Source organism: Haemaphysalis longicornis, unplaced genomic scaffold, assembly GCF_048455015.1.
Source record: "Haemaphysalis longicornis isolate Haplotype H1 unplaced genomic scaffold, Haemaphysalis longicornis Haplotype H1 scaffold_7, whole genome shotgun sequence".
NCBI classification, from domain to species: domain Eukaryota; kingdom Metazoa; phylum Arthropoda; class Arachnida; order Ixodida; family Ixodidae; genus Haemaphysalis; species Haemaphysalis longicornis.
The window spans coordinates 193,573,941-193,710,279 of NW_027526422.1; the positions used below are offsets into that span (position 1 = coordinate 193,573,941).

General features: G+C 46.9%; 1 protein-coding gene across 1 annotated transcript; it reads right to left on the bottom strand.

Annotated features, from left to right (window-relative positions):
- Window positions 1-25,623: 25,623 nt before the first annotated feature.
- Window positions 25,624-71,601, bottom strand: LOC144146733 (uncharacterized). Its single transcript, XM_077678661.1, has 9 exons — window positions 71,400-71,601; window positions 55,038-55,264; window positions 34,164-34,276; window positions 32,478-32,562; window positions 30,523-30,672; window positions 27,895-28,107; window positions 27,612-27,786; window positions 27,000-27,208; window positions 25,624-25,980 (listed from the first exon to the last, which is right to left on the bottom strand). Exons 1-9 carry the CDS (start codon window positions 71,599-71,601, stop codon window positions 25,711-25,713), a joined length of 1,644 nt encoding a protein of 547 aa, XP_077534787.1. The 3' UTR covers window positions 25,624-25,710.
- Window positions 71,602-136,339: the final 64,738 nt, after the last annotated feature.

Sequence of the window (136,339 nt, forward strand, 5' to 3'; positions counted from 1 at the left end):
CCCTCACCCTCGCAATTTCAACCGTGCGAGGAATTGATAACCGGTGGATTACCACGGTAGCAAAACAAATACCTGGAGATGGTTCTATATTGGGAAGGCAATAAACTCGACGGAGGGAATAAATAGGAAAAATTGCAGCAAAGAATGGGCTCGGTTAGCGCAGGACAGCAGCGGGTAAATGACAAAGGGAGAGGCCTTCGTTCTGCAGTGGACCTAAGTAGGCTGCTGCTGCTGATGATGATGAAAAGATATTCAAACTGGGTCTTCGTAACGCCTTTGAATAAATCAGAGAAACCACTCTCCCTCCGTCAAAGGAACGTCCTGGACTACCGCACAGATGCCCACCCCGCAAAACGTTCACAACGCCTCTTCGCCCTACGCATAAGAACCAGATTCTTCCCCGGGCCACAAGGGGTCCCATTGCCGAGGATTTGCAAACACTGCGGAGAATGAACCAACACAAGTATCTAGGAATGTACCTGGGCGAAAATGTTCAGTGGGAACGTCAGACGTTAACTTAAAACTGTGCTACATTCGGAGAAACATTCACCCGCTTCCACGCAACCTAGCCATGTGCAAGATACGCTCAGGAGAGAACAACTCAAACATTGCATATTCTACTTTTACCATCGAGACATGGGAGGCATCTTTGAACAGCTCGTTACATAAAGACCATCGGGAGCTGATTGAGGGGGCCAGGGAAGAAGCTGCTGCATCTGGGGCCCTGAAGTTCAGGTTCAGCCCTTGAGCTCCCTAATGTCTGTTTAGCCACTGTTTACTGAGCTCTTCTCTCTCTCCCCTGTCTCTCTCTCTCTCTTTCTCTCTCTCTCTCTCTCTCTCTCTCTCTCTCTCTCTCTCTCTCTCTATATATATATATATATATATATATATATATATATATATATATATATATATATATATATATATATATATATATATACATATATATATATATATATAGAGAGAGAGAGACGGAGTTTCGAGATGTGAAACGGAAACTTTTATTGGCTGCCAAGCACAAACCATTGAAGGAACGAACCCCAGGGATGATGATGATTCGTATTCACAGATGATAGTGCCGATGGGTGCAGGTGGGTAGAAATAAGCGGGAGATTGACCTGCTGTCTTCCACATTGCATATAACCATGATTATGTGGGTCCACTCCCAACGCCCACAATATATATATATATATATATATATATATATATATATATATATATATATATATATATATATATATATATATATATATATATATATATATATATATATATATATATATATATATATATCGGCGCTTCTGTGGCGTAAGATGTGAGCGTGAAAGATTTCGGCTGCCGTTTGTTGGCCAAAGTGATGACCTTTTCGAAATTTTGAACCACTAACCACTGACAGGTGTGAGTAGTTCAAAGTGTTTATTCTATTATATCTTTGCCGTACTTAACGCGTTTGCGATTTGCCAAGCGAGAGAGAAATATGTATATATATATATATATATATATATATATATAGCGAATCAGAATAGGAAATGAGGGACTCGTAGAAATAACACAGAAATAAGGGTTGGCAGTCAAGAACACCTCGGAAAGCAAAGGGGAGGTTTTGTTAGCTCATTGAAACAGATAAAGAGTTTGGAAAGAAAGAAAGAAAGCGAAGAAAAAATGCCCGCCAGGTGGGATCCGAACCCACGACCTCCAGAATACCGGTCTGGTGCGATAACCTTCTTCGCTTTCTTTCTTTCTTTCCAAACTCTTTATCTGTTTCAATGAGCTAACAAAACCTCCCCTTTGCTTTCCGAGGTGTTCTTGACTGCCAACCCTTATTTCTGTGTTATATATATATATATATATATATATATATATATATATATATTTTCAACGAGCCCCTCATTTCCTATTCTGATTCGCTATATATATATATATATATATATATATATATATATATATATATATATATATTTATATATACATATTTCTCTCTCGCTTAGCAAAACGCAAACGCATCCAGTACGGCAAAGATATTACAGAATAAACACTTTGAACTACTCACACCTGTCAGTGGTTCAAAATTTCGAAAAGATCATCACTTTGGCCAACAAACGGCAGCCGAAACCTTTCACGCTCACATCTTACGCCACAGAAGCGCTAATGGCGTGGGTCTCCCTTGTGATAGGGGAATTAAAAGCTATTGCTGCTAGTATTTCTCTCTTCTCTGACCTTCAGTGCTCGTGAAAGACAGATCGTAAATGCAGCAACTGGGCCCCAAAATGCTCTCGGGCGCCTAAGTAGCGCTATTGCGTCGTACACCTTATGAACTAAACGTAGATTTCACCTGCAACTTTTTTTGAGTTAATAGCTTCCGGCCCTTACTAGCTCTCCGCAGATCCAAATAATTGCTAAAAGATGCTCATGTATGCGCCTGGTCTACAAAGGCTGCAAGCGCTTACGTGTGATTTGAAAATCTAAGTTTGTTGTGGGAACAATGCGGTTATCAAAGCGGCTATTGTATTCCAAGAGTGCTTCGTGTATAAAAAGTAAATTGGCACCAGCGTTAGATGCACAACACGCTGATTATGTGGATATACAGGAAATTGAAATCACTTGCTTGATAAAAGGGTCGCTGAAAAAACGGTTGAGGTAGAGGAGGTAATATTCGTCCCAGACGTTAATAACCGATTCGCCAGCTAGTTTGATGTTATCTCCACGGCGAATACCAGCCAACATATCATGCCACCCACCCTGAAAAGAAACAACAGTTTGCGGCTTGAGAAACGCAGTCAAGTGAGCAGTTAACAATATCGCCCTCTCAAGAAGTTGCTCCAAAATACTTTTGTCGTTTACTGCACAGTGTGGATTAAGCAGCCACTGCATAAAGAATCTTGCGTACGCGTGCTCGCCTACTAATTTTTCTACCAAACTTGCGTGTTGACAACCTATAATCGACTTTCTCGATTGGGCTTGATAGGTTCAGTTATATTGGCACCAGCCAGAGTGTTAAGAAGGACGCAACGTTCAGGTACTTACTAATATTGTTTACGGGTGAACTGGTGCTATACAGTAAAGTTTAGAAAAAAGAACAAGTCGAAGAAACACTGAAACAGATTTGCGCAACACAGCGTCGGCGAGTCTGGGCGAGTAAATAAACTATTACTTTTACTAACACTATTCCTGATAAAGCACGTTTCTTGGGGATGTATTTACGCGTACACGCTTTTCTTTGCAGGACTTTGCTATCGAAAATTGCACACGTTGTCTAAAACGACAACAATCAAAGCAAATAACGAGCACAATGCATTTTCCCTCCCCGCTCCCCCGAAACAAGATAGCAAGATTAGGCTCAGTCGTAACAGAAACAACGGAAAGCCATGCCTTCAGTTTTCAACAGGATGCCCGTGATCGCAAGGCACTTATGCCATCCTGTAACCCGCTGTGGCACCATCACCTAGACCACCCCTAGTAACTAGACACTAGGAGCTAGTTCTCCCTAGTGTCTAGTCTCTAATGGCTAGTGGCCAGCTCTTCCAAAGGAAATCGGCATTAGCCCCACAAAACCATGCCTTGTGAAGTTCAAAAACAAATGATTCACGAAAATGTATCTGATTGCTGGTTTAGTGTAGCACCGGCGAAGTAAGTGGTGGCGATCACAGTGCAAAACAAGATGAAAACCGAGAACACTGCAAAATGCTGAACCGTCAAAAGGACGTAGACTAGACATCTGAGTGGCCTGTGGAGTATCTAGTAAAACAAAGGACAGATTGTACCCAATTTTCGTGTTTGTGCTTGTCTCAACAGCTCTTCGTAAAGCCTTGATTCGGTGTGTTTAACCCGAGTTAAAAATTAAAAACGTACCCGCAGCATATAAGACCCACATACATGCATAATTTGTTTGATATGGGCTTACCAGTGACATGTTCTTTAAAAGGTCGTCTAAAGGAAGACTTTGTAAGTAGTAGTCTTGAAGTTCTGGCTTTATATAGAACATCTGAAAAACAGAGGACACCAGAACTGTTAGTCTCCATTTGCCATTTCAGTTGGTACGAGGATTACAAAGTCAAGGGAGAAACCTGAAGTTATTTCCCAGTTTAATGCCTGTGGCGTGACAGGCATAACATACTTGGAATGCGAACATTAGCGCCAAGAGTGGACGTTTGTTGTTTCGCCCTTTTGAGGGGTTTTAAAAGTGGAAACCAACTCGAACTGGGAGACTCCCGTGTTGAGCGGAAAAGAAAAACGCCTCCTGCCCCGTGAATTTATTAATGCAAACCCGGACGTTACTCTTCAGCTCTGAGTGACCGGCAACGATGGTGGACAAAGCTCGAAGTTCTAGGCAGCGACGTCGTGCAAGCGCTGCGCAGGTAAGGGTGTAGTATAAACTTTCGGGAGTATTTTATGACTCGTTAGGTCAACATTCAGATGTGTGTGCATATAGACGGCAGAAAATATTACCGACATCGCAAAGAGCGAGGAGACTGAATAATTTGAGCAGAAAACAAAAATAAAATCTTCCCAGTACATTTAGGTCTCCCTACGTGCTCTGAAGGCAAAAGGCTGGCGAGAGTTGATATTGATTTCCATACATAAGATTTGACTCCCTTTCCTCGCTTTTCTTTGTGTGTATTCTGGCATAAAAAACCTCGAGGGGCTCCTTTTTTGCTACATCGCGTTTGAGTCTGTTTCCTCGATTTGATTTGCCCGTCGTACGGTACAAATTCTGCCAGCAAGCAGACTGGACAAATCACATCCTCGTAGGAATATTTTTTTTAGATGCGGAGCATCTCATGCTCGGGCTTGTATCCCTCTCTCCGTTGTCGTCCGCCGTCCGCACTCTACTGGGCATGCACGTGTACTCAGCCCCGTCAGCGTTTGTGCTGACGTCAGGACAGTCCACTATAAAAAGAAATAGGCGGCGCCGGGTTTCGATCCCACGACTCTCCGGCCGCAACGGGAGTTACATGGCGCTCTTCCCACTGCGCTACAAATCGAGACGAGAGCATGTGCTACGAACGCGCTTTATCTCCTTCACTCATTGGAACTACGTCAAGAAGCTACTGATACAACGAAGGCACGCGAAGGTGAACGTCAACGGAAACGACGAACTGAAAACTAATGGGAACTTCATTCGACCCCATGACTGCTTCGCATACTACTCAGGGTTCCCCTACGGGAACATAGTGTAATTTTTTCTACAAGGCTGCGACGTACCCATTCTACTCACGGTGCATATCATGTTTTATTGGAACTATTAAAAAAAATTGTACGAAGATAGGGCGCTCAAACGGCTCCTTCTTTATCCAAAGTTATGCAGCACCTGTGATGGATAACCGCCAGTCACTGTTTTCTTATAAACATGAGCTCGGTGGAGAGGCGTGAGGTTACACAAAGTGAAAACAGAATAAGCTGGACGTTTCTTCTCCCGTGATAAGATCCCAGATACAGCTAACTCTAAGCCCACTTACGGGTGCAATAAAGCGATTGCTTTTAAGGCTATTATAATATCGGGAAGACGAATAAGACACAAGGAAAATGAGATAAAGATTACGCTAAGACCTGGAATGAACGCACTTACCCGGCGGAAGTTTGACTTTTACTCGTTTCCTGGATAGGCGGTGCGGCAGGATAAGGAGACCCAGAACTCCAAAAGGTCTTTAACGTTCATCTTAAGCTCACAAAATCATACGGACACAGAAGACAAGGACAAGGGCTTCTGTGTCAGTGTGATTTTGTGCGCTGAAGATGAATGTTATGGAATACCAACTAGCCCGAACGCAAGCCCTTCTAAAATGTTTGCCACAACACCGGCCAATTTGTTCAGGGATTGTGTGATCAGCCTTTCACATTCCCTACGTCATAAAAAAGTGCTAAGGTGTCCGAGCTAATTCAGCTTTTCAAGCCTAACCTCTATGCTGTATATGTGCATGAAACGACCTGTATGCCTAAAACTCGCCTCGACACGCCACTTGGACGAGCCAAAAAACAGAACCGGTTATGTGGCCATTCACACTATTACCAGTTGATAATTTGCCTATCTCGGAATTTAAACAACGTGCTGCCGGGCCAACCAAAATTTGTGCTTGGTCTTTTGTGAGTGCCCTAATGACCGATTCCGAGATTATTCCTAATTAACTCTGAATTTTCAATTCTAAATTACGTATAAATTGTTCTCTTTGCAGACTTAGAGAGGTCGTGACTGAAATTATCTTCCGTCTAATGCCGTATATCCTCCCCGCGCCTGAAAACTTAAGAACCGAACACCGTCCTTCCAAATTGCAAACTTCATCTACAGCTCGTAGTTTTGACGTATTCTTTATGTAATATTCTTTTATCGGAGGAAAACTTATCTGAACAGAATACTGCCTTCAAATTTCGAGGTGTGCATTATTCCAGGGGCACTGCATTGTTGATTTCTACAAATAATATGCAAAAGCTGTAGCCCGGATGTGTAAAGAACATAAACCGATTTGCTCTTTATATGCAGTTGAAGCGAAATTTATTGCTGCGAGCTGAGAGGTTTTACTGAGACATAACCTGTTTACTGGGACATAACCTGAGCAGTCAGCACATAAATTGTTTGATAGGCTGTACTCTTTCTCGGGCTAAGGACAGGCAAATATTTTGGCCGTGGAGTCTGTTAAGCGAACGGATGGTGGGGTGGTCTTTACCAGCTCGGAGCAATGGACACAGGGAAGCCGTTGACGAGTTGGAGAAAACACCCAATTAATGCACAATAAAAAAACCCTAACGCACAAGCACTCGATAGTTCAACTACACACAACTGATAAACACTCACACCTCTACTAACAATCCAAACACACCAGTCAACTCTCAACCCAAAAGGCTCTACAATAAAGTTCTACGCAATTCGTCCGAATCAACTGATTCTATCACCCTCTAGGTGATCTCACTAAACCACAACTTCCTAGCTATGTCCTATGATTGTGTCCCTATTGGACTGGCCTACCCCGGTCGTCGGCGCTGACGTGTCGCACCCTTGCGTTGCCGGGACTCGGTGGTAGCCGTCGTCTCACTTCGTCGGTGCCGGCGTTCGATGCGTGCGGTTACTCCTTGGACGGTGTGGGCTCCGCGCGTCCTCACTTCCTTCCTCTGTGGCTACCCCTTGGTAGCCGCTCTCGCTGGAGGTCTTTGATGCCGGCGTTCGACGCGCGCGGTCATCTCTTCGGCGGCGTGCTTCCTCGGTGGCTAGCCCCTGGTATCCGCTGCCGCGGGAGGTTCCATATAGACTCGGCCCGAACGCAGCCTTTCAGGGCCGTCGAGGCGAACGTCGACGGAGCGTGGACGTTGGCCGCTGGTGCCCGACCGATGCCGATGGGGCCACGAACACACAGGTTCGTGGTGCACCTAGGATGACGGTGCCGATGCGAAGTCGGCCCGCTCCGCCCAGGCTCGGATGGCACGGTCGATGGCCTGGCCGTGTCCCCCTGGCTCGTTCGTTGAAGCACACGTGCTCCGGCCGCCTCCTGGTTTCTTCGGTTTCTTCCCTCCCTCTTCTCTTTGTGCGCCCCGCTTTTATACCCTCTGGGCTCTCTCATGGCGCACTCCAATTGGCTTCTTGCTTCTTCCCAGCCCTTATATGGTCATCTCGCCACTTGTCCTATGCGTGGCCTTCCCTGATTGGCCGACCGGTGCGCTGCCACCTTTGCCCATGATTCCTCGGTGCGTCGGCGCTGGCGCTTGCTGATTGGCGCGATGCCGGCGCGCACTTCAAATGGCCGTTCCTTTGTTCTTTTTTCTCGTTTTTTCGGGGGTTTTGATGCGTCCCCCTCTCAGGGGGGCCTTGACATATGACAGAGTCTCTCTGTCATACGGATGAGCTTGAAATGCATGGTTGGTTTTGCTGGCTCCAGAGGTCGGCGAACTCACTCATGAGTCCACTCACCCAGACTCATTTGGACTCAAACGCACGCGTGAGTTTGAGTTTGAGTGAGCGCGAGGCTAGTGTCGAATGGTGAGTTTGAGCCGATTGAGCCCGACTGAGTTTGAGTCCAATTGAGTTTGAGTACGCCTGAGACCTAGTGAATTGAGTCCATTTTGAGTTTGAGTCCATTTTGAGTTCTGAGTACATTTTGAGTTTGAGTGCATTTTGAGTTCTGAGTACATTTTGAGTTTGAGTCCATTTTGAGTTTGAGTGCATTTTGAGTTTTGAGTACATTTTGAGTTTGAGTCCATTTTGAGTTCTGAGTAAATTTTGAATTTGAGTCCATTTTGAGTTCTGAGTATATTTTGAGTTTGAGTCCATTTTGAGTTCCGAGTACATTTTAAGTTTTAGTACATTTTGAGCTTGAGTACATATTGAGTACATTTTGAGTTTGAGTACATATTGAGTTTTGAGTACATTTGGAGTTTGAGTACGTATGAGTAGCCTAGCAGGCAGCTATGGTTGGCTTTTAAGTTTCATGCGTCGATGTGGGCTCGGAATTCAGGTTACCTGCGGGTACGGCACCATTCGCGATCCGCATGATCGGTTGGGAGGGAGGGGGTGTGTGATTTTTTTTAGTTTCTTGTTGAGTTTTAATGACCCTAAGCACTTGCTGTATACCAAGTTTTCGTGGCTGGGAGCGTTAGTGACAATAGACTGGTGAGGTCATAAAAAAAGGGCTGTCTTAACTTTACTTCCTGATGGATCCACTAAGAGGGTGGGAAAGGGTGGTGGGAAAGCACACTGCGGCGCTTGCTTGCTGGTTGTTCGCCTGCTACTGTTAACAGCTTGATATACTAGGGGTAACAAAGGAAGAGGTGAGAGCTGGGGGGAAAAGAGAGCGGGGGCTGTCCCTTCTGCTATTTCAAATGAATTAGCTGAATTGACTGGGCAACGCAACTTTAGACAGAATAATGACCTCATTAGACTGGGTGAAAAGTCAAACTGATGACGCAAAGGCGTGTAAAGTATCAAATGAAAGGTCCCGATTAACGGAATTACACGGGGCAAATAAAAAATGATTCCTGATTGTAGTCATCAGGCAGTCATAATGAATCATAGATGGGGTTAAAATTCATAATGGCGCTGCAAAGGCATGTGGGAAATCACATTGAAAGTCTCGATGTGGGGAATAATTCGGGACAAAAATGAGTTATGGTTATATCATGACGTAGTAATGGTTAGTCATAGATTCTGTTAAAATTCAAGTTCATGACGCTAGGGCGTGTGGCGTATCAAATTAAAGGTCTCAATGAGGGTAATCACGTGCTTCCTGATTATTATCATGATATACTCAAGGTGGGTCATAAATTAGATTACTATTCACAATGACGCCACTGGGTGTGCGGGGCATCAAATTGAAGGTTCCTATAAGGGAAATCACGTGGGACAAAAATGCGGTATGGCTATATCCTAAGTTGGCATGGTAAGTCATTGATTGGTTTAACATTCAAATTGATTCCGCTAGGATGTGATGGGTATCACATTAATGGTCTTGATGAGCGGAATCACGTGAAAGAAATACAAAAATGCTTCCTGGTTATAACCATGAGATAGTCATGCGAGTCTTATATTGGGTTAAAACTCGAAGTGACCCCGCTAGGGCGTGTAGGGTATCAAATTTACGGTCTTGACGATGGGAATCGCGTGGTACAAATAAAAAAACGCTTCGGGGTTCTAATCATGAGACAGTCATTATGAGTCATAGATTGGGTTATATTCAAGGTGAGGCCAATAAAGAATGTGGGGTGTTAAATTAGAGGTTTCAGTTAGGGGAATCACGTCGGACATTTAAATAATGCGTCCTGGTTACAGTCATGTGGAGTCATGGTTAGTTTGACTGGTATGAATCCCATATTATCCTTCTAGGGTGTGTGGGGTATCAAATTAAAGGTCTCGTTGAGGGGGATCATGTGGGAAAAATATAAAAATGCTTTCTGGTTATAGTTAGGAGGATACAGCAAAAGATATCTTTTTTTAATTGATGGGTCGGGTTTAACCAAAATTCCTTGGCAACCCGTAAGGCAGCTGTGCTATATAAATGCGAAGGTTTGTTCAGAGATGTCCATCAATGCGGTATATAGTAATAGAAATATTGGCGTCTAATTGCTCAATCGTCGAGGCAGGATGGTATGGGTTAAAAACAAAAGTCATGCCAAGCTCTCGAACCTAAATCACCAGACTCAAAAACTCTCGTCTAATAACTGCATTCAAACGTTACTTCCTCCATTTACCCGTGTCCCAACAAACAAGCAAATCCTTCTACACATATGGTGTCGTGGAAATTGTGGACGACCATAGGTAAGAGGGAGCATAAGAGCTTATCAGAAAGGCGAATTTCACATTTGTTTATAAATAAGCCTTGCGGCGGCGTTTCGTGTCTGCAATTATCTTCCCACAGTGTACCAACGTGCACTCGAATCCAGAATTGACCAATTACATGTGAAACATTAACTCCTTGCTAGAGTGTAGGAGATAGAGAGGCAACAGAGCCACCAAGACGCAAACAGACATTGCGACAGAAGGAAAACACTTCAGAAAAATAAGCAAGCGCCGTTTGTGTGTGGGCTCGAACTGATTTTTTTACAATAAGAAATCAGCGCAAGATATCAAAACTAGCACATGATAACAATGTAAAGGAAAAGAATTAACTCGGGCTCTGCAGTTCTCCAACGACTACATCTCAAACACAATGAAAGAACTGATGACTGACGCAACACACACGCACACGCACACACACACACACACGGAAACGCAAGCGCACACGCACTGGCACACGCACTCGCACACGCGTGCATGCTGGAAGTTAACAGCTGGGTACGGTGGCGCTAATTGCTTACAACGATAGCGTGGTGCTTTCCCTAGCTACGAGATCCCACCTAGAAAATGATACTAAAAACTAATACAAGTGTCTCAGCAAACAACGAGGCACTTTTCTGTTTGTCCTACGTGATTTCCCTCCTCGAAAACCTATATTTGATACCCCACATTCTTTAGCGCCACATCTCTCTGAATTTTAACCCAACCTGAGGCTATCCATGACTCCCGTGTTACACGGTTCGCCATTTTCGATATTTTTAGATGCGACGCATCCCTTTAACTCGCCTTGTCCCTCCGGCGTCTTCCGTAGTCCGTAGTCCGCATGCCTTCTCCATTCTCCTCACCGCGACAGCTGCGCGCTATCGCCGCTCTCACCGCAGCGCCATCTGTGTGTTAGCGCTCGCTCCCGTCGCCGTGCCAGCAGTGCGCCAGCGCGCGTTAGCGCTCGGTTAAACATCGAACACATGCTCATGCACTGCTCTCTCTCATTCCACTCACCGTTAACGCGCGGTACATATAAACGTGGTAACTGCGCCGCTCCGCTTAGTCGTTCCGCCGCTCCGATGACATCCGATGACCACCGATGATTTGAATGGAGACTAACAGGCCTGCTATCGCGATGGTCGGCGCAACTGTCGTAATATAATGGAAACAACAACAAATTGACACGCTAAATTGAAACATCATAACGGAAACGCAACGGAAACACCACGATTCCCCTCGCGGGAAGATGGTGTAAATTTTTGTTATTATTTCTTTTTTAGTTTTTTAGCATTTATTTTGATCAATTGTCTACATTTACGCTTTTATTACAGGATGAACTTCCGTGATATCTGCATTTTGTGTAAATGCAGGGCATTACACGATCCAGGCGGGGGTAGGAGGAGGGGGATACTCGGCAAAGAATGCTACGCATTAAAAATCAAAGGCATATTCATGAACGCTTTAGCCTTCAGAGATTCGCGGGGACAGTTTGCTTTGACACAAGTCGTTTTTTCAGGATGCAGAGCAAAAATGCACGGAACCGTAACCCTAAACAGCTTCGACGTAAATGAACGGAGCAATAAGCGCACGTCCCCTCCCCCAATCTTGCTTGTTTCGACCCAGGGATCCAGCACACCATCGAGTATGAACCGCGTCTGTCATAAACACGAACACGAATCCTACATCAAGAGTTTGGTATCCAATATATACGTACAATTGCTCGCAACCAGCACTAGTCATCATGGGCAGCAGGTATAGCTGTATTAAAGGGACACTGAAGTGATTTGTAAACAATGCGGGATTACGAGCGCAAATTGTAGTCCGGAGTCCCTAGGCCCTGTTTCGACCACTCGGAGCGCGTTTACGCGAATTTATTTAATAGAAAAATCAATTCTAAAATGCTGTCCTCCTCTCTTTATGCTCGCCCATTTTCTGTGGCGTTTTTGTGTGACGTCAGCAGGAGAGGAGCTGGCAATTGGCTGCGCTACTGCACGGCTAGCCGACCTTCCGCGACCGAGTCAGTCGGCCCAGCGTTTAGTCCGCCGGCCGCCGACGGGTCGTCGCAATTCGCTCGATCAATTGAAACTAAGCCACAACACGCTTGGGAATGGACGAATGTGCCTTTCTTTAGTTCGTTAGTTTGTACACTGTATCTAGCTCCAAGTCAAGGTCGCTTCACACAAGCCCTGAACAAGCGCACATGCGACGCTTCGCTGACTGGTACGCCAGCAGGAAAATATAAGGCCTCTTGAAGGGGGAGAAGAGTCAGCGAAGTCAATATAGGTACTAAGGAAATAAAATCAACTGATATTTTTATCGTACAGCGTAAACCTAGTGTGCGGGAAGCACTTTTTTGCGCTGGCGAACAAGCACAGCGGTCAGCAGCCCGACTACGCATCTGCGAACGCTTTTCCGCCTATGAAATGCAATTGCTAGACGTGAGCTATTGTGGAAACTCGGGGGACGCTTACTGCACGAGCGCAATACAACAAATAGTCACCTAAGCTGCTTGAAATACTAAAACTAAATAAAAGTGTAAACTGGTTATACATTATATAGCTTATATTTACATCATCGGCATCTCCCGCCCCCCCTCACCCCCCGTAGTCTGGTGGTCTGGAGCGCTAGGTATGTCACACGAGTTGTTTTGCCAATCACAAGTTCGAATCCCCGCGGGTACATGCTTTTTTTTTTTATAAGTTCACTTTTTCGTTTTTCGCCGATGTTTTCTATACTGGGTTCACCTTTTTTGGGGCCGCAACGTTCATTGCTCCACGAACTAGTCCACAGAACTCGCGCAGGCTGGCACTGGCGCGCTAGCGAGTTATCGTTGGCGTGCTGTTGCCATATGCACCGACTGCATGCAGGCAGTGGGCCCAGGCCAGAATCAACAGACCCTTGGCTTGGTGCGAACACGCTTTTTACGATACAGGCATGAGTGAGGCAAGCTCCAAATATGGGGGAAACGCGCATGGATTTGAGCGTCTGCGGGGACGTGGAGGGCGTTCATGCACTGCGTAGGGCTCAGCCAATGAATGCTACGATTCCAAGCCGTCCTGGGAGGCTTATCTTATGCATTTTACAGTCGACAACATGGCAGAAGCGCGGTACTACGATTATTGTGATATTGAGAATGCCCATCCAACGATGCCATCGGATGTCAAACATGTTGTTTTACAGAACCGAAACCGAAACTTGTTTGATTGCTAACCTTGGGCATCGTCCAATCACGGTGCCCCCTCCTCCCAACGTCACAGCTTAGTTGGTGCGGCCGCCGCAAACCGCGCATGGTAGTTTTTCTTCTTTCGCGCTTTGTAAAATAATTATCCATTAGTAAACCATATAAACGATGAAAAGTGTGCTAATTTGAGCCAGTCTACGGTGTACAAGCAAAAACAGGAGCTTGAAAAATTCACTTCAGTGTCCCTTTAAATCTGCAATGAAAATTGTTTCGGACCTCACAGGAGCTACCGTGTCATGTCATGCCGAATGCAAGATTTTGAGCTCACGAATTTGCACCCGTAATATTTTTACTACGCGTGAATTTGAAAACACTGAATGCTAATGAAATCACAGTTAATCTCAGCCCGAGTAAATTCCTAGCACGAGTGAGTTGTGAATTCATTTTGAGTTCTCAGCCCATTTTGAGTTCAGAGTTCATTTTGAGTTTTGAGTACATTTTGAGTTTTGCGTACATATTGAGTTTGAGTACATTTTGAGTTTTGAGTACATTTTGAGTTTTGAGTCACTTTTGAGTTTGAGTACAGTTTGAGTTTTGAGCCCGTTTTGAGTTTGAGTACACTTTGAGTTTCAGTACATTTGAGTTCTCAGTATATTTTGAGTTTTGAGTCCGAGTGAGTTCTGAGTTTTGAGCTCAATGTGAGTTTGAGTTTGAGTTTGAGTGAGCGCAGATGTGCTGCTCAGCATTGAGTCTGAGTTTGAGTGAGTGCTGATTCGAAAAAAAATTTTCAGTGAGTTTGAGTGAGCCGCGTCAACTTTGCCGAGGTATGGCTGTCTCATATGCTGCTTGAAAGAAATGTGGGGGTGCATGGTCCCCCGCTGAAGGTGAGCGCCCGTAGAACGGGAGGATGCTAGTACGTCGTGGTCACGGGGGAGGCAAAGTGATAGAGCGGAAGAAAAAGAAGGGGAAAGAGAGGAGAATGTGGAAGAAGCATTCCAGATATTTAAAGGGAAGAAGTGGAGGAAGTCAGATATGAATGAAGGGAGAGCCGGGCTTGAACGAGTTAAGGCGGGGAAAAAACATACAAACATTGAGAATATGTAGTGTTGAGGAGTTCATTGGAACAGGAAGGTGGAGTGCGACGAGGGTGAGGGTAGATGGTAGAGTGAAGATAGCAGAGTTGGTTGCATAGGATCGGTGGAGCCGATAGCGAGAAGGATGCTATTGCAAGGGTAAGCAAGGCGTGTTATCAGGCGGAGGCGGTGGTGCCTCTAAAGTATTCGAACGGCGTCGGAAATGAATCCAGCATATGTACGTCGATTTTATAATTGGAAAGCATAAATTGCCATCTGCGCGTAAAAGGCGGCGTCCGGCGGCACCTGCCGTCTGACGCCACTCCGTTCACCTTTGTGATTAGCTGGTGGCATCCGGACTCGAGGGATTAAAGTTCCCCATACAGAAAGTAGAATTCGAAGGACGTTGGAAGCGAGGCCACCGTTTTTTTCTTGGTACTTGAAACTAACATGAGATTTGACTGAGCAGCAGAGAATCTTGTCCCAAACTTCGCACTCGAAATGAAGCGCAGAGCAAAGCATCCACCGTGCTGCCGTGGCAAGACTGAAATTCATCCCGCACAACTCCAATCCGGTAACATGAAACACGGTCAGGCAGAAAAACTTGAAAACCTTACCGAAATGGCAGTACCTTTAGTAGCATTCAAGAGTGTTCAACGGGACGTCACTGGTATCACATTCACGACTTATACTTGATTCGATTTTTAGATGGTTCTCGCTCATGCACACCCATTTCGACGGAAGATAAAAAGCCTGCTTGAATTAGTACGAATGTTTTCTAATTAAAAAAAGAAAGCTGTCCCCGGCTCTCCTTGTGTCGTTATACTGTGAGAGTGCAGCTATTTTATTTAGGTTTGCTTGCTGTCAGCCTGATAAATAACAACGGGGGGCCCTTTGCTGCGGATTGGCAAAAGACACACTTAATACGAGTCGTCACAATAGGCCTTTCAAATTTGGAAGTTAACGTGCTCCCGGAGCAAGCCGGTCGAATAATGCCTCCCGAGAGGCGATTTGGGTTGTTCTGTTGCTTTTATCACCAGTTTATTGTTGCGGGCAATTAAGGCGGCTAAAACCAGTTTCCTGCCGGGTTCCTAGCGCGCCGACACCCCTGGCAGTCTTTCGAATCAACTGGAAGTATAGAAGACATTTTGGTACAATAGACTGCATATCTGCCTCTGGCGCATTGAGTGGGCAACGTAAGAGATTATTTAGCCTGGCAAAGCGTTTAAATCAAATCACATAATCCAATTTTTCATTCCTAAATATCGAGAGCTTGAGGTTCGCAATGCCCCAAAATTGATCACTAAAGCCGCAATTCATTTAAAACAAAGATTCGACAAGTATCGTGGATTTATTTTTAGAGCATTGCAGTAACAACCCTATTTAGGCTCGACAAACATTGTGGGTGTATTGTCAAGAAGCAAGGGACGACGCAGTTGTTTTGGAAAAGAAACAAGTTTATTGGAGCAAACTTGCGCTCCCCTAACAACTCAAAAGAATACAGAGGCGGCGAAGCAGCGGTCAACAAAGTGACGTGCGTCGGCGAACGTCGCAGAATCGAATACCCCAGCATCTGCTCTGCAGGCTTTTTATCTTTCGACGCGCGTGGTGCTCGAACCATCGATTCGCATCGACAATATTGTAGATCTAAGAAGAGTATTTCGGGCTGTTCAAGTTAGATCGGAATGCTCTCCCTATCAGAAGAGATAACACATGCGGCACAGAAACAAAGAATGGAACACGCGCTTCCCTTGGCACAGAGATAACACAGACCGGCGCAGCCGGGCGGTAAAAACAAAACACAAATAAACAAACCCAATGCATGGTTCGCGGCCTTAACCCCCCTCTAAGAGTGCATCGACCTGATGCTAACATAAGCGACAGTCCGACCAAATAAAAATAAAAGTTCGTCATCGTCCGTAGAAAGGTTTTAAGCGAACCACGTAGACGACTACGGGCCGCGTGTGTCGTCGTGATGTGCCGGAGTCACCATCTGGGATCACTTCGTAGGTAAGTTGGCCAACACGTCGTAGAATCTTGTAGGGTCCGAAATACCGTCGCAGAAGTTTCTCACTCAGTCCTCGTCGTCGGTTGGGAGTCCAAACCCACACACGATCCCCTGGGTGGTACTCGGCGGCTCGGCGTCGGAGGTTGTACCGGCCGGCATCCACCAGCTGCTGGTACGTTATACGAACTCGAGCGAGCTGGCGGGCCTCCTCCGCACGCTGAAGGCATCCTTGTACGTCGGCGTTCAGGTCGTCGTCTTCCACGTGCGGCAGCATGGCGTCAATCATTGTAGTAGGCCGTCTTCCGTAGACGAGCTCGAACGGTGTCATCTGCGTGGTTTCTTGGATAGCCGTGTTGTACGCAAACGTGGCATACGGCAGCACTTCGTCCCAAGTCCTATGTTCAACGTCGACATACATGGACAGCATAACCGCAATCGTCTTGTTCAAACGTTCCGTTAGACCGTTCGTTTGGGGGTGGTACGCCTTGATTCTTCGGTGATCCGTGTTGCTGTAGCGTAAGATTTCTTGCATGAGCTCCGCAGTAAAGGCCGTTCCGCGGTCCGTGATGAGGACATCAGGGGCTCCACGTCGCAGCACAACTTGTCTTATGAAAAACTTGGAGACTTCTTGTGCAGTCACCCTCGGAAGAGCGGCTGTCTCAGCGTAGCGCATCATGTAGTCTGTCGCTACGACAATCCACTTGTTCTCGGATGATGACGTAGAGAACGGGCCCAGAAGGTCCATTCCAATCTGTTGGAAGGGCTTTGATGGGACGGCGATCGGCTGCAGAAGTCCGGCAGGTCTCGTCGGTGGCGTTTTTCGTCGCTGACAGTCACGGCAGCTCCGGACGTAGTGGGTGACGTCGGTTGTAAGGCGGGGCCAGTAGTACTTCTCCTTGATTTTTTCCAATTGTGCGGAGTGTGCCAAAATGTCCGGAAGACGGGTCGTCGTGGCATGCTTCCAAAATTTCGTCACGAAGGTCTGCGGGGATGACAAGAAGGTAATTCGTTCTCGTTCCGGGGCTGAAATTCTTCTTCACAAGGACGGAGTTTCTCAGGCTGAATGCTGGTAAGCTGCGTTTGAAGGTCCTAGGTACGGCGACGTTGAATCCCTCGAGGTAGTCGACTATGACGCGTAAGTCAGGGTCGGCACGCTGCTGAGCGGCTAGGTCGCTCTCCGTCACGATTCCGAAGAACGCACTGTCTTCATCAGAGTCTTGTGCTGGTGGGTGGGACAGGCAGTCGGCGTCAGAGTGTTTCCTGTGGGATTTATAAACGACTGTAACGTCGAACTCCTGCAGGCGCAAGCTCCACCGCCCAAGACGGCCAGAGGGATCCTTCAAATGAGCGAGCCAACACAGCGCGTGGTGGTCTGTCACAACCTTGAATGGTCTTCCATACACGCATGGGTGAAATTTTGAAATCGCCCATATAATTCCCAGGCACTCTCTCTCAGAGGCAGAGTAGATTTTCTCCTCCTTCGACAGACCACGGCTAGCATAGGCGATTACCTTTTCGCACACGCTTTGTTTTTGGACGAGGACGGCACCCAAGCCTATATCACTGGCGTCCGTGTGTATTTCCGTTTTGGCGTTTTCGTCGAAATGAGTGAGCACGGGCGGGCTTTGCAGGCGTTTTTGCAGCTCGCAGAATGCTTTTTCTTGGTCGTTGTCCCAGCTTGAAGGGGTGCTATCATTCGTCAAGCGCGTGAGCGGCTCTGCAATGCGTGTGAAGTTTGCGACGAAGCGCCGGTAGTATGCGCACAATCCGAGAAATCTTCGCACACCCTTCTTGTCTTTCGGTCTTGGGAAGTTCGCAACGGCTAAAGTTTTTGCTGGGTCAGGTAGGACTCCCACGGCGTTGACGACGTGGCCCAAGAACATGAGTTCCTCGTACGCGAAACGGCACTTTTCAGGCTTCAGCGTTAACCCCGATGTACGAATGGCCTCGAGTACAGACTCCAACCTTGCGAGGTGTTTGTCGAAAGTTCGGGCGAATACGACAACGTCGTCGAGGTATACAAGGCAGGTGTGCCACTTCAGGCCAGCTAGAACCGTGTCCATGGCTCGTGTAAACGTTGCTGGCGCCGTGCACAGCCCGAAAGGCATCACCTTGAACTCGTATAGGCCATCCGGGGTTATAAATGCAGTATTTTCTCGGTCTCTCTCGTCCACTTGAATTTGCCAGTAGCCGGTCTTCAGATCCATCGATGAGAAGTACTTCGCATGGCAGAAGTAGTCGAAGGCGTCGTCGATTCATGGCAGGGGGTAGACGTTCTTTCTGGTGATTTTGTTCAGTCGCCGGTAGTCAACGCAGAACCTTACTGTGCCGTCTTTTTTCTTCACAAGTACGACCCACGAGCGCAGCCCATGGACTTTTCAATGGCTGTATTATGTCGCCGGTGAGCATGTCATCGACTTGAGTCCGGATGGCTTCCCGCTCGTGTGAAGAGACGCGGTACGGTGACTGTCGGGTAGGTCGGGCTCCACCTTCGGTTATAAATCGGTGCTTCGCTAGGGGTGTCTGACGTAATTTGGAGTTTGCCGAAAAACACTCTCTGTAGCGATGGAACAAAATCAAGTAATCTGTCCCGATTTTCTTGCGGCACCGCCGGGTTCACGTCGAAAGGTTGCGGCGGCTTGGAAGCATCTGTGCGTGCGCATTCAAAGTTAGCGACGGCGATCACTCGACTTGCTTCTTTCGTTTCTTCGAGGAACGCAATTGCAGCACCCTTGTTTAGATGCTGGTACTCCTCGGTGAAATTGGAGACCAAACATGGGATTTGCATTGCTTAAAGCGCGCAATGCCTCTTGCGACGGAGACACCATGGTTGAGAAGCAACCTTTGGTCACCCTCTACGATAGCGTCGATGTCAGGAGCAGCATCCTCACAGTAGACGGCGATCATCAAGCTTGCGCGGGGTGGCAGGGTGACGTGATCATCGGCGAACCTTACAGCAGCATGGTGATCGGGGTTCAGAGGCGGCGTCGTGGAGTGATCAGAGGAAAAAGTTATCTACATGGTCTGGAGATCAATTATTGCACCGTTGTCCCTCAAAAAGTCCATTCCCAGTATTAAGTCGCGGTAGCAGTTAGGTAAAATTACGAACGCAGCAGGGTAGGTGATGCCGGCTATGGTGACGCGGGATGTGCACGTTCCACTTGGCGTTACGATATGGCCTCCTGCTGTGCGTATATGCGGACCGTGCCATCTTGACGTAACTTTCTTCAGCTTAGACGCGAATGACCCGCTCATCTCCGAGTAGTCGGTTCCCGTGTCGATGAGGGCGACTACGTCAAAGCCGTCGATGGATAACTGTACGTCGGACGCTGCGTTCCTCGAGTTCCGGGTGCGTCAGGGCGTCGCATCTCGGCTTGTGGGTGTTGACGGCCGGGTACTGTGCGTCGTCGTTGTCGTCGTCTCAGCGGCAGGTTCGGTCATGTCAAGTACGTGTCGCGCCATGTGGTTGTCGTCATGTTCAGGAGTCGCGTCAGGGTTAGGTCGGGTCGTCGGGATTATGGCATGTCGTAACTCACAGTCTTCGGCGAATCGTTGCGACGTTGGAGGGTTTTCGTTTTTCCGCAGTTGTGCAACTTCACCTCCAGAAGTTGCCGCCTTTAGTTTCCCCCGCTTGGGCTGGGGGACCTTCCACGTGCGAAGTCAGCACTGCTACGGCGGCCCGGCGACTGGTACGGGAAGGACGTCGACGAACGGTTGAAACAGGCTGGTCCACGGCTGGTGTTGGACAGGTATTCTTCAATGTCAGATGTGCGCTGGCCGGGTTGGGGGCGTGGTGCATCGACGGAGAAACCACGAAATCCGAGTCTCTTGTATGGGCAGCGACGGTAGATGTGGTCCGCCTCTCCGCAGTGGTAGCACAGAGGACGATTATCCGTTTTTCGCCATACGTCAGTCTTCTTGGGCGTCTGGTTTCGTACTACAGGGGGCCGGGCGGGCGACAGTGGGCGGCGGTAGGGCGGGGCGTCTTGACGACGTGTTGGAACACGGCGGTGTCGACGAACAGCCGCGGAGTAGGTCATAGCCTCTGGCTCGCGGGGTGCTTCGGACGGCAGAGAAGTTCCCAAAGCCTGCAGTACTTCTTCCCGGATCACGTCAGTCAGGGAAGTGACTTGAGGGTGTGGCGTCGTCGTCGGGAAAAGTTTCCGCAGCTCCTCCCTCACCACTGCACGGATGGTGTCGTGTAGTGAGTTGGAGTTAATAGCGCCGGCACCAATCGTCTCCGAAACCAGCGCATTGATGGGGCGGTCGTACTGCCTCGTTCGGATTTCGAGCGTCTTCTCCATCGCGGCGCCTTCAGGCGCGAATTCGGACACGGTCTTGGAGGGGTTGTGAACAAGGCACGCGAAGAGCTCTTGCTTCACACCTCACACCAGAAACCGTAGTTTCTTTTCTTCCGTCATTTTTTGGGTCCGCACGGCGAAAAAGTCGCTTTATCTCCTCGACGAAGATCATGACCCCTTCGTTGGGGTAATGCATTCGAGTTTCCAGCAAAAGCGCTGCGCGTTCTTTTCTAACCACGGTAGTACAGGTCTTCAGGAACTCGCTTTTGAACTGAGCCCAGTTTGTCAAGGAGCTCTTGTGGTTCTCGAACCAAGTGCGAGCCGAATCTTCCATGTAAAAGAAAACATGCCGGGACGTTTCTGCGTCCTCCCACCTGTTGAATTTCCGGACGCGCTCTAGTTTCTCCAACCATTCTTCTGGGTCTCCTGCGGGGGCTCCTCGGAATGATGGCGGATCCCGTGGCTGCTGCAGAACGACGGGACGATCGGCGGTCGTACTGCCTCGTTCGGATTTCGAGCATCTTCTCCATCGCGGCGCCTTCAGGCGCGAATTCGGACATGGTCTTGGGGGGGTTGCGAACAAGGCACGCGAAGAGCTCTTGCTTCACACCTCACACCTGAAACCGTAGTTTCTTGTCTTGCGTCATTTCTGGGTCTGCAAGGCGAAAAAGTCGCTTTATCTCCTCGACGAAGATCATGACCCCTTCGTTGGGGTAATGCGTTCGAGTTTCCAGCAAAAGCGCTGCGCGTTCTTTTCTGACCACGGTAGTAAAGGTCTTCAGGAACTCGCTTTCGAACTGAGCCCAGTTTGTCAAGGAGCTCTCGTGGTTCTCGAACCAAGTGCGAGCCGAATCTTCCATGTAAAAGAAAACATGCCGAAACGTCTCTGCGTCGTCCCACCTGTTGAATTTCCGGACGCGCTCCAGTTTCTCCAACCATTCTTCTGGGTGTTCTGGGGGGGCTCCTCGGAATGATGGCGGATCCCATGGCCGCTGCAGAACGACGAGACGATCGGCTTGGTTGACCATGGTGCTGGTTGCGACGTCTTTCTTCTTCGCTTTCTCCAGTAATAGACCGAACTCTGGTGGTAAATTTTGCTGGCGGAGGCTGGGCCTTGTTGGACTGGCTTGGCGGCTTCCAGAGGTTGTAGTGGGCATGAAGGGTGCGTACCCAGCACCTCCACCAGATGTCACGAAGCCAGGGACGACGCAGTTGTGTTGAATGAGAAACACGTTTATTGGAGCGAACTTGTGCTCCCCTAACAACTCAAAAGAATACAGAGGCGGCGAAGCAGCGGTAAACAAAGTAACTTGCGTCGGCGAACGTCGCAGAATCGAATACCCCGGCATCTGCTCTGCAGGCTTTTTATCTTTCGACGCGCGTGATTCTCGAACCGTCGATTCGTATCGAGAACATTGTAGGTCGAAGAAGATTATTGCGGTCTGTTCAAGTTGGATCGGAATGCTCTCCCTATTAGAACAGATAACACATGCGGCACAGAAAGAAAGAATGGAACACGCGCTTCCCTTGGCGCAGAGATAACACAGACCGGCGCAGCCTGGCGGTAAAAGCAAAACACAAATAAACAAACCCAATGCATGCTTCACGGCAGTATTTTTAGGGCATTGCCGTGACGACAATCTCTAGCACAAAATTGATAAAAAACAAATATGGGACGCTGAACGTATTTCTTGATCTACCTGTTCCCCTTAAAACAGGCCGATGTATATTGCCCTTTGGGTGGAGTTCAAAATTTGCTACAATAAAAATTTTGCCCTACGTTGAGACGACTAGACCCAATAAAAGTACGCGGTCGTTTCAGTGTTAAATACAACACACAAGGGCAATTCTACCGAATTCTTCCGGTGATGAAACTACAGCTATTCCCGTTTTAAACTTTTTTTGCCTTCGTAAACTTTTTATAATGTAAATGCACTCATCCGCATTGAATTTCTGTGTGAAAAACAGTGACGTTTAACGCTGACGTCCATAACCAAAAATTGGCCACGTATCTGCTCCTTTCGTTGCAAATGTCGCCAAAAGACGATATTCTTTGTAGACATTTGCCAAGGAAATGCCCTCCTTTGCTCTCCCGATCAACTCTGATGCTGTTCCTGCACCATCGTGCTCATCCCAAGGTAAACACACTAAAGGTTTGCTCAAGGCGGTTTGAATTAACCCCGTTCCACTGCTACAGGCCGGGTTCCTCGATGCCAGCGCTGCAGTACGGCGGAGACGCGCGTGAATGGAGGCGGCCGCCGACAAGGTTTATAGAACTACGTGGCCGTGCTCCACTTGCGTTCCAAGCGGAACGTTGAACCTAGCTAGTGGAACCTTTCGTTGCTGTTGCCGCGTGATTTTTCATATGCCGCCAGGAGGCGGCGGTTTTCTGCAGCAGATGTAGAATATCATTTGATAAGCATACATAATTTTTTTAGTAAAGAATCACTGTAAATATCCCTTGTGTACTAATTTCCTTTCTTATATTTGCGTAATGCCTTGTTCTTGTCCAACAAAGTTGAGAAGTATGAACATATAAACCTGGCTTAGAAGTTCGCTTTTGGCTGTGAGTATATAAGAGTATTACGCAATATCAATTTTACTTTGGCCGGGTGGCTGAATTGAGTCACAGACAGACAGACAGACAGACAGACAGACAGACAGACAGACAGACAGACAGACAGACAGACAGACAGACCGAAATTTCTGTGTTTAAATAGCCCAAGAATGACTATCGTCTGTAAAAACAGCCAGAAAGTTGTGTCTCACCTGATTAAGATAGTTTTGCAGCAGAATAATTTCGCTGGCAATGCCCTGGAGTTCCACGCGCGGCCTGAACACACGAGCGATCCGCGTCATGCGTTCCTCGTATTTTGCAAACACCCACGAGTTATTCGCCTTGCGCAACGCGAGAATTTCCGGCGCCAAGTTGAGCACAGGTGGGCCAATCTGTAAAAGAATTCAGGTCACCAGATTTAAAGTGGCAACGCGCGCTATTTGGTCCATGATCAAAAGAATTTTGCATAAACTACAGGCACAAACACAGAAAAAGAAGAACGAAAGAGCAGACTGGGGAATACAGGAATGCCTTTCTCCTGTCCTTTTCACTGGGTTGTGCCTGTCGCTTAAACCTTATGCTTGGGAATTCGGGTGCTATTGCTCGGAATATATTCGCGAGGCCCTTGTCCTAACTTTTTAACAGTGGAATGTTTAGGCTTGTCATTCGTGCGTGACGCCGCTCAGAACTCGGTGCAGCTATTTTAAGATCAGCAAAATGCTCGGCCAAGAAGTGTGAGCGAAACTGGTGAGGGTGCAAGGAGCCAATGAGCAAATGTAGGGAAACGACCGGTCAGCAGGGTGTCGCGCGCCAAGCACACCCACAATACAGCTGCCGAACCGCAAATCATGCTTCTTTGGCAGCAGATGTTGTTGCACGTTTGCTTTCCGTGCTTTAGTGATTCTTATGACGGTGAGATCAACCACAGTTTTGAGGCGTCCCGCAAGCTGTCAAAATTGCTTTCGCACAACTCTGCTGAAGTGGAAAAGACGTTTTTGATGACACCAGGTGCTACATGATTTGCGGGGTCATTGTACAGTGTATGTTGCCATTAAGGTGCGGTCTTATAGGACGAAGTGGCCGGGGTGTCAATGACCGGGCCCGTTATCATGAGTTGACGCTCCAATATTATCCGCGTGCGTGTCTTAATATGTACTGCTTGGTGTGCGAATGTGCGGCTGACCTTTATAAATTATAGGGTGCTCTGTCTAATCTGATGACTCTTGGCACTCAAACTTTCAAAATATTTTACATCAAAGAGGAGAGCTTGTGCCAGTCAAATGTCAGTGTGTTTGCGGAGAGTAAGTTCAGCTATTCGGACGCGAACAGTATCAGACAAATGGCCCATTTTTCCTCCGGACTTCTGTGGAAAAACGCGCATCTGGAGCACTTGCATTCATAAGCGCGACCTTGTTTTCGAAACAAACTAGTTGGCAGCGAGCACTCGTACGATCTGCCTGTATTTTTTGTCCTCGAAATTTTAACTACTATTATAAGCCAGGATCCTAATATATCAGAAAACATTTCGATTGATACAGTTTCCAACGCAATTTAAGTTACCTTTCGTATGTTAGGTTTTTGGAATGCCTGCATAGGAGAGATCCTCTAGTGAAAAGCAATTTGGCCTTTAAAGGGAGAGGTTTCATTGTGGCACCGATGGCGTCCTGTCAGAAAACTAATTCATTTCCCTGTAGACCGTTTGATCACCGAAAAGCTGTGTTAAAATATTTGGCCACACGCGGCACATGATGAAACCGGGCTTACATTATATCAAAACAGTGAATTGAAAATCGTGGAAAGGAACAGTTCACTCTAAAAAGAGGTAGGCGCATTCACTAACAGAATACTAACAAGTTACTTGTCCCAGTATACACTAGGTACTTAGTAACTGGAGTTAGTAAATGTAGTACTAGTCATGGCTACTAACTAAAGCAGGCAGTAAGCACCACTACCTTAACTAGTAAAGTCCTAGCAATTGCACCCTCCTGAGCTACATGCATTTACTAACTGACCATGCATAACCTAGTGATAAGCACGACCTTAAGCTAGTGATAGTACTTCCCACACTTAGTTAATTTACTAGCAATGCAGTTGCTCCCACTACGCCCGAGCGTCAGTATTTACTAGCTCAGAGGTGAATACATGCATACAGGCATGCAGTAGCAATATTTTTCTAAATATAAAAAATACCTAAAAAGGTATATCTTTTTAGGTATTAGCAAGTATTAGCATCAGGTATTAGCAACTTGCTACTTTTTTGCTGAGCTACATTGTGGCGTATACAACCCTCCTAAAATAAAAAGACAGGTTTTAGGATGCTTCATTCAAACTTTATTTACATGAATTTACATGCTCAAGCGAGCTTCTCGATGGAAGAGATTGCACTGATTACCAATGGAGTCAATGCCTTGGAACTCTTCAACTTGAAGAAATGCTCCAAAAGAGCAAAAAAATTCTGGTTCTTCGGGCTGTATTTCACATTGAATACCCAGTATATTTCCACCAGGTGGACGAGGGCCCCCGTCATGTCGAGGGCTTCCACTTGGAAGTCTTCGAAGGCTGCCCAAATCGTCCTTGCCATTTCTGGCTTTTGGCCACCCAGGAGGAGCGATGGGTGGACATCCTGTAACAGGCAGTTTCAAGGGATGACAATAAACAAATACATATAAAAATCAAAGCAGTTCAACTTAACGTGAAAGCTATGAAAAGTGCAGAGCAGTGATTCACCATAGGGGTCGTGGTGCCATTTTTTCGCTTTTTGCTCCCACCCCTCATGCTCTTCCCTCTCCGTCTCTCTCCTGTCTCGATAAATTAAACAGAGAATTGTTCAATGCAATTCAAATTTCCCAGACGTGGCAGTGCTTGCGTAACTTCTCTTGGAACAGCATGCATTCTCTTCTTTATCTTTTGTTTCTTTTTCTGCCTTCAACTTCACGAGTGGGAGTACTGTTTCTTTTCCGCTTCGTTTCATCTAGCACATGCTAAAGCCTTGCTCGACTATTTTGAAAGCATCGTTTTTTTCGTTGGCGGTGGTCACTTTTTTTTTCCACTTACGGTCGTAAAAACCAACCCAACGAGCATTCTTAACTAAATGGATGCGGTGACTGCAGGTTATTTACAAATATCTTGCCTCAACTGCGCTTGCAGTTTTCTTTGCACTAAATCAGTGGTTCTCAAATGGGGGTCCGCGGACCCTAGGTGGTCCGCGAAGCCATTTCTAGGATCCGCAAAACCCTCACCCGCTTTTTTTTCCCCAGACTTGCATACTTGAAAAGCAAATACCGAAACAGGTTGAATGTGTCTGCAGATATGCAACTCTGTTTAAGCGCGACTGTGCCACGTATTGATGAACTGTCGAAAATGAAGTGATGTGGCACGTTTGTTTGATGTTTTTGGTAGCAATAAAAGGCACCTGTTTCCCGCTCCAGTTGTGGTAATTTACCTACGTACCCCCCCCCCCCCCCCCCCCGCCCTCCCTCCCCTCCGCTGCAAGGGGTCCCCCATCACTTCCATCAGTCCACAAGGGCTCCCCGACACATGCATGGCTGAGAACCTCTGCACTAAATAATGGGGACATGTACGACAAGTGCCAGAAAATCCAGGAGTTTCGAACGGTACTGCTTATATTAGCCTTTTGTTCACAAGTGTCCTTATTTTTTGGCCGGAAGGCTGGGTCCACGACGCAGCCTTACTGCGGTGGCTAGGTAGCGTCACCACGGATGAGCTATGACGACAAGCCGGGCCCCTAAAGTGCTCGGCACTTAAAATATTACTTACAGGTCCGTCCAGAAAGTGGGGCCGCTCCTTGATGAGCCCTGGAAGCAGCTCGATCACACCGACGGCAAAACGATCTGGAAGTTAATAACTGCATTACATAACGTGCCAAGCAGAAATAGGAAACGAGCTAGGTATTTTTTATGCATCTTCATGAAATAAGTTCTCACGTCTCCAGTATTCCCTGAATCTATAATTCAGCAGAGCACGCAGTCCCATTCCCCCTGGTTGTGGTTTGTGGGAAAAGAAAAGGAAAGGAACTGGGGATACTTTTAAGCTCAACAGGGAGCTCACCTGCATATAACCCAGTGTGGGGGAAGGACAGTAGAGAGGGAGTGAAACGATAAAGTAGAGAGAGACAGAAAAATATAAAGGTCTTGCATACACAGAAGGGACAATAGGCTAGCGTAGGCAGAAAAACATTGAAATCTTATTTTGCTCCCCAAAATGGCCATAGAGTTGAAGCTTCCTACAACCTACATTTTTTCTCATTTCCATCAAGTGTGTCCAGCTCGGCCTCCAGTCTCACAACTGCTTCTCGCGCCGACTTCATGCCCTTGCAGAGGTGGAGGCAGCTCTTTCCATGCGTGTTTACAAAATCAAGGAAGGCAGAATCCAAATCCACATTTGTGATTTCTTGGAATTCTTGGTGGAGCTAGAAAAAAAGGAATCAGAAATAGATATGGCAATTTGTATGTTGTTACGGCAGTACACTAAAAATCTGCGGCTTAACACAGTACAAACAGTAAACCGAGTACGTCACCATTTCCCCAAGAGTCAGAGCTGGGTACTTCTGAAAAATTGCAGCTGTTGTTGGATCGCATTCGTTTATCCACCTGTGACGAGCAAGCCTTGTTTTTTTCATCGAGTCGGACAGCTTTTTGATATCCGGGGTCCTTTTCTTGACCTCGGCTTGCATGGCACAAATATGCCCCTTTAGGGACTCCAGGCTTTCAGTGTTCACATCATCCGAGATCTTCCAAGCAATCACACGTCAATAGAAGGTTAAAAACACAGCACACAATTCCTGAACTGAAAATTCACACTGAAAAAACTGAAAATTCAACCTCTTGCTTCTACAGAGCCCCATATGTTTGTATACACGTTAGGAGTACACAGAAGAATGATGCCCCCCCCACACACACACAAGGTCACATTGCTGGAAGTGCAAACCAGGCTAGCAACACGGTAAGAAGATCAGTCAGAGGTGTCATAAGAGCTGAGATTTAAAGAAACAAATTATCGTCCCTTTTTCATACTCCTGCTATGTCCTGCTTAAGTTTCTACACTGTTCAATAGTACTTTCAAACTGACACCTTTGTTTTACTTTTACAGAAAAAAAGCTCATAATTGGAACTCCTAATTTAAACTGATGCCTTGGTCCCGACACAGCCTATATATTTCAATGCGGGACCCGATAATTCGAACGAGTTGGTATCCATAACGGGTAATTTGAACTGGGAGTCCCTGTTTTCCATCGCTCCTTGCAGAAGAAGTCAGCCCAGTGTGATTACAATGTGTTGCAGATCCAAACAAAATCAAATTAACTAGACATGAAAAACAACGAAACAAAAAGAAAAACAGCGCAATGTGGGCTATGCTGCTGCGACAGCTTATTTTGCTTCTGCAGCGGGCGCCCCACCGCCGGCGCCACTGCTTCTGCAACAGATTTGCCGCAAACCTGCCAAAAACATGTAGTAGCGCCTAATTTGAAATAATAAGTCCAGAGGTGGCTTCTTTCGAGCAATTTTATGGTCCCCTCAGAGTTTGAATTAAGCTTTTAGTGTACACAATTACGTTGAATCATATCGCATCTTGAAAAAGCAGCGCATAAGGGATGGGACAAAACAAGAATAAATGACGACGCAGCGCTGAACTCTCCACAAAATTTAATTGAAAAAAAGCCCACACACATACTATACTGCACTCTGAAGAGCCACATTGCTTCACATCTTGTCATCCGTGATTACATCATAAGTAAAGCATTGTCAGACTACACATGCCAACTACCTCACAATGCGCACCGTGACCAGACAGCAAGGCAAACTCTCACTATCACGTTGGCAAACGTGATTACAACACTGAAAAAAGCACGCGCCAAGGCCAGCAGTAGTGCGCGTCGCCTTCAGTCAAGAACACAAATTCACTATAAGCTACAGACACTGAAGGAACGCTGACGTACTAGTCTCTATTTTGTCCTAATGTGATCCACTTCTAGAATTTCCCGTACACATTGATCCTTGTTTTCAGCAATTACCCCAGTCTCTTGCTTGAAAGACAGGGACACCCCCACACTGCGCCCAATGCTGAGCAACATGGGAATACTTGTCCCCTTGCAACTTGCGCTTGTGCTCCAAGAGTCTCAGGTTTAGGCAGCGGCCCATTTGCCCGATATACACTTTTCAGTAGCACGAAAGTGGTACCAAACACGCTACTGCCGGGCTGCAAGGAATGAATAGCGACACGTGTTTGGTCTTGCACAGTGTATGCTTGGCGGCTCTTGATATCTTTTTGATATCCTGATACCTGATATCTTGAGTAAACATATTGTTCTCTACACCAAACAAATTAAGTCGAGTGTACAACACCGTTGACAAGAAAATATCAGGAGCCGCCAAGCATACACTGTGCAAGGTCAAACACGTGTCGCCATTCATTCCTTGCAGCCTGGCAGTAGCGTGTTTGGCACCACTTTCGTGCTACCAAAAAGTGTATATCGGGCAAATGGGCCGCGGCCTAAACCTGAGACTCTTGGAGCACAAACGCACGTTGCAAGGGGACAAGTATTCCCATGTTGCTCAGCATTGGGCGAAGTGTGGGGGTGTCCCTGTCTTTCAAGCAAGACACTATGGTAATTGCTGAACACAAGGATCAATGTGTACGGGAAATTCTAGAAGTGCATCACATTAAGAAAAAATAGAGACTAGTGCATCAGCGTTCCTTCAGTGTCTGTAGCTTATAGTGAATTTGTGTTCTTGACTGGACGCGACGCGCACTACTGCTGGCTTGGCGCGTGCTTTTTGTCAGTGTTGTAACACGTTTGCCAACGTGAGAGTGAGAGTTTGTCTTGCTGTCTGGTCGCGGTGCGCATTGTGAGGTAGTTGGCACGTGTAGTCTGACAATGCTTTACTCATGATGCAATCGCGGATTACAAGATATGAAGCCACGTGGCCCTCCAGAGTGCAGTGCATATATACGAGTGTTTTTTTAAATAACATTTAGTTGAGAGTACAGCGCTGTGTCGCCGTTCATTCTTTTTTTGTCCCGTCCCTTTTGCACAGCTTGTTCCATGTGGTCCCCATGAACCAACTAGCCCACCTTGCTACCCTTCTTAGTCTTATCTAGCTCACTATGCATTGCAATTCATAATACAAACAAACATTTCACTTACCAAGCGACACTGCTTTTTAGTTTGACTGCTGCTTTCTGGAGCACTTCTTTTGCGGCCAAACTTTTTCCTGGCTGCTTGTACGGCAGGGATGGTGCCCATGTCTTTCCGTATGTTTCCCATCTTGTACTGGAACTGGACTTTCCAGGATTCCTGTAAATAAATAGTCACATAACACACGAACTTGCAATTGTACTTAATGCTAGGTAAGAATGTTAATTGGAAAATGGTTATCACATCTACACTTTAATAATAAAAAAACTAATTTGAGAATAAATAAGGCAAATTTAAAGAAATCCAGGCACCCTACAGCAGAGGATGATAAAATAACTTCAACCTAGAGTAATTCACACAAGTGCCTTTTCTTGCGCCCCACATCTTAAGCCAAATAGACACAAGAGCCTTCAAACAGATGCAAAACCAGATTTATAGCCCCTCTCCCCCTTCTACTCTGCCTACCTTACAACAAGGAAGGCTACGTATAAAACATTGAACAAAAGAGAGTAGTTTCCCTTGTCATAAAGTACCAACTAGACCAAGTTTGTATTCTACTCTGGCGATTCTTATAAAGTCGTCAAGCGAGGGTTACTAGACGTCTCGCTTTGCAGGACCGCTTCTGGCGTTCGTCCCGTCTTTTTGCCCCAGTAAACAACCATGGCCCATTTTTGCCGGACTGCATAGTTTCCAAAATCAGCGCCAAGCAAGTTGATCAAACCAAAAGTGTGCCGACCTAATACAAGTATATTTTATAACTATTACCTTAAAAATTTTACACTTACCTAAAGTGAAAGTTACATCTATTCTTACCCAGGGACGCTTCGAACCTTTTGCCGAACCAAATTGAAGGGACATTATTCCATTAGTTGACTATTGGCAAGCAAGACATTGAATAGAAACTAGAAGATTGGAATTCTTCAGGTGTTTAGGTCTCAGAGGTCGGTGCAAGAGGTAACAGGGATTATACGCTGCACTGGGACTTCTCGCGTCGCGGAACTGTCTGTTTTCTTGGAACCACAGCTCTAACGGGGCGCCTTTTTTTTTCACAGTGAACTCTACGTGGACCTGCTATCAACATTGCGTGCAATGTTACTTGTTTGGCTGAATTTTCTGTACAACTGCGGATAATTTTACAACTAAGCCTGGCGGGTTAAAGTCCTGCAAATTAAATCCGCCAAAATAAAACAGCAAAGGACCCGAAGCAGGACTTTCAAAATCAATGCGTGTTTTTGAAGTCTGAATAGGAATTTTCCCTCGGCAAGAGTGAGGACTCATGCCAAAATGTAGCGTTTTAAACAAGAGCAGCTCTCGCAATCAAATGTTTTCTTCCAATCCTAACCCTTTGTCTTTCTACTCCCCAGGAATATGGTCACCCTAAGTAAAGCACAACAAATTTTAAAAAGGTATAGCCCTTCAATTTGCTTTTAGGTTTAGGTGTGAAATGCTTGTGAAAAAAAAAACCCATCAGAGAATTTTCTGTGCAAGAAAAGTAGTTTTAAAATTCTTGGGGGTTTCATGCACAGAAGCTACATCTGGGTTGTGAGCCGCACCAAGGCTCTGAATAATTTTGACCACCACAGAATTTCTAAGACGAGGCTGAAATGTCGGCACAGGGGTGTTTACATGTTTCGCATTGAAAAACAACAAAGGTCGAACCAGCGTCCTTGGCCTCGGCTGCATAACACCTTAGCCATCATGCCACCATGGCAGCGGTTAACACAAAATCAGCCGAAATGATAAGTTTCAGATGTCAGCATGACAATTTCAAAATGCCCACCGATTCAGGGAGACTATCATGATCACTACACCTCAGTACCACCTAATTTCACGGTATGACTGCAGCATAATTTCGTGATAAGTATTAAAAAGTTAAAACGAATGAACGCGGTGGAACCCTTGCTTTCGAATACCAGTGGGTGTGCAAGTTAACTCTGTTTTATAACTTACATTTCCGTACTTACATAGCCTGTGCCGATGGTGTCCCTGAGAACTAGGTATGTAAAAACCAGGGCTCGTGCGGCCATCTCGTACAGCTTGTCTGGATACCTGCGAGAATATTAGTTGTAAACACTGGGACTGCTGCACACTCGCATGCTGGTACTGACAAGCTTCTAGTACGCAGGTCTGTTGCAATCCATGCAACAATGCGAGACTGTTTTCTGCGGCAACTCTCCAAACCGAGCATTATCGATGTCGGCTTTAATGTCAAATGGCACAGGTGGTAGCTGCCAGCTGGTAGTCCAATGCAAAACAGGTTGGCGGAGCTTGGGATGAGCCTGCAGCTTCCAGGGCAGCTTGTGGCAAAGTTTCGTCTGAATTGCTCGTTTTGTCTGGTGTGCTGAAAATTCGAACAATACAAGTCCACACTATGACAACCATGTTTGCATGCAAACATACCAGCAAACGTCCACCACCTGGATAATGAAGTGTATATTACACAAGCACTTGTGCAACAGGAATGGGAAGATGTAGTTATGCAATTGTGTGCAATTACACAATTTGCATATTGAAACAAGGGACAAGAACAAAGGTAAACATGATGAAAAGAACTACAGTTCAGCCCACTCATGAAGAGCACACCGGGAAGTGGAAATCAGTTCGTTTTATGCATTCTTCGCTACATCTGAACATAAAATGTGTGAACAAAGAGTAATGGGAATCGAAGATTGTTACATCTCGGATTTCGTTAAAACCAGGTTCACTAGTTTGCTGTAAGTGGGCTATACTGTATTTGGGACTGCTGTCAAAACTTGATTTAATGAAACTAGATCTTACGAGTTTTCTCATCTAATGAACAAATTTGGTGCCCCGCAAGTTCATTGATTGCAGCGTTTAACGCACCTACAGAACGCAGGCGATGAGGTGCACCGTATTAATTTTGACTCCCTGGGGATCGCTAATGTGCGCCGAAACCTCGTACACACGGGCGTCTTTGCTTTTCGCCTACACAAGAAAAGCGGCCTGCTCCTGTCTGTGTCCCTCTGTAGTTTTCTTTGTTCCTGCAGTCTTCCCACCTACAATTTATTTCCCAAGCTGCGTGCAGCGGTGTGGGTACTACGCGGCTCATCACAAAGCCCCATCATGAACACATCTAACTCCCCGCGTCATTCTATGGAGACCGGCTGAAGGACACTTCCCCCCCACTGCCGGGCAGATGGAACTACCTCGCTAAGCAGTGAAGCTTCAGCCCCGCTGCATGCAGATTGTGAGATGAACTACAGCTTCAGCAGCCTTACTGCTTTAAAACCGCTAGCTCTCATGCTGACTGCCACTTGAGGCTGTCATATAGTGCCCTTTGTAGCACTTTTTCCACACACAGTACAACCAAAAAACTTCCAAACCCTTACTGCTTTAAAACCACTACATGATATGGTGGCTGAGTGGCTAATCAATTGCAATATTGCAATACTGGACGTGAGGGCGGGGGCTTTCACAATCCACATGCTAGTTTCACACATTGTTAGACGCTACCTTTGGACGGACATTTTTCTCAAGATCTGCGATGAGTTTCATGGCGAAAAAAAATTCAAAGCATAATTTGTATCTAGATCAGACCAAAATAGCTACGAAACATTTCATCTTTCTGTTAATGCTAGAAGTTGTTCAGCACTTAATAACCTCTAAGCAAAGGCTGGTTGGTCTCTTACCATGAATGTATGGGGATGTTGACTTCTTCGGTCACGAGCCTAATTTTGTCGCCGTCAGCGAACACGTGACTTTCTGGACAATCCACGAAGGTTTCAAAGCGGGTATTGTACAGCTGAAAGTAATGTAAAACAGCCGAATATGCCGTCAAACAAGCATTTATAGCTAAGTTGTCTGAGAGTGCGATACAGCAATGTTACACAGGAATGTGCACACACAAAAAAGAAGCGTGTAGCGTTCCGTCAATTGAAACCAGCCGATCAGACGCCATCTCTTGACGCCTACAAACGTTGTAGTCGCGAATTCTATTCTCCCTTTTTTTGTGGACGTGGTTAGCGCTTTGTTTACAATTCACGCGGTCTTGATTTTTACTCAACCGGCCGAACCGCTAGCGACGTAATCATCGCTAGTTACGCTCGACCTCCTGTAATTATTACCAGTGATTAATAATTAACAGTGACCCTGGCTAGCCAGTAAGCGGAAGCGGTTCGGCCGGTTAGGTAAGAATCAAGAAAGACTGATTTTAACGCGAGTTGTGTTTCCTCTGGACGGAACGCTTGATCGCAATCTTACTGTCATGCTCAAAAATAAATACACCAGCATAGGAAAGCGCTCTAAGTTCGCTGGAAGAGATCTAACAAGTTCATGCGTCATATTCGACTATCAATTCCGCGCACGGGTCATACGACATATCCTCGTTGAAAAGTACCCAGCACTCTGGACGAGGATTGCTAAGGCTAACATATTCCTTTACGGTGCCGACAGTCATAGCTAGCAGATATTCGTACACTTTACAAGCGCCCAGGCCATGTTTACGCGGTCGTTTCACGTCGACTAAGGCAGATTGTGAGGCGAGAGATTGTGCGAGTTCAGTAAACACTGTTTTCAAGACGCCGGAAAAGTGCGAACGCACGTGGTGTCCGCGCCACGTGCGGAATGCGGCTCAACTATGACTTTTTAAGCCACCACACTATGCCGTAGAACTCAGAAGTAAACTTGCCACACACTTTAGGGAATTGTCACTACCCGCCCAACACCAACTTGAGCATACAGGAAACACAGCGACTCACCTCAATGCGCGCGCCTTTAGTGGCATCTTCAAAGTCGGTACCCCGCAGAGCGGCAATCAAATCTTCTTTTCGGCGTTCGCCACCGATTTCGACAACTTTTTTTCGGTCTTTGAAAAAAACCAGGCACACGTCCTCCACCCTGCACTGGCAGCCAGCCTTTCGTGTCAAACTTGACTTAATATAAAACTAACCACTTCGAACGTCGTTTGCAAAACAACCACAGACGGAAAGAACCCGCCGTAGAAGCAGGCGAAACAGGTAGGTAGAAGTGCCGACATGCAGCGCCACCGCGATATCATTGCTTGTCAAGTTTCCGAAGGCGATCAGAAAGTTTTGCCGCTAGTTTTGCCGTCCATCCGCGCCGCGGCGCGCAAAAACAAACAATCCGCCACCGTACATCACTATTGCAAATTGTTTCTTGTAATATCGGCAACGCGGTGCTGCCTAACGAGCACTGTTTAGCGCGTGAGAAAGGGCAGGAAAGGACAAGAAAGACTGTTTTGTCATTTTTATTTCATTTGACAGGCAATTATACAAAGGCGACAACATTCTGAAGCAGTTTCTCAGTCACTGCCACCTAGTTTTATTGTAAAAAGTAAAAAAGATAAGTTGTGTTCTCGAATAGACCCTATGCAAAATGCGCCCCGCCATCTCACGTCGACTCCGGTAACTAGGTTCGCCATTTTGGTACGGTCGTTTGAAACCGAAACCAATTAGCAAAACATAGAAGGCGGGCATTGACCGCTCTTGGTGATGGACTACAATGCCGGAGCATTGCTTCGTGCCGCAGAGCACGCAATGCGGAAATACTGGTTCAAATGGAGAAAAGGTACATACGTGAATTTCCACGCTTTTAAACGAACTTTGTGACGCGAACTGTGCCGGCGCGAGCAACCTTTGTGACACGCTGGGCGCGGTGCGCTTGGAGCGAATATTTGTCATTGGTTCGCTAAGTGCGGGGTTCGTAGTCGCTGTTCGGATGAAAAATACAGCTGCGTTGGAGTTCTGTTGTGCAGCCTTTGTATTATAAATGAAGCCTGAGCATGCGCCGCCTATTCACGCGACTGACAGCGGCGCTCGACCGGGAAAACAGTACCACACGTTGCCAAAATTAGGCTGTTTCTTTACTCGTCCCTGTGGCTCTGCACCCGCTTCATTTCATTGTTAAATGGTACCGCTTAGCCCCTACACGAGCCTTTATCTTACCTAGGGCTCTAAACAAACTTTTCTTGCCGCAGTACGCCGTCACGGCGCGGTTGAAAATTTCCTCTGTGGCGGGCGCGCACGGTATGGGAGTGTGTTGTTGGTTTCCTTACGTTGCATTTAGCCGCGCGTCGTTGGAGAAGTGGCGAACACTGTTTTATGATGATCTAACGTTGGAAAATTCGAGCTTTTGCACTTGGTTCCCTATTTGCCGGGCTGAAAGGTTTGTTGTTACGTCAAGTTAACTTGGTGCCCATTGTCGTTCCAGCAACGATGTATTTACTGTCGAATATTTTGCGACTAAAATACACACTCACTACTCTAGTTTGTCACATGCTGCATGCATGCCTCTGACGTAATGATAGTGGCCATTGATGTAGGTAGCTGAGACAATTTTCAAGCTTTATTCAAAAAGAAAAAAGAAAACGGCCACAGTTGCATCAGGCCGCCGCGCATCAGCTTGAGTGCTTTTCCGTTTTTTGTATCCACAGTGAAAATCCTAGTAAATTAAACTACTTCACTGATTTATAGCGCGTGCAGTATAGCAAACTGTGGATATAAATGGAACAAAAATAAGCATTCGCGCACCCCTGCATATCGCGGTCTAGTAAACACGACGTTGCCCGGCCTCTGCGTGCTCGCGAGATGACCACGGCGAAATGTGGCATGAATGCTTGCTGGTAGCTCATAGGTGACCCTTCAGGTGCCATGCCAGTCCTTGTTTCTGTCACTTGGGGGGGGGGGGGGGGGAGCGGGGCAAAAAACTCATTCCCAAGGCTAACCAAGTTTTCTCCCAAGCGCCTGCACGGCACTTTGTTGCTGCTCGCATTGCTCCTGTACTTGACGCGCATCGAACAGACGCATTGGCAAGGGAAGGGAGGGGCCATTTTGTTGCGGGCTTCTCCAGTGAATGTTTTGGACACTCGCTGGCTTGATGCCCTGCTGTCTCGGACGTCCCCACTGTTGTGGCAGCTCAGTGCACGCAAGCTCCGGTGGCGCCTCTTAAAACCTTCGGCTTGCAAGAGGGCGAGTAGGTGCACAGCAGCCAGGGTGTGACTCCATGCTCCACTGCAACCCGCCGGGCACTCGCGCGATGCCTCCCCAATCGCCCCACTGTCCATCTCAAAGGTGAGGCACACAACATAGGGCCGGCCACTTTTCTTCTGGGAGCGAAAGCAGCTGCTGAGCACATGGATGAGGCCCAACCTGCAAGAACAGAGAGAGTATCAGTAAATAACACTCAAGGAAGAATAGGACTAGTGCGCTACAGTTTATGGTAAAGGGACAGAGCAGAAAGAAGTGGCCGCAAGGAACAGACTCAAAATGACCAGATTTTGTGTCTTGCTTAACACTGTTGCAAGGGCCATAATCTACACCTCAAACAACAATGATGTCAAAATTGTTTGTCAAGTTTGAGCGTGCAAGTATCTCTGCATGCTTTTTTAATGCACTTTTTAAGAGAAAGAAGTTTAACATTTAAAAACCTCAGCGTGGGTAATGATACCAGTACCCGCATAATCGTGTTCGTCATAACTTAAGCAAGCAATAATATGATTATCTGGAACTCACTTCCAGAATCTTTCGAGATAAACAGGTAAACATTCGGGCTATACCGATGACCCATCGAATTAAAAAAAATCTTCTAGTTCAGTGAGTTCGAGCTAACGAGGTTTTACTGTATTATCTATTCGTGCACACCAAAAACATGCGCTTTAGAAACAAACACAACCACCCCACCGCCAAAAAAGGGGAAGAAAGACACACAAACAGACTTGTGCGCAGAACATGCGCAATAAATAATGAAAACACACAAAAAAAGAAAATTCAAGGCGTATGTGCGCTTTTGTAGTTGACTTCGCCGCAAAGCACGATTGCTTTGCGGCGAACGACCGTCGGCGAACGCGCGGGCGGACGACCGTCACGGGAAACGGCCGCAACCTTTCCGTAAACATCTTCGCCAAAAATCATCCCGTAAATTCCATGTACAGCATTTGAAAATACCTAATCCACCCACTAGCGGTACGGTCTGGCGATTGTCGCTCTCCTCTTTCAGGGTTACTGCAACAGGGTCGCCGCTACGCATTTGCGTGGTAAACAACGGTGAACAAAGTGCTCTACAAATGCTCATACCGGTTAACTCGCGTCAAGGAAAAAAACAAAGAAGGATTTACTTACGGCGAGTCGCACGTGTTTGTCCGCACCGATGAAGGCGAGCAATGCGCCTCGGTGGCTAGGCGGCATGCCCTGCTCCGCTGCCGCTCGGATGGGTCTTTGGCGCGGCACCCCGAGTGGTATGAGTCTTCAGACACAGTCGGCCGCGCAGACAAGTCCTTCGTCCACAATCCGCCGTCGAGAGCCGGAAAACACCGTCCAGTTTGAGCCATACTGCGTTACCGTCACCTACTCTTCCACAGTAAACAATCCGAGACTTCCCAATCGGCGCCCGTACCAATATGGCCGACGGTCTCGTTTACATCAGTGTTGCTAGATCACTAAGCAATTTCGCATAGGGTCTATTAGTCTCACTTTGCGATAAAACAGCGTTTTTATTTTGCAAAATTAGGTCCATACATCAAAAATATATTTGGAACGATCTATGCCTGTGTGTATGTACACGTTCAGCAACTACGGCTGCTTGAAGTTGCTGCAATCCAAGCGAAGCCGTTTCTTTTATGCTTGCTGGTGCGATGCTCTTGTGCGCTTCAGACAAAGAGTCGCGCAATTCCTGCATAATTGCAACGCTTGGTATCTGAAAATGTTGCATACATGTCCGCGCTGTGGGTTCTCGTCGCGAAAACTCTCCAAGATTATCTGGCACATCAGAGATCACCGGAATGAGCGAGGATTTCGTGTTATGTGTGGTGTCGGAGGCTGCCCAGCGACATATAGTTGCTTTCAATCATTCCGAAAACATCTCTAACGAGAACACAGAAGCCACAGAGACCCCGCGCCTTCACGAAAATCCAGTGGTGGTGGGCGTCACGACAACGTTGGGTCGTCAGAGGAAGCTCGGGTGAGACATGACAACGTTGGGCCATCAGAGGAATCTCGGGTGAGACATACTTCGAATGACGCTGAGCCGTTGAGCGAGGATTATGTGATGAATGATGCTGACGAAAGTGAACGCGTGGATCCAAGAACCAGCACGAGCACACATGACTTTAAGGAGAAGTTGAGAAAGCAGCAGTGTTTACTTTTTTTCCGTGTGGTTGAAGGAAACAAGTTGCCACATTCTACAACGGAGAGAATTTTTGATGACTTCAAAGTGACGTTTGTGGACGTGTTGCGACTTTGGGCTCTTGAGATACAAAGCGTATTGCAGTTGCACCAGATGAAAACACCGAACTGCAGACGCTTCTTGCCTGTGACTTTCTTGACGACGTGTTTCAAGGAGTGAAAAGCAGATACCAAAGAGAGCAGTTTGCAAAAGCACACCTCCCCTATGTCAAGCCCGAAGAACAAGTCCTAAGTGATGGGAAAACATTCCAGTACGTCCCCATAATCAGTGTGTTGCGGAATTTCATGAGCTCTAAAAGCTTTTGCAACTCTCTGGATCCCAGCATGGAAGCTACAGAAGAGTCACCATTGCTCGCCGCTTTTGTGATAGGCTCATCTACGAAGAAAAGGTTTCAGCATTACTGGAGAATGGGAGCCAGTACACGCTGTTTCTAGTTTTTTACAGCGATGAGGTAGATGTTGTTAACCACCTTGGATCAAAGCGTGGTGTTCACAAGCTCCTAGTTGTGTACTTCAGAGTGCCCAACCTGCATGTTCGATACAGATCACAGCTCTGTACTATACATGTTGCGGTCGTTGCACGGTACAAGCTTGTACAAGAACATGGAATAGGCGCTCTTCTGAAGCCACTGATATCTGATGTGTCAACCTTGGCAACGAATGGGTTTGTCGTCGAGTCTTCTGGTGTAAACGTGAAAGTATCAGCTCTTGTTGTCGCATTAGCGGGGATAATCTATCGATGAACAGACTTGGTGGGTTCACTTGTTGTTTCAGCAAAGGCCGTCCATGCCGATATTGTACAGCCTCGTTCCCTAAGTTTGCCTCTATTTTTCATGAGAAGGATGTGCACATTCGTAATGCAGGTGTTCACAGAACCCATGTTGACAGTGCAATTGTGAATAAGCCACTAAGTACAGTGCTCTATGGTGTAACGAGTGAGTCTCCACTGTCTTCTATAGGGTACTTTGATGTCACAATGCAATTGCCTCCTGACATTATGCATTACCTGCTTGAAGGGTCGATTCCTCACGTTCTTAGAGAAGTGTTGCAGGGTCTCATCACTTCCAAGGTCATAACCCTTTCTGACCTAGACAAGGTGGCGGCATTTTACTATGGGTCACATGAGAAAAAAAACAAGCCAGAGCCACTTGAAAAAACCTTTGTGACCGCACAAAAGAATTACAAGGGTACTGCATCCCAAAAATGGTGTCTCTTCAGGTTTTTCTCACTTATTTTTGGAGACCTTGTGCCAGAAGAAAACGAGCACTGGGATGTTTACCTTGGGCTAAGAAAAGTTGCAGACTGTGTTTGCGGATGAGCTACCTAGAGATCACCTACCATACCTGCAAGATCAGATACGTTTTTTTGTCTTCTTTAATTGAGCTCTACCCGTCCAGGATGACCCCAAAGCTGCACTTTTTGATACATTATCCGAAGATAATTAACCACCTCGGTCCCCTTAAACAGTTTTGGTGCATGCGATACGAAGCAAAGCACCCCTACATGAAAACTATTGCTTCCCGCAATAAAAACTTCAAGAACATCACCTAGTCTGTAGCCGAACGGCATCAGCTCTTACAAAGCTTTGAACTTGCAAACTGTGAACTGGACAAGGGAATGGAGACAACAAAGCCCAAACTGATTAAGCATAAAGACCTGGCTCCATGCTTGCAGGCAACATTTGCACCTGATGTGCCGGTGTGGCAAGTTGCATCAGTCACTATCCAGCAAACAAAGTACAAAGTACTGGATGTGGTGATTTTCAAGAAATGCCAGCTGCCACATTTTGGACAAGTTGTGGGGTTGTACATGTACTGTGGCAGTCTGTTTATTCTTTTCAATGTTTTGAGGACTGTCCTTTTCCAGCAACACCGCTGGTCATACCTGGTCTGCCGGACAGCAGAACCTCTCGTTGTTCGGCCACATAATCTTCCATCGCATCAAGTTCTGGACTGACTTGTATTCAGATTGTGAATTGGTGCTGAAGCCAGAAGTGATGGTGGATGAGTGAACTGCTTCTTCACTGGCCATTGTTTTGTAGTTTGTGCTTGTGCAAATAGTTCATAAACTTGTGTATACACATTGAAATGAATAGAGATTAGTTGTACAACTTTGTGTCTCTTATTCTGTTAATGTGTCCAAGTTCAAGAGAAGGAAATCATTGTCATATGTAACTGTGGATGAAACGAAATAAAAATGATTAGCATCCATTCATATCAGCCGTGCATTTTGCTGAATCAATAATTTACATATACCAAATTAGGCAACATATAAAATACCGAATTTGTAAGCTTTCAAGCATCACTTACCATCATTGATCTACTGCAGTCATTCAATACTTGCAATTTGTTCACTTACAAAACAGTAATAAAATAAAGGACACCACTTAAAACCAAAGCTATCCAATCTGCACTTTACTTTCCATGCAACATGTTCTGCCAGAACTTCTTCATATTTTCCTCTTAAAAATGCAACTTTTTTGTTGTTCTTCTTGCTAACTCGCCTCCCCCCTGACCCTTCCACCAATCAGCGGCGAGTCCCGCTCCTCGATCTGCTAACCTGATCTCCAGGAACTAACATTTTTTTTGTTTCCTCGCTTTTTGTTTTAGTATTTCCCCTTAGTGTTCACCTATATTTTTTGGTCTACCTTCCCTTCTAAAACAACAAATCCTGCGCATGCCAGTGCTGACTACCAATAAAACGTGAATTGCATTTGCGTAATCGGGGTCGGCAATCTGCGGCCCACGAGACAGTACTTTGTGGCCCCCGGCACGACGTCAGAAGAGCCCCTCCCCTTGTCACTTCCTACGTGAAAGCCGACATGACAGTTTTGACATCAGGTGGGGTTACACAATAACAAAGAAAAATCGCTTCCAGTTGACAATGGTCCCCATCCTCACACTAACCCTGATACCGTCTTCACTTTGTTTCTTTGCACACGCCCAACAATCTCCCCTCCTACCCCTTTCCCCGATTTGCAATCCGTCCCCCTCCATGGCTTCACGTAACTTGGCCCTCCGCCTCATAAGGTTGCCGACCCCTGGCCTAAAGGGAAGTTCTACCCGTGGGCGTGTTTCCATACGCTTCGCTGCACAGAGCACCCACGTGACGTGTGATGTCACTGAGCGCGCTGTTCTTTTGAGCCCCTGCTAATACGATCCCAGCGTTCGGGCTCTGTGGCCTCAATGTTTCGGTCTGAGTACTGGCGCTGACGGCTTGGGTTCCAGTCCCAGCAGGCCCATTCCTGAGTTGTTTTTTTTCATTGCCTAAATATTTTCTAAACTCAGCAGCTACCCATCGGCGGATTTCTGGTTGCCCCTTGCAGAGGGTTGGTGGGTAATTTTTGCAGTGATAAGATGATAATATGTGCAAACGTGCTTCAATCTTCACCTATTTTAGGTTGTATAGGGGAGAGACAGCCCACCCCCCTCAAGTCAGCCACTGGTTCTACCTTTTTATATGTCAAATAAAGTTTCATTTATTAAACTTATTACAAATGATTACAAAAAGTTCCACTTAAAGCAATTTGCTTGTCATATATGGTTTATAAGAAAACTACATTTGCGGCACGTCTGCGCAAGCTTCGCGTGGCACCACATATCGATATGAACCTATTGTTGCAGCTATACGTAATGTGTATGTTTACAATGAGTACAACATCCATAAATGAATGTTAGTATCAAACAAGCAGCAGTTACTAGGTGCGCGGTCTAGACTAGTAACGCTAGGAATCAGGTTCCATAGGTAGTAACAGAGCCTACGTACCATTCGGCGGGGTAGTAAATACGGCCGTTACTAACCTTTTACGACCTTTTTATTAAGAGTGTTCTAGTTAAGCCAATACACTCATCGGTAATGAAGGAGTACAGTTGTATACCCTAACTAATAAACAATGCATCGGTGTACATTGACGATCGATTGACCATCGATTGACGATCGTCAAAGTTTGACGATCGATTGACGTACTTGCAGCAAAGGTTTGACGCATTTTTGGCTTTCTCGCTTCAGGGAACTTTGGTTAGGGAGGGATGGTAAATTTTCATCGAGTGCGAAACATTTTCCATCCTCGCCATCGTCACCGGGACGATCCGCCAGCATCGCCATCGTTATCGAGCGATGCGGCGAAAAGCTGGCTTGGGCCTCCGCGGTGGTTCCGTGGGTAAGCGTGCTGCTGAGCCCAAAGACGCGGGTTTGATTCCCGGCCGTGTTGGCCGCTTTTCTGTTGCAAGCTATAGGGACCGGGCAGCTGGACGGGTGGCGCCACCACTCGGCGCTCCCATCGTCAGTGGAATGAGCCGGTGCATTGGACTACACAGCCTCCCGTTGTTTTCGTCGTATTTGCTTCGGTGCTTTGAATGTTTTGGTGGTGTTGTGAGCGGACATGTTAGATGAAACGAAGTTTAGACAGATGTGTTTGGTTCTTAGATGCAGTAACGACTACGTAAACTTGTCGGACCCTTCTAAAGTTGGGTATCGGCTGCAACGCCATGAGCGCTTTTTGCAGCGATTTGCGCTTGGCTACACCCGTTTTGAGTACGAATAAAACTACTATTATTAGTATTCATTTCTTCTTAAATGCATTAACGGCTACGAAAACTTATTGGATGCTTCTACGGTTGGAAATGGGCTGAGCGCTTTTTGCAGCGCTATGCGCCCATGGCTCCGCGCGATCTGAGTAGGAATAAAACTATTAGGAATATTAGTATTCATTTCTACCACTTTAAATTATCTTGACTGGTTTCAATGACTACGGTTTCCGCGCCAGCCTTTGCGCTGGGATACCTCTATACGTGTGCTTTGTAGAGAAAGGCACTTGCGTACGATGTGGATTACCGCGCAGCCGTAGAAACGTTGCGGTAATTCACACTTTCTGAAACCGTGAGCTTTGTGCCTTCAGTTTTGGTGAGCGACACTTTGACAGCATGGGAGCCTGAAAGCCGAAGTGGAACTCCCACATTTGTGGGGGTCATTTTATCAAGTGTCAAAGTTATTCACCCTACCAACAGCACAAGCCACAAACCATCCCTCCGCCCCTTCCCGTTTTACCGCATTCGTGGAATAAAGGCTGGCACCGATAGTTAAAAAATGTGACAGTGTTAACGTCAGCAGGTGTTTTTTAATGCTTAAGTATTCTTTACAGAGTACCTAACAAATCGTGTAATGCCTTGTGAAGACACCAAAAACGCGCGATTAGTTCCCTCAAATATGTGTGCATCAGCCCGATTCCTCCAGCGCAGACACATTTCCGACACGCTGGAAAAAGTTTAGATTTGGAGAGGGGTGCATGGAAGTTAAAAATTAAACAGCAAAATCATCAAGCCCCTCGTCTAATGATTACGATGGTTGAACGCAAAGCTTTCTTCGTGCGAAATGAATGGGAAATGGTCAAAGACGCTGTGATCAAAAGACCAAACTGCGTGCTGGTCAAATTCGAGACTCAACTAATGAAAGCTTAAATCCAGAAGGCAACCAAGGAAACACATACGAGAAAGCTTTGCAATAAACCATCATCGTCGTTAGACGGAGGAGTGCATGATTTTTCAAGCGTAGGTGGCAGCTTGTAACGGAGTTGTGAAGCTGAGTACAGGCTTCAGGCACCCTCCTGTCTTGCGTCCTTCAGCCACGCGGAAATTGGTTTTTGAATAACCATTTACCAACTAGCCAGCAGCCATTGCGATTCTTATAAATCAATGCTTCTCCACGACAAGCAATAACGTTCTACTATCATGCGGTATTTATTCTATCAACGATTCCCGATGACTGTAGTAAGAGCATTTCTGTGAAATTAAGCACGTTTCCGCCGTATGTAATAAAGTTACGGAAGCGTCGTCCATCACAATTTCTGTTTTGAGGTAAATCTTGGAAGGCACCCCCAAACTTTGCCTTTCGCTTGTGCACTACAGTCGGACGTCGACGCCGTTTTGTCAGCTGCTAAAGGCCAGCGGCGCAGCATTCCTGGATGGGTTGCACACACCGGCTTTGTGGGAGTATTTAGCTGCAATATACTCCTCGATACGCGAAACTGCATGCAGGCATGAAAAAATTACATGAAGGAACGGACTTCCACTTCCAGCTTGACTTCCAGCTTGGCGCATTGAGCGTCGTCTGCTATTTGTAAATACTGAGTATGGGCGTTAACCACACACATGGCATGCCTCGTAAAGGTCACATCCGCGCTCAAGATTTACCGATCTGAAAAAAGTCCTTGTGGTTATGCACGCTTTGCAAGCCGCACCGCAGAAAAACGATAGAAAGCCATGCACAATAACGCTGCGCTGACCGCCACCTGCATTCCACTGACGAGCGGTTCGCCACGAGCGGCGCTGTTCGCTGAAGCGACGGTCATGCCATACAACGGCCGCCCGGTCCCTATAGGGACCGGGCAGCTGGACGGGTGGCGCCACCACTCGGCGCTCCGCTCGTCAGTGGAATGAGCCGGTGCATTGGACTACCCAGCCTCCCGTTGTTTTTGTCGTGTTTGCTTCGGTGCTTTGTGTGTTTTGGTGGCGTTGTGAGCAGACATGTGAGATGAAACGAAGTCTAAACATATGTGTTGGGTTCTTAGATGCAGTAATGACTACGTAAACTTGTCGCACGCGTCCGAAGTTGGGTATCGGCTGCAATGGCATGAGTACTTTTTGCAGCGATCTGCGCTTGGCTCCACCCGTTCTGAGTGCGAATAAAACTACTATTATTAGTATTATTGTCTTCTTAAATGCACTCACGGCTACGCAAACTTATTGGATGCTTGTAAGGTTGGGGAAGGGCTACATTGACACGAGCGCTTTTTGCAGTGCTCTGCGCCTGGCTGCGCGAGATCTGAGTAGGAATAAAACTATTAGCAATATTAGAATTCTTTTCTACCACTTTAAATGATCTTCACTGGTTTCAATGACTACGGTTTCCACGCCAGCCTTAGCGCTGGGATACCTCGATGCGTGCGCTTTAAATAGAAAGGCACCTGCATTCGAGATGGATTACCGTGTAGCCGCAGAAATGTTGCGGTAGTTTACACTTTCTGTAACCGTGATCTTTGTACCTTCGGTTTTAAGTGCAAATCCCACATTTGTGGTTTTCATTTTATCAAGAGCCAAAGTTATTCACCAACTCAACAGCCCAAGCTACAAACCATCCCTCCTCCTCTTCCCGTTTTACCCCCTGCGTAGAATAAAGGCTGGCACCGATAGTTAAAAAATGTGGCAGTGTTAACGTCAGCCGGTGTTTTTAATGCTTAAGTATTCTTTACAGAGTACCTATAAATCGTTTAATGAATGGTCAAGACACCAAAAACGCGCGATTAGTTGCCTCAAATATATGTGCATGCGCCCGCGTCCTCCACCACAGACACATTTCCGACACGCTGGAAAAAGTTTAGATTTGGAGAGGGGGCATGGAAGTTCAAAATTAAACAGCAAAATCATGTAGCCCTCGGTCTAATGATTATGGTGGTTGAACACAAAGCTTTCTTTGTGCGAAATCGAATGGGAAATGGTCAAAGTCAAAGACGCTGCGATCAAAAGACCAAACTGCGTGCTGGTCAAATTCGACGCTTAACTAGTCAAAGTTTAAATTCAGAAGGCAACCAAGGAAACCCATACGATAGAGCTTTGCGATAAACCATCATCGTCGTTAGACGGAGGTGTGCATGATTTTTAAAGCGTAGGTAGCAGCTTGTAAACCGACGGCAGCATTCAGTTGTGAAGCTCAGTACATGTTTCGGGCACCCTCCTGTCTTGCATCCTTCAGCCACGCAGAAATTGGTTTTTGAAAAACCATTTACCAACTAGCCAGCAACCATTGCAATTCTCGTAAAGCAATGCTTCTCCACGACAAGCAATAACATTCTACTATCATGCGGTATTTATTCTATCAATGATTCCCGATGACTGTAGTAAGAGCATTTCTGTGAAATTAAACACGTTTCAGCCGTAGGTAATGAAGATACGGAAGCGTCGTCCGTCACAATTTCTGTTTTGAGGCAAATCTTCGAAGACACCCTCCAACTTTGTCTTTCGCTTGTGCACGACGTCGGCGCCGTTTCGTCATCAACTGCCAAAGGCCAGCGCCGCAGCATTCCTAGATCGGTTGCACACACCGGCTTTGTGGGAGCATTTAGCGGCAATATACTCCTCGATTCGCGAAACTGCATGCAGGCATGAAAAAATTGCATGAAGCAACAAACTTTCACTTCCAGCTTGACTTCCAGCTTGGCGCATTGAGCGTCGTCTGCTATTTGTAAACACTGAGTATGGGCGTAAATAGCACACATGGCATGCCTCATAAACATCACATCCACACTCAAGATTTACCGATCTGAAAAATGCACGTGGGGTTACGTTCGCTTTGCAAGAGGCACCGCAAAAAAAAACGAAAGAAAGCCATGCACAACTACGCTGCGCTGACCGCCACCGGCATTCCACTGACGAGCGGTTAGCCACGGGCGGCGCTGTTCGCTGGAACGACGGTGGTGCCATACAACGGCCGCACGGTCCCTATAACGAAAACGCCTGTGTGTTCGAGATTTCGGCCAATGCTATAGATCCTCAGGTGGCCAAAACCTCATAATCAATTAAAGTCATCAACGAGGTGACTTCGTGCGTGCGGAAAAAGCAAATATGTGAGCGAATGACTACTTCACTTTTATTACAACGAGCACGCGTGAGTTCGCAACAGTTGTGGATTGCTTGGTTGGCCCCGCGTGAGCGCATTAACCGTAAACCACGCATAAAAACTGACTTCGGAAATAGGATACGCAACACATGCAACATCAAAAGCCATCCAGTGAAAATATGAAACAGGATCGTGCCGGGATTTGAACACGCAACGTTGATTGAGTAAGCGCGACGCCGAAGCCAAGTGCTCCACGACAGATAAAACGAAGCGCCGGAAAATTGAGCCTATACGCTATTTGGCGGAGACCCACTGCTAACTAGCCCGTCTGTAAGATTACTGGCTGTTGAACTGAACCTGTCTTTAATAACACGTGCGTAGTAAGGTTCCTTGGACACTCCACAATAGCTTATCACAACGGGTGCGCTGCTCCGGTAAGAAAGAGGGATCGAAAATGTGTGCCCGGTTGGGACTCAGATTTTGCGCTGCAAGATTAGTGTTTTACGCCTTAGCCTAAAACATTTACCCGATACTCATTCCTCATTACCTCCAGGACCTTTCGTAACTCTCCTACTGCAATCAAGTGAGCCCATATTTTCTACAAGCGTGCCGACCGCAGAAGCTTATTCAGTTTCTAGCTCCAGGAAAGCGAAGTCACAAAGGCAGACAGACGAACCATCTGAAGCCAAAACACGGATCGCATTAGTGCTACTTTTCAGTTTGAAATTATTGGAGCCGACCATGTTTATTAAACTCTATAAAATAACAAATTGGATCCGCATTTATCGCGGCATGAGTATTGTCGGGGTGCACTTCTCACTGCGTGATCGGTTCCCGACGGCCTGTCGGTCGGCCGGACAGGCCGACTGGTTTCGTCGGCGTCTTCGGTAGGCGAGCCAGTCCCAGTATGCGAACTTTCGATAGGCCGGCGTGTTTGTATAGCCGTCGGTAGTGGTGCAATGCCGTCTGCCACATCGGAAGTCGGGCTACGAGTAAGCGTTGGTGCCATGTCCGCATAGTGTTAGCGCGTCATAACGCGAAGCGTGGTTGGAATAACAAGAAGGTAAACATAGACGAACAGGATAGCGTAGAAGCATGCTGCAGAAAGTGCTAATTAACCGAAGGTGCCGCGCGAACCGCCCAGGCTTCCCTTCGCCGGAAGTGTGAGAGAACACTAGTCCAATAGCAGGCTCCCTGCTTCGTGACGCACACGGGAGAATAGATGAAGTACATGCGTTTATATCATCACCAACATCTTCAGCAGCAGCAGCAACAACAGCAGCCTGCTTATGCCCACAGCAGGGCAAATGCATCTTCCATTGATCTCCAAGTGTCCCGGTCCTGAGCTAACTGCGACCAATTTATCCCCGCCAATTTCTTGATCTCATCTCCCACCTACCTTTCTGCGCCCCCTGCCGCGCATGCCTTCTCTAGGGTTCCATTTTGTGCCCCTAATGACCAACGGTTACCTGGCCTTCGAATGACATGCCTTTCATGCACCCATTTCTTCTGAATTTCTAATATTACCTTAACACGTGGTTATTCTCTGACCCACTCCGCTCTCTTCTTGTCCCTTAATGTTAAACCTATCATATTCCCTTCCTTGCTAGCTGAGTCGTCTTCTAAGCGGAACTCCTTTAGTGGGCCTCCAAGTTTCTGCCCAGTAGGTGAGCACCGGTAAGACTCACTGTTATATTACTCGTTATATTACCAGTTGCTATATTACCAGAATTAACACCAAACGATCTATTAGTATTGTGGCGACTATATCTACCCATAAGCACCCAGGTTTTGATGCCTCAAGGCCACGCGATATTAAGGAAAAAATTGATAAACTGAATTGTGTAATTACTTTCATTCTTAACGAAATTTACACATCTGGGCAAATTCCAGATCTCATGAAAATTGCTGTAGTACGTCCAATACATAAACAAGGTTCTAAAAGCGATCCAGCTAATTACAGACCAATTTCAATTTTATCTGTCTTATTACACATATTGGAAACACATATTTCGGAAATTATGGTGAAGTTTTGCACAAAATATTCAACCCTTTCAAAGACTCAGTTCGGATTTACTACGAACAAAAGTACCATTTCCCTCCTTGAAGAATTTAATGATGTAGTTACTGCAGCTTTGGACAGTAATCAAATAGCATTAGTTTTATTTCTTGATATGACTAAAGCATTTGATACAGTTGATCATGCAATACTTATTAATAAGCTGAATCTAATGGGCTTTAGGGGGAAGTTTGCTGATTTCTTTGAAAATTATTTTAATGACAGACAACAAGCGGTGAAAATTGGTAACACTATCGGTAACAAAATGACTGTAATGTATGGAGTTCCTCAAGGCTCTACTATCTGTCCTCTACTTTTCAACATTTATACAAATGACTTAAATTCACTCTCTTTTTCGTCCGATCTGTATCAATATGCAGACGACAATGCGTTAATTTATGTGCACTCTTCGTACGAACGTGCCGCTGAAGTTATGCAAAATGATATAAGCAAGCTGTTAACTTGGATGTCGACAAACTATATATTTATAAACCAAACAAAAACGAAAATCATGTGTATCAGAAGCCCTTACAAAGTACTCTGTCCGAACCTCGATATTTTTCTACACAACAGAGACTGCGAAAACTGTTCTTGCTCACCATTAATGTATGTTAAGCATATAAATTACCTAGGTATTTACATTGATGATCATTTAAACTGGGACGAACAAATTACACAAATATGTAAAAAACTAAGAGCTGTGTCAGCATGTATTTATAAGCTTCGGGACGTTTCCAACATGCAAACCCGATACCAAGTATACCAGTCTTTAGCTGAGAGTGTCATTCGATATGGAATAACAATATATGGGGGCTGTACTACTACCAGGCAAATGAAAATAAATACAATTCTTCACAGAGTGTCCAAGAACATAGTGCATGGAACACGATTACATGACTTTAAAACTACCGAGGTAATGAATGAATTGCAGATGTTAAGTTTTCGCCAACTATGCAGTTATATTATCCTGACTACTCGATATTATGACACCGAATATAAATCACCCGTAAAAAAGGACCGGTTACTAAGACAAACCGAGCGATACAACATCCCACGTGTGTTTACCAATTATGAAAAGAGAAAATGTGAATATTATGTGCCGTTTTTGTTAATACTCTTCCTTTGGAACTAACTAACATATCCAGCCTACAAAATGTGAAGAACACTAAAGAAATGGTGCCTTCTTTCTTCATAACGTGCTTGGACACATTTCTTGTAGATGACAATGAATTGTGAATGTTATGACGCGTGTGCAAAAATGCATTGTTGTATAGTGGCTTCCATATTACGCTTTATCTCTCCGTTGCTTGTCTTTTTTCAATTTTCGCTTTGTTTTTTTTTTCATTGTTTTTCTTTCTTGTCTTTTTTTTCAACCGTACCAGTCCAGTACGCGTTTATCTTCATGATACCGCTTGTCCTTTTTTGTCACGTTCTTTACCTCTTTTTATACGTCAATGGCTGCTTGTCATCGCGATCCTTTCTTTGTTACACGTTTTTTTTTCTCTGTTCACTTTCCACAAAAAGTACCTCTACTGTCCGTCTGGTCGGGTGCTGCTGTTCTGCCTGCCTTCCCACAAGCACTGCGTGCTTAGGAAGGCAAGGAAACCTTTGTACCCCTATGATGTGCAATAAACTATCTATCTATCTATCCATCTATCTGTCTATCTATACACTTTCGTCTTCAGGAACAATGGTAGGCTCCCACAAATTATCTGCGAATGCTTTTCGGATGCGATGGACCCCAGTATCATCATTCTAATCATATCTGCCTTATGGTTGGGATCCAGGGTCAGTCCTTGACCCAAGTTGATATTTTGGCTTACCACTTCAACTGCCTCGCCTCCTATCTCAATGTGCTGTGCTCTCCCGAGGCTGTCGAGCTGACTGCATATTATTTTGAGGCCCACGATTCTGCTCTGCTTGTCCAGTGCGGTAATCATGCTCGCCAAGTTCATCTGCTTGGCAACGTCATACTTGGGAACGTCATCTGCTAATCCGCGATTACTGAGGTATCCTTGATTAACCCTTACGCCCACCTGTTCCTAGTCCAATGTTCTGAGTACCTCTTTTAAACAAGCATTGGAGAGATTGTGTCTCTGTGTCCTACGCTCTTCCTTATAGGTATTTTACTGCTCTCATTACGAAAGACTATGATAGCTGTGCACTAATTGCAGATATCCTTTAATATAATTACGTAATGCTCGTTTGCACCCCGATTCCGCAATTCCTGAATGACTGCTGAGGTTTCGACCGAGTCAAACGCTTTAGCATAATTTATAAAGGCTATATGGGGGGCGGCGCTGAGTATACTCCGGGCATTTTTTATCACCCGATTGATAGTGTAAGCATCTTCTATTGTTGAATAGCACTTACGAAACTCTGCTTGTTCATTAGTTTGACTGAAATCTCAGGTGCAGAAATGCTCTTAGCAATTACCTCGCAGAGGAACGACAGCAATGTGGTCGCCCTGTAATTTTTCAGGTCCTTCATGTAATCTTTCTCATGGATTAGGATCATGGTCGCGTTCTTCCAAGATTCTAGTACCCTCGCGGTCCTTAGGCATTGCGTATACAGATTTCCCAGTTTTTCGAGTGCAATTTGCCTGCCATTCGTAAAGAGGTCCACTGTTATCTGATCCTGACCAGGTGCTTTGCCCTCTTGCGTTTCCCTCAAAGCCTTCTTCACTTTTCCGTCGTTGCTGGCGGAAAGTGGACCTCCTATGAACTACTTTCTCTTTCGGCATGATCCTGGATGTCGCGGCTAGTGTACAGATCTCTATAGAACTCTTCCGCTACTGTAACAATTTCATCCCTATTTGTGCTGAAATTGCCTTGCTTAGCTCTAAGTGCATACATCTGATTGTTCCCTATGTCTAGACGCCTCCTCACTGCTTTCAGGTTCTTCCGTTTTCACAGCATTTTCAACCCTTTCCATATTACACTTCCATAAGGCAGCTGTCTTACACCAATTGATTAACTTCAAAAACTCAGCAAGTTCTATTGTCAGATGATGGTGAAAACTGTCATACTTTGGCGTCTCCTGATGAAATATTAAGCTTTACGGAACGTTTGCTAGTATCATGTCTGGCGATCGTACCACAGACGTCTATTGCAAACTCCGTGATAATGCGCGCCACACTGTCGCTCGCGTATATTGTCATAAAGTCTGCTTCATGGGTTAGAGCTGAATATAGGTACTGCAGCGCGGTCCTAAATTCAACTTCCGTCTTACTGTTAGTTTACTGGTCGGCTTCTTTCGTACTAACGTGGTACAGTTCCTCCTCAAATCTAGCTTTATTCGAGATCATACTATCCTCTGTTCACTACACCTCACCCTTCCGAGCAATTCCACATTCTGCATGACGCCAGAGGTAGCGCACAGTATGAAGTCTATTTCACTCTTATGCTCACCATTCGGGCTCCTCCACGTCCACTTCCAGCTCTCCTGGTTGCCGAAGGCATTCATGATGCGTTGACTATTTCGTTTTGCGAACTCTATTAAGTCTCCTATGGCATTTCTATAACCCGCACCGTAGTTCCCAACCGCCTTGTATTCAGCCTGCTTCTTGCCTACTTTAGCATTGAAGTTTCCCGTAACTACGGTACACTCTGTTTTTACTTTAGTCATTGCCGGTTCCACATCGTCATAGAAGCGTTCAACTAGCTGGTCGTTATGGCTGGATGTAGGCGCGTAACCTTGCACAACCTTAACGTTGTACCGCGTAATAAACTTAATTACAATACCTGGTACCCTGTCTTTAATGCTACAGTGTTCGTCTATGTTGCCAGCTCTGTTTTCATTCACTAGAAATCCCACTCCCAGTTCTCTTCTGTTCACTATAACACGGTAACATAGGACGGGTTCATTTTCTAGCCCCGTAATAGCTCACCTGTCCTCCTAAGCTCACTAAGCCCTATGACATCTGAAATTTTATCTGGAGCCCTCTATTTCCTGGAGCTACAACTCTTGACTCGCCTCGCTAGAGAAACTGCTCGTGTTAAACATTGCCAGGGTCAGATTCCAGTGTGGCCCGTCTGGATCAAGGGATTCTTGGCAACCTCTGCGCGTCACAGGTCTGACCGCCGCCATGGTCAGTTGCTTCGCAGCCACTGGAGACTGAGGGCCGAGTGTTAATTGCCGAAGCTACGCACCCTTGTGGCCATTACTACACCAGGGTGCCATTCCTGCTCTGGTAAGGCAGTGCGTTACCGGGAATGGTCGCAGGGAAACGGCCACAGCCCAAGCCTCCTCCTGCAATTCCGTCAACACGCGAATTTTTGTTATCAGGTTGAAATTGTGAGGCAGCGGGATTCAAACCACGGTCTTTCTGCATGCAAGGCGGATGCTCTGCCTCTACTTCAACGCTGCACCCGCTGCGTTGAAATGCCGGTGTCTTAAACATGCAGGAAAGGGTGCGAAGGCGGCGACAAACTTCGCAATGAAAATTCGAGCCTTCCGATGCACGTAAAAGAGCTAAACCTTGTACAAATGGCGCTAACAATCCAGCCTAACGACTGAGCTTGTTCGTTTATTGTAGTCAAAATGTTTTTCAGCACCGCTTTAAACTATCTGCAATAGCCGACGTGCTGCTTTGAGCTGGAGATATCACGGTGCCCATTGCCAATTTATTACGTTTGTAACGATATCCATTGAGGTAACGCAACGCTATTAATTTCAAAAGCAAGAAAAAACTTTACGTGGATGCTGTAAGGACTGGTGTGGGTGAGCTGCTTGAAATTGAGGTCTCTCTGAACTCGTAAATCGAAGACGCCAGTGATTCCCAGGAGCTGAAAGGATTCGCGGAGCAAGTGGAACAGGTTCAGGTTGTCTTCCACTTCCAGCATGGGCCATCGGGGAAGGCCGATCTTCTTCATCACGTCACGAATCACGTTCACAGCGGATCTCATATTCGGGTTCAGTAATTCTGCGGGGAAAACAGGGCCACCGCTCAACTAGCATCACATTTCATTTGCGGTACATCAAATGCATGAAACATTTCTTGTAGAACGGTAAATTCACTGGACCAAGCTGCTATGTGTAGTCTTGTAGGTATACCGCTGTCGCAGTGTACAAGGCCAATTTAGAGCCCCTAACGCTTTCATAGGCGTACCGAAGTCAAATTATCGTGAGAGTTTCTGCTTTAATTCATGCCCAACAAATTATGATCTATTTCAATTTGTGAAGGTAAATGAGCAGCGAAGCTTTTTACACCAACACATAGAGTTGACACATAATTTACTCGAAGTTTATGAGAATATTTTGTTCCTGTTGAGGGTCGACAACGGTAGCATCTTATAAGAATACATACATGCCCGCGCACATTTCTATTCTACGACTCTTGTGATCTTGAAAAAAGGCGCCTTTTGCTAACTAATCTATGCGAAAAGCATGTCCAATTCACCAGAAGTGTCAGCTGCTGGTCTGAGGGTTGCTCTGATCTTTAAAAAGGTTTCCTTCAAAATATTCTCCCCAAGACGATATCCAAGTGATGAGACGTGTAAGGTCGAGGTCGAAATCATGCTTTCAATGTCGTGCGGCTTGGCGGTGATTGTGTGGCCATAGCACGAACAGGGGGGGGGGGGTTCTCTTCTAACGCCTCGCGTCATGGAACGCCTCCTTCTTTAAACGCGTGATATATTGTTGCAGATATGAATAAGGCCTGGAACCATAATCATATACGATAAGCTTAAAACATATACACAGCGGCTGAGAAGCCAATACGTTAGCTGTTTCTAACGAGGTCGACGGCCATTTATAATTGGATGGCGGTAGTTTTATTACATATTCAATGACCAGTACATTTGAGATCTGAAGACAACACAAAAAAAAATCCTGTAAATGTTTGAGCACACTCTTAGCTCAGCAAAATATAAACTAATAAAATCGCCTATAAGTAATTGCGGTCATTGATACTTGCACCATTATAGAAAATTTTTATGATGTGATTGATTCATTAAATGCTTTTCTCCATAAATATAGTGGCACAAAGGGAGTGAAAGGTCTAATTGTGTTCACAAGAAGATAGTTCAGCGGGTTCAAGGGAAGTGTTGTAAACGCGAAGATTTACAATATTTTAAGTACTACACCCAGCTTTTAATGATTGTTGTATGGTCAACCTAAAAGGTCGTGTGGCATCCACAGCAACCTCACGGGCAATGCGCGTGAACTGGCAGTGCGAGATATTTCAAGAGAGTTCGCTCTTTGAATAAACTGGTGACGCGGAGCTCCCGGGTCTGCTTCTGGTTTGTAGCGTACACCTGCGACCGTCCTTAAAACAGTCATCATGCGGTACACTGCATCACCGTTCGTGAATACGTGTACAAAGACTGCATCAGCCATTGCCTTTTTCACACTCGGAGTTAGTGTGACGTCATAAATGCGCTCCCTACGCTGTCGTTATCCTTCGTCAGCATTAAATGGGGCATGTATGAAAAAGAATTTTAGATTTGTTAACATACAGGGAGCGAGAGGAAATCAGAACGGCAAAGCGCTTGCGGTGAGGGTTGACACTACCCAAGCCGGAGGCGGCATTGGCTGCGGTAGCATTGCGTTCGCACCACTACCGACCAAGATGCCACGGGCACGGTAAGTCGAACCACGGTAGTCTTTTTCTCGAGACTGACGCCCCCTCGAACGGGACCTCGAAACCTACGGACACCGCATGAACGCATTGTTGAAAAAAATTGAAAATTGTTGAAGTGTGAATGACGTCGATGACATTATTATAGTAGTAAAGAACAAAAGCGCTAATGGACAGAAAATCCCGCTTCTAAAGCCAGTGAATTGACAACTGAGATACTTAACACCCAAGGCATGGTTGGTACAGTGTGGGGACTTCGAAGGAACGAAGTGCGGCGTGCTTTTATAGCCACAGGTAGTCGTTGACATTGGGCCGGGCCCCAAGCTCGCGAGGGACAGGGATGAAGCGCTCACGCAACCAACTGTGCACATGTGAGTCTTGTAGCATTATAAAGCACTTTCTAGCGACTTTTCACATTTCCTATGATTCCTATGCACTTGATAAATCAGGCCGTAAGATTTTTTTTGTATGTCTTCAGCTAACCATTAGGAAATCAATAAACATTCACACATATATGCCAAGAATATAAATTTTAAGTTTAATATCGCTACAGTTACGGAGGAAACGGAGAGCAAAATAATTTTGATATAGTCTAATAAAACTATATCAAAATATACATGTCAATATGAAGATTCAATACAATTTCGTGTTGAAATGGGATATTACTGTTTGAATATTGAAGGTTTTCATTTAATCATAGGTGTTATTACCTGTGAAGGCCCCAAATCCACGGTGTCTGTTTCAATCTTGCGTCTATTAGGCATGTACACCGTGTAAAATTACGCTGATATCAGTTATCAAGCTAACCACTTTTCTCAATTACTGTCTACGAAAGCAGAACGGAAGCTTCCAAACAAAACGTTGTCAGGACGCATGCTTATTGATTGGTGTCCCAAATTTTGGGCTAGTGGTTCATTCGACTTAGAACAAAAAACCTAACTTGGTTTAGAAAATTTCGTAAGCCATGCCTCTTCGTCGAGGTGGATTTCCCGCCCGTAAAGCTTGAGTCTGGACTATATGCGGAGTCTCCATTATGAGTCACAGACATGACATTTCGAATTCAGAACGGCATCTTGTCTTGACGACGTGACGGCTGTTTGCGTACCCGGAGTGAGCTAAATAGATTACCGCTTGGAAGGCCGACAAAGGGAAGGCGGTGCAACCGTAAACATGGCCGAGACAGGTAGCCGAGCGGAAAACCATTAGGTACCTTAATGTGCTACTTAAGACTACTCAGCCAGACATTTTGCCTAATATTAACAATTATTCTCAAAGTGCAGAACTAAGCGTTGATACGTATGAACTTCAGGTTTAATTTGTTTTTCTGTCTTGAAAATTGTTCGTGTGGAAATCTAATCTATTCAAAACGCATATCGACGTGATGTGACCCGTCAGGGTCGAGGTTCAAAGTCATGTTTTGAATGGCGCGCCACTTTGGTGGAAACCCGTTCTAACAGCACAAACACCGGCACGTTCACTTTCCTACAACTTTTGTGATATTACACATCGCTCAACGAGGACGGCCTCCTTTTTTTAGCGGAAATTGTAATTCAGTTCACCCTCGCCATAGAAGCATCGAATAAAAATATATCATTGTAGTGCTGGTCAGAACATTTTTATTGTGAGGTAGAAAAGAAAACAAGCAAGGAAGGGAGTAAAAACAGCCTATACATCGTAGGCCATGGCCACCATCACCTCCCCAGTCCAAGCCTTTGTCCTGGGTTGTAGGTGTTGAGGTGTGCATGGCAGCTTCCCACTGCTGAAATGTAGTTATTTGAAGCAGTTTAGGAGGCGGCCATCTGGGTCATCCCCACATTATGTGGTCAGGACAGCTCAGCTTTTTCAGGACAGAAGATACAGCAGGTAGAGTAGAGGGAAGGTTGGATGAGGTGCTTAAAAAAACTGGGGTGGAAAATGTGCGGTTCTCAAGCTGGTGCCACAAGAACTCTCGGTGACGCGATGTCGAGAAAAGTTAAGGGGGGTAAAAGACTTGTTCGAGAGTGTAGTGCGTTGTAATGTGGTAAAAGGTGAGCAGGTGTTCGCCGGTGTTGGCAGGCGACCCCGGCAATTGGGGCTGCTGATTGAGCAGAGCTCGGTAGGTAAGTCCGCGGGCGCTGGTGTCGGCTGCATCATTTCCAGGGAAGCCAGAATGTGCCGGTATCTAGATACTAGTTATGGCATGTTTTGGGGGTCCGGTGAAAAGGATGGCAAAGGACGTAGGGGAGATTCTACGTGCGCTCAAATTGCGAACTACGATTTTCGAGTCACTCACAGTACTGAGGACAGAGAGTTGGGGCATGCCCAGCCCGATGGCGTCCTCGTCTGTAGGGAGAGATGTCGGAAACGTCTGATGCCGACGTAACTTAGTCATCCAAAGTAACGACTGCGAGGGTACAGGTGAGGTCACGCGGGTAGGCAGTGGCATGGGCACAGAGTACATCCTTCCTACAGCTGAGTGACCTGTGTAGGGCTTTAGCGCGTTGTGAACAGCTATGGGTGTGGTGCGTAGGGTGCACGTTGCTATGGTAAGGGGACAATTCGGAGGTGCTTTTGTGTGCGTCTAGGGAGGGATTGTGTGCTCGTGCTGAAGAAGATAGTCAAAGTTTAGGAGAAGCCGATGCTAAATATGGCGGCCGTTACAATACGAGCGAGGCGATTGTACTGGGAGAGGAGGGGGGCCTCGCACATCTCATTTAAGTTGTTAATTATACCGGTTTGAAAAAGGCACTCTGTAGAGCCGCTGAGCAGAAGACAGATGGCCTGCTTCTACACTTTTCAACGAGGGTCTTGACAATGTCTACGCCTGCTTGAGGGGGAGACAAGTAGGGAAGTGTGCGCGTAATGCTGCTGAGGATGAGTCTGTGCGCGGCGTAGGCAATCACCTTCTTTTAGAGACAGATGCCTGTTCGAGATATGGTTCATAGCCGGAGTATGTCGTCAACCGTAGTGCGGAGTTTAGTTTTAGGCGTGGTGTTTTGGTGATTAGCCTGTATAGAAATCCCCAGAACCGGTATGCAGGGTACTTGTGTAATGTCCTTGATGGGGGTATAATGATGGGGAAATAATCGTGTCCGCATAGGCGGGCGGAGAAGCAGCACTTATTTGTTTGGGGCACGCCGGGGATTTATAGTCGCCGCAGTGCTGGCCACGAGGTCGGTAGAGCGTCGTAATGTCTTCTTTAGTGGCCGCCACTCCCCGCTGTCGAGCAGAGAGTCATGGCGTCCGTGTAGAGGGTATTGAGGAAGAACGAGAGAAGCGAGACCTGGGCCATGGCTGCCCTTCGCGAGGACGATAACTTTACTAACACGGTCCCACGATGATGGTGATGGTGTGGCGCATACCCATTGGGAGATTCAACATCCTCCCGCGCCCGCAACGTTCGTATCAGGCCTTAAATAGAAACGCTGTACAGACGCCGAACAAGCAATCCACCATGCTAACAATTTGTTTCCGGTCCATAACGTCAATCCTGGTGAAGCTGCCCGGAACTCCTGTGCCTTTTTTGTCTCCAGCGGTGCATCCATCGTCTCGCAGCTTTCACTACAGCCAAACGCCGCCAAGGTGCAGCAGCCGACAACAAAACAATACTCCAAACCTGCTGAGACGTCTTCAGTCGCTCAGTGGAATACGTGCTTCGCTGAAGCTGTTGCCGTGAAAGTCTCAAGCGTTCATTGCACCTGCAGCTAAGATGCAACGAGTCGGTCCGTGGATTCTGGTCGGTCCTGCGCCTGCCCCGCGTTTGCATTTTATCGGTTTCCGACTCTAGCGAGCACATTTTCTTGATGAGAACCAAGTCAGCATATGAGTCGGCTGATCTCGGACCAGGCGTCCGCGTCTGCTCGCTGGGGCGAGAAAGGGTCATCAAGGGTGGTTTAGACTTTCCACGCTCAGTAACACGGAAGGACTGGCTTCCAGGAAGGTCCGGTAAGGATTCATCCTTCATGAAGTCGGGAACAAAGATGTATTCGAGCACATACGGTTGACGGTCGACCTTTTGTTTCACATCTTCGACTTCACGTTCTCTGTCGTCTGCTCGGGTTACTGTCGCTGAACCTTCTTTGACGGCGACAGGCGCCTTATCATGTACACCACGCTTATCGTTCGTGCGTACGCTCGAAGATACGTCGTCATTTAGGAAAGGTGAAGCTTCGGCTGTTACGATGGCTTGTTCCTCGACGGACACTTCAGGGGCGCTAGTGGACGAAATACTCAGGGTATTGGGCTCTATCGTATTATCGCGTTCTCGTAGAGGCAAAAAGCGCATCCTCGCGTCACACGTCGTGTTGGACTGAACAGTTTCTTGAACAGCCGCCTCGGAGCAGTTCTGCGGGCGAGCTCTTGGGCTCCCGTTGCTACAAGTCGAGGTTGTGGACGTCGCGATGTGCTGGAAGCGGCAAAATGGGTTTTTGGTAGGTTTTCCCCGCGTGATGGGCGTGAACGTCCAATCCTCTTCCCGCTGCATGTCGGACAAGTCGGTGTGATCACGGGACGTCGTCTGCAAATGGTTCCCAAGCCTCTGCAGTTGAGGCGACGCACTCTTAGCCGTGCTAACCTGCAGCGTTGGTGGGTCAAATTGCAAGGTGGATGTATGTAAGTCGACGTGAGAGGGGTCACCTGTACGAGTTGCCGTGCGAACACCGTTCGATATAATGGTGAGTGGTCGAGGGAAATTTGGCCTGCTAGGAGTGGCGTTGGTGGTGCCTCTCATGCCGGAACCCTCTGAGACCTTCAAGGCATTGCGGAGCCGGTTGAGGGCGCGGCATATACCTCCTCGGTACGCCAAGGCCTCGAAGTATTCGCGCTCGACTTCCTCATGGTCGATAAGGTCGATAATGTTCTGATCTATCTCGTACATTGTGGCATCTTTGCTCTCTAGAAGGTCAATGGTCGCTTGCAAGTCGTGCGGAGCTTGAGACGGGGCTTCTAGAAGCTCATTCGCTGCCTTGAGCAGTCTTGCAGTACCTTCGCGAAAGATACGTTGCTGCCGGCGCAGCTTATCCATTCGACACTTACTGTCGATCGTCACTGGACGGTCTGGGCCAGCCATGCCGACCTCCGGCTGAGGGCGGGGTGATCAGCAGAAACAGCAGTCAACGGAACGGGGTTCTGGGTACCTCAAGCCGGAGGGGACGTCGGTGGTCTCCGTCGTGTGCGGTCATCCTCCCGGGTTTAGCGGCACCAGAATATTGAGGAAGAACGAGAGAAGCGAGACCTGGGCCATGGCTGCCCTTCGCGGGGACGATAACTTTACTAACACGGTCCCACGATGATGGTGATGGTGTGGCGCATACCCATTGGGAGATTCAATAGAGGGCATACAGAAGACCGGGACTAGCGTCAAGCTGGCCCGCTATAGGAATCATGGCCAAATTCAAAAGAAAAGGCGAAAGAACGTCCCCCTCAGGAGTACCAAAGCTACCTAAGAAGAAAACGAGAGGGCTAAGTTTACCGAAGATGAGGATTGCAGTGCCCTCATTAAGGAAGTTGCTAATACAAATGTGAACTATTGATCCGCCGCGTATCTTGTGTAACTCATCGCATATGGTAGAATATGCGACATTGTTGCAGGCGCCTTAGAGATCGTGATCCAGAATAGCTTTCGTATCTTTGCATGTGGGTGCAAGGGTAACAATGTGATGCTTCACGCTAAGCACGACGTCTTGGGTGGATAGGTGTGCGCAAAAGCCAACCATAGTGTGAGAGAATTGTTTTTCATTCGTGTGGGCAATGAGGTGATTGCAAATGAGGTGTTGAAGGACTTTGCCCAAACACGAGGTAAGAGATATGAGTCGAAGGTTTGGTAATAGAATGCTACATTGCGTTTCGGAATGAAAATGACAAATGCGGTTTTTCATTCGGGAGGAAAGGTGCCCTCGCAAACACAATTAAATGGACACTGAAGTGGATTTGTCAAGCTCCCGTTTTTGCTTGCACTGTGTAGACTGGTTCAAATTAGCACACTTTTCATCGTTTATCCGGTTGACAAATCGGTAATTATTTTACAAAGCGCGAAAGAAGAAAAACTACCATGCGCAGTTTGCGGCGGCCGCACAAACTAAGCTGTGACGTTGGGGGGAGGGGGCGCCGTGATTGGACGATGCCCAAGGTTAGCAATCAAACAAGTTTCGGTTTCGGTTTCGGTCTGTAAAACAACATGTTTGACATTCGATGGCGTCGTTGTATGGGCATTCTCAATATCCCAGTACCGCGCTTCTGCCATGTTGTAGGCTGTAAAATGCATAAGATAAGCCTCCCAGGACGGCTTGGAATCGTAGCATTCACTATCTGAGGCCTACGCAGTGCATGAACTCCCTCCGCGTCCCCGCAGACGCTCAAATGCATGCGCTTTTCCCCCATATTTGGAGCTTGCCTCGCTCATGCCTGTATCGTAAAAAGCGTGTTCGCACCAGGCCAAGGGTCTGTTGATTCTGGCCTGTGCCCACTGCCCGCAAGCAGTCGGTGCTTATGGCAACAGCACGCCAACGAGAGCTCGCTAGCGCGGCAGTGCCAGCCTGCGCGAGTTCTGTGGACTAGTTCGTGGAGCAATGAACGTTGCGGACCAAAAAAAGGTGAACTCAGTATAGGAAACATTAGGAAAAAGTATAGGAAAAGTAGGAAAAAGTATTAGGAAAAAGTATAGGAAAAACTTAACTAAAAAAAAAGCATGTACCCGCGGCGATTCGAACTTGTGACGGGCAAAACACTTGCGATAGCATACCAAGCGCCCCAGACGACTAGCCACAGGGGGCCGCTGGCGGCGATGGAAAATATAAGGTATATAATGTATAACCAGATTACACTTTTATTTAGTTTTAGTATTTCAAGCAGCTTAGGTGACTATTTGTTGTATTGCGCTCGTGCAGTAAGCGTCCCCCGAGTTTCCACAATAGCTCACGTCTAGCAATTGCATTTCGTAGACGGGAAAGCGTTCGCAGATGCGTAGTCGCGCTCCTGACCGCTCTGCTTGTTCGCCCAGCGCAAAAAAGTGCTTCCCGCACCCTAGTTTTACGCTGTACGGTAAAAATACCAGTTGATTTTATTTCATTAGTACCTATATTGACTTCGCTCACTCTTCTCCCCCTTCAAGAGGCCTTATATTTTCCTACTGGCGTACCAGTCAGCGAAGCGTCGCATGTGCGCTTGTGCAGCGCTTGTGTGAAACGACCTTGACTTGGAGCTACATACAGTGTACAAACTAACGAAGTAAAGAAAGGCGCATTCTTTCATTCCCAAACGTGTTGTGGCTTAGTTTCAACTGATCGAGCGAATTGCGACGACCCGTCGGCGGCCGGCGGACTAAACGCTGGGCCGACTGACTCGTTCACGTAAGGTCGACGAGCCGTGCAGTAGCGCAGCCAATTGTCAGCTCGTCTCCTGCTGACGTCACACGAAAACGCCACAGAAAATGGGCGAGCGTAAAGAGAGGAGGACAGCATTTTCGAATTGATTTTTCTACTAAATAAATTCGCGTAAACGCGCACAGAGTGGTCGAAACAGGGCCCAGGGACTCCGGACTACAGTTTCCGCTCGTAATCCCGCATTGTTTACAAATCACTTCAGTGTCCCTTTAAGTTGTGGAGAAATCTGTGGTGGCGGTTGTCGAATTGTCATCTAGATCACGAAGTGCACGGTTGCTTATCTTGTCGCGGCCCATGGCTGAGTGCGTCTGAAGCTGGCTAAGTGCGTGTCGTACTTCAATATCTCTAATAGGGGTGTTTAAGGTAGAATCAGAGCACCCGGTGTATGGGGGGACTGGAGAATCTGACAGTGTAGAAGGTGGGTTTCCCTCAGTGTGTCTAAAAGATAATGTGGGCGCTGTGATGTTCGTAGAGCAGTTTGGTTATGTGAACAGTTAACTGATAAGAGCGAGTGCAAATATTACGCCATTTCATTCCCACGGAATCATGTGCTCGTTTTTTTTCAAATCACGCACATACATGCGTGTTTTTTGTTCTATTTTGCATAAAACAAGTGAAGTCTAGCGTGTTTTGTCTTTTCCTTCTTCGTCCTGTGTTAAGTTAGCTAGAAGTATTAGTTAATTAGTTATGTGATTGATTGATTGATTGATTGATTGATTGATTGATTGATTTATTTATTTATTTATTTATTTATTTATTTATGTATTTATTTATTTATTTATTTATTTATTTATTTATTTATTTATTTATTTATTTATTTATTTATTGATTGATTGATTGATTGATTGATTGATTGATTGATTGATTGATTGATTGATTGATTGATTGATTGATTGATTGATTGATTGATTGATTGATTGATTGATTGATTGATTGCATGATTGATTGATTGATTGATTGATTTTTCACGAATTTCCAGTATAACATGAATTTTGTTCTGCAGTGTATGTATACTGCAGCAGAAGTGTGTATGCAGAAGAATTTTCAACTGTATCGCCCTCTCCTGCATGGACCATACTTAGTCCGCAGTATGTGATAAATAAATAAATGAATTGATTGATTGCAGGGTTCAACGCGCCGACGTAAAGAAAGCGATGAGGCGCGGTGTACTGGAGGGCACCGGATTAATTCTGACCACCTGATGATCCTTAACGTGCAGCCAAATCTCGTACACACGGGCGTTTTTGCTTTTCGCCTGCATCAGAAAAGCGCCTGCCGCGGCCGGAAAACTAACCCACTATCTCGTGCTCAGCAGCACAACGCCTTAGCCCCTGAGCCACCGCGGCGGGTGCTTATGTTATACCGATGAGCTGTCTGGCCGTTGACGGCGCAGGAGTTGCGCAGGAGTTGCGCAGAGATGGCGCAGGAGTTGCCACGCCAACACATGCCTAACATGTCCTGCATGCGATGGCAGGTTTTTGCCCATTGTTCTCTCATGAGATCCATGGCATACGATTCTGGAGCCCCATTCAGTTTGGCGATACGAAGGACGGAGCTTTCGGTTGCCACCGTCAAGTTTCTTTCCCCACAGAAGGTTTTCTTGGGTCTCCCGTGAATGCAGGAACCGAGAATTTATCGTTTCCAATGTTCTGTAGTGAGGAAGCCTGCGAGGGTGCGTCTGAACATCAGATTGAAGAGTGAGAATTCGTTCGGGGAGATTTGCTATGCAGGTTGCCGCCTGGGAACTCCTGGTCTTATGGAAAGCATGCCATTTACTAATAGTAACAGGGCGGAGACTTGAGGTCTGATGGTGAAAGGGGAGATTAATACTAACAGTGTAGTGATCACTTCCTAAATTAGTCTGCGCGTTTACCCGAGAGGCTTGAAGGAGACGGTGCGTCAAGAAGAGGACCAGGGTGGTGTCTGGTGTGACGCTATTGCCTAGCCTAATAGAAATGTCGGAATCGGTAAGAAGTGAGACGCGGCAATTTTGGATCTGATACTTAAAGTCTCGACATCTTGGAGTCATGCTGATGGACTCCAAGGTAGGGCAGAAGGAAATAAAGTCTCCAAAGATGATTAGGGTGTGGTTAACTAGCCTTCGTGATACCCGTGCTGAACAGGAAACCGAAGCGGTGATGTTGGTGTCGTGCGCGGCTTTACATATTGAGACGATACAGCTGAGGAGATGATGGATTAGTTGAAAGTATCTCAAGAAGATTGTGCTCGACGTAGACGCCGACAAATGTGGTGCAATAATCTGTAAATAGCGACGAACTAAAATAGCTGTATTAGGCTTTTCAAGTTAATGATCATGATACACGTTACATTCAGCCAAATAGCTTCTGTCGTGCGTTTACTGGAGCGCGATAATGTCGAGATTGACCTGGCATAAGATATTATATTGCCGGACCTGAACCCGTTTACTGTGGGAACCCTGGTAATTCCACTCTCAGACCACAAGTTCGCGGTGGTTAGGAGGCGGCCCCATCGTGTTAATGAATTCGGGATACTTCAAATTGGGGGTGATTGTTGTTGGCTGCAGTGGTCCAACTATTATCCTGCTGCAGGCAAGTTTGGAATAGTTCAAAGTCAGCATTCTTGATTGTGAATTGTTAAAGGAGTGGGAATAGCCTCCGAAAAAAATTACAATCTAGTTTCAATTGTCCGTTCCTCTGGGTGTCCAAATGAGTGCAAGGAGCTGCTAGCCCTACGTTTAAGGGGAGGCTCTGAGGCGGATGAGTCGATTTGGGTGCGAGGTGTAGCTGCGGAGGAAGACTGAGGGATGACAGGTGAGGGAGGAGAAGGCCCAGGTGGGGAGGAACGGTGCAGTATTGCGAGATTAGAGGTTAGCAAGTTTTGCCCATAGCGACATATTTCCTGAGCGGAGCTGTTGTATATCCACTGTAAGTGAGGGTAACTGTTCCCGAAATGCCGCATTAGAGGTGCGGTTGTGGGAGAATATACCTGTGCCCAGCCCACCTGTTCCCTTTCAGCCACGCTAGAGCTTCGGCCCCGGCGTAGGCTTTCGTCCCAAAAACACGAGCGCCGAAGAGGTGGTCAAAAAGGCAAAGCGCACAGTAGAGCGTCGGGAGCCAAATTCCGCTCCGCTTCCTCTTCATGCCTGTATCTACAGTGCTCTCGTTACTACACATATCGATGCAAATAGCAAAAAATTTATCTCAAAAAAGAAATCTTGAAAGCCAACAAAAACGCAACGCTATGCCCTTTCTCTATTAACAGGATTACTCGTGCGGCATATAAAAGAAGGAAGCACTCGCTTTGCTTAACAGATAAAATAAGATAACCGGCCGTGGTCCGGCGCTGGCAAAAACACATTGGTAAACAAATAAAAAACCCTGGCTCGCGGTAAATTTGCACTGAGATGAGACAATGCACGAGCCTTGCAAACACCAGGCTTCTCACATTCTATGCATTCCTCTTTGATGACACATGTAACGAAACCAAAGCTTTCAGAAAATAAATTTGTAAATATTAAGCGATTTATCCGGGGCTCGAAAATGTAATGCTGAGGAGGTATTTAAACGAGACATCGACAAAACGGCCATTTCCGCAAATACAACGAAAAAGCAAACTTGTACTCACCGTTCTGGCATTTTGTGTATAACCTCCGCAGAAACTCTATGTCGGGACTGCTGAGCGATTCTACTTCTTCGCCTGGCTCGTTACCCTTAAGGGCGTCTGTGATATTACAAAGAAGAATTAAATATAAAGCACTTTATAATTTCAAAATGATGCCAACAAAGTGCGAGGGATAAGGTACAGTCTGCAGGTTGTCTCAAGCTCCCACACTTTACATACCACTACACTTATTCCTTCCTATTGTCGACTCGAGTGCCGAGCAAGATAGGCTAAAAAGGCAGCCGTGCACTCAGTGATGTCTAAGAGAAATGCTTCGACCTTTTAGACATCTATAAAACAGGTTGACGTATAAGAAAACGCAAAAAAACGCAGCTGCATCCTGCATTTGGGCCTTCTCAGAAAACATTATGCCAGAACTAAATCATGGGCACCCTTATCATGGCCTCATATATCGACATCTTTTGCCTTCTTTTTGTGTTGATATGTAATGAGTGCTCATATATCTGCATGGTGTGGGTGTTAAAGGGTTACGTAAAAAAGATATTCATTTTGGCTGTTCACTTTCCATGCTTTCGTTGAAGACACAATAAATTGCCCCTGCTAGTGTGTAGACCTGCGCACACGTCTAGATGGACTGTTTTGCTTTATTGTTTTTCAAAATACGAACCTCGATAACAAATTTAAGGTAAGTGTAACTAAGAGCAATTGCTAATAGAACGGTGGAACAAAGCACGGGGCAGGCCAAGATTAGCTTCTATATTCGGACCTCTCTTTTCGACATTCTCAGAGAGGTTCGAGCCATTAGAGCTGACTTATTCTTTTGGACATAGAAATCTCCCACCTCAAGAGAAAATCGTACTAGGCGTTTGCTGCAAAGAAGAAATTTCTTCACACATTAAAATTTCTTTGCACTTTTGAACTTTTCGCTTAGTAAAGTCGGCGAAGTCGAAGTAACTGCACACTGGCGCATATGAAATACGACATTGCTTACGCCGATACGCTGCAACATCGCTTCACAGGAGCTGTAAGCTGCAACCTTTGCGCGACTGTTAGGCTAGTAGAAAATCTAGGGTCGATGTAAGGCGGGAGAAGACACAGCGGAGTTTATTCAGAAATTAGGTGAATAAATCAACCAAGACGTTTGTCTTACACCGTGAAAACAAGGTACAAGAAGGACGTGTTTGAGGGGGGAACTAGCCCAACTAGCAGGACAGGCTCTCCGCACTTTTGCGATAACTTTTCATGCCTTAAAAAATGCATTTACTAGTGAGCAAATGCCTATAGATAATAGGGTGTACCTCACTGCACTAAACATTCTACGAGAAATGCTCAGGTTGGCGGCAGTAATGGTGCAATCTAAGCAATGGAGAGCAAGATACGTGTCGTAGTAGCCCTTTCGAAAGAATATTTAACTGTTATATCTTCCGAGTGCAGTATGTTTGTATATATTAGTGGTTTGGAGCAATATCTTATCGAATGCGGGGCGGTTATTCTTTTTTTTTAGATGGCCAACTTTCGGCCTCGTGTCCAGTCCCATTTTGTACCATAAAGAAGGGACAGGCGAGCCCCGAAGGTGCGACGAAACCGTCTCCCAGTTGAGAAGCTGCGATTGCGCAGACGGCTTTCAGCAGTGCTCAGGCCTACTCTCGTCGTTCGTACTAGCTCGCCAGAATGGGTGCTAGGAGGTGATCCCGACCATTTCATTTGAACAACATGGGAATAGCAAGAAGTGGACATGGTATTGCTACTGAGCCACCAAAGCTAACATCCGAGTCAATGGAAGCGTTTTACGTGTCCGAAACCGAAACTAGTTTCCAAAACTATCCAAAAACATACCACACCAATACTCTGCCGCATCGGAGTGCTGCCAATAGCACTAAAGGTTTTTTTAGGAAAACACATTACTGACAAATGCTAAAGTGCTCATACGTGAGTATTAAAATCCTGGACGTTGTTTAATCACACCGCAAGATAAATATGTGTCATTTATCGTTCCTGCTGTAGCGGTTTCGGCCGCGGCAAATATGGTGTTTCTCCTTTTTCACACAATATCAATGAAATATTACATCACCGACACGATACACGATCAGAACCATGTTTATTTTAGCCCGTCTATCCGCTGAAAACACAAAACATAAGGCTCAAAAATTTACTTCTGAGTCCTTTTAAAAAAATTCTAAATGCTTTTGCATTAACCGCATGCAAGCAGAATCCGGTACATATTTCGAGCAGTGCTCCGGGCAAAGTAGGCGTGGCGTAGTGGTGAAGTCACTCGAGTCTCACTTTTTATAATTGGGGGCGTGCGAAATTATCCGCCATCTAGTACTCACTACACCGTCATTTCACCCATTGAGCCACATCATGCCTTTGCGAAATTTAACTGACTAATGAACACATACTTCTAGCGAACTTTAACACTGTACGACGAAGGAAAAGCGTGTGTTTCGTGTTTTTCTTCTTCGTCCCCTGTTAAAGTTCGCTAAAAGTGCGCGTTCATTAGTTTACGACACTCGCCCTCAAATATCAATAACACTAGATGGGCACACGAGTGTGAATCGCACCACCGGGAAAGAAAGGACTAAAATTTGATAACTGTGGCATGTTTCCATGATCCAAACTACGGGTTGACTTGGCCGCAATCTCGACGATGCAAGAGTAATGAATTTGACGTAGGATAGTGATAATGACAATGATAATGCATAATTTTGATATACACTAAATTTGAACAGCTGTCGTCGCCTAGAAGGTGATTAGACACAAGAGTTAATCACAAAATCAATAAGCAGGTCACTAACCACAACAAATAACGCAAGATAGGCGGTTTTTGTCTGCGGAGCATGATCTATGAATTCATTTCCCGTTGCTCGGCTCACACCCTTCCCATACAAGTAATTCACGTGAGTGTAGAATAATGCCTCTTCCTTACCATTGAAGGCGCCGAGTAGTCCAGTGGGCAGAGTGCTATATCAGTTCTTTGGTTTTTGAGGCCTCTGCTAAACTGGGGCAATAATTTAAGACGGTGCTTCATTTGTTGGACGCTTTTCTGATCAGTTACTGTATTTTCTACTTTGTTTATAGTTCTGTACACAAACGAAGTCCTGCATTTCTCTTACCAGGGGAAGCACGCACGGGAACGCTGTCCTTGTGTATATAATCCTCAGCCGGCCGAAAGGGTGCGCAAGATCGTAGCAGAACCGACTGACAGTTTATCTGGTAACCTACACGGCCCAACATGGTTGTCAGTGATTGGAAAACGTACCTTCAGCCCGCCCTTGCATTTACTCGAGCTTTGTAGCCTACCAACCGCCCGCCCCATTGGGGATGCTTCTTTGTAGAGGTATCGAACTTCTGCAAAATCAGACGGGGCTCCCCCCAGAATGAAGCCCGAGTTCAGGGGAATGAACTCGCCTTCATTTAGCTTCCATAAGCAAGTATCGCACTTCACGCGTTTTAGTCTCCAACAGTTCACTTTACCCCGCCTGTAAAGTTCATACGGAAACGAGAACTTGGCATCGTACCCTGAATGAGCTGCGCAGCCCCTTCCAGGTGCGCGAGCCACAGGTTGCGGCCTTCTCGTTCCTCGCCGGGGGAATGTGCGGTCTCCATGTGGTTGCACGCGAACGCTTGGAAGTCTTCGCACGGGTCGATGCTGAAGTTGATCCTGCACAGATGCTCGGACGCTGCATGGTAAAAGAAAGCCGGCGCACAGGTCACCCTCATGTTCTCTTAATGGGCCTCCTTTCTTCCTTCACCAAACAGATTAGAAAACACTAGTTGGGAGTAAAATGGCGAAATAAAGCGAACAACAATGTGAGAAATGCCGAAGAGAAAACTTCTTGCTGATCACCCGATTTTATTTCCTTGGTGCAGTGGTAAAAGACCGGGCAAATTTTTGGTTGGGGTTATTTAGTGCTATCACGTTAGAAGCCCGCTATGATATTTACAGCTGTCACCTGCAGAACATGTTTATTTTGCGTTAACGTACGCAGAATTTTGCTAGAAGATAATGCGAATCTCAGTAGTGTTGTATATAAAAAACCGTATTCCCACAATGTTGCCTTGGTAAAATGCGGATCACAAGATAACAATTGAAACAATTCAGAACAATTCATCAGCGGAAAAAGATACGTAAAAAGAAATGGGAAAAGCAAACCATCAAGAATCAATACCAATACACTGCAAATTTAGACAAATAGAGAGAGCAAACACGTCGGCTATATATTCTAGGCTAGGGCCTAGAATATATGGTTTTAGGCTACGGCCTGCTCGGACGGTCAGGCTTCGAACGGCCCTATGTGCTGCCTAGTACCTGAAGCGACCGTGTGTGCCGGAGTCCCGATCTAACCCCCAATCCCCCTTCGATTCAATCCGGGTTTAAAGTGACTGGTAGGCAGAGTTAATGAGTGTAAAAGGAGTGCTCCTCCCATGGTGACTACAAAAGGAACATGATTTTCAAGTGTTCCAAATGATTTTTTTCTTTACACAATAAACAAATGCCCACTATCTAAAGCATGAAGAATTATGCCCGCGGGTGGAGAGGTATGTTACGTGGCGCGAACGGCGAAAAAAAATATTGTCATTTTGCGTCAGTTACAGTGAAGCAAGTAGATACACGGATAAATTTCGTTAAACAACAAAAAACATCGATACTCTCTGTTACCTATGTGGCTCAAATATCAATCAGGTTATCCTTCCGTTTAAGAATGTGCACATGAGTCAAAACAGCAGCTTGAGTAGCGTGGAATGGTCGCAGTTGCACATACTTAGGGACCAAGCATTGTTTTTTTTTCAGTGTTTAGTTTTAGTTTCCTTATTTAAGTGCGACCATTTTGTCTGTCTGTCTGTCTGTCTGTCTGTCTGTCTGTCTGTCTGTCTGTCTGTCTGTCTGTCTGTCCGTCCGTCCGTCCGTCCGTCTGTCTGTCTGTCTGTCTGTCGCTCAATTCAATTCGGCCCCCCGGTCGAAATACAAAGTGAATTCTTCAAAGAGAAGTCGTATAGGCAAAATTTCTCCACACCACCTAATGTCGAAACACTCTTCATACTAGTCAACATTGTTCAGCAAAAATAAAACATTACGTGTATTTAGGAATATCATCAATGCACGAACGATATTTGTAGCATTCTTTAAGTAAGTACATAAGGAGGGTTTTGCAGTAGCACGGTAAAAACTCATTAAAAAGAATATTTTGGCCAAACATACAACAAGCACTCCCTCTGACCCTAGATCTCGCGGTGGTGTTCCAAAAAGTCCTGCACTAAACGAATGGTTACACTAGACGAGTACGAGCCGTGGAACAGAGTAAAATAGAAGATGAACCACACTCCAACAGCCCACCGTTAAGGATCAACGGGGAATACTTGGTCCACTGGAAGTTTCCGGAAGACATAGTCTTGCAGATTGAGACTGCAAAACACATTCAAACTGTGCCCAAGGAACTCAATCAGAAAGAACGGCCGTGGCGCTAAAAATAAATATGAATCTATCCAAAGTAATGAATAATAATCATGCCAAATACTACACCATCTTCTCGTGGGGAACCATGATGAGGATGCGAAGCATCATGGGGGTTCCGTGTGGTTCCATTGTGTGGCCGTTATGTTGAGTGATCTGGTGTTTAGTAGCGCCAGAGGGAATTCCGCGTCCGGGTCCACCTAAATCGGCTCAACGGGCCATGGAACGAATATTGTTAGGAGTAACACTCAGAGACAGATTAATGAGCGACCTGGATCAAAGAACAAAAGAGAGTAGAAGATATCATAGATAAAATAAAGAAAAAAATAAACTTGGGCTGGTAATGTAGTGAGGTCAACCAACAACCGGTGGACAATTTGGGTGAAAGGATGGATACAAAGAGATTGGCGTAGAAGAAGGGAAATGCCTTCAACGCAATGGCGCGGGACAAAAGCGGTTCGAGGTCAATACTGGAGGCTTCCATCCTGCAGGGGACCGGGTTAGGCTTACAATGAGGATGATGACTATGATGAAGGTAACCACAACTCTTTTCGACTCGCATAAGACCTGCAGAAAGTTCACTGCGGGATAGGTGACTGCTCCAGCAAAGCGCTTCTCTACAGCAAACCCTTAAATTAGCCACATCACAGTATCCTCAGCCACGGCACACTTGTAGCTCGGGTGAAACGAATTTTCCCACGCGGGGCCTTTCGTCAACCCGGCCGTGAAACTAGAGCCAGACGTAATTGGTGTCACATCACAAGATGTTACAGGCTTTAGAGCGTAGAGCATGTCCGGCATCGCACCGGTAGTTAAAGAAGCCTCTATACTTCGGTTACTTCAAACACGTTTCTTCACCCACTCTGTATATTATTAGCACTCACGCCATTGCATATACTGCGGACCTGTTCTACATATTCTGAAAATAAAGCCAAGGCACTGTCTCGTCCTTTTTCTTACCCCAAAGACCAGCAGACTGAAGCCGCACTGTACAGCGCACACCTCGATGATTAAAGGGCAGAAGGCGCGCAGATGTTATTGTTTTGAACAGAGAAGTCACTCCCAGGAAAGAAATGTGTAATAAACGTATTGCTCTGTCTGTCTGTCTGTCTGTCTGTCTGTCTGTCTGTCTGTCTGTCTGTCTGTCTGTCTGTCTGTCTGTCTGTCTGTCTGTCTGTCTGTCTGTCTGTCTGTCTGTCTGTCTGTCTGTCTGTCTGTCTGTCTGTCAACTCAGCTGCCAAGCCAAAAGAAACAGTGAATCCTTGAACTAGAAAGCTTCTATAGGCAAACTGTTTACACCACTTAATCTAGAAACACACTTTTTAGTAGTCAACATTGTTCAGCAAAAATAAATCATTACGTGTATCTGAGGAAAAACATCAAAGCGCAAGTAGTATTTGGGGTATTGTTTAAATAAGCACATGATTGCAGGGTTTTTCAGTAGCATGTAAAAAGCTGATGAAAAAGAATATTTGGACCAAATATGCAAAAAGCACTCGATCCCGACCCTACATCTCGTAGAGGTGTTCGAAAACGTTCTGCAGTAAAGATTGATTTCAGTAGATGCGCACAAGCCCTCGAACGGGGTAAAATAAAACTTGTGCAAAAATCCACCGTGTTTACCGTTAGAGGAGCGAGATGAAAGAGAGAGAGCGAGAGATGTGGGCTAAGGAAAGAGAGGACTTGACTCGGCAGCGGCGGCAGAAGATTATCGTCTTTCGATGACATTCCCAGCGAAGTGAGCAGATACACGCCAATATTTTGTCGCTCCGTTTTAAATAAAGTACATAGACATACAGACAGCAGAGTCGCAATCCGAGAAACAAATGCTGGGTTTCCGTTTCCATTACCATTTGCATCAAAGTGAGCAGACACGCGGCGAATTTTCTGCGAGACCGTTTTGAAGAGTGACAGACAGACAGACAGACAGACAGACAGACAGACAGACAGACAGACAGACAGACAGACAGAGGAAAACACTGGGTTTAGTTATACAAGAGAACACGAAACTAAATAACGGAGAGCTGTCGTTCCTTGGGATTTTAAAAGGCGCCGCAATGTGCACCTTGATATATTCATAAAGGTATCATTATTTAGGGACATGTTGGTTTTGGGCCTCGGGTAAACTATTTATATTAGGCATATATACATACACCGGGTGTTTAAAAGTTTTGCGTGTAAGGTTTTTATTGCTACAGAAAAAGTGCTCTCAGCTTTGGAAAGAGGGTACTATAGGGTGTGTACAATGTCTTCTTGAAAGTTCTATGTTTGTAAGAGGACGTCCATTGCCTGTCGCTGAGCTTACGTTGGTCCACTTTGTCCACTCATTTCTGGGTGAGTGTGTCGTATTAGCCATAGTGTGATAATTTAAGTTGAGATGCAAAAAACTACAAACAGTTCTCCGTATAAATGTGCTCTCTGTAAACCGCAGGCCTCAAAGCTTGAGCATTTTTGTATGTAAACGCTTGCTACACGCATTACCTTGCGGTACACATTCAAAACCTCGGGGAAGGTCGCTCTCCCGTGTTTGTGTGAGCTCCGTCCAGAGAATCGAGGTGAGGGAACCGGAGGGGTTCCCAGAAAAGGAGCCACCGTATTTTCACGACTCGATCACCCATTTATTTTTTAAATGCAGAGCATTTCAGTAACTCACCATGTCACCCACGTTGACGTCCGTAGTCCGCACCGTCGTTGTCCCTACTATATAAAAAAAATACTATCCGGCGCCCGCTTTCGATCCCTCGACCCTGCGGGCGGAACGCAATGTACATGGTGCTCTACCCACTGCGCCACAAAGCGGACACCGAATGGGACGCTACGAACGCGCCTTATATCGTTGACTCATTCAAATTACTGCTGACGAGCGCTCTCTCGTCAGCAGTTGCCACAAGTGCGACAACATTAACGCAACGCAAACTACTTAACGTCGTGCGCCCCCGGAAACGCTCTGCATTTGATCGTGCCCCTCGCGAGGGGGATGTTTCACTGCGTCTTCTCTCGGTCGCGGGACCCGTGGCGCCATCTGGCGGAGGCGCGGCACAACTCGTAGCACTTGGAAAGATGCGGCGCCAGCCAGCTGTGTGTGTGCGTGCCGCACTTGTACAAATGGCGAGTGCATTGGCTGTCCACAGAGCAAAGCATTCGTGCAAGTAAGCCGTTGCAGTCAGTCAGTCAGTCAGTCAGTCAGTCAGTCAGTCAGTTAGTTAGTTAGTTAACAACTCCGCAAGCATTTGCGTTTCTTGCTTTGTAAACAAAGCGAAACACGCAAGAATGACGAAATTTCCTTGACTCATTCGAACTACGTCAAGAAGCTGCTGATACAACGCATTCACTACCACCAACTCCCCAAACACTAAATGTTAATGCAATACACCCACCCCCTATGCGACGCATTTACTCGAGTCCCCCCCGCGGGGAGATTGGCCCAATTTTTTGTTTCATTCTTGCTGAAAGGTAGCCTTAAAATTTGCGCGCTGGTTACAATCGGGTTCAAAACCAAAGTAGGCGATAAAACGGCCAGCAGCATTGCCGTAGACACGAAGTGCCCCAAAAATCCAGCTCGATCCCATAAAAACAACCTGTAAACACCACGTGAGTGAATTTAGGAGCACTAACGTCTCAATGGTATGCCGCACACAATGTTCAGCTGTAGCACTTTTTTTTGATACTGCAATTAGCCCATCATGCGTAGCGTTGTGAAAATCGACGCAAGTGAAATCGCAAATACCTTCAATGTTCCCCGCTATGACTTCATTTCGAGCAGCAGCTGGATAAGCAATCTTATGAAATACAATCATTTTGGGCTTCCGCAAAAGCATACGCCAAATGAATTCTCCACCTTGCAGGTACGCGGTGTCATGTCTTTTTCATCGGCGCGGGGCAGTCAGTGTCATACTTTTTTCCAAATTTTCCTGCGAGAACTTACCCGCGCGCTACAACTGCGGGCGCGTTAGACCCGCGCAAATACGGCATTCTGCTCATCGCGGCCCGCCGACTAAGCCCTACGAACGAGTCGACTTGCCCCCTGCCTCCCGGTCTTCTGGACTCACCGCTACGGCTCTCCGACCCTACTTATCCCCTTATACATAGGGACGTTGAGTTCAAAAAGCCTGTTTATTTCGACTCAACGCGCCCTTGTAGGGTCAATGTAAACGGGGCTATTGTAGACCTGCATCAGCTGGTCTTCGTCATAGACTCGAGGCAGCGGTGGCGGGAGCTGCAGTTCTCTCGGCACGGAGTGGCACACTGGTAACCATGTCTCCAAGTATCCATAATGGCGTCTAGAGAATGCGGCGGCCTTCCTGAGCTTTTCCAGGCAGAGTGTTTTTTCATCTTGAGGATTGGTGGTGTAGTTTTTACTGAGAAGGAATACATGTCTTACCCCACAGGTTTTCATTCCGGTGAAGCCCATTTACTTAGCGCCGAACCGGGTCTCCTCCTCACCACCGCCGATTCTCTTTCACAACTTTTATTCCCCTCGCCTCCACCGATGCCTCTTTCACAAGGTACGCAATCAGCTGACAACGGCGGTAGCACCGTTATCAGGTGATTGCGGAGAATCAACGGAAACGTGCATGGGCGTATAAACCAGCGAAGCCGGCGGTGCTGAAGCTGCCCCCGCTGTAGTTGCCGCCTCCAATTCCACATCGCCGAGTTGTTGAAATCCTGGCCTGTTGAAGAACTTGGCGGGTTGGAACGTCAGTGTGCAGCGGGGCACACTTGTCTGCCCGAGCAGAGCAATCCGGTTTCCGACGCGGCGCATCAAATTATGGAGCAGATTACATGCGCACGGGATTCGCTGATGCGGCGTCATCCGGCACCCAATCCGGTTCTCTGAGCGAAGACGCGTGCTTTTCCGCTCATGTATTCGACCTTGAGCCCATAATTTTTTATACTTCAAAGCCTTTCTGAATGAAATTTTCGACGTTGTATATCACGCCTATGTACGCGTCCTTCACCGGTTGCCGGTTTTTGTGTGTGGAGGTCGGGGACGGAAGGAGGACGGCGTGGCGGCACAGTTGGGATTCATACCGCTAACTACAACACGCCCGTTGGTCTGGTAGGAGAATTAAACGCGGAAGTCCTATTGCTCCGACCGCCCTGTCCGCTGTCGTCCGTAATCGAGCGGTTTGAGTCTGGGCTCGTGTGTAGACAAAGTGTAATATGCCTACAACGGGAGAGGAAAGCGGAGAGAGACGTGTTCGTCCGCATAAATGAAGCTTGAGGCTTTCCATGTTTTAACTCGCTATGGTTCAGACGCATGTCGTTCGCTTGCAGGACTATGAGCGAGAATTTAAGGTGGGTCGCCCTGAACAAAAGCGCAATGGCTACGGGAACTACGCAAAGCCGCTGCCCCCACCGTTGCCGCCTCAGGTTCCAGCTCGTCCAGTAATTGCGGATCCCTCCCGGATGATGCGCAACTTTCCCTCCTGGAACTCCAACGTGAGCCAATATTACTTGTCCAGCGTAACGAGCTTTCAGGGCGACGTTTTTGACGCTGTGTTCCATTTCGAAGGACGTGCACACAATGAAATGCCGGTGTATGCGTGCGCAGGTTGGGAGTGGACAGAGGGGTGGCAGCGTGCACGCGCAGCTATACGCCTCGAGCGCTGCCTGTAGGGGCGCCGCTAAAATCCCCTAGCGGCCCGTTTCAAAAGCAGCCGCGGGAGTCTCCGTCGCCGCTGCTTTGCCGGCACGTTCCCGACAGAGATTTACCGTTTGTGGGCGTTGGAAATCCAAGTTTATGTGGAGCAGTCACTCTGTTCCCAATGGGTTGTGTTTACAAGAGTGTAAATGTTTCTGATGCGATCTTAGTGTGGTACATTCAGCCTGCATAAGCGCCAGGTGTGTTTCACAGGCCAGCGTCGCGAAACGCGTATACATGAACCTGATGTAGTTACACTGCCCTGCAATTTGCTAACAGTGTCTCTATAACCAGTGTTTCCTCAGATGTTCGCGATACGGCTATGCACTACGATGTAAATCGGTTTAGTGCGCATACCTAATCTAGTGGAGCACTCATGCCTGACAGCACGACGGTTGCGGTTGCAATATCATGCCTCATATATTGATCACCGCCATTTACAAGCCAGTGTGTCCTAATTTCGCGAACATTCAGTGAAAGTACGATGGATAATGCAGAATTGTACTCGGGGATCAGCGCACGACAAAGGGTCGTCTTGTCGTGAGGTGAGCACCCGTAAACATTCGTCTGCTACATATATCCTCCGCGAGTAGCGCAGAGACGGGCTTAGAATATAATCCGTGACCCCCGACTAAACGCTTCTTGAAAACATCGTCATACGGCACAGGAAGCCTGCAGAATAAAGCACAAACTGAAATCAGAGTGCCTTATCAGATACCACACTCTTCCAACGACACCTTTCATCGCTTGTGAACTGCCTACCCTGTATAATTCCAAATATGCGTCCACCGAACGGTCGGCTGTTCGATTAAGTAAAAAAAACAAAAGGAAAGTGAACGCGAGATTTGTATGTGTGTGATTACTAAAACGTTCATTGCTTTATTTCGCTCCGCATTTGGACACAGCGTCCTCTTCCCCCCGCCCATTTCTCGCGAAATAGCAGCGCATTTCGCGTCTAGTTGGTCTGGTGATTCCCGCCTGGCCTAAGGTTCGACGAACCTCTTTAGCATATCAGAAACTCCACTGTTTTTGTTTTTCATTTCCATTAGAGTTATTCTGTTTCTTCCGGACTTGCACAGCGTTTATTTTTTGTAGTTTTATTACCTTCCTTTGTTCTTGCTATAAGGCGTGAGCGGGCACATATTTAACGAAGCACAGACTTGTAATATACTTCACATTTTCGCATGGCTTATATATTTTTAAAAGGCATTAGTTATTGTCCGGGATAGGGTATCACATCGCCGAAACATATTTTTCTGCGACGTATACATTCGAAACGAAGCCGCATTCGTTGTCCGCGCTGCAAAACGAAACAAAACTCTCGCTGTGCCAGTATCAGGTGTAAACGAGGCGACAGTAGGATTCACTTGTGCCTGACGTATTTGGAGGGAACAGTGTTCGCATGCTGCTGATGTCGCCGACGCCCGGAAGAGTAGCGACGAAGCACGCAAATCCCTGTCTTCGGGTAGCTCTTGTTGGCGTTCAAGTACTCCACGAAGATGGAGCTGCTTTTAAAGTGACCTAAACATACTCTTTGCTCATAGACGTCACCATAACAACTTTGATAGGTAGCGGAAATGCAAAAAGAAGCGAAACAGAACCAAAACACGGTACGAGTCCCTAGCAGCCATGCAGCGCAAATGCCGTGGAGAAGCGGCGGCAGGCAGCGCAGTGATCGCAAAGCTCGAGGTGTATAGGTTTCATGCCCTTCTCTGGTGACATGTTTTTAGTGCTGCGGGAAATTTAAAAGCGGTCTTCAAACAGCCCATCCTTACCGGTCCAGCGCCCTACGTGCTCGTTCGCATGGTGTTGGCGTGTTGTCCAAACGACCCGGGAATAAGGCCTGGCTCATTCTGAATCAGTTCATTAGCTAGAGTGTACGCTGAATCGAAAATTACAAACAAGCTGGTTTTGTTGCGTGCACACTATAGCCTGCTTCCAGATTCGCGGGTCATCATTCTTCCCAGAGTTGCAACGGAGTAACGTTTTTTTAATGCGTGGAAGCGCTTGACGAGAGTGCTGGAGTTTTTTTTCTTTGGCTAAAGCCACTGCACGTCCCGGGGACTCCGCGGCCGCCACTTGGCCCGCGCTCACGACCGCTCGCCATTTTTGCTCTGGGACACGACTTTCACGTACACTGGATCCCAGGACACTCCGGAATTCCAGGAAACGACCGGGCCCACCGACTAGCGCGCGCTTTACTTCTATCCGCGCAGTCGAAACCACCCGAGCGATTTTCCAGCCGGTTAGCCGACTACGTGGAGACACACAATCAGTGGCTAGATCCCGCCATAACGGTTTCTTTTGCCAAGCAGCACCGACGCAGCTTTCTACGCAGCGCCTGCAATCCACTTAATATCCCTCCACTTCCTCGCAAGGCTGCTACCCGCTGGCAGCAAGTTATGCTCCGGCGGGTACAGACTGGCACCCTCCTTACCCCCTACCTTTTGCAGCGCTTCCGAAGCAAGGAAAGCAGCCGTTCCCTCGACCAACCCAACACTGGAATGTGCAGCCCATGTGGAACCCGGGCTGACCTGGAACACCTCCTGTGGTTCTGCCCGCTGTACTCGGCTCCCAGAGCTCGGGCCCTGGCCTCACTCCCGAGTGACATAAGGCCGAACTCCCTTCAGAGCTGGGCTGCACCACCCCCGTGTACAACTGCAGCGGTCGCCAACGAACTTTGGCGGTCGCTAAACCAGTTTATGGATGATGCAGAAGCTCCTGCCACCGGTTCCCGGCTCGGACACACTGCCAGAACCACAGCCCGTCACGACCGAAGCCAGTCATCAAACGACGAAACGTTTACCTCTTTTTTTCTCTCATTTTTTTTTCTTTCACAGCAGCCTTAAATTGGCTTCAAAATGTGAAATAAACGTGTTCAACAACACCAACAACGCCATTTTCTCGCTCCTGGGGGTTTTCGCCAGTTTTTTTTGTGTTGCTAAAAGCACTGCGCTTGCCCGGAAGCTCAATGGTCTCAACGAGGCGTGTTCTGACGAGTGCTGGCCATTTTCTTAGTATTCTTCACTGCAACGGTGAACTTACCGCCGTAAAAAGACATGCGTTGTTAAAAAAATACATGTGTTGTGTCGGAGAAGGTGATATAAGTTAAAACAAAAGCCGCGTATCTGCTCCTCTCATTGCAAGTGTCGACAAAAGACTCGCACCCCTGGCAAGTATATGCATCTCCTGTTTCCCGACCCCATCTCACGCAGTTCCCCTCCCGTTTCGTTACTCCCAAGATAGCATGCTAGAGGTATGCTCAAGTCAATTTAAAGTTACCGCGTTCCGCTGTCTCCAAATTGGGTGCCTCCATGCCAGCGCTGCCGTACTGCGGAGACGGACGTGAATCGGGGCACCCTCCTACAGCGTTTATAAGACCACGTTGCCGTACTCTACGATCGTGCCAGCGAAACGGGGAACCTATCTACTGGAACCTTTCGTTGCGTTTGCCGTTTGATATTTGAAATGCCGCCAGCAGCTATAACAGGGCTGGTGGCAACACCAGGCGACGGTTCTCTGCAGTTGACGCAGTGTTTCATTTGCTATCGCCACAACCATGCATTCATGAATTATTTAATAAAGGGCACTGCAAATATCACTTATGTATGGATTTTCTGCCTTATGTTTGCGTAATATCTGGTTCTGGCTCAATAGTGTTGAAAAGTATCAACATTGACACCGGACTTACAAGTTTAGATTTGGTTGTGAGTATACAAGGCCATTGCGCACCTGCTGTTTCACTTTGGCCCGGTGGCTGAATCGAGTCACAGACAGACCGAAATCTCTGCCCTTAAGTAGCCAAAGAAAGACAAATGTCTTTAAAATGAAACATGTTTTGTGACACAGAAGGGGATATAAATTTTTCTTAACTGTATTTATTATCTTCGTCTACAAGAGAGGTAACGGCCTTTTCTCTTGTTTTATCTTTACCATGTATGCAGATATATCCCGCAACACCAATGAGATCACATGCGATGTAGACCAAACACAAATCAATTTGTACGAATATGAGCCAAAAGTGAATGGTGGCATTGAAAAGCAAAATGATCATAGGACTACCCACAAGTCCTAAGGCGTAACACTACTAGCTGCTCCGCATAGGGCAGGTGTCTGGCTTACCATATGTCAAGCAGATTGGCTTCTCACAAAAGTCGTAATCAGGATCGTCATGCCTCAATGTCACCGCTGTGAACAAAACAAGAAGCGTACATCAGTGATTCCATCAACTAAGATACCGGTATTGTATCTTGTTGGCGGTAGTAGATAATTTGCTTTCAAACGAGTTTGACCGGCGATTGCTATTTTAAAGGTAACTGCCTTTTTAGCGTGGTTACGGTGCTAGGTCTCCCTGATTTAGTGCTAAATACATTGAACTTGACGCATAATAATATGCGGGAGGTAGCCTATTTGTGAGCACTGACTGCGGCAATATTTTCTGTTAATTATGGCGAAACCTGCTTGGTCCTACTGATGCGGTGTCGTAAAGATGACGCACTGGAGGAAGTTCATTTTTGCACAAGGTTTGAAAAGAGGGGGGGGGGGCGGGCGTGATGGTGATGATAACAGTGAAAGAAGAAAGAAACAGCCCGTCGAACCACAGCGAAGCGGAAGGATTTCGTTATACGTGAGAACTAAATGACACATCACCACGCATTTGCACAAGATTGAAATTGTTTATTTACATGTTCTGTCTTTTCTTTGCGCTGTGATAGTAGAAGACATCGTCGCCATCATCGATATCGTCATGCAAAGCATTACATGCGGGGTGGCACCTGACGAGAGCACAGGATTTTTTTTTTTTTTTTTTTTTGCTGAAGCCAGTGCACATGTCGGGGCCTCAACGGTCGCCGCGAGATACGCGCTCACGAGTGCTCCGCATTTTCTTGGTATTTTTCCCCCTCTTAAGAGCAGTGGGTGGCCTGCCAGAAAAGTACGGCAGGCCGCCCACTGGGACCAAGCATGCCGGATTAGTGACGCCCCCACTGGGCCGATGCCCTAACAGCAGCACAAGCGCTCAGGAAATAATTTATTCCTGCTCCTTCCCCGAAACCACACACACACACACACACACACACACACACACACACACACACACACACACACACACACACACACACACACACACACACACACACACACACACACACACACACACACACACACACACACACACACACACACACACACGCACGCACGCACGCACGCACGCACGCACACGCACACGCACACGCACACGCACACACACACACGCACGCACACGCACGCACACACACACGCACACGCACGCACACACACGCACGCACACACACACACACACACACACGCACGCACACACGCACACGCACAAACACGCGCTCGCGCACACACACACACACGCACGCACACACACACGCACGCACGCACGCACACACACATACACAACACACACACACGCACACGCAAACACGCACACGCACGTATACACATGCACACAAATCATGGCCATAGCTCCCCTGTTAAAATAACAACGCATTGGTTAACACAATACTAATTTTCCTCCCGCTGATGTGCAGTTCCCACGAACCGGTGCCGGTAGATACGACATTGCAGCTACGCAACCTGTAAACTGAAACAGTCTGTTCATTTAATTCTGACTCTCCTCACACCTGGCATTTTCGCGCATGCGCCAGGGTTGCACAGGAGGAGTTTTTTTCGTACACGCAATAGCCCGATGTTCCTTTCGCCTAGCAGTATAACGCCTTACTTTATATCGAGTATGCAAAAAAAAATAATGTTCGGTAGCAGAATTTTTCACCAATCAAATCCCGATCCCAATCCGAAGCCAAGCGTCTTTGGACCCCGGTGGCCTCTTCAGCCACCGGGGGAAGTTGATAAAAAAACTCTTGCTACAGTTCAATCCATTCAATGCAGCTGTAATAACGCTGCGTCTAGTCTCCCAGCTCCAGAGTTTCAATTTGTGGTTCCAAGTTGGAAAAAGATTATTCCAGGAAGCCGTCAATTGCAGGGGCTGGTAAAGCAACGCGAATATCTCATCTTTTAAATGCGGCTGCGTAGCTCACGCAAAGAGCGTGAATGGCACCCCCTCTCGGCAAACCGTAAAAGCTTGGAACGGGAGCTTACAAAAAACCTCAGCTGACATCGACTATGCGCGCCCTCCTAAAGGTACAGTTCAAAAGTGCTTTTCAAAAGTACAGTTCAAAAGTACAGTTCAAAAGTACAGTTCAAAAGTACAATTCAAAAGTACAGTTCAAAAAGGCTGTTCTCCCAAATTCTGTGTACGAAAACCTCAATTTGGATATGTTTTTGAACCTCTTTTGAAGTAGACAGCTTTCCCTAATGGTATAATTATTCAGTGTGGTTAAACCTACGGCAGTCAGTATATTTCGTGTCAGCTTGATGTAGTCAATACAATTTCACTTTCTCAAACAATTTACGTATTTTAGGGATTGGTATTGTTTCGCAGCATAATTATTCTCGTGCAACCACAAAAACAGATTGTCATTCAGATTTTACCATATTAGTAATGAGCTTCTCGATATGATCAGAGAAATTCCGCGCTATTGTATCACTATATATATATATATATATATATATATATATATATATATATATATATCTATATATATATATATATATATATATATATATATATATATAGCAGAACAGAGAGATACGGGACGAGGGACTCGGTAAAGATACATATCAAGGTTGCAGTCGTCATTGCCAGTGCTATTCGGCTTTTTTTTCGAAATATTTAATAGGGCCGAATGACGTGTGCTTGTCACGTTTCTTTGATTCATTGATAAATAAGCGAAAATATAAGTCGAGAAAAAATCCGCCGTTTTTCCGGGAGCGGGACACGAACCCACATCTCCGCATAACCGGTGCGGTGCGTTCGCCATTACGCTATCCCCACAGCGGCTTCTCTCTCGACTTTAAAGCGGGGGTTTATATTTACAAGAGCTCTGAGGCCGGTCAACTAGCGCCGCCCCTCGACTACCGCGGGAGACGTAGAACGTCTTCTTTCCCAGCGGCCGCCACGTAGAACGTGGTCGGAGGTCGGGGTTAGCAATTGGCATATCCGAACTGCTGGAGCCAGTGCCTCGTAATGCATGTAGCAGAACAGAGAGATACGGGACGAGGGACTCGGTAAAGATACATATCAAGGTTGCAGTCGTCATTGCCAGTGCTATTCGGCTTTTTTTCGAAATATTTAATAGGGCCGAATGACGTGTGCTTGTCACGTTTCTTTGATTGATTGATAAATAAGCGAAAATATAAGTCGAGAAAAAATCCGCCGTTTTTCCGGGATATATATACAGAAAGATAGGGCAGCAGTCTACAACGCCAAAGGAGGCATAGGGGTGTGGTTAGGCACTTTTCTTCTTCACTACGGTTAATGAAGTAAACATTTTTTTAATACACAGAAGAAAGAAAGAAAGAAAAACACCCGCCCAGAGTGGGGACCGAACCCACGCCTTTCGATTACATGTCGAATGCCTTACCAATTCGGCTATCTGGGCGACTGTGTTCTCCTTCACTTTCTGGGCTATTTATATTTTACTAGAAGTGTATCGGACGCTTGAGGGTGGTAGCCAGCGCCACTCTGACTACACGGGGAGAAGGGGGCCTTCTTTTTCAACACCCGGGGCGCTGGCTACCACCCTCAAGCGTCAGATACACTTCTAGTAAAATATAAATAGCCCAGAAAGTGAAGGAGAACACAGTCGCCCAGATAGCCGAATTGGTAAGGCATTCGACATGTAATCGAAAGGCGTGGGTTCGGTCCCCAATCTGGGCGCGTGTTTTTCTTTCTTTCTTTCTTCTGTGTATTAAAAAAATGTTTACTTCATTAACCGTAGTGAAGAAGAAAAGTGCCTAACCACACCCCTATGCCTCCTTTGGCGTTGTAGACTGCTGCCCTATCTTTCTGTATTTCCTCAACGAGCCCCTCATTTCCTTACTATATATATATATATATATATATATATATATATATATATATATCATGTAAAATCATGTAACTTTACTCTGATGAAGGCAAGTCCCGTTGCCGCTACGTAAGTAAACATTGTTTGTTATTGTTCTTGCTGTGTATCCGACTCTTTACTTATACTATATATATATATATATATATATATATATATATATATATATATATATATATATATATATATATATATATATATATATATATATATTGTAATGAAACTCCGTCTGTATCAGGCTTCCATGTTTATTCTTTCCCAACGAGCCTCGCGCTTCTTCTTTCTTCGCTTCCAGTCGGCGGCCATCCTACTTGGTTTGGTAGTGGATTGGCCGCTGACCTTGCTTTCAGCTTTTGCTTTGCAATTCTTCACGCATTCACACTCGGCCACACTGCGGTGAAGGCCACCGGCGAGCTGTTTGAGCCGGTCCCTTACTTTGATACCCGGGTGGTTGTACGTCTCTCGTCGGTGGGCATATCTCGTGGTTCTGTAGTTCATCTCTTCCTCTCTAGCTTGCACCAGGGACATGCTTTCTTTCGCCCCAAGGGAAGCCACGCCGGCTTCCCGAATTATCATGTTCTGTGTGCTTGTGTTCTTGGGTGTTCTTGCCAAGAACACCCAAGGGTGTTCTTTGAAGTAGACAGCTTTCTTGGGTGTTCTTGCCTTCACTTTTGTCACTATCTACTTGGGCGAGGTTTCTGGAAAGTTCTTGTCTGCGATTTTTGCCTCCTTGTGTCTTTAAACCTTTTTGTTGCTCTTATGGTTCATGAGCACGGGTGTCGTCATGGTGTCCCAAAAGTGGTTAGGCCCGTCCTCACTTCGTTTGCTCGGCGGTGTAAGTGTGAGCGCCAGCACATGTGGCTGCTGCTTCACCAGAGCTCTGGACTCCGACCTCGAGAGTGAAGAACGGTGAATGGTATCCGGTGAACCAGGGCATGCAACCACCATGCCCACAAATGACTACCACACAGCGTGCCGCCAGCACAGCTTCAAACTAATATGTTAATGTACAAGGGAACTTTAACTGTGATTCCGCCAACGTCGTATACATGCTGGAATACACCCGGTGCGGCAAACAATACATCGGCCAGACTGAAACACCCTTTCGTTTGAGGTTTACCAATCACCGCTTTCACGCAAAAACCTGCCCTTCTTTGCCTCTATCAAAGCATGTTAACACTCCTGGTAATTCTTTTGAACAACTGAAGGCCACAATTTTTGAATCTAGTTTTAAAACGCATCACGATTGCGAGGTTCGTGAGTCCTACCTCATCTTTAAGTTAGTGTCAGCGTCGTTTGGCATCAATGAAAGTTGTGCGAAATTGACGTGTCTTTCCTCCGATTAAAATTTCGGCTGCATTTCTCACGGTAGTGCTGTTCCCGTTTATTTCTTTCCCTCGATAATATTCTCCCATCAGTTGGCGAGCTCCCATAGATGGGTATAGTTTCGTGCTGGCACCACGTTTTTAGCACAATAGTTTCACTAAACCAAACGACAAGTAAGTCTGGACATTATGTTCTGAGTAGAAGGGTGCGGTACCATTGTTAACTTTGACACTCTCACCTTGTAATCAATTTATGCATTGGAGCGTGATTGCTTTCCTCTCCCCTTTCTTTTTTGTATTCTTTTTTCTAATATTTCGTTGCTAACCACCTCGGCGTTCCCTGAACTGGAACCATGCGCCGCCAGATGCATACCGCCCGGTGCCTCGTCATACGCGTGCACGTACCTTCAGTTATCTTTCTTTTCATGACTTGTTTAACCTTGCCTTTTTTTCTTTTTGCTTTTTGTATTCCAATGTGCGTTCATTTCCTGTCGAAACTGCCTGTACTACTGCTTTTGGGCAAGACCCTTGCCTTCCAGCAACAGGAGCCAAACCCTGATTCTTAGAACGGGTGTGTATGGGCAGATGTTCGCCCTTTGTGTGCATGGGCATATCTTATTTGGACCTTCTTCGTTGCGCGTGACTGATTTTTTTGCAGATGTCAAACACGTGCATGCCCATTTCCTGTTTTGACCCCTCTTTCACACCTGTTCCCACGGGAGAAGGGAAAATTACCTTCTATTTTGTTTTTGTTAGTTGCTTTTCTTGTTTGGCTCTTTTTTCTCATGTTCGTACCGCATAACTGTGGGTTCTTGTTATCCTTTTTATATTTTTATTGTTTTTTTTGTTTTTCCTCCCTCTTTCACTTCTCTCATTTTTTTGCTGCCCACCAACCATGATCTGATTGTACAATCTCTCCCTTCACTTTCCCTCACCCTTGCTACATTTTCTGTATATACAAAACCTTGAAGCCAACTTTTTCTGTACTCGGAAGAAAGGAAGCCCTCTTCCTGAAACGTCAGTAAACCTATTTTTTATTTTCTACGTCTTTCTCGTGTGTCTCCGTCTCTACTAACCTAATTTTTATCTTTCCAGACTATTTATATATATATATATATATATATATATATATATATAATAAGGATTGGGATATCTATAAAATAAGGATTGGCAGTAAAGAAAACCTCGGAAGCAAAGGGGCGGTTGTGGTGGGTCATAGAAAGAGATAAAAAATTTTTTGAGTCGAAAAGAAAGTGGTGAAAAAATGCCCGCCGGGTGGGATCCGAACCCACGACCTCCAGAATACCGGTCTGGTGCGATAACCACTACGCTCCCGGCGGGGCTGTTTCCCTAGCACTTTCTCGGGTATTTATGTTAAGGTAATTTTGTTTCCTGTACTTGGGGGTGGTAGCCAGCGCCACTCGGACTACTCGGGGTGAAGGGGACCTTCTTTTTAACCCCCGGGCTGTGACTCGAGTGTCTACGACATGTCGAGAGTGGTCGACCAGCGTTGAACCCTCTTAAAGGAGCCATGAAGAGAAAACACAAGTTTGGTTCATTCAAAAGATTGTCTCGTTAGTATCCTACTGACACCACTTTTAACGTAAACTTCGCTCCAATAAGCTACATAATTAGGAAAAACGGGAATGGTCATGCGACCCACCAGCTCATTTCCCGCAACAGAACCTGTGATGTCACATGAGCTAAGATCTGCGATTGGCGGAGGCTGGCAGAAGCAGACGCAAATTAGGTAGAGCTTACAAACTAGACGAACGAGCGATTTGCGCTTAAATTTAGGGCACATTCTTTACAAAGCAATAAGAATGATGGGACAAACAGTGGAAGTTACGAAAGCACATGTAAACATAGAAGTACTGATGCGTTCTGATGTTCGTACTGCGCACAGCATGCTTTGGTTTAGCTGAACAGCACTACGGGGCTTGGGGTTATCTCAGACGACACTGGCCGATTGAAGCAAGCAACGATGTCTTACGTGACCCCATTTGTCGAGCGAGCACTGTTTCAGGGAACGAATATTTTCTCCCAGAGCAAAAACAAGCCAGGTTTAAATGCGGGCAAAAACAAACCAAACGTTTGCCACGGTATGGTGGTGCCATCTAGGTTACGGAACGTAAAGAAACGCGGGAACAAACCAACACCGCTGTACAGGGTGGAGACAACCTTTGAACGGTCCCGTGCGGCCGCAATTGGGCCAACGGGCTCAACGCGTTATTCTTTTCGTTTCCCACGAGACCTAGCAACGCGAAACAGACAATATGATTCAAACTTCTTCAGTAAACCGCGTTGCGGCGATACTTTTAGCGCGGTTTTGACACAATGACTTGCTTCGGCGGCGAGCGAGCAACCGAACATGGCGGCGCCAGCGTTACGTGTCTCTACCCTGTACGGCGGATGCGTGAATGAAGGTATTCTAGGCTGCAGAGCGGTCTTCCTGTGATGTCACTTGGGACCACGAAAACGCACGATTTAGCGGGAAAATCAAAATTTTAACCTAAATTGTTTAATTTCTTAGTGAATAAAGCACCGTTTCTATACGGACAAGCGCTGGGGGCACTATAAAACACGAAATCTTTCGAATAAAACCAACTTGCATTTTCTCTTCATGGCTCCTTTAAGCTCCCTTTGGCACCAAGACTGCCAGAACAGAGGCCCTCGCTAAGCATGTAGCGAATCGGAAAATGGGAAATGAGGGGCTCCGTGAAATAAGACAGAAAATAAGGGTTGGCAGTAAAGAAAGCCTCGGAAAGCAAAGGGGAGGTTGTGGTGCGTCATCGAAAGAGATGAAGAATTTTTTGAGTAGAAAAGAAAGTGGTGAAAAAATGCCCGCCGGGTGGGATCCGAACCCACGACCTCCAGAATACCGGTCCGGTGCGATAACCACTACGCTACCGGTGGGGCTGTTTCCCCAGCACTTTCTCGGGTATTTATGTTAAGGTAATTTTGTTTCCTGCACTTGGGGGTGGTAGCCAGCGCCACTCGGACTACTCGGGGTGAATGGGACCTTCTTTTTAACCCCCGGGCTGTGAATCGAGTGTCTACGACATGTCGAGAGTGGTCGAACAGCGTTGAACCCTCTTAAGCTCCCTTTGGCACCAAGACTGCCAGAACAGAGGCCCTCGCTAAGCATGTAGCGAATCAGAAAATGGGAAATGAGGGGCTCCGTGAAATAAGACAGAAAATAAGGGTTGGCACTAAAGAAAACCTCGGGAAGCAAAAGGGAGGTTGTGGTGGGTCATAGAAAGAGATGAAGAATTTTTTCACTCGAAAAGAAAGTGGTGAAAAAATGCCCGCCGGGTGGGATCCGAACCCACGACCTCCAGAATACCGGTCTGGTGCGATAACCACTACGCTACCGGTAACCTCTCTCTCTCTCTCTCTCTCTCTCTATATATATATATATATATATATATATAGAGAGAGAGAGAGAGAGAGAGAGAGATAAAGAGAGAGAGAGATTGAGAGAGAAAGATAAACTCACAAAGCGCGCAGAAATAGTATAAGTAAAGAGTCGGATACACAGCAAGAACGATAACAAACAAGGTTTACTTACGTAGCGGCAACGGGACTTGCCTTCATCAGAGTAAAGTTACATGATTTTGCTGTCCCAGACATTTCGAATACAGAACACTGTGAAGAGGAGCGGAAAATGTTTCGGAAATGGAGAGTGTGCATACAGTCGGCCTACGCCTATGTTACAACAACAACAAACCAAAAAAAAGGAGGGGGGATCCAGAGAGAGAAAAAGGGGTCGAGTTAACAATGCAGCATTCAAGGTTGCACCATGACGGGTCAACGTATGCCGCGCGGGCTGCAAGTTCAGACAATGCGAGAAACTGGACAACCGCGGTTTCGAAAGAAAGGGAAGAGTATACAGTAAGGTATTCAGTGGCTGGGGAGACTGGTTGGCGCGGAAGCGAAGATGGGTGTGCCCCCCGCGGATGAAGAGAATAGATAGGGGGCACAAAAGAGCATTTCACAGAAGCTAGCAACTGAACAGGAAATAGGTAGGGTCACAAAAGGTTAAACATGAATAGAACACAAAGAGTTAAACATTCTTAAGTGGTGGTGGGAACGAGGCCTCCTTCCCCAGGACAAATGGCATTGTTGAGCCGCATTAGGCTAATAAAGCTACTGTATTAGGAGAGTTTCTGCGAATTCTGATGGGAAACTCGAGGGTAGGAATAATGAACATCGTTATAAAAATTATGAAGCCACCAATTTTAATCGAGGGATAAGCACGTTAGTTGTCCGTAACTTTCATTAATTCCAAGTGTGGCTGACCCAAACTTATAAAAGAGATAAGACTCCCGAACCTCGCGGTCGTGGTGCGTTTTGAAGGCGTATTCTAAAATCGTTGCTTTAAGATGTTCAAATGCATGCCCGGGACTGTTCACATGTCTTGACAGGGGCAAATAAGGGCAGCTTTTTGCATGAGAGCGGTGATTATTGAACCGTATTCGGAAGGGCGTTTCAGTTTGGCCGATATATTGTTGCTTACAAACAGTGCACTCTAGAACATATACGACATTAGCGGAGTCACAGTGAAAGTTACATTTTATATTTACGTAGTAGTCTGAAGCCGTGCTGGTGGCGCGCTGTGTAGTGTTCATGTGTGGGCATACTTTACATCGGGGTTTATTGCAGGGCATACAGCCAGTAGTTGCCGGTCGGTTGATACGAAAGTTAGTAAGAAAGTCACCTAAATTCTTATTACGCCGGTAGACAACGCGTGGTGGTTCGGGGAATATGCGTTTTAAGCAGTCACTTTGCATTAGGATATTGTGATGTTTTTTTAGCACGGTTGACACTCTTGGAGCGGAGGATGAGTGGGTTAAAACTAAGTTAGTTTGCGGGTTCCCGTTCGAGGCTTTTTTCTTACAGATTTCGTTACGGTCTAATTGGTTCGCTCGCACAATAGCGTCGTCGATAACTTTTTCCGGGTATTTTTTATTCAGGAGGGCGGTCTTGAGTTCTCGACAGTTTGAGTCAAAGTCGGCTTGGTTTGAGAAAATTCTCCTTAATCGGTGGGCTTGGCTGTAAGGTATTGCTGTCTTGCAGTGTCTGACATGGCTACTTCGGAAGTGCAAATACTGCCGCGTGTCTGTCGGTTTTCTATACAGTTTAGTTTGAAGCCGACCTTGGAAGGTAGTAACGGTGACGTCCAGAAAGTTTAAACTGTGTTCCGGATAGGAATGAGCGAGGGAAATACTATGATGTATATATATATATATATATATATATATATATATATATATATATATATATATATATATATATATATATATAGTATAAGTAAAGAGTCGGATACACAGCAAGACAGCAAGAACAATAACAAACAAGGTTTACTTACGTAGCGGCAACTGGACTTGCCTTTATCAGAGTAAAGTTACATGATTTTGCTGTCGCAAACATTTCAAAATCCAGCCCTCCATGCCACATGCCCTTACAACCTTCGAAAGAATCGGCATAGCAGCAACTGACTACAACACAAAAAACAGGTAACGCGGCCTCCTTCCCCGTTTCAAGACAGTTTTTAAAGCTAAGAAAAATAACCGAAAAGCGCATACGTTCCGAATTGCACGTTTCCGCTCTTGCACAGTACTTGACTGCCGCGGTCGCACCCAGGGGTCTTAGGATTAGAATAAAACCTGCTACTACCGAACTCTCCCCGTCCAACATGAATAAGTGGAAACAGGTACTCGATAAAGCATCTTTACAATTAACTGAAATAATCCTCAATCACTACGAAACTACGACCCATTCTCTCCGAAAAAAAGAGGAACTACTTAGTCAGGAACTAAGCAAAAGAGAGTTGAACCTTTTAAGCAACTACGAATCTAAGACAGCCTCCGCCATATCCCGAACAAAAGACCGAAAGTTTAACCGAGATAAGATTTCTAACACTGGCCACATGCGTAAGAACCTAACAAGCTCCGGCCCTAGTAACTGCCCCAACTCTGACAATATGGCCGATAATGTCACTACGACTGTAATAAATGCTTCGACTACTGCACCCCAAACAGTTCAGTTCAACCCCTGTACTAATATTTTTCCCTCGCCTGCCGTCACAAAAGAAAACCTTACCGGGAATGTAATGAACCTTTCAAGTATAACCCTCTCCCCAGCTCAGATGAACGTCTTGTCAAAGGGCCTAAACTTTTGCCCGGCTACTGGTGGTTTTGATGAATTTCAACTTTTTAAGGACTTAGATAACTTCGCCAGAAACATGAGGCTACGAGAATACTTCTACGATCACCCCGCGACGGAAGAAGCCCGCAGAACCCTACCTAGCTATAAGCACTGGACCCCTCCAACACAGCGTGATAGTTGCCTCGACATGTACATCAAAGCTGTCCAACGCGATGTGCGAAAAGCATACCAAACACAAATTTCTTTCCACCACAACATGACTACCAACGAAAAGAAAGCCCTAAAGGAACTCGCAAGTTGTCCCGACATAATTATTAAACCTACCGACAAGGGAGGCGCAATCGTAATCCTTGACAAAACCGACTATGTTAACGAGGCCAATAAGCAACTATCAGTATCAACGTTCTATAAAGCACTACCCAATGATCCCACTCAAGATTACAAGCAAATTGTCAAAGATAAACTTGCTGAGCTTATAAAAATAAAACAATAAATGAAACCACGGCTCGTTCCCTGATACCATTAGATTAAGCCCAGTAGCCGGTAAATTCTATCTTCTCCCAAAGATTCACAAGGTAACAACCCAGGGCGCCCCATTGTTTCTGGCATTGGCACCGTTACCGAAAACCTCTCGCGCTATGTGGATAATCTCATTTGCGACATTCCGCTCAGCTTTCCCTCCTTCATTAAGGATACCAATGACTTTCTCTCAGACATCTCAAAAATTCCTGATAACTGCCTTCTAGTCACCCTTGATGTTGCGTCACTGTATACTAACATCCCCCATGAAGATGGCATCGCCGCTGTATCCCTTGCGTATGAGCAGTCATCGTGCGACAAACCTATCGATTCTTTTGCTCTCCAAACATTCCTTAGGCTTATTCTTGAACTTAACAATTTTGAGTTCGACGGAGTTCATTACGTGCAAGTCAGCGGAACGTCAATGGGAACTCGAATCGGACCTAACTACGCTAATATCTTTATGGCTCACCTCGAATCAAACTTGCTGGACACCCAAAATTTGTACTATAAAATGTACTATAAAAGGTATATGGATGACATATTCATGATCTGGCAACACGGTGAGGCGGAGCTCCTCACCGTCATTGAGGCATTTAACCTAGCCCATCCTAGTATTTCCCTTGTTCATTCCTATTCGGAACACAGTGTAAACTTTCTGGACGTCACCGTTACTACCTTCCAAGGTCGGCTTCAAACTAAACTGTATAGAAAACCGACAGACACGCGGCAGTATTTGCACTTCCGAAGTAGCCATGTCAGACACTGCAAGACAGCAATACCTTACAGCCAAGCCCACCGATTAAGGAGAATTTTCTCAAACCAAGCCGACTTTGACTCAAACTGTCGAGAACTCAAGACCGCCCTCCTGAATAAAAAATACCCGGAAAAAGTTATCGACGACGCTATTGTGCGAGCCAACCAATTAGACCGTAACGAAATCTGTAAAAAAAAAAGCCGCGAACGGGAACCCGCAAACTAACTTAGTTTTAACCTACTCATCCACCGCTCCAAGAGTGTCAACCGTGCTAAAAAAACATCACAATATCCTAATGCAAAGTCACCGCTTAAAAAGCATATTCCCCGAACCACCACGCGTTGTCTAACGGCGTATTAAGAATTTAGGGGTGACTTTCTTACTAACTCTCGTATCAACCGACCGGGAACTACTGGCTGCATGCCCTGCAATAAACCCCGATATAAAGTATGCCCACACATGACCACTACACAGCGCGCCACCAGCACGGCTTCAGACTACTACGTAAATATAAAAGGTAACTTTCACTGTGACTCCGCTAATGTCGTATATCTTCTAGAGTGCACTGTTTGTAGGCAACAATATATCGGCAAAACTGAAACGCCCTTCCGAATACGGTTCAATAATCACCGCTCTCATGCAAAAAGCTGCCCTTATTTGCCCCTGTCAAGATATGTGAACAGCCCCGGGCATGCATTTGAACATCTTAAAGCAACGATTTTGGAATCCGCCTTCAAAACGCACCACGACCGCGAGGTTCGGGAATCTTATCTCATTTATAAGTTTGGGTCAGCCACACTTGGAATTAATGAAAGTTACGGAAAACTAACGTGCTTATCCCTCGATTAAAATTAGCGGCTTCATAATTTTTATAACTATGGTCAATATTCCTACCCTCTAGTTTCCCATCAGAATTCGCAGAAACTCTCCTAATACAGCAGCTTTATTAGCCTAATGCGGCTCAACAATGCCATTTGTCCTGGGGAAGGAGGCCTCGTTCCCACCACCACTTAAGAATGTTTAACTCTTTGTGATCTATTCATGTTTAACCTTTTGTGACCCTACCTATTTCCTGTTCAGTTGCTAGCTTCTATGAAATGCTCTTTTGTGCCCCCTATCTATTCTCTTCATCCGCGGGGGGCACACCCATCTTCGCTTCCGCGCCAACCAGTCTCCCCAGCCACTGAATACCTTACTGTATACTCTTCCCTTTCTTTTGAAACCGCGGTTGTCCAGTTTCCCGCATTGTCTGAACTTGCAGCCCACGCGGCATACGTTGACCCGTCATGGTGCAACCTTGAACGCTGCATTGTTAACACGACCCCTTTTCTCTCTCTCGCTTCCCCCCCCCCTTTTTTTTGTTTGTTGTTGTTGTAACATAGGCGTAGCCCGACTGTATGCACACTCTCCATTTCCGAAACATTTTCCGCTCCTTCTCACAGTTTTCTGCAAACCTATATAAGAAATGTGTTCGAAATGTTTGCGACAGTAAAATCATGTAACTTTACTCTGATGAAGGCAAGTCCCGTTGCCGCTACGTAAGTAAACCTTGTTTGTTATTTTGTTATTCTTCTTGCTGTGTATCCGACTCTTTACTTATACTATTTCTGCGGTTTTTGTGAGTTTATCTTTCTCTAGATTTATATGTATATATATATATATATATATATATATATATATATATATATAGCGATGAATAAGTTCCGGGATTCGGTTTCAAAAATACACGAGAGGGTAGACACACGTATGAAAACGATGATCGAACTAACGTTTCGACCGGGGTCCGGTCTTCGTCAGAGTAAAAAAAACTCTGACGAAGACCGGACCCCGGTCGAAACGTTAGTTCGATCATCGTTTTCATACGTGTGTCTACCCTCTCGTGTATATATATATATATATATATATATATATATATATATATATATATATATATATATATATATATATATATATATATATATATATTAAAAAATTTTAATGAAGACCACCGAGGTTAGCCATGCCGTTGCAGCTCTGGGTTGCTACGGTAGAAGTTAGAAAAAGAAAGAGGCAGAAAGCACAAAAAACAAAAAGAAAGAAAACAAAAACCCAAATTCTTAAAATTGAAAGATCGCATTTGATGTGGCCAAAATTTTCCATCACAAATCTCAGTCCAGTTCTGCATGTCGTTTAGTATGGGCGATATTGTTGCGCAAATCTGGCTTGACACAATGCTTGATTTATATTGCCGCGGCAGGTAACAGGCATATCGGACATGCGACGGTTTTACCTGCCATGAAAACAGCGTATATATTATTTGATGTGGTGAAAGTTCTTACGTTTGTTGCGTTCTTGTAATTGATGGAACAGGAATTTTAAAGTGGACGTTCAACTGAAACGCATCTTTCAGTATTTTTGCCCCCGTTGTTTATTTCAGACAAGGTGCGCATTAAAGCCATCACAATATACAAACAAAATACGTCTGCACCAGCGGCGTGAAATGTTTGCTACAAGGACTTTCACATTTGAGAAGACGTCTCCCCATTTTTGTGCACGCCATATTTATAATCATTGTAATTATGGGCGTTTACATTCTTCATTTACTCGGTTTCAATAAGGAACGTATCACTGTTTATGCAAGCAGCAAATAACAAATAATTTCTTCCTCGACGATTACCTAAAGCACTGCTCTAACTTCAAAACGTTCATCATTTATCACTCAGGTCACAGCCACAGCAGATATTGTTATACCAAAAAATGTCTTGCTAAAATGGCATGCGAAGTGCCGAAAACAGTTGGTGGTTCGATACTTGGGCTCAACTTCAATGGCTTCGGGATTACACGGCACGTTTGCCGACCTGCACAAAGAACTGCGGGTGATTCCTCTGTCATACGAATCGGTAAAACACGAACACGAAATGTGCAGCGAAATCTGTAGCTGAGCAAGATTTGCGGTACGGCGGCTGTCTTCTTGGTGCGCTTGACGAGTGACGTCCTGCTGGCGGGTCGCTTCGGCAAAGGTGCAGTGGCGTCCTTTGCCTGGCGGATATTGATTGATTGATTGTAGGGTTTAACGCACCGACGCAACGTAGGCGATGAGGCGCGCCGTGTGAAGGGCTCCGGATTAATTTTGACCACCTGGGGATCTTTAACGTGCGCCGAAATATCGTACACACGGGCGTTTTTGCTTTTCTCCTCCATCAGAAAAGCGGCCGCCGCGGCCGGGAATCGAGCCCGCGACCTCGTGCTCAGCAGCATAACACCTTAGCCACTGAGCCACCGCGGCGGGTGCCTGGTGGATATATTATCGGTAAAATCATGGTGTATTCCGGCATAAAACACTTTCGTGTTAAAATATAAAACCCGAAAACCAAAAAACTTAGGTATAACGTACTCTTTAGTGCTAAAGGCTGCTTCCCTGCAAGAAAACCCTGTGTGCAAGGGGTGGGCCCTCTACAGGCCGCGTGCGTCGTTTTACTGGCGTCATTTCGGTGACGGAAATGACTTGACTGCAATCTTCGTATATCCCGCAATAAAACACTTTTGTGTTAAAAAGATGCAGGCTGTGGCGTCCTTTTGTTCACATTCAGCGTGCATAGAATCCAGACGTCAATATCTCTCGTTACATAACTTATGAATATCAGGTAATGATCTGGGCCATAGGCAAGCTTTGTGTTTCCCGACGTGGTATACCCGAGACTTCACAAGATGTGAAAATATTCAAACAAAACGCAGGTCAGACGACAGCATTAGCACACTGTGGTAACATGGGGAACTCGGCGTAACGTTATAATAATATCCATACAAGTACCCCAACACCATCTTTCGTTGACTTGGTATACGCCGCGGATACGCTAACTTGAAACTAAACCAACTATGCATACTTGTTAAAAGGACCGCAATATTATACCACTCGTTGTGGTTCCATTAAGAGCACGCCACGCGTTACTCGCCATGGCGTATTTGGATTTAACAAATTACTTCTGCCTTTTCCATCTAGACGGGATGTGTCAAGAGGTGCTCAAACATAATCTCGTATTTAAAGTTTAGTGTAGGCTCTGCAGGTAATGCTTCCTTCACCAGATTTATCAGTCCTCAAGTCCGGTTTGTATTTAACCCCCTACAAATTTTAAGGCCCCCATCTTACCAGTTAGATTACTCCCGACACCCCCTAGCATGGCATTCACACTTACAAAAAATTTCTGCTAAAACTCTCACGACGCTAAAGTGAAACCTAAGATGATTACCTGAACAAGCCGTTGATAATAGCGCACTATTCACTAGAAATGAATTCTCGAAAAGTATCCCTCACGGTTCATCAAGCATTTTTGACCGGTGAGCTTGCGAAAAATAATGTGCTGGAGGACAAAATGAAGGGAATGGCCGTAGATTCTAGTATCAAAAAGTATTGTAGCGTCCCAATACGCACAGGTGTAGTCGGCCGTATAGTAATGCACCTATTTGTTAGGCGTGGCACTTAACTTTGGAGACAAGGAAGCCGGTTGTGTATCAGCGAAGCGCATTGATGGACTGCGGTACGCAAGCGCGGGCAGGCGAATGTATTCTTCGAACTACCGTTTGACCAAAAAACATGGCACGTATCCTTTACTGGGAGATTGTACAAACCACGTCGACCCGTAACACCTCAAATAGGAGACATCTTACCCAAGTTCATTACCGATGTCCATGTGACAACATGCCTCCATGTTGTTATGTTGCCTGAGAAAACGATTTATGTGGTACTACGAAGACATCTGGAATTTCAGGTTAATTGATATCTATTTCCACATCTGACTTTTAAACACTACGAAAAACAAGAAGTCATTGTGTTTTCAAATTGGAAGCCTTGCTTTAATTTATCATATCACTCCTAGTAACCTGAGCCAGCCGTCACCTCATATGAATGGGTTACGACTGTCTCACCTTTGTCTCGTTAATACGGATCTATGCATTACAACCTTGTGCTCCATCGAAGTTCTCCATGAGGTAATCATTGGAGCATGAAAGAAAACAAGCAGCACAGCAGTTCGCAGAAAGACTGGCGCTTCAAGTTGGTATTAAAAAACCGTTAAATACATGTGCGCAACAAAATTGCCGGTGTCTGGAGGCAAACATTCTATAACTGAAGTCGTCCCTACGCCGTCACGCGACGTTGCTCGTCCAGCGCTCGCAACAGCCGCTGTCATTAGAAGGAGTGCTGCAGCAGCTTTGCGCGAGTTCACCCTCGACATCAGTTCTAGCTCAACAAAATTACAAGAACTCTCGCGAAAACTCAATACTTCCACATAGCAAGAGTGATGATGAAGTAGTCCTGGTAAGTGATGGGATTGAAGATGATTTAATAAGGCGAACTTATGCCTCCTGACCTTCGCGGTCTGAAGGGACCCCTGTGCGGTCTTCACGGGCGCATCATGTTTTGAAATGGGGTACTCCTCTCTTCTTCTTCCCCTACTGCTATTTCGGCCGCATGGCCTTCCTTCGCTTAATGAAGGACTACAACAATAACAAACACCAACTCAGCGAAGCAGTCCCTTGCACCCGCACACCACGTGCTAAACTGGCGTTCTTACTCACCCAGCTCCCCGCACGTGCTCTCGTGCCCAACTGCCCGAGACAGTTTTCTCGTCGTCGTCGTCCTCGTAAGTCTGTCAGCACGCGCTGAAGGTGATGATGAGGTCCTCAAAGATTTTGGCAAGTACCCACAAGTGGGATTGGCAAGGGCGAAATCGGGTTTTAAATGCGTGAGGATTTCAAAATACTAAATTATTTCCGCAAAGAGGCTCTAAAAGAAAACTTAGTAATCAATAAAACCCAAATTACCCATTAATTAGCACCCTTCAGAAATTCAAACAACATGACGCAGAAAGAAAATTTGAATGCAGTTATATATATATATATATATATATATATATATATATATATATATATATATATATATATATATATATATATATATATCCTTTTTTGCAACCCGCCAATTTCATGCACCAATAGATAATAGAAGTCGAATCGAAAAAGTACCCCAAACGCTCAATTGGGTCCATCAAAAGTAGTTGCCTAATTGTTGAGAAACGGCGGCAGTCGTAATAAAATGTTCGATTGTTTCAGGGACCTGGCACCTCACACATAGTTCCGTAGGTCAACGTCCTGATCTGAACAGGTAGAAATTAAGCCTTTAAAACCTGCAGTGCAGATCGGAGAAAGTCCCCTCGAAGAGCCGAGAACCAGAAAAATGAACATTCCAACCCAACTTTAAATGTCTGTATTCTTCAATTTATAAAAGTGAGTCTGAACGAGTAGCGTCTCAATGCCAATATCGTCTTAATCTTGAAGATGTAAATACAGCCAGATTAGGTGTGCTGAATTGAATGGGACCTGTGACAGCGAGATTAGCTAACTTGTCCGCTAGCTCGTTGCCCCTGATGTCGATATGGCCAGGGACACAAGTCAAGCTTACCTCCTTAACCTGCATAGGAACAAAAAACAATAGTGCGCGTTACAATGGAGAGCCAGAAGAGGAAGTGAATGCCGATGTAACTGCCATCGAATCGGATAATATTGTGATTTCTGATACATGCTGGGGTGTTTTGCATAGCGTGAGAGCTATTGCTGAAAATTCGACCATAAATTTGGGTGGATAATCCGCCATTTTCGTAGCGAATAACTCAAATCTGGAGATTGTGACAAAGAGGTGGCAGGAGTCGTTCCCTCCGTCGTCGTCGTCGTCTTCAAACGTTTTCTATAGGGCAGCGGAATACGCAACAATATTTTCTGCATTTACGATTATTTAGATACTTGGTTTCTGACGTAAAGCATTATAGACTCCCTTAATTGTTTTAGTTATTTTAACAGAGCACTTATTAAATACCGAAATTTAACTGTATCATGTAAAACCTCCAGACGTTTTATTAAAACGGAAAAGTCCCCAACCTAGCGGACGCCGTCCGCCGGGGTGTGGACTTTGCGGTTTTAAGTCTGTTCTCACGCCAGAGAAGTAAACAAGCACGATTGCTGTCTATACACAACTCGGAGAGTATCAACCAAACATAAACATATTTGGTTCCCTCCGACGTGACATCTCATATTTCTCTTAAAGGGGCACTGACACAAAAATTTTGCATCCTGTTTTTTTTGTTGCGATAAGTAGCTAGTGACCTACTAGTAACCTGTAGAAACCTCATTTGCTTCAGCGTGCGACGGTTGTTTAATTAGAGGCATTTTCAATGCGGCCAGTCGCAGTTTCGGTTTCAGCGAGTGCCGCGAAACGATGGATTTTGTGGATTTTGTGTGAACAAAGCTGATCACGTGACCGTCGGAGGGATATCACAGTCACAGAGCACAGCCGCCGTAGCACTGTCGAATCCGCATCGACGGCAGTTTTTGCGAATGCCCCCACGTACTGATCTCATGAGGCGCTTAATTAAAAAGCGACCGTGGATGTGACGCAGGCGCTGCGAGTGCAAATGCTACCGCGGCTGAAGAACGACGCGCGACGCTCGAGACGGTGGGTGGCAAGACACGCGCTGGGAGCAGCTTGCCGGTCTGCCTACAGGTCCGCCTACAGATGTGTTCGGCTTAGCACTGCGGCGGATATTCGAGTGCCGCTCTCGTAAGCGGCGCAGATGACAATTTTTAATGCAACCCGCCATGGCATCATTAACTCCTCTCTCATGTAAGCCACAATGGTCGGGACTTGGAGACAATTTCGTGCAGCGGTAACAAGCTATCACTCGAGCTACCTGCGCCGCCTGGGCCACTTCGCGGCCGTGGCCGCCGCCTACACAGCGACTGTGCGGCTAGCTCAGTGAGTTTTTCGTGCCTCCGGCGCGTTTTCGCATCCAATGGTAATAAACAGTAATAGAAACAGAGTGCCTGGAATCGCTGTAGAACTTTGGTCGCGGCCAGCTGCCCGATGAGCTGACGAAATCACGGCGCCTCCGCCGCCAACGATCGGGTCGTTCGTTCTCGAGAGCAGAAGCTCCGCCCTCCGGCCCTCCGATTGGAGCGGCGAGCCGGGCGAGCCGGCAAAAAACACCGGCAGTGCAGAAGCGGCAAACACAAACTCGTGACGTGTTTGGATATTGTTTATTTACACAATATCTTCGGGATGTCGATTGCGCGTGGTCCTCTGCTGGCTGCTCGGTTGCGTTTCGCACACTTTAAAATTGATTTTAAATATGTTCTAGGCTGTATTCGCCGCTGACATTTCGCAGATTATGTATATGTGTTCCCACCAATCTATCTCCGAAGTTATCTCGCCTTCAAAATTTTGTGTCAGTGCCCCTTTAACACCCTTATCTGCGGAAACATGACATTCTTACATTACTAGCGAATGCCCGAGGGAGCTCTACGTTGTCCAGGCGCTTACCTCTGTGGTGCAACTTGATGAAGTAGCTGAGGTATGTCGTAGTGATACAGAGTTGGATAACCACCAACCAGATGGCGCCACACAGCATCTGCTCGGCGGGGGACCTGACGTCCCAGACGCTGCCGATTAGTTCCTCGATTCTGCAAAGACGAGAACGCAAGTGGAAAGTGGCAGTCATGTCCTCATAATGAGTACGTTGAATACGCAGTGCTGCAATTGCTAGAACCGCTGTCACCAACTGGCAGCGTAATATCAAAACATTTTGCCCTTCTACCTTTGATTCGAAATTTTATTTTCTTGAAACCCTTTTCGTCAGCTGGACATGTGTAGGTGCATGCACCGCTCTGAGTCCAGTGTGATTGAGGAGGACAATGTTTCAGAGAATTTAAAAGGTGGTAGAGAAGATGCCAACAACCGCAGGTTTTTTTTTGTTGTTTCGATATTTTAATCGTGTGGCTCTTACTAAACATTCTTTCTCCAAAATGCATGCCAGAACCTCACTAGCAGGCAGACGATCGCATGGTGCTTTGGAGTAGCTGAGAGCAGGCTAACGGGCGTAGCTCTGTGCGGAAGAAGACCTCAGAGTTTACTCCCCAAGTATCGCTGCATTGAATTTGTTAGCGTTGCAAGAAAGCAATTGTTACTGCCGAAGGTCTACGTCGAAAGAGTACATAATCCCCTGGAGGCACCGCAGCGCGTAGCGAGGACAGTACACGACTCGGTTAGGGGGCGGAAGCGGTGCAGAGGAGTATACGTGGGGCTATAACCATATTCACACACGTACGTGGCCGTGCTTTAAGGTGCGACACAAAATGTAGGAGATCCAGATTACAAAGACGAACGTTACACTAATCTCTTAAGTAGGCTTCGCTTCTGAAAACAAATCCATAGGTTGTAAGCTATTTTCGAGGCAATATAGGCTGTCCCATATCAAAACATGAAGAACATAGCGCCTCTTGTATTTGTAGGTGCGGAGTACCTTAGGACCGCAGAATGTCCGTCGGCGTCCGTGCGCATAGCATTTACAATATCCCACAGGCACCGGCAGGATTCTAGCCTGTGTCTGGTAGACCAGACAGAGTTAGTATCAGTCCCCGGTAGCCTTACCCATCGGGACCTGACCGTGAGTTAGCACCAGAACGTCAAACGGCTTACTCCGTCACCTGTAACGGTGCGGAGTACCTTATGACCTCCCAATATCCCTCCGCGTCTGCGCACACCACCATCAAGCGAAAATAAAGCGAAATTCGATTTAAGGCGAGAGTTGCAGTTTCATTAAGAGAATAATCAAGGTGCAACTGAGGGCTGAAATCGAATGATCGTCGGTGCGAAAATAGGATGTAGCTCGGGGCGCAACTTGGATGTCATTTCGAGTGCCCGTACTCCGCACCCTCGCCATCATCCACGGAGTGGAGATGCAGCCATCTTTTATGAATTTTTTTTTCGTAAGGTGAGCAGTATGGGTTTATGCTCGGTCTGTCGCCGGAGGCGATCTGGTAGAACCTAGCGACAGACAGCTGGGCTGTACAATGCATACGGCAGCTCCTCTTACTTGCTTGCGAATCTGCTTCCGGTTATAGTCCCACTTCCGGGGGGAACGCTGATGCGTTTTCTTCTCGAGTCTCGTCGAAACCACCGGCAGAAAGACTCTCCTATGCCCTTTGGCAGTTTTGGTTTCTTTGCAGGGACCGGCTCAGGTGCCGTAGAAGCGTGGTCGTCACGTTTGCGCTGCTTCCGTCGCGATCGTAAACGAAGGAGCGAGGACTCCACCTGCAAGGGTATGCAAAAAATTGACCCATGAGAGGAGCAGAGGAACATATCAAAGCTTTTTCTATACAACGGATTTGTGAATTAACATTCCTTGTGTTGCGCTTGACTCTATAATGCTAAACATTTGCTGTACTCTTATTTGTGTTTGGTATTTTTATGTTTGTATCAGTCAGGTTTCCTTAGAGGGGGCACTGTATATTTGTTTGCTATAAACTTCCTGTCCGCTAGTACGTCGTCATCCGGTGTATTTTCGCGTCTGTGTCGCCGTAGTTTCCAGGAATTTTTCATATTCGGTTATTATATTCGCCAGCTCTTCATAGTCAACCTCACTACTACAGCTGCTGCTGTGCACTTTGATTTATTCGAAAAGATTACTGCCCCACTCTTCAAAAAAGACGTGCGTTGTCATTGTATGGCGGAGCAAGTTGCTGGATATGTACGGAGTAAAAACACATACAAGTGAGAACTGTGCCAAAGCTCGCATATGGAATAATCTCAAGAAAGCAAACCAGTTAATCTAAAAATATAATTGCATGCGTCGAAATTCAACCCCAGTATTTGGAGGCTGAGCCTAGCGCGTTTCCACGACTGTAAAGGCGAAACCAGAAGGTTGCTTCAGGCGCAGAGAGCAAGTTAGTGAGCGCGCTCTAGCTCTACATCTCGTGACAGGCGCAAATGATTGCGCGTCATTAGAGCAGTTCTGCCAGAGGTGCGAGAACGCTGATTTTACTTAAGTAGTGTTCTCAGTAGAAATAGAAACCCAAACTGCCTTCTGGCTGCTCGATTGGTTTGCACTGTGCATGCGTGACTGCGTGTAACTGCGCGTATCTCGTCATAAAGCGTCCATTTCCACTGCACCAGACAAATGCTCTCACAATTCCTACACGTAAGCCGTGTAAAGTGTAATGCTACATTTTTGATAAATACTCTCATTCAGGAAGTAATCAAACTGCAAAAATTCTATACAAGTGAGGGGGGGGGAATTCGCCCTACAACGGCGGAAACAGGTTGGCCCCATCTTGCAGACAATATTGTAAGGTCCCTGTCCGATTTTACCATTGCTGTAGCAAGATAAGTGTTTAGAAATGTTAGGAACACTTCTGACCGATCACGTAACGGAGAGAGAAAGCATTTCTCTGGTGCCACTGAAGTGGACGTTGTTTGATCCATTACACGACCTTGAATGCCCGCTCTAGTTATATTGAAAAGGGAGACACCGTTTCTTAAGCGGTAATGCCAGCGCGATTTCTCCAGAAGCGGCGTTCTCCCTGGAGGTGGTAGAACTGTTCTCCTCACTCGCCGTCACTTTCTGGTATCTGGCGATATGACTCAAGGCCGCAAGCACTAGGCTCTCTTTCACCGCCCCAGACAAGGTGCTGATTTAACATCGTGGTAGCGCACCCCGCCCTTACTCTAGAGACCCGGTTTTTGTTCGATACAATCCCCAGCGTATTGAATCTCCTTCCCAGCCTAATTGATTTACCTTATTAAATAAGTCCGCATGCGTACTTTGACATGAAATGTTACATGATTTGCTGCCTGAAAAAAACTGTGGCCGTTTCTTTTGTGCAGAATAACTGCAGAAAACGCTTTTCACCCAGTGGGGGGAAATCGAAAATTACTTTTTAGATTATCTTTGTACTTTTTAATCCTGCCACACTTATCCGATCCAGGCTACAGCTGCCCCGTTTGCCTAACTGGGACAATGTGAGACACCTTATCTGAAGACTCTCGACTTATATATTATTGGGAGAGAATAACTCGTTTTTTTTTTTTCTGTCGGTTTCAGCCGCCAGAAATTTAACCTGGGCGTGCAACTTACAACTATTACCCGCATGCCGTCCTTAGCGCTCTTCGCTGCTTGGGTGGGTACATAAATATGCATACACAAAATCCGTAATAGCGCGGCAGTTTATTACTGCTAGCGTCTACCCAAACCCTTAAATGAAGAAATTCGAAGGGTTGAAGCAAGCGCATCATTTGACATGGGCTTTCCCCCACAGTCTGTAAAACCATTTCTGTGGCATTCGATGGCGCTCCATGTATGTTCGGCTGTCAGACTGAAAATTTTACCAGTCAAGCCTGTATAATTTTGGGAAGTGACAAGCTGGTTACTATACTTTGTTAACAAGAGAGCTGGAATTTACTGAAAATACCAAGGTGACACAAGCGCTACGTTCTCAGTGCCCGGTAACCTAGCTACGAGCGGCGACGCGCCATATTTTTTGTTTACAAGTAATCCCCTCGAGTTGTTACAGCGACATCGTGATGCCGAATCTAAGTAGGGAAAACAACAATTTAAGCATATTAGCGAATAGGGCACCTGCAGAACATTTGCAATTGTGTCATATGCCTGATGTTTTTCTAAAATAGGACAAGCTGCGACTTTTTTTGTTGATAATATCTCCCGACAAAACGCCGTCAAAATAGGAAAATGTTCACTATTCTTGCGGCGAAATATGCTCGTACATCCCTTTTACTTTCTTAAAGTCACTTCTGTGGTTCTGGTACTTTAAGGTCCCCCCGTATTTTGATAACCGGGTGATATTCAGGAAATGTTCCTGGCTGTATAACAGCTACGTTTGGCGGCTAGCTAGGTTCCGTGGATATTCTTATTACACTATTGGCAGCATGACGGGATCTATAGCGCGGTAACCTTTTGCTGAAATTTGGCTGCCTTTTTGATTTATATAAATATACAATGCAACAGAGGAGGCTAGCACTAACTTTGTTTATCTCAACTTTGTAACGACGCATCTTCTTCCATACCAAGGCACGTGACCATTACCTTAAACAGGAACCATAGACAGGGACCATTACCGTAAACAGAGGGCCCTGTAATGGTGTGTTCTGTGAATGTAACTGCAGTAATTAGTCCTGATTGCCAATCCGGAATAAATAATAACAATTTCTGCGCCAGGACTACCCGGGTTGAAACATTTCAGGGGCAGAAAAACAGGCTCATGAAACCGGCACCAGGTATAACAGTCTAGAATAGTGGAATCATATCATATTAGCCTTGTGGAACGCGCTGGGAATAATATGTATTAAAAAAACCAAATCTGCAGTCGTAGCCACCGGCGACCAAAAAAAAACCGCAAGACAACGACAAATTCAGGGACATTTCGTCTGAGCACTTTTTGCATAATATTGGGGCCCACGGACAGTTATATATTTGTCCTAGCGTAGACACGTCCCGTATTTCACCTGAAGGCATATAACACACCATTTTCGTGGCTGTTCTACTTGCGGCATGGTGAGATAAAACTGGCAACGTCATTTTATTTGTCTGAAGCAGCATCATGTTACTGCATGTTGGACCAAACAACCTGAAACTCGACGGCCCTACGACATTGCCGTACCAGTTGAACGGAATACAATTTTTACTCAGGCGGGATATATGGCAGGACAGCATATTTCTTTTTGAGGCCTTGCTCCCACAATGCAGCTAATCTACCAGAAAGGGGATACATGAAACCGCATCGCGAAATCGATATAGCTACACGAGATTCAAGAAAAATTACATCTGTCTAGCACGCCAATTATTTTACAAAAAACCTAACGTGCACAACCCAATTGGCAAGACAGCGCAGTAAGAGCACTGGATTCCTTTGCATATACCCAATTGGATCTGTACAGACATGTCAAGTCTGTAGGCACACCTCTTTCTCATTACAAGAATTTTAGCCAAATGATACAAGAGGCTGGATTGCATGTATGGTGGCCGTAAAAATGGCTACACACAGCTTTGATTTCTGAAAAGTAGAATTGCATATTACCAAAGGAAAGCGGCTCGTAACCAGACTGGTTTCAACATTCCTCATCTCCATTCATTGACTACTGGGCTACTGTGCATTACTATTACAATATGAAACATATTTTGTACACTTCTGCACGCTGAATAGAAAGCGCCTAGTAATCAATCTGCTGAAAATTTGCGCTTCGGCTCAGCTGGTAATGAAAAGCTTATTGTGTCGTAAAAACGTACCGGCATGATGAGTTCCTTTGATGTCCTTTTCTTCGTCTTCTCGTGTTTCACTGCAGAGGCTCGTTCTTATGAGCGGTGATTGACCAAGCGTTAAATGCGACACACTAGCTCCATTTGTATTAACAGTGTTCCCAAAGTTCACAAATATCGGGAAAAAACGCGCATAATCTGCGGGTTTTCAGCACATGAAAATGGCAACACACACATTAACAGAGACGTCTTCTTAAAGAGTAGGGTAATTCGGAAACGAGGACGGAGGAAAAATCACAAGATGACGACGAAAAGACGAGTGCAACATAGCGGTGTAGGCCTACCTATGCCGAAGAAGAAACTGCGTGAAAAGGGGGGGGGGGGTAGCCTGCGAGGGACTTGGTTGACAGCCACGTGCACATTGTAAATTGATCGCTTATCATTTTAAAACGAAACGTTAGTGTCCTTATTGATGCCGTTGTACGCCAGTACGGCGTGCAGGACAGCCAATTTTTTGAGGACGACCATGAATGATCGTGTCCGCAGTGAAAGACAAAAAAATTGCTGAGGATTAGCTTTGGTATACCCTAGTTCGTAACGAAAGCTTCACTGGCCTGGCTGGGCCCTGGCTGGTTTAGGAATATTATACAGACATCTTTGCATGGATACACTGTTTAGTCTTCACCTTTTTTCGCTGCGTGGCGTTTTTTTTTAATAATCGCCGCTGTACCAACGGCCGAAGCAGGATTATTATCTTCCCCTAACGCCCATGGCTCTGCACCGCCCGTGGCCACCTGGCCTTCCATCGTGGTGCGCGCTTATCGCTGCAGCGGCCGCCTCCTCGCCTTCCTCCTCCAGGTGGTGATACTGCATCCGCGCACGTCTCCCTTCCCTCCTCGCCTACCTCTACTTTGCCGCGTATCTCTCCCCGCCATCAGGCCGCTGCTCCGTGCAGTACGCACGCGGAAGGGGGTGTGGTTTTACTTCTAGCAATAAAGGTCAAACCAATCAAGTGTAGTGTAGGTTACGCTGCGAAAACTCCTCCCGTGGCGGAATGTAACCTGTGTTCCTTGCGTATGAAGTCGGCGTCTATCCAAATGCTGCGTTTCGATGTGGTCGGAATTAACGCCAAGGAGCAAGTACCTATTCCCGCCGTACACCCCAGACTGAATTGTTGGGCATACGTAGTGCAGACCCGAGAGTGGTGGTGGGTATTCCATAAAAGTGGTGCGTACTTCCAGAGTAGCACATACTCGCAGTAGGGATTGGCCAACCAAAAAATTCATCACAAAAAAGCGTCGCGCTCAACCACCATCGTTGTTCGACGCAGGGGTGCTTGATTTTTAAATATTTATTTATTTATTTATTTATTTATTTATTTATTTATTTATTTATTTATTTATTTATTTATTTATTTATTTATTTGAAGCGCTTACCAACAGCGCAAGGGCCTTCTCTGGTGAAGCACTGGGTACATGAATATAAGGCATACAAAGACAAGATACAGGAAGTGAAAAAGTTCAAAAATGGGTAAAAATAAATGTGTAGATATATACAAGGAAGGAGGGTGATCAAAGAAGCGAAAACATTTTCTGAACAACAAAAGCTCGGATGTCGTGTGAAGAGGATGCCGTAATCAACACAAACAAGCATACGCAAGGTGGAGATTTTAGCGCAGAAACACAAAAACACAGGGAGAAGTGCATGTGCGACCTCTCTATAACATATATATTCAAAATGTCAAATATTTAAGGGAGCGTTTAAAAAGAACCATGTCATTGCACAAAATGTCGAGGGAAAATAGAAACAGACTGTAAAGGCATGTTGGCATCGGTTAGCTTGCGCCAGGCTCAGTGTTCTGTCAACATGAAAAAAGCCATGTGGCCGCAGTGGTTTGCCTGGCACTCGCAGGTGACAGAGCTAACAAAGCAAGAACAGAGAAACTTGGAATGAATGCAGCTAAAAAGAAAAAAAGCAGGTCGCGCCTGAAACGCCTAATACATAGCTCATCAAGACTCATGAGCATGAGAACCCCACCGTGCAGATAATTGTTGTCTGGTGAGAAACGATAAAATACGCTTCTATTGAAACGCGTCTGAATCCTTTATAAGCCGAGAGAAGACGAAGAGCTTAGACAATTCCAAATAGCACTAGCAAAGACGAGGTTCGGTAAAATATGGGCGTGGTAGAGGGAGACGAAGCATGATCTCTCGGTGAATTCTCTGGTGGCCGGGGAAATCACGCCAATCGTTCGGAGACAGGAGTTGGCCAGGTGGCTCACGCGTGAGTTGAAAAATAGTTTTACGTCCATCATTACACCCAAATCAGGCACTACAGTAGCCCGTTTTACGGGTACACCAAGCCGACAGTATGGGAAAGTATGAGGCAGTCTTATGAGTGTATGTTATCACAACATTTTTGGGGAGATTGAGCTTGAAATTGTTGCTGTCACACCATGCGGAAACTGCGTTGATGTGGTTTTACAGCATTACGCGATCATCCCGTGAAAAGACCTCGCGATAGAGCTTCATATCATGATGATGATGATGGTTGGTGTTTTATGGCGCAAGGCCAACGAGGGCAAAGAGCGCCAAAACGGTGGTTAGGTATGAAGGATGTCATCGTAAACGCTAAAACCGTTCAACAAAAACCAAAGTGAATTCAGTAAAAGAAAATGAGGATGGCTGGTGTAAAAGGCCAGGTTGTGATGGTGCGTGGCATGAGATCGGGTTTAAAAGCAACTACGCGTGATAGGAAACCAGGTGTAAAAACAGAAACTTAAACGTGCGTTGTACAGGAACCATGGGGTCATCCGCTAAAAACAATGCTGGGTGTAGTGGAATGTGTTGTCTGTAGAGGTCGGCGAAGTGTTTCTGTCGTGTTGTGTGGAGTGCTTTGCATTGAAGTAGCACATGGATCACGGATAGGCCGTCTCCACACCTGCTACACAAGGGTCTTGGAGATCCCGTGAGCAGGTATGAGTGTGTTGCATGCGTGTGGCCTATCCTTAATCGAGCCAGGGTAACTTCATTGTGCCTGTTGTGTGTGTCAGTGGTGTATGCTCCCAAGAGTGTCTTTATAACGTGTAGCTTGTTGTCTGCCTGTTCATTCCAGTGTGCTTGCCATGTACTGCGAAGGTGTTGTCGGATGTGTGACTTAAGGTCAGTGTACGGTATTGTTATATCCACCATGTTTGCAAGTGCAGCAGCAGCGGCCATTTGATCTGCTGTCTCGTTTCCGGCGATCCCCGAGTGCCCTGGCACCCAGCGTATGGTTACTTCAAGACTTAATGCTTAAGCTGACATAATGGTTTTGTAAACTAGATGAATAATATGGTTTTTACAAAGCTGCTTAGATGACAATGCACGTACTACACTCAAGGAATCTGTGAAGATGATGGACTTGGGAATTTTATGGTGAACTATGTGCTTTAAAACCAGAAGTATCCCATAGGCTTCAGCCGTAAAAATGCTGCTTTTCGAGTTTAAAGTGTTAGACACCCTAAAATCAGGTCCGTGCGCAGCACACGACACGATACGGGCTGTTTTTGACGCGTCGCTAAAGAATTCTGCACACTTGTATTTATCTTGAAGGAACAAGAAGTGCTGAAGAATTGCAGCTGTGGGTACTCGTTTTTTATCAATCGCTACAAAGGACAAATCGCACGACACGGGGCACAGCTGCCATGGTGGTAAAAAGTCGGAAAGGGTTGATTTGTAGGTGTCTGAAAAGGTGACAGATAATTCTGACACTTCCTGTCTCACCCTATGTGAGAACGGAGCAGAGATAGATGGACGATTAAGAAGAAGTTGGGACATGGGTGTATCACAAATAAATGGTTTGAAAGGATGGTGGGTTATTGACGAAATTTTAAACGCGTACAGAAGATCTATGTATGTTCGCTGATGATCTAGGGACCATTTGTCGCACTGGACGTATAGGCTTTGTACGGGGCTTGTACGGAAAGCGCCCGACGCGAGGCGAAGCCCCAAGTGAAGCACTGGGTCTAGCATTTTCAGAGCTGTTTTTGTTGCCGCCCCATTAACCACGCTCCCATAGCCCAAGCGGGACCCCACCAAGCTTGTGAAGACACGTAAGAGGAGTTGCTTGTCTGCGCCATAGGAGTGGTGTGAAAGGACCTTAAGTATGTGTATTGCTTTGAGGCATTTATGTTTTAGTTGTCTGATGTGAGGGATGAATGTGAGTTTCTCGTCAAACACCACGCCCAAAAACTTGTCTTCTCTTTTTACTGGAATCGAGTCACCAAAGAGTTTTATGTCGGGATCGGGCAGGATGCCCCGCCTTTTTGAGAATACAACGCAGGTACTTTTAGAAGAATTAAGCTTAAATCCATTTTCATCTGCCCAGCGGGAAAGTTTGTTTACCCCAAGCTGGACCTGACGTTCACAAATGGATATGTTACATGATTTGAAAGATATTTGAACGTCTTCTACATACATCAAGCAGGATATGGCTGGCGGCAGTGCCTTTCGCAGAGAGTTCATCCTAACTATAAACGAGGTGCAGCTCAATACGCCACCTTGAGGCACGCCCTTCTCCTGCACGTGAACGTTTGAGAGTGCCGTACCGACTCTGACACGAAATGTTCGTTCAGAGAGGTAACTGGAAAGAGTGTTCAGCATGTTACCTGTTACACCATAGGATTTTAGGTCTGCAAGAATGCTATAATGCCATGCCGTATCCTAAGCTTTCTCGATATCAAAAAATACGGTCATGCAGTACTGTTTGTGTATAAAGGCATCCTTAATGTAAGATTCCAGTGCAACTAATTGATCGTTTGTGGATCGCCCTGCCCGGAACCCTGCCTGGCAGCTCTCGAGAAGACCATTGTACTCAAGAAAGTACATGAGCCTCCGGTTAATCATCTTCTCGAAGAGCTTGCACAGGCAGCTTGTCAGGGCAATAGGTCTATAGCTTGCGGGAGAAGAAGGGTCCTTCCCTTCTTTCAGAAAAGCCACAACTATGGCCTCCCTCCAAAGCCTTGGAAGGTGCCCCGATAGCCATATTTGGTTGTATAGGTGCAGGAGTGTCTCAAGTGTGTCTGCGTGTAGGTGTTGAATCATAGTGTATGTAATGTTGTCTGCACTTGGAGCAGAAGGTTAAAGGATCCCCCTTCGAGCGTAAAGGGTTCGCGAGCCCGAACCCGCCCGACGAAGTAACACCGCTCCGCATGAGAACGAATCACCGGTTTATTCCGGGAAAACCAAGGCAGGAAAAAAAACAAAGCAAGTTAGGAGGCAATGTACAAAGAGTACAGTAAGCAAGCACGGAAAGCGCGTAAAGAAAACCTTGCGGCGGTTGAAGCACTGCTTCTTCAGAAAGTTACAGCATGGTGCTGTACACTCACGACGACGTCATCAGTCCCTTGTGCCGACGTAGGGTGAAGAGCGTCCGCCGCGGACGCTGGTTGCTTCTCGCTGTCCGGGCGTCATGGTCGTGGCTCACCGCCTCCCGCGGTCGCAGCTGCTCTCGCGTGTCCCCTGGTGCGCACTGTCCAGCTGCTCCTGTGAGCGCCGCTTTTAAGCCACTCTGTTGGTTGTGCGCATGCTCCGGGTTCTGTTGCACTACACGTGTTCGTTGCGGCTCACTGTTCATCGCACACGCGCGCACGGGCACATGACGCACTGACGCCACTGTCGGTGTTCGACCGGCACTCACAGCAGTGTAATCACCCTCCGCGGGCGGACGTAGGGGCTGCGTCCCTACAAGGTTTACAAGTGGCAAGAGCAATCTTCAGCTCATGGAGTGTAAATTCACAGTTGTATCCAGACTTTGACTTGTTCTTGTCGCGTATAGGCTTCTTTTCAGCAGATGTTTTGTGTTGCATAAAAGTGTTTGTATTGGCGGTGAGCGCGACCACGGGCGGCGCTGCGGAGCGCGCCTCCGTGACGTCGGCTTAGGGATTCTCGCATTTGTCGTCTGCTTCACTCGGGCTCGCTCTCTATGCTGTTTCTTTGCGCGCGGTTGAGATTTTGTGCTTGTCCGCAGCAGATATCGCGAATGCGCAACTTTTTTTTTCGTAACAAAAGATTTAAAACAGCGTAAACTAGCTCAAGGCGTGATTTTAAGTATAGTTTTTGATGCCGCTCCGGAAAAAAACATTGCCGGCGTCGCCCATGCATTGCTGCGAAGCTGGTCCTGTGCGGAGCGCGAAGAGTCGGAGCTAGGCGTCAGCCTCTGTGTTCAGCAGTCTTTCGAACAAAGGTAACAGCCGCACGCTGACAACCGACAACAGCGAAAATGGAAGACCAAAACAAATTCCAGGCCTTCGGGGCTGTCGGCTTTGGCAGAAGGATTTACGATTCCAGCTAATCGTATGTAAGGTAAAACAGATTTGGCAATCTTGCCTAAAACTCGAAACTATTGTATCAAGTCACTTTACGTTGTCACGGCATGAAAGTGTGCCGACATGCACTATGGGGCGCAAATAATGTAGGTTGATTTCCAAATAACCTGCTGTGTGTATAGGCGCGTGCTGGTTTTATACCAGGCTTCTAAACAGTATGCAGGCTTATTGAGCAAAACGAGTAACCTGTAAGGCAAACATACAGTAAGGCTATGTTTGTTCAGATTTGGAGGGATACTTCGGTACATTTACCACAGCCATATCATCCCAATATTCAGATAGGCGTTATAGTAAAACTGCACTCAAGAGATGGAGGACCAGGAGGAGGAGAAAACTTTAATAGTAAAATCGAGCTGGTTAGTGGGCAGGCTCCTCAGTCCAAGACGAGAGAGTAAGATTCATTCTTCAATTCACCGAACGTCATCCCGAGTAGGCCAGGATTTGTTCTTTGCGACTAAATGGGTTGGAAAACAATAAAGTGCTGTCTGGACATATTCATTGGTTTCGAATTGTGTTATACTGAAAACTGGCATGTATACTATTTATTGCGTTAGTTAGCAAGTATATCAAGTTTTCAACACCGTAATCATGTCATAACTTTTCGGGTTGAGATCGAGTTCGTTACGATATCGATGGTTCGATATAAATTAGGTGCACAAAAGCCGCCTTCGAGTACTGTGGACAACGTTATCTGCGCCGTAGCACAGATCTTATTGCATTGAATATTCACACGAACTTTGTGAGCCTCGCAAACATCCCCAAACCTCCTAGGACGTTTAGGACGGTGCAGAAAAATGAATGCGTTGGGCACAGAAAAAAAAACAAAAAACGTTCATCTAACAACAACGAAAGAAAAACACCCGTTTTATTTCCTGCTGTGCGACCCGCTGCTTGATGCGTAGCATTAGACTGTTGAGTCTTCATAAGATCATCTCAGAAATAGTTAAGGGAAGCATACGCATTTTGAATACTTATCGAGGAGCTCTGAGCGCTGAAACTCGCAAATACGCTAGATAGGACGAGGGCGAGTTACACACGATTGTCTGAGCGATGCTCTCTGAAAGTCGTTCTCTCTCTCCTCGTGTAGTAAAATTGTGCGGGACAAAGCTTGAAATTATTCAGAGCCGTCAGAATCTGATTGAAAACACGCTTTTTAAAGCACCAAAGCATCAAAGCGGGCGATTTCTAGCAGAGGCACTGCTGCCAGTCAGAACCGGACGACCGCGGCGCGGGTGTAGCAGCGGGGCGAGTGTAGCAGACGACAGCGGAGCGGGTCCCTAAGCTGACGTCAGATCCAGGGGGCGCCACTCAAACATCTCACCGCCAATAGTGCGCAGAACAAGACACGTGTTGGATGGAAGTGTTGCGCAAGTGTGTTAGCCTGATCTTCCAGAGTGTCCCCTGTCGTGCTAACCAGGGGCAGGCTACGTGTGTTGTCCTTTTAGTTTACGTATTCGGGTCCATACCTTGTGGGTGTCCGTGTATGAATTTATGGATGTGAGAAAGGCACGCCAGCTCTCCCTTTTTGCCTCACGGCGCACACGCTTACCTAATGCCTTCGCTCTTTTGAAAGAAATAAGGTTAAAATTTGTGGGGTGTCTACGGAGGATGCCCCACGCCTTGTTCTGGGCCTCCCGCGCACGGTTGCAGTCATTTCACCAGGGCCTTCTCGGGTTGCGCGGGGCCCCAGAGGCCTGGGGTATTGACTTTTTGGCGGCGGCGAGAATGCGCTCCGTGACGAGCAGGGTTGCCTTCTCTACACGTAAGTGTGTTATGTCTGTGTAGTGTAGTTGAGATGTCTCTGTGAATGTGTTCCAGTTTGCTCTTGCTTCTATAAACTTGCAATGGGAAGGGGAACTGCTAGGGCCTTTATCTATGTATGTTAGTGAGGTAGGGAAGTGGTCACTACCATATGGGTTAGTGCCAACATACCACTCAAGTGATGGAAAGAGTACTGCAGAGCCAATGGCCAAGTCGAGGTGTGAATAGGTGTTGTGTGCTATATTATGGTATGTAGGCTTGTTTTTGTTAAATAGGCATGCTCCTGAAGATATTAGAAATTTTTCGATTAGGCGACCTCGGGCATCTGTGCGGTGAGAGCCCCAAAGAGTGTTGTGTGCATTGACGTCACCTATAAGAATGAAAGGTTCTGGTAGCTGATCTACAAGGCCCTCGAAATCGGAGCTTGAAAGCTGGAAATCAGGAGGGATGTAGATGGAGCACACTGTTATTAGCCTATTGAAAATTATGGTTCTAATGGCAATAGCCTGAAGGACAGTCTGTAATTGGATAGGGTGGCATGCCAATAATTTTCGGCCAATGATGGCCACACCACCTGAAGATGTACCACCACCAGCCCTGTCCTTCCTAAATACCATGTAACTATTCAAGACATTTGCTTGTTTGGAGTTTAAATGTGTTTCTTGTAAACACATCACACTTGGCTGATTGGAATGCAATATTTCATAGACATCATCAACATTGTTAAGGAGGCCTCTACAGTTCCACTGGATGATATTTTCTGTTCCCATTATGTACCTTTAAGAGCTACTGGATTGTGTGTGTGGGTTCATGTTTTGTCTATCGGGGCTTGTATTCTTGGAGCGGGTTTCTTTGGCTTTTCTGTTGGTTTAGACGCGGCAGCCCGTTCCTTGCGGAGCGATGCAGACAGGAACGGTCCGACGTCCATTTCCTCATCAGATGTTCGGGGGGTGTCCGGCGGACCGGGCCCCCTGGACTTGGCACCCTTACGGGTGCCAAGTCCAGCCGCAAGCGCCGCGGGCGGGGCAGGCGGCGGGGCTAGGATGGGCACTTCTGTGGGCCCTACCGTGTCCATCTTCTCCGTGCCCTCAGGTGTCCCTAGGGCCGGTGGAGAGGACACAGTGAGAGCGGCAGAGCTCCCAGCCGCGATCGCACTCGCCAGATTCGCTGGAGTCGCCACACTGGGCGATTCCTGACTACTCTGGACTACCTAAGGCAGTCCGGCAAGAGACGGGCCCCCCCCAGTCTCTACAGGTGTTGCAGAGGCAGCAGGTGGCTGCTCAGCTGGGGGTTGGCACAGCAACACGTCAGCAAGAAGGCTGCACTGTGTTGCCGTGCTGACCAAACGCCGCCCCAACCCCCCGCGGGCGGTGTCTGCGTACGATGTGGCCGAAAGCAGCTTGTGCTTTTGGCGCGCTTCTGGATAGGTGATGTTTTCATTTACTTTTATGTGAATTATTTTCTTTTCGGCCTTGAATTGTGTACACGCACGCAAATAAGCAGCGTGCGGTCCGCTGCAATTCGGGCACTTCTGAGTGGGGCTTTCACAAGCTTCTGAAGAGTGACCTGTCTCAGCACAGTTGGCACATGTCAACTTCCCTCTGCATGATTGGGTTCCATGGCCGTATCGTTGGCACTTAAAGCAGCGCCTCGGATTTGGGACATACGGTCATACGTTGCAGCTAAGGAAGCCCACTTTGACATTTTCTGGAGGCGTTGTGCGATCAAACGTTAGGATTAGATGCTTTGTCGGAATTTCTTGGTTTGCTTTCCGAATTACGATTCGTTTTACTGCAGTTACATGTTGAGGTTGCAGCGCCTCAAGAAGATCTGCTTCCGTCTCAGACTCTAGTTCTTTCTCTGATATGACTCCTTGCGAGGAGTTGAGGGTCCGGTGTGGTGACACAGTGACAGTCAAGTTGGCCAACGTCGTCTGTTTCAGTAGGTTCTCACTCTGATTTTTCCTTTTTACTTCGACCAGTACATCACCTGAGGCGAGTTTCTTAGCATCATAGTCTGAACCAACAACAGACTCAATGCACTTTGCCAACAGAATGACAGACTTCTTTGCAACAGGAGTGGTTTCAGCAAAGTGAATGACAAGAAATTTGTGGAAATGTTCTGGTTTACATTTAGCTAGTACTTCGGTGCGGCCCCTTTTAGGGGGCCGATCATTGGATTGGGGGGATAAAGAAAAAACCATCCGATATTGAAAAAAGCAGGGCACGGGGGTACTTCCTTCGCTCTGTTTACCCTGATGCCGAGAGAGGTCCCGGAGCTCCCTGCCTGGTAAACAGACAGGCAGCCCATCTGCCGGAGCTTGACCTGGGCTCCGACGGCCACCGTTTGTGGTTTCTGCCCTTCACCTTACAACTCGTAGCCACGGTAGATTACAGCAAGAGTATGGGGGCTCGGTGTCCGCGGTGTCGCCAACACCGTCACCAAGATTACTCAAGGTGCCCCGTGCGGGGAGCTTCATATCATCGGCACGGCATACTGAGAGAGCGAACAGTGCTTAATAACAGCGTGGGTGTGATTAACAAAAATGTTAAAGAGAAGAGTACCTAACGTCGAATCTCGGGTTACCCTTGATATCATCACGAAAGGGCGGGAGGTGGCACCCTTATAACAAACTCAATGAATTCGGAGTTTTAAATTATTGCCTAACCAATGACAGAACTCACTGGATAGACTGCATGCAGAAAAGTTGGGAAGCAGTAAGTCATGATTAACAGCGTGGAAGGCCTTGCTACAATCGAACTATTCTGTATCTATCTGTTGACGAGAGATCGCTGCAGGGCCAACGTCGCATGCGAGATTTGATTCTACTGACCTTCCGGGCAGGTAGCCGTGTTGGTTGGAATTGAATAATGGAGGAGGAGGCGGAAAAACTTTTATTGCACAGCATATCAGCGCTAAACGCGCTGGATGAGAGTGGATCCCTCTTCACAGTAATTTATATACTGTCTTCGCCACCTGTCTCGTGGTAACCAGCCGTAGCTGATCATCCAGGGCGGGGCTGGACAGCAAGGTCTGCCATCGCTCGCTAGCGGTAAGGTTGGGGTTCTTAGTAGAGCGAATGCGGAATGGGGGTGGGTATTTGGGGCTGAAGTCGCACACTCCTATCATGACGCGAAGAGTACCAAGCTGCTTGCATAATGGGCAGGTCTTGTCGCACTGATTTGGAAACCTGCTATTCAGTAAGCGAGGGTGGGTAAAACATCCTGATTTGATCTGTCGATACATTACTTGCTGCTCCCGCGTGAGTTCTGGGTGCGGGGCAGGACGCTTCTGCCTATTCTCTCGATAGTACCGCACTATCTCTCTCCAGGTGACCATAGTTTGATTTCTGGCCTCCTCATCAGACGTTGCCCGGTATGTTATCCCGCGGGCGTGTCGGTGGGCAAACTCATTGCCTTCAACCAAGGATGAGGCTTGAACCCAAAATAATTCAACTTGGCTCTCCAGAGGCGTTTTTCCTCTCAGAATGCGAAGTACCCGACGGGACACGCAGCCTGACTGGAAGTTCCTGTACGCGTGCTGTGAGTCAGTGACAACCTTGGAAATTCCCGGAAGTGTGAGGGCTAGTGCAATGGACCTCTCCCTGTATGTAAACACCGTGACGTCACGAAGCACACGTGCGCGACGGGTGGCGCCTGCTGGCGGCCGCGAGGTAAAACGTTGGTTGGCAAAAGGCACCATGTTCCGCGCCCAGCTACTGTGGTTCATCTTGACTATGAACAACGTGCAGCTTAAAACGCCACCTTGAGGCACACCATTTTCCTGCACAAAAACATTTGAAAGGGCAGTACCAACTCTTACACGAAAGGTTTGTTCTTGCAGGTAGCTATAAAGAGTGTTAAAAATATTGCCCGAAACACCGAATGATTTCAGGTCGCTACGTATCCCGTATCGCCAAGCGGTGTCGTAGGCTTTCTCAAGATCAAAAAAGACCGTAGCACAAAACTGTTTGTGGACAAAGGCATCCTTTATATACGACTCAAGGGCGACGAGTTGGTCGTTTGTGGATCGCCCCAACCTGAAGCCGGCCTGGGAGCTCTCGAGACGACCATTGTACTCTAAGAAGTACACGAGTCTCCTGTTAATCATCTTCTCGAGAAGCTTTCACTGGCAGCCTGAGAGGGCGATGGGTCGATAACTGGCGGGAGAAGAAGGGTCTTTACCCTCCTTCAGGAACGCCACTACAATAGCCTCCCTCCAGGATTTTAGAATGTGCCCCGAAAGCCATATGTTGTTGTATAGGTGTAGGAGTGTTTCAAGAGTATCTGGGTGTAGATGTTGTATCATGGTGTATGTAACCTCATCTGCGCCTGGAGCTGAAGGTTTACATGTGCTCAGGGTAGCCCTCAGCTCATAGAGTGTAAATCCAGAATTGTAAACAGATTTTGACCTGTTGTTATCATGTAAGGACTTCTTTTCACAAGCGGTTTTATGTCTCAGGAAAGTGTGTAGTGTGCAGAGCTGGAAACGTGTTGGAAGTGTTGTGCAAGTGTGTTAGCCTGGTCTTCGAGTGTGTCCTTTGATGTACTGAGCAGGGGCAGGCTATGTGTATGTTGTCCATTAAGTTTACGTATTCTCGTCCTTACCTTGTGAGTGTCTGTGTATGAGTTAATGGATGTAAGGAAAGCGCGCCAACTCGCCCCTTTCGCCTCACGACGCACACGCTATCCAAAGGCCTTTGCCCGTTTAAACGAGATCAGGTTATCCGACGTGGGGGTACCGGCGAAGGACACCCGACGCCTTGTTCTGGGCCTCTCGCGCCCGCCTACAGTCCTCGTTCCACAAGGGCCTCCTTGGGTTGCAGGACGCACTGGAGGCCTGGGGAATGGACTTTTGCAAGCGTCGAGGATGTGCGACGTGAGGAGTTGGGCTGCTTCCTCCACGTGTAGGTGTTTTATGTCTGTGTGGTGTAGTTCAGATGTTTGAGTGAATGTACTCCAGTTTTCTTTTTATTCATTAAACGTTTTATGGGAAGATGGACTGCTGGGGCCTGTAGCTATACACGCTAATGAAGTGGGGAAATGGTCACTGCCATATGGGTCCGTGCCCACACCCCTCGCAAGACACGGAAAGAGAACTGCAGAACCAATAGCCAAGTCAAGATGTAGGTATTTATTGTGTCCTAAGTTATGGTATGTAGGTTGTTTTTTGGTGAAAAGGCATGCTCGGGAGGATGTAAGAAACTTCTCTATCAGGCGACCACGGGCATCAGTTTTGGAGGAGCCCCAAAGTGAGTTATGTGCATTAAGGTCGCCTGTTAGGATGTATGGTTCTGGCAGCTGGCCAACCAGTGCCTTGAAATCTGAGCTCAGAAGTGCAAAATCAGGAGAGATGTAAATGGAGCATACCGTTATCAACCTATTAAATATCATCGTACGAAGTGCTACAAACTCAATGACAGTGTTTAAAGAGAGAGGGTGGCATGCTAATGATTTCTAGGCGACAATGGCCACACCTCCTGAAGAGTGAGTGCAGCCAACCCTGTCCTTTCTGAATACCATGCACCTATTTAAGAAATTTGTTTAGAATTGAGGTGGGTTTCCTCGAGACACATGATACTTGGCTGATTGGCATGCAGATCTCATACACATCGTCAAGATTTTTGAGGAGGCGTCTGCAGTTCCATTGCATGATGTTTTCTGCTCCCATTATGTAAATTTAAGAATAACTATAGTGTGTGCGTGCGTGTGTGTTCATGTGTCGTCTTTAGGGGCTGTTACTCTGGGATTAGGCTTTTTAGGCCTTTCTGTAGGCTTGGAAGTCGGTGGCCTCTCCTTGCGCTGCGTTGCAGACAGGAAGGGCCAGACATCCATGTCGTCATCAGATGTCCGAGGAGTGCCTGACGGACCGGGCCCCCCCGACTTGGCCCCCTTTCGGGAGCCCTTCGTTTGAGCCTCCACCACCGATGGAGTCCGGGGTACCAGGGGTGGCACGGGTGGTGCGGTAGCGGTGGGAGCCGGTGCGGGGCCCGCGATGTCCATCCTCTCGGCACCCTCCAACCCACTGGAGGACGGGCAGGCAGAGGTGGGAGCGGCACCGGTCCCAACAGAAATGGTCTGCACCACAACCGCTGCTGCCTGAGCAAGCGGCGTGGTGCCGGGTTGGGCTGTGTGAGGCTACCCAGCGAGGGGCGGGACCAGGTCAGACTCGCTGAACTGGGTCCCTGTGGACATCAGACGTCGCTCCGCTACCCGGCGAGCCGCGTCGGCGTACCTCCCAAGGGGGAAAGAGGCGAACCTCTTTCGCGCCTCTGGGAAGGTGATGTTCTCAGTGACCTTCACATTAAGATCGCCTCCTCCTGCTTAAACTTCTCGCACTTTCGAGAGTAGGCGGCATTGGGTCCCTGGCAGTTGGCGCAGGTGAGGGTTGACGATGGACAATTATCAGATGGATGATCATGGTGAGCACACTTTGTGCAGGTCAGACGACCACGGCAGGAGTTGGTTCCGTGTCCGAACCGCTGGCACTTAAAGCAGCGGCGCGGGTTTGGAATGTAGGGCCGGACATTACAATGCACCAAACCTGCATTGACGTACTCTGGGAGTGCGGACCGGTCAAAAGTAAGGATGTTGTGCTTGGTCGATACTACTTTGTCATCCCTCCTCATAGTTGTGCGCCTCACAGCTGTCACGCCCTGATTTCAGGCCCTCCAGCAGGTCAGCATCTGTCTCATTCATGAGGTCTAGTTCAGAGATGACACCTTGAGTACTGTTCAGGCTCCGGTGGGGTGTCACCCTGATTGCAAGATTGGCTATGCGAGTTTGTTCAAGAAGGATCTTGGCATGCTGTTGGTTGTGTACTTCCCCCGGGTTGTGTCAAGATACGCTGCTTGGAAAACTTCCACAAGTAGACGGAGGCCTTCGACAGGGCATGCTGTTTACTGAAATGACGCTTGAAATCTTCGGCAGTCATCAACGACACGGATGCTCCGGTATCGACTCCGCTGGCTCCGCTGACTTCGGCTTGTACGACTAAGTCCTTTCTCAGAGGATTGTTGACGCTGACTTCCGCTTGGACGACCAAGTCCTTCCTAGAAGAAGTGCTGACTGCTAAGACGGAAAATCTCGAAGATGAGTTGGATGTTGGATGCTCTCGTTGGATGCTCCGTGGATGTTGGATGCTCTACAGGTTCCCGTTTCGGAGCGGAGACCGTAGCTTCCTTCGAAGAAACTCTATGCACTGGTGCCGGCTTGCGGCACATCGACACGAAATGTCCCCACTTGTTACAAGAGTTGCAGCGCCGATTTCGGGCTGGACAATTTTGAAATGCTGAATAATGCCATTTATTTCCGCATCGTTCACACAACTGAAGCTTGCCTGCAAACTTCTTCGGCTGAACTGTACCGCGGAACTCTGCAGCTGCCTGCGAATGGAAACGCCCATCTTGGGGGCCACCATCTTGTCTTCCCAAACCCAGTGGAATGACGTCACGGCCTCCCAGGCTGGCCAGGCCATCTTGAATTTCTGTGTCGCCATCTTGAGCGCGCCGGCTTCCCCGACTGCCATCTTCCGCGGCGCCACCTTCTCCGCGTCGTCCTACCGCTTGTAATTGATGATGATGCGAACCTAAGGCTTTATTCGCCAACGACAACGATTCAAAACTCTGACCAATCTCTTCAGCCTTCTCCAAAGATAAGTTTTCGCCATTCGCGAGCAGCTTTTCTCTAACTTGGGGGTTAGACGTTCCATGTATCGTTTGATCTCGGACGCGCTCCGCGTACGTCAGACCGAACTTGCAACGTACGGCTTTCTCTTTTAGAACGGTCACGAATTCTAAAAACTTTCCCCCTGTGATTGACGACGGCTTGTGAACTCGTGTCGTTCAACAAGCGTGTTTGTGGAAGCGGCGAAGAGCCGGTCTAGCTGCTCCACGAGTTGGTTGAATTTCGAAACGGCTGAAGCCGAGGATGCGGTCACACTAGAGTCGGCGGCGGATTCGGTCACGTTAGGGTTGGTCACATTAGAGTCGATCACGTTACTGGTGTCCCTCCTTGCTTCCTCCTCCTCCGTCTCGGCAAAATACCTCCGTTGCCCCTCCCTACCCAAAACGCTGACGAGCGCCGACGCGCGCCGTCCGTCGCTCCACTCGCTGCCGTCAGCCGCCTCGAGATGAGCCTGAAACAATTTTCTCCAGTTATGCCACGGAATCGGAGGCAGGAAGGAGAGAGACGCAGGAGCAGAAGAACGAAGTAGGGCGTGGCCTAGGCGACGGTTCGACGAGCGTCAGCACAAAAGAACGCAGCCTCGCGACGCCAGATGCGCCAGACAGTCACACTCGAGCCAGGTCAAACAACGCACTCACTTTTTAAAGCAAAGCTTTTTACCTCTACCCCCCAAGGGTTCTTTCGCGACCGTTGGTGTCACCAGAAAACTCCCGCGAACAAATAAAAGAATTTACTGCACTTCCAGGAATCGAAACTGGAGCTAACAGAGTAACAAAGCAAGAGCCCGTTACCTTACCGATTGAGCTACGAGCCCACGCGGAGACGGGAAAGGAAAGTGGTGCACTCACCAAGCACATCTACGGGTTTAACCCCTGCATTCTCGCTGAACGCCACGCGATAGCGATTAAAGGAAGCTCACACCATCCCATGGCATCTCACTTCTAGTACCCCTATGTGCTAAAGCCTGTAGAGTCCACTACACACGTAAAAATTCTCACCTCCTTGTCGTCCGCCCTCACGACAAACGACACCCCAAAGAACACATTCAAATACTCCTTGATGGCCAGGCCATCGCTCCAAGCCCCAGCATCAAGATCCTGGGCCTACATCTTCAGACCACCACCAATAGTGACGGATCCTTGCAGCGCCTCAAACACACTATAAATAAAATCATACACATGATCAGGCGAGTTTACACCAAGAAGCGAGGTCTCAAGGAATCTGATACCTTTCGATTAGTTCAAGCTTTGGTCATCTTGAGAATCACCTTCTTCTTGGCAAGGAGGACTTAGATGCTTTATATAATGATTAGAAAGGCGGTTGAGCAAGCTATTTCTCTTCCCATGAGTGCGTCCACCGAAAGGTTGCTTAGCAAGGGGCTCTACAACACGGTGGAAGAGCGGTTAGAGAGCCATCTTTCTATCCAGAAGCACCGAATGAGCAGAACTGAGGCGGGTCGCAGCATCCTTCTACAGATTAGCTGGGCAGCACAGAATGCCAATCTGCTTGATATACTCCTGGACTTCTGGCGACAAGAAATAAAGATGCTCCCTTGGCTTTGAAATATAAACCCCTCACACGACGAAGGTCGCCGATAAGCACAGGCTCAAGCGCTGAACACCGTCCTCGGTGGGCATCATGCAGTTATCTACACAGACGCCTCCCAACATTGAGGGCAGCAGTACGACATCATTGTGGCAACCTCCAGAACCAACCTTCTTGCGTGTGCCTCACTAGAGACCGAAGAAATGACGGCAGCAGAAAAGGCAGCCATCGCCTTGGCTCTCACTCTAAGAGAGGTTCGTAAAGTAGTCGCCGATTCCCAATGAGCCTACAAGAATAAGCAGTCAGGTTTGGTGTCCCGACCTGCACTGCGAGTGCTAAACACCCCTCACGAAATGGTTCCATTCAGCTCATCTGGACACCAGCTCACGCTTCCATGGAGGGCAACGAATACGCCCACCAAGCCTGCACTTTCACCCTCGTACTATGGAGCTGCACGGGGACAGTCACCCGCTTGTCTCGTTCAGGCACATAACTCAGCATTTTCGCCTTCTGAGACAGACCCTATCCTCGCCTTACCCTGACCTTTCCATAGAACATCAAACTAGCCTACGGCTCATACAATCCCGCTCCTTCCCACACCCGACGCGTCTTCACTTAACGCACCCGAATCGCTAGGACGCTGGATGTAAATTTTGCTCCAGGAACACTCTGCCACATAATCGGGGTGTGCGACTTTAGCCCTGAGCACCCTCCTCTCTTTCCGTCAACTACCGAACAAGAGGAATGTAAGATGCTGCGGTCCAGCTCCTCTCTGCCTACCCAGTTTCAGCTGGTGGGCAGAGCACAGGCGGCGCGGACTGAATATGCGCTACAGTGAAGAAGGAAACACTCCCCTGGGCGGCACTCTGTGCCGTTCAGAAATCTGAATAGAAGTATTTCCTTATCTCGCCCTCCTCCTCTTCCTCCTCCCCCGTCTCTGCAGCCGATCTCATCGCCTCCTTCCGGGACGGCAGAGACGGAGAAGTCAGGTCGTCTAGCCGGGATTGAGCTTTAATTTAATAAAAAAAGAATTTTCACTCATTTGCTACACCAATACAACTCAATCTACCACCGTTCATGCATCGTGCATTAAGTTAACCTTACCAAGAATATCTCTTTGAAGTAATAGAGGGTGTGGTTAAGTGCATTCACTTCTGTCTGGTTTCACTATTTGTAGGGCGACGTGAGTGAATTTAAGTGACGTCGCATGGGAAATCACTGTGGGTGTCGTTTACAGCTTTGCTTTCCAACCACATTCACAGTGTGGATTGGCGCTAACTTTTTTCATTCTGCCGGAACCGTCGACGATGTCGCTGTCGCAGCAGAAGAAAGGCATCCCATCCTCGTCGCCAAAAGATGTGTCGTGGGCGACGGCGAGCGACCTCGGCAGCGACGGGAGCGAAGGCGCACCATGCCGGCAAAGGCACAACCCGCAAGAAGAGTGCGATCTCGCTGCTTCAACCTCAGTCGAAGAATGATTCATTCCACTTCACTACGGCACCACCAGACACGCATACGCACGTGATTGGAGCATTCCCCTCACGCGCGTCCCACCGCAACGACATCTAGTTACAAACTAATACAACACAAGCGCACACAGTGCGCGGGCGCTCCACCAGAGGGCGCCACATCACCACAACTATCATCTTCAGTTCCACCATCATCATCAGCAGATAGGCCAGCTGGCGCGGGTGAGAAGCATCTTTCAGACCCTTTTCCTCCCCGCACACGCGAGCCCTCTCCCCCGTCACCGGTGGAACAGCATCCAGCGGTCAAGAACAGCCTGAGATCCTCGGAAGTGCAACTGACACTCGAAGGTGATCAGACTGCCCCCGACAGTTCTGACACCCTGGCTACGAGGGAGACACCGGAGAAACAATTCCGGGAGAAACATCCCAACAAACGTCGCCGAAAGAAGAATTTCTTGTCCCTATGCAGTCAGACGCGCCACAAACTGGTCATCCCACCTCGACCGATTCCCTGATACAGGTGCGTATTCGGTATACGGTGTCACAGGCGCTCTGCTCTCCGACCCCGAATGAAACCAGCGCGAGTGCACTGCACGACAGGAACCCGACACACCGGTAGTTCGAAACAAGCTTGTCGTTGGCGCCCTCCGCTGCTCCGTCTCTCACGCCGCTTCCGCACATTGCCCAGACAGCGACGCATCCCCAGAGCTCAAACCACAGCACAGTCAAGCCCGCACTGCGGTCGTCATTCTGCTGCACCACCCTTCACCTTGTCGCTGCTCTTCCAGTTACGCCTGCCGTTCGCTCCACCATCAATTGCAGCGGCCGCTTCGCACCCCGCAATGCGTCCGCGGCCGCACTCCCAGCCTCGACCACCATAGGTTGCCCCTTACCCGGACGCTACCTCGTCGACGACCAGGACCATGCCCTTTACTCAACCCCTGCCGCTAGATCACTGACTGCCCACGGACTCTCTCTGGCTACGGACAAACATTACGTGTCCCTGTGAACTTCCATAAGTGCTTCTCCTACCGCCCTCCTCTCCCCCCCCCCACTTTAACGTACAGTACTGCACAAAACAACATCCAGCTCAGTTTTCTCTACCGCGCTAGGGGGGGGGAGCCCTGTAGCGTCACTATCATCATCTTCTTCAGTGCCACCATCATCATCCGCAGATTCGCCAGCTGGCACGGAGGACACGCAGCACTCGGCACCCGGTTTGGAACGGCACCCCGTTTCTACTCGCCTCGTCCTGACCACGGCACGGCCAGCGCAACCTAAATAAACGTGCGCTCGGCCACACTGCCTCATCGGCCGCCTATATGACAATAGAGGTTGTTCCCTCCTCCTCCTGCGGGTGAATTCTAGTCTCCGCCGTCACTCGAACCGCGTTCCACACCTCGAGCACCTCCTCTTCTTTTACCTCTTCTTGCGGCCACGCGTGGTCCGCAATTGTTGAGACTATTGTGGCCAATCCTTACAATTATTAATCACTATTAATGGTCATACAATATCCTACTAACTATAGAGATGGTTACATCAGCCTTCACTTGAGTGAGCGGCAGCGGTTCGGCTGGCTGAATAAAAATCGATACCTACTGCTGTCACCGCATGAATTGTAACGCGGGCGTAAAGTGTAGCTACAGCTATTACAAAAGGCCAGCCAGAGCCACACACAAAAAAAAGGAAGAAAGCTTGGGGATGCTCGAACCCGTTATTATAACACCCGTAAGCAGGGGCGTAACCTCTACACGAAACTCCACATCAGTAAACAGCATCTGATCAGCCGAATTTCATTGTTTCTAGACGGATCTTTTATCAACCCTTATCAACGCCAGACACTGCCTATTTATAACGACAGATAACGCGCGAAACGGCGTTGATCCCCGGTCATCAGCGTATCGCGGCTCCGCGGGTAAATACAGAGCAAAGAAAGGGTCCAAGGCCACGTCGTGCATATTAAGTTGTTCATGAAAACGGAACACAAAGCTCATGTTAAGGTAAGCGTCACAGGTGGGGCGCGGCACAAAGCTCTTGTCGCGCGATTGATTTGATTGATTTATTGTAGGGTTTAACGCGCCGACGCAAATCAGGCGATGAGGCACGCCGTAGTGGAGGGCTCCGGATTAATTTCGACCACCTGGGGATCTTTAACGTGCGCCGAAATCTCGTACACACGGGCGTTTTCGCTTTTCGCCTCCATCAGAAAAGCGGCCACCGCGGCCGGGAATCGAACCCGCGACCTCATGCTCAGCAGCGCAACGCCTTAGCCACTGAGCCACCGCGGCGTCTTGTCGCGCGAAGCGACGTGTTGTTGCGCTAAGGGGCGAGCGCTTCACAACAATCTATTTCCTTCCAACAAGCGAACAAGGGGTTCGATATCAGGGGTTTGGGTTGCGGTTTCGGTTTCGGGGGCTCAACCACCAGGGGGCTAACTCGGCAGTATACATGTGACGTCATTCTCAGTAAACCACTCTTTGGCTTGACTCTTCAACCCGGATGCACGTCTGTTCTCTTCGCCCTTCGGGGCTGTCGCCGACGCGACAGTACAACATTGCAGGCACGAAATAGAGAGGCATAAATACGAACAAGGCGCAGCCTCCACTCGACGTTGTTAAAATTTTGTACGCACCCTTGGAAGATAACAAAATTGAAGAAAAAAGCCCGTCCGCCGTGTCATTCTACTGGTCATAAAATTTCATACTAATATATGATACTAAAGCGAAATCTAGCGCTGCCATTGCGAGCCGTCGTGGGCTCCGCCATTGCCGATGTTGACGTTCCCCGCCTACGTGACTTGGCTAGCCACAAGGCTTCTTTTCTGTCTCGAAGCCAAAACCAATAAAAAAGGGTAACATTCTGTTCTTGTTTATCTTGCATGAAGCTTCGTAATATTCCCTGACAAATAAATCGTTTGGAGCTGCAATTTTAAAGAAAACAAATTTGATTATACTTCTACAGTAACGTTGTTACGTGGAGCAGGACGAATGACAGGAACAATTGTTGAATGTGAAGCGGTATATTTACATGTTGGCGTCCATCACCGCACCAAGCAAAGCCACGCCCACGCACACAATTTCGTCCTCTTCGTGACAGGGCCCCCTCAACGATGCGTGTACCCAGAAGCGCCAACTACGGGGGGGCAATGGGGCTCGTGCCCCCCCCTCCCCGGATGGGTTTACGGGGGGGGGGGGCAGCGCCCCCTCCAGCCCCGGCTGAGGATTTTTTTTGATGGCTTGGCTCGGCTCAGTGCCCGTCGACATCGGACTGTTGGCCGTCCTGTCTTCCAACTATTGTTTACAATAGGGGTTGGGATCTTGAGAGAGAGAGAGGGAGAGAGAGAGAGAGATAATCACTTTATTGAGCGTTCTGTTTGGTCTAAGGGTCTGTAGTGACCCCCAGCTTGAGCCGAGTGGCGACTTCGGTAGCTCTGCTGACCACAACGGTTTGCACCTCTTGGTCTAAACTCCCCAGCACCTTCTCCCACTGCTCTTCACAAGTAATTGAAGGAAACAGGTCTTTAGGACATCCCCACAGGATGTGAGGAAGGGTGGCGAGGGCACCGCATGCAGGGCATTCTGGGGGAGGGGTATATAGAAGGGGGGATGAGGTTCAGTTTTGCGGGATTAGGAAAAGTGTTCGTCAGCAGAAGACGCCACGCATGTTCTTGGGAAAGGTCGAGTTGAACATGGGCGGGAGGGTATCTACGGCGGGAGAGGCGGTAATGGGTAGTAATTTCATTGTACGTGACTAGTCGGTCCCTGGCAGATCTGGCCCCGTGGTAGGGAACGTGACTGGCCCCGGCTCGGATCGTAAGTTCTCGAGCTGTATTGTAGGCAGCCTCATTTCCCTCGAGACCAGCGTGTGCCGAAATCCAGATAATCTCTACTGGGGAACTGGGTCGACTTTGTTGCAGAATTTTGAAGGCCAGCGTTGATATTAGGCCGCTAGCGAAATTTTGAACGGCCGTTTTAGAATCAGAGATTATGGTTGATGGGGTCGGCCTCATTGAGAGTGCTAACGCAACGGCCGCCTCTTCCGCCGTGGCTGGGTGGGGAGAGTTAACGGTCAGAGAGGTGAGTGGGGGTTATCGGGGTCATTAATTACGGCGATGGCGTAAGCATTGTATTGTCTATATTCGGCAGCATCCACATGTACTACATCGGGTCGTACCTGGAGACGTTTGCGTACAGCTCGTACCCTTTGTTCTCTACGACCCGCGTTGTGACTAGGATGTATGTTGCGAGGGATCGGTCTAATGGTGAGATTAGAATGAATGCCGCTAGAGAGTGGAGATTTCGCTTCAAGGTCGTCGAGAGTGGTTATTCCTAATTGCTTGGGAATGTGATGCCCAGTGAGAGTTTTCGATACGCGGACCACCTGATTGAATAAATGGGCTTTGATGAGCTCCTCTGCCGTGTTATGTATCCCAAGTCCCTCGAGTCTGGCAGTAGACGTATTAAGAGGGAGGTGAAGGGCAGCTTTGTATGCCCGGTGGATGAGGCGATTGACTTTATCTAATTCACTTTTACTGGGGTTCAAGTAGGGGAGTGAGTCAGTGATCCTACTGATAACAAATGCCTGGATCAGTCGGATCCTCTCCGCCTCCTTGAGCCACTTGCGACGATTGGATATTCGCCTAATGAGACCAGTAGTTTGGGTGACATGCTGTTCCAATTTATGGAGAAATTGTGTGTTGGCCCGATTTCGCTGAATTGTCAACCCCAATATTTTCAGGACAGGGACCTCTGGGATAGGCTTGTTCGCTATCTGAATTTTGATGTATGGAGAAACTTTACCATTTCTTTTTGGGGGTAATAGGAGCAGTTCTGACTTATTAGGGGAGCAGGAAAGCCCTGAACATCTAGCTTCTTCGACTACGACCTGAGCACCTGCCTGCAGAATCTCCTCTATGTGCGAATCACTGCCGTCCTTGAAAGACAGTTCCGTCCTCCCGATTGGCGGAGGAAACGCAGGGCCGTGTCACTTTTCTTCACGGTGAGTTAGACGTGCTCAGTGTGCGGATTGTTGACAACAATGTAGCGCTGCGCTTGGCTGTGGTGGCTAGAAGGGTGGCCCTTCTAGCCACCATAGCTTGGCTTCAGTAGCACGCCAGCAAAGCGACATTTTGTCGGGAGCATAGGTCGGTGCACTCACTCGTGAGTACACTCATTTGTATTCATTTGTACTCAAACTCACGAGTGAGTACACACCCAGATTAAAAAAGTGAGTATGATGACGATTGAGTACAGGAGCAAGGACACTACTCGTAAGTACAGAACTCATGAGTACATTACTCATGAGTATGAGTGCACATGAGTACAATACTCATGAGCATGAGTACTGATGAGTATGGTACTCATGAGTACACAGTACTCATGATTACAGTATTCATGAATACTGTATTTTCGAGTGCTTGCACTCGTGAGTACAGCAGTGCAAACAAGTTCTATCACAAACTCAAGTCTGGACGCACGTGTATGAGTTTCAGACATTTAGCGGTGGCGCTGTGCTGCTTAACTCTCAAGGATGGTAAAATCAGGCAACGAAAACTGCATCTCCCTCCTTTGCCTGTCCTTGTTTGGTGCTGTTAGCGTTTTTCGGCGGTCGCTCGCTAAGGGGTCAAGGTGAAAAGGGAAAAAGGAGGGAGTTAGGTCCCGTTGGGAAGCGCGGCCACAGTTGCTCTGTTTCTACGGCACCTGTTGATTGGAGCAGTTATTTTTGCTTACAAATGCGCGGCCTGGGAACGTGTAGCTGCTTCGTTCCGCTTGCTTCATTCAAATTGTTTTAGGGAAAGCGGTGGGGGCTGTTCACAATGCATGCACTACGCGCACCGAAGTCGCTCTTTTTCGGTCTTAAGCAGTTTCCATAGATGCATGTCATGCTCTGGAGTCATTTCGTGAGCGGAACCGCTCATTTAAACAGTCGCAGTTAGTTTACTTGATTCGCGTCAAATTGACTTCATGGTTTGTGTCAACCACATGGTTTTATTAGGCTCCCGTTTTGAAACTTTTTGCTCAGGTTTGGTAGGGCTATGTCTTCGTTCTGTCCATTTACAAGTGAGCATATAGCCCCACCGTGCAGGTTGTGGGTTGTTAATCGATCGGACATCATAATTCCCAGTCGAAAGCGTGTGACGCCTTGTTTAGCCTCGTAGATTCTGTCGAACAGCGCTGGCATCTTGTTGTTAGAGGAGCGTTTTGCTTTCGAATGGCAACCCGATGCGCTGCTTCTCGTTTATGCCACCGTGTAATGATGAAGCTGACCACGACGGTGAATTTCGGTGGTTGTTCTTCCCCTACCTTCATCTGCTGTTTACTGGCGGTGCGACCACTCCTCGCTAGCAACTTGGGCCGAGTTTAAGCTCGCACTGTGGAAGGCCTCGTGAAAGGACCGTTTTATATGATCAACGCCAACGCCAGACGTTGGGTTTTTACCTTTAGCTCACGTCTTGTAACGTCTCGTAAAACATGTTGCTTGCCCAAAACGACACCACCGCATTTTTTTTCATACCCAGCTTTCTCGCTCAAAATTACAACCTCTCGGGAACCTAAAAAAACCACTTTAGGAAAATACTATTTGGCATAAAGCTAGAAGTCAACGTGAAGAATAAAACGCTAAAAGAATATTTCAGGTTTCTGAACATGTTTTTGTGTAATTCGCTGTAAAATCTAACTCCCCATGCATTTCTATGGGATAGTTCCCATGCCTGAGGAACCCAGTCGCTCAACGTGCGCGACTTGAAACTGTGCACAAAGCAAGTATTCACCCCAAACATTAGCTGTGCAAAAGAACTTTTCATTTCGCTAAAAAATTGCAGAGTAATCACTGTTGAAAGTACTGCCATGAGCGGGAAAGCTGCACATGTATCGATAGCTCTCAGCTTCATCAGCGCTTCTCGAATCAAGAGCTGCAGATTTCCTCTGTGCAACCAACGCACCAACACGGGAATACAGTGAGGTCAGTGCAAGCTATCACACCTCCGAAAATCCTGTCTGCAAACTTTGTTTTCGAGGTCACAAAGCACGCCAGAGCAGTTGTACAGTGCTGTAACGGCTGCCAAGCACCGGCAGCAACTGGGTGCACTGCGGCCGTCGACTGCGAGCGATACCCGCTCCAAGCCTCCAAAACACACACATACACTGTTGGGACTGGGCCATCCCAGCTCAGTCACTACTGTTGCGCCGTTGCCCTGCCCAGTCCGCTATCGACGCGGCGCAGACCATAGCGACGAAGTAGCAGAGCTGACGGTTATTTGAAGCAGCATTTATATACAATATATACAAAGGTAGCAAGAGCGTTACATGGCTAAGACAAGCGCGATAACACTTCTCAACTCAGGGTCTTCGATGAGATGCCGCCGCACCACCGCTGCTTCCGGGCTGGTTTTATACCCCCAGGGTTCCGTTGCAGCCCCGTGCTGTTCCAATGCCTCCAGTCGGATCTATCACTGGGCGCATTATGAATCTGGCGAATGGAGGCGAAGCGATTGCGTCAGCCGAGCTGCCACGACCGGGAAAGGGAAGGCGACTCTGCGGTGGCGTCTCCAGGCGCTACTTGATGCGTGACTGCGGGTACTAGTTCGTCCCAGGCATGATTTGGTCCAGCCGTCGCGATGGGAAAGGAAGAGCAGACTCAGCAGACTCGGCGGCGCCTTTCCCGCCAAGTCGCGGCCCGTCTGACGCGGGTGGTTTGAC

Bases quoted from the DNA above. Each gene is read 5' to 3' on its own strand.
- LOC144146733 (XM_077678661.1), bottom strand. From the start codon at position 71,601: ATGAGGGTGACCTGTGCGCCGGCTTTCTTTTACCATGCAGCGTCCGAG. The intron at 34,277-55,037 runs GTAAAGTTTTTT...CATTACTTTCAG, and splicing joins CCAGTCCTTACAGCATCCAC to CTGTACAATACCCGCTTTGA. The intron at 30,673-32,477 runs GTAAGTACGGAA...ATTTATTTACAG, and splicing joins ACACCATCGGCACAGGCTAT to GAATCCTGGAAAGTCCAGTT.